Raw genomic sequence first — 144,179 nt, 5'->3', positions numbered from 1 at the left:
GTGCTCATTTCTTGTCCATAAATCTCCTGGATGATGTGTTCAAATATTTTTCTCATTACAGTATTTTTGTTTTATTATTAATGGGTCTAGAGAGTTTTTATATATTGTGAATACAATTTCTTTACAGGATATATGACTTGCAAACATTTTGTACCATTCTGTGGCTGCTTTTTCATTCTTTTAACAATATTTCTCAAAGAGAAGTTTTTAATTTTTATGTTCAATTTACCTTTTTAAAAAACAATCATGCTTTTGATGTTATATCTAAAAATATCTTTGCTTAATTCAAGGTTATGAATAGTTTCCCTTGTTTTCTTCAAGAAGTTTTATAGTTTATATTTTATAATTAGGTCTGTAAACCATTGTGAGCTAACTTTTACATGGTATGAGGTATAGATACAAGTTTTTTTTTTTTATTTTTTTACCTACGGATGTAGAATTCTTCTATATCATTTATTATAAGACTATCCCTTCTCCACTGAATTGCCTTTGCAGCTTGGTGAAAAATTGATTGACCACATCTGTGTGTTTCTGTTTCTGGGCTGTCTATTCATTGCACTGACCTATTTATTCATTTGGATGCAAGTCTTGACTACTGTAATTTTATAACATGTCTTAAGATCCAGTGACATTAGTCCTTAAACTTAGTTTTTCTTTTTGAAAGTTGTTCCAAATTTTTGAGGTCCTTTCCATTTCCATATGAATCTTAGAATCAGTTTGTCAATTACTACAGAAAAATTCTGCAATTTTGAGATTATGTCAGCACCATACACAAATTTTGGGAGAAATAACATCTTGACAATATTGAGTCTTTTGACTCACTATCATGGTACATCTCTCAGTTCATCTCGGCTTTCTTTAATTTCTCTCAACAATGTTTTGTAGTTTCCAATGTGTAAATCTTACCCATCTTTTGTCAGATTTATCATTAAATATTTAATATTTTAAATGGTACTTAAAAATTTTTGTGAACTTGTGGAGAACGTATGTTCTATATCTGTCGGGTGTAGTGTTTTATAAATGTCAGTTAGCTCAAGATTGTGGATAATGATGTCATGTCTTCTACTTTTAACTGATATTTTTGTCTGATTGTCTTTACTGATGTGTTGTTCATATTGTGATATGGTTTACTTCTCCTTCTAATTCTTTTTTCTTTTTACCTGTACTTTTGGTGATTTGAAGCTCTGTTATTAGGTACACACATATTTAATTATGTCTTTCTGATGAGTTGAGCCTTTTAACATTATGAAATATCTCTATTTCTGGTAATACACTTTGTTTTGAACTTGATTTTTTCCTGATATTAATAAACACACTCCAGTCTTAGTTTTGCCTGGTACCTTTATTATCAACCCATTTGTGATTTGTGTCTTTATATTTAATATGGATCTTTTGTGGACAGTATATAGTTTTTTTCTTGATTTTTCATTCTTTCTTTTTTTTTTTTTTTTTTTTTTTTGAGACGGAGTCTCACGCTGTTGCCCAGGCTGGAGTGCAGTGGCGCGATCTCGGCTCACTGCAAGCTCCGCCTCCCGGGTTCCCGCCATTCTCCTGCCTCAGCCTCCTGAGTAGCTGGGACTACAGGCGCCCGCCACCGCGCCCGGCTAATTTTTTGTATTTTTAGTAGAGACGGGGTTTCACTGTGGTCTCGATCTCCTGACCTTGTGATCCGCCCGCCTCGGCCTCCCAAAGTGCTGGGATTACAGGCTTGAGCCACCGCGCCCGGCCGATTTTTCATTCTTTCTCTATCAGCCCTTTTACCCCCATTCTTCACAGAACACTTTTAATGTGCCTTATGTCTACATTGATTACCTACCCTATAACAGAATATAATAATTTTTGCTTTTAACAGCCCTATGTATTTTAAAGAAATTAATAGTAAATTAATAATCACTTGATTTACTATTTCTGAAGTTCTTTTTTTTTTTTTTTTTTTTTTTTTTTTGAGACTGAGTCTGGCTCTGTTGCCCAGGCTGGAGTGCAGTGGCCCGATCTCAGCTCACTGCAAGCTCTGCCTCCCGGGTTTACGCCATTCTCCTGCCTCAGCCTCCCGAGTAGCTGGGACCACAGGCACCCGCCACTTCGCCCGGCTAGTTTTTTTGTATTTTTTAGTAGAGATGGGGTTTCACCGTGTTAGCCAGGATGGTCTCGATCTCCTGACCTCGTGATCCGCCCGTCTCGGCCTCCCAAAGTGCTGGGATTACAGGCTTGAGCCACCGCGCCCGGCCTATTTCTGAAGTTCTTTATTCCTTTCTGAAGTTCCCTGTTTCCATAAGATATAATATATGTTCATCCGGAAGAATCTCCTTTAACGTTCCTTACAGTACCTGTCTGCTGCACACGAATAGTTCTTTAAATCTTAATTTTTAAATCTTTGTTTTGCTTTCACTATTTTAATGATTTTAGAAATCTAGGCTGACAGTTTATTTTCATTCTGCCCTTTAAAAATCCTGTTGCCCTGTCTTCTGACATCTGAAAATGCTGGTGATAAATCGGCAGTGATTTAAATCTTCGTCTTGTGTGTGTCATGCGTCATTTTTACCCGGCTGCCCTCTCCTTTTATCTTGATCTTTGGTCTTCGGCAGCTTGATGTTAATCTTCCTAATTGTGGTTTTCTTAGAGTGTATCCTGCTTGTAGGTTTTCTGAGATCCTTGAATCTGAAAGTGTATACACTACATTTGGGGAATTATCTGCTACTAATTCTCTTTAGATTTTTTTTTTCTGCTACTTTTTTTTTTCTCATTTCTTCTTCTGGAGCTCCCATTACAGATATATAAGCCTTTTGATACCGTCCCATAGGTTCCTGAGGTTCTGTTCATTTTTTTAAAAATTTCTCTCTTTCTTCTTTATATTGGGCAATTTTGAATGATCTGTCATCCATTTTAATTCATTTGTCATTGCCATTCTGCTGTTAAGCCAACCCGGTAAATTTGTATTTTCAGATATTGTGTTTTTCAATGTTAGTTTTTCACTGGGTTCTTTTTCATAGTTTCTTTTTCTCTGCTAATATTCCCCATCTTTTTATTTATTGTGAGTATGTTTTCTTTGCTCTAAGCATAGCTGGAATGGCTGACTTAGAGCCCGCATCTGCTGTCTCCACACTGGCTCGTCAGGGCTTAGCTTGGTTGGTCATCCTTTTCTTTGAGACTGGGTCACATTTCCCTGTTCTTCACGTGGGACGTAGGAGGCTCGGGGGTGCTCGTTCTCTCAGTGAATGCTGGTGGTTTCCCTTTAGTGCTGTTTAGTTGGGTCTGACTCGCATGTGAACTCTGTCTCCTGGGTGGCAGCCTCTGTTTTGGTTCAGTTCAGTCCTTGGCTGAGCTGCTTTGGGTCACTCCACACCTGGTGACCCTGCTGTTAACCAGTGATGTGACACGGATAGAGCTTATGCACAGAATTTGGGGTTCTTCTTCACGTCTTTTCTCTTTTTAAGGCTCCCCTTACCCTTTAGTGGATCTTCTGTCATAGTATTAGCCACTCTATGTGGTTTTAACCTCTGGCTCAAAGCTACAAAATAGGACGGTTCCCTGTGTATATCTCTTCTTACAAGGTTTACCTCCCATCCACAATTTACCAGCTTTTGTTCATTCTCCAAGACAGGTTATCGAAACGTAAAAAAGAAAAAAAAAAAAATCTCAGGAGTCTTGTCTCATAGCAGCTTACATGGACATACCCAAAGCGGAAAACTCCAAACTTATATTTTTAAAAATACTGAACTGTTCTCTCTCCAGATATCTTAATGTACTTCAGAAATTTTTTAAAAACGGAATCAACTGTCACTCTCACTTTCACTTTTATTTCTCATCTATGATAAATTTCCATTTAAATGTAGTTGAAATCCACCCCGCTAAACTATTCCATAGGAAATAATATGGGTACAATTATTGTAATTGCCTACAATTTAGGCTTTTTCTGAGTTCCAGAAAGGCTACAAATAAAATGTTTGCTCAGACGTTTACTTCGTACCTAAAATAAGAAGGATGTGGTCCATCTGGTCCCTGTGGCCCTGTTTGTGGTAGGGCTGGTGTCAGTATTCCAGCGTCAGCAGTGACCTGGGTACTTTCACGTGAATTATCTTCTTGTTCATTAACTCCATCAGGTGGTGTTAACCCCAGTTTTCAGAGGAGGACGTTGAATCTCTGCAGGTTGCACAACACAGCCTAAGGTATCAGAGGAGGCCAGGAACAGCACTGAGGTTGGAAGCCAGATTTATGCCTTGAAATCCTGCGCCCGTCCCACCACAGGGACTACCTCGCAAACTTCCGGGTTCGAAATCCCTTGGTTTCATTCACTGTATGACAGTTGTAGATAGAAATTTAAAAAATGGAAAAGGTTGCCACAGAACCCTCCTAATTTAATAACATCTGTAACTCGAGTCTTCTCTTCTGAGCTGGGGTCGGAAGATGGCTCTTCCCCCGGGATGGAACTTGTGGAAGGGCCGGAAGATGGCTCTTTCCCCCCGGATGGAGCTTGTGGAAGGGCCGGAAGATGGCTCTTTCCCCCCGGATGGAGCTTGTGGAAGGGCCGGAAGATGGCTCTTCCCCCGGGATGGAGCTTGTGGAAGGGACACAACTGCAGTTCTGGGGTCTGCCTCTGAGTGAACCACAGGGTTGGGGGATTCTGTAGTTTGTAGTTTGCTAATGTTTGGGTTGAACTAATGACAGAATTTTACCTTGGCCAGTGTACTCGCTTCTTAGGGCTGTAGGAACAAATTACCACAAAGTGGGTGTCTTAAAACAACAGAAATGTGTCGTCTCACAGTTCCGGAGGTCAGAAGTCTGAGATCAAGGTGTGGGCAGGGCTGGTTTCTTTTTTTTTTTTTTTTTTTTTTTTTTTGAGACGGAGTCTCGCTCTGCCGCCCAGGCTGGAGTGCAGTGGCCGGATCTCAGCTCACTGCAAGCTCCGCCTCCCGGGTTCACGCCATTCTCCGGCCTCAGCCTCCCGAGTAGCTGGGACTACAGGCGCCCGCCACCTCGCCCGGCTAGTTTTTTGTATTTCTTAGTAGAGACGGGGTTTCACCGTGTTAGCCAGTATGGTCTGGATCTCCTGACCTCGTGATCCGCCCGTCTCGGCCTCCCAAAGTGCTGGGATTACAGGCTTGAGCCACTGCGCCCGGCCTGGTTTCTTGAGAGCTCTAAGGGACGGTCTGACCCAGGCCTCTCCCATCTCCTGCCCCTGCCTCACTGCCCTGCTGCCTGAGTTCACTTGGTTGTTCTCCTGTGTCTGTGTCTACAGTTGTCCTCTTCCTTTTCAGACGAGGACCCCAGTCATGGGATTTAAGGCCCACCTTAAATCCAGGATGATCTCATCTCGAGATGCCCCTCCTAGTTACATCTACAAAGACCCTGTTTCCAAATAAGGTCACATGCACAGGTACCAGAAGTTAGGACTTGGACACATCTTTTTGGGGCCACTCCCCAACTCTACAGCCATTCAATCTCGTACAATTTGGGCAAAATCCGTGACAGATGTTAGAGATGAAGTGTGGTCCCTGCTGGCTGCCCGTGTCCCCTTTGCCGTCCGCTCCTCCTCGCTGTGAAGGTCAGTGATAAGGCTCCCTTCTCGTGGCACTGGGGAGTTCTGATGGTGCTCCAGGGCCTTTGCTACCATCACCTGGGCACTCACGTTGCCCACACAGCAGGCCTCGCTGTGAAACCGTTTCTCCTCGGACTTCAGGTGGAGAGGCTGCTGTGGTCTCTCCAGGCCACACAGGGCCACACAGGGTCACACAGGGCCACATAGGGTCACACAGGGATACACAGGTTACACAGGGCCACATGGGGCCACACAGGGCCACACAGGGTCACACAGAGCTACACAGCGTCATACAGAGCTACACAGGGTCACACAGGGTCACACAGAGCTACACGGGGCCACACAGAGCCACCCAGCGTCACACAGAGCTACACGGGCCTCACAAGCCCATGTGGGAAGAACCCGCCAGGAGGCATTTCAGCCGGGCAGGGCAAGCAGGCTTAGGGTTGACTCACTGGATTAGTCTGTGGTTCCACGGGGTCCAGGGCACATGTAGAAGCTGCCCCCTGCTGTCCAACACCGGGCCCTGGGGTGGGCAGGGCAGGTGGGGAGCGGGAGGCAAGGGCACCCTGGCCTGTTTGGGTTCCACATGGAAAGTGATGTGGGTTGTCTGTGTCCCCACCCAAATCTCACCTTGAATTGTCATAATCCCCACACGTCAAGGGTGGGGCCAGGTGGAGATACCGAGTCATGGGGATGGCCTCCCCCATACTGTTCTCATGGTAGTGAATAAGTCTCACGAGATCTGATGGTTTTATGAATGGGAGTTCCCCTGTACAAGCTCTCTTGTCTGCCACCATGTGAGATGTGATTTTGCTCCTCATTCACCTTCCGCCATGGTTGTGAGGCCTCCTCAGCCATGTGGACCTGTGAGTCAATTAAACCTCTTTCCTGTGTAAATTACCCAGGCTTGGGCCTGTCTTTATTAGCACGTGAGAACAGACTAATATGGAAAGTGTGCTTACAGGTAAGCGGCTTCCTGACTCCAGGTGCTGGCCAGGCCTGGGAGAGGTGATGGCTCCAGGGTCAGCAAAGCTCCAGAGTCAAACCTCGGAACATAAAGACGACTGGGACCCATTCCCTTCTCGCCGCACCAGCACCTCCTGCCTGGGGAATCTCTGGCTTCCTGGCTGGCCCTGGCTGTGCCCCGATTTTTCATCTTTGTGGCCAGGGGATCCTTCCAGACATCAGTGGGTGGATGGGCTTCCTTGCCTGGGGCCACCAGTGGCACCCACCTCTCCAGCAGGGAGATGCCTCTGGGCCTGGCTGCCACTGTGGCCCCTCATTCCTGACCCCTCTGCCTCATCCCTACCCTTCCTGAGGGTCCTCCCTGCCCCCCCAGGCAGCCGTGCTCTGACCAGTGGGCTCTTGCCCCTGCTGTTCCTGCAGCCACTTCTTTTGGGTCTTGACCCAAAAGTCCGGCAGACAAGCCCTGGGCCCTGCTGTGTGCACAGCTCTTGTGAGCCCACGCACTCTGCCTGCATCTTAGAGGAGGTTTCATTGCTTGGTATACAGTGGTTTCCAAGGCACCTCAGTGAGTGAGTTAGACCCTTTTATAGTCAGGGAAACTGAGGCACAAGAGACTGACCCGGATCATAGCCAGGACCAGTGAAGGAAGGTGGTGACCTCCTTTCCAGTCTTTGGGGTCTTTCTTCTGGGCACTCGTCCAGCGTCCCTGGTGGAGTCTGCCCTGCGACCGTCCATTTCTGCAGGTGATTTCTCGAAGGAGGCTCTGGTTCGTAACACTTGGTTCCCAGAAGAAACCGTTTTTCTCAACGGCGGGACATTTGGCATCAAATAAGGACTTAGATACTTGACGTTGTTTTTATATCCTATTGGGAAATTTTGACCTCATTTACTATATTGTGATAAGCATTTAAAGCATGTGGTAGTAATTGTGGCCGCAGGGCCAGGATGCTGAAGCTGATTCTGTGGAGATGCAGCTCTTGGGGTCCCAAGTCATATTAAAAAACACTTGTGTAATGAACACAGTATCTCCCTCAGTGGCTGCGTCTGTCCCATTTTCTTTGACGTAAAATATGTGATGCTCTGTGGGAACATGAGCTGGAATGATTATCTCGTCAGTGGGTCTTTGTGAAAACTAAAAAGATTTTGAAATCTAGAGGCGCGCAGCTTTTTTCAGCATTTGAATGCATCTTTCTTCACACTTTGGGTTTGCAGAACAAATGTTTGCATGTAATTTTGCTTCCCAAAATGTCAAAAATAGCACAAATATGAAAACAAGGATTCTCAAAGAGTGATCTTTTATGGAAAGACTGCTTACAGTAACTCGTCCCAGTTGGCTTTGAAAAACGCTGGTTGGAATTATCTTCACACACTTGGGGACAGGGAGTGTAAGGGAAACCCCTGCCTCACTGTCTCAGGAACACTGTGATGAGGGCCTCTTCCTTTCCTGGCCCCCCACAAGCCCCAGCATCTGTTGATCGAATGAGGAAGGTGTATCTCCTTTTTTAAAATCATGTGTAATTTTATATTGTCAAAAACATAAGCATGGCTAATTGTATGATCTCTTGTGTCATTTGTAAGGAATTCAGCATAAAAAAATATTTTCTCAGCTGGGTGCAGTGGCTCATGCCTGTCATCCCAGCACTTTGGGAGGCCAAGGCGGGCAGAACTCAGGAGTTCGAGACCAGCCTGACCAACATGGTGAAACCCCTGTCACTACTAAAAATACGAAAATCAGCCAGGCGCAGTGGCACGCACCTGTAATCCCAGCTACTCAGGAGGCTGAGGCAGGAGAATCACTTGAACCCGGGAGGCGGAAGTTGCAGTGAGCCCAGATCTCACCATTGCACTCCAGCCTGGGAGACAGAGCAAGACTGTCTCAAATATATATACACACACACACGTATGTATATATGTATATACACACATATATATAATATACACACATATGTGTGTATATATACATATATATAATTTTTTTTTCTCAGAGTTGCAAAGACAGAGACCTCCTCTGGTTGGGAGGAGGGCAGGTTCCGAAAGGAGGAACTTTGCTGTGGGGAGGAGTCAGTGGCCAGGCCCCACAGAGTCTGACGGCCTCTCCTGGCATCTGGCCTTACCTCCTTCCTAATGATACAACCTGCATGTTTTAGCTGGACATGTGGCTACCCAGGGTGAAGAAAGACTGCATTCCCAACCTAGGTGTGGTTGTTCATTGGATATGATCCCAAGATTGTGGAGCTTCTGGGAAGTGCCCTTGAGTAACTTCCTGTTGGCTGGAAGGTGGCCGTGTTGGCTGGAGCTACAGCATCCATCTTGGGCTATAAAACAACTTCAGGAAGGGAAATCAGGCCAGCAGCAACTGGGGAGAAGGAGTGTGCGTCCTGGAACCTAGGAAGGGCCCTCTCAGTTCTGGACTGGCTACCTCTGGCCTTACTGAATGGGAGAGAGGAATGAATGGGAGGGGGGAATGAATGGGAGGGGGAATGAATGGGAGGGAGGAAGGAAGTTCTAACTCATTTAGGTGATTATTGTTTTGGACATTTCTGCTACTTGCAAGTACAGCTGATTCTAATGGACTTGCTGGCTCCTGGAGACGCTTGGACTGAAAAAGCAAAACCAAGGCCAATGACATCTATCTTTGCATATTGAAACAGATTTAGAAAACCCTTTCGAATCCTTCTGAGTACTTTTATTTGCTGCTCCCTCTCAACCTCAATTTTGTTTCTCATCCCACTTTCTATTGGACTTTTTGACCTGGCCCTTTGCCCTCCCTTCCCTTTGCCCTCCCTTCCTGCACGCTGCTGAGCTGTGGCTCTCTCGGTGGTGCCCGAGGACTCCTGCCCTCCCAGCCCCACCTCCCCTGCGCTCGCCTTAGCCCTTCCTCCCCACTGAACCCCCATGCCTTGCTGTCTGCTGACTGTGGGGTGCTGCCTCACACTCCAGAGCCCACCTCCTCCTCAGGTCACCACTTGGCATCTGACACCCCCGGAACCGTATTCACCTTCTCTGCAGCTCCAGAGCCCAGCAGAGCTCTGTGCCATGGCAGGAGAGCAGGAGGCATTTCCTCAGAATGCTGCCTTTGGCTCTGATTCCCAAGACATTTTGGTTGTATAATATTCATTGTCTGAGAAAAGAAAGAAAAGAGACTCATTTGGAGAATTTAAAAAAATTATTCTAGAAAGATTTCATTTAATAAATCCTCATTCTCATTAGTATCTAAGTAGCCATTTTACTGTCCTAAATAGATGCCAGGGCAGGAACCAGGGTGCAGAGGGCTCTGGCCCTGGCAGCACACTGGGCCTCACATCACTGCAGGTGAGCCTAGAGGCTTCAGGGAGAAGCCTGGCCCCTTCTATCTGCCCCCTTCTCTTGAGAAGAAGTAGCTCCTTCCTGCCTGGGAGTCCCAGGAGATCTTCGAGGAGGGGACATTTGAGAAGGATGGGGGAAGAGGCCCAGGAGAAAAGCAGGGAGCAAGGAGGGAAACCCATCATCAGCTCTGGCCAGGGCCAGGCTGGATGTGTACCACGTCTGAGCACGTGGAGGGGGGTTGAATGTATAAGAGGATGCCCTCTCCCTGCTTCCCTCCTTCCCTGTCCCCTTCTATCTCCCCTCTTCTCCGTGAGCAGGCACCAGCTCCTCAGAAGGGCCTCTCAGTTGGATGATGATGCATTCCCCACTCATGCCCGGAAGTAAGCGGGCACAGCCGCTGCGGATGAGTTGGCAGTGGAACCATGAGTGTTCCTGCATGTAGCCTGCACCTGCACGCACACTGGCACACACGGGCATCTATACACACACTTGCCCCTGTGTGCACAGACCTGCACCTGCAAACACACCTGCACACACGGGCACCTACACACACTTGCCCCTGTGTGCACATACCTGCATCTGCACCCACACCTCCAAACACACCTGCACACACATGTGCACCTCTACACACACTTGGCCTGTGAACACACACCTGCATCTGCACACACACCTGCACAGGCACCTACACACACCTGCACCTATACACACATTTGCCTCGGTGAACACACAACTGCACTTGCACACACACCTGCACACACACGTGCACCTGTACATACACGTCCCTGTGCACACACACCCAGACCTGTATACATACTTGCCCCTGGGCACTCACACCTGCACACACACCTGTACCTGTGCACACACCTGCACACATACCTACACACACACCTGCATCTATACACACACTTTCCCCTGTGTACACACACCTGCACCTGCACTCACACCTGCACACACACCTGTTCCTCTATCCCCAGCTGTCTACATCACCCCACATGTTCACTCTCACCGAAGCGGGAGCAGCCCACAGGGTTTGCTCATTAAGTGCTTCTTGCTTGAGCAAACCGGGAAGTCATCTTGAGCGGAAGCACCTGGTCTCTGGTAACAGATGCCGAGAATCACCTGATTTGACCCTTCAACAGTGAGATGACTGTCATAACAGAACCCTTGTGCGTATTTTCAATATGAGTTGATAAGGCCAAGAGCTCTTACTGGATCGGAGGTTTATTTCATAAGCCACTTGATTTTAAAGACTCAGCAAAGAGGACATATTTCTTAGTACACTGAGTAAGACATTAACATCTGTGTTTGAGGGAGGACATGTGGGCCAGGAGTTTGCAAACATAATTGGTTTGCGGTCCTCGACTCCTTCGAGTGTTTGTGTCAGTAGGATTGAAACAGCGTATATTTACCTTTATTAGTGTGTTTTTAGAATGATCTTCTTTTAGAAAATGCATCGATAACCCAGAATGAACATATTTTTGCGGTGATATTCTTTGAGCTGAAAATGAAATATTTGCTTCTACACCATTTAGTTGTGCCAGTTGCCTTTGATTTAGCGGACCGTTTCGCTCTGGCTAAGTTGCTCTTTCAGACAGACGTTTGTATGGGCAACGTTTTCCAGCAATGTTTTTAGCAATTCTCCGTTTCTCCATGTTCACGTTTCAAGGACTGTCTTAGACACCCATTTGCAGCCAACAGTGATCCCTCCGCTGGGACAAACGCAGCAAGTCAGGCGCTTCTGTTGAGGAAGTTACTCGTCGTGACACGGGAAGGCAGCGACACAGGGAGTGACACAGGGAGTGACAGGGCTCTGAGCTCTGTCCTGTGATCTTGGGAAGTGACTCGGCTTTTCTGCTTCACTTTCCATCCTCTGCAAAGCAGGGGCGAGGTGGAACTTACCTGTAGGACCGAGGAGTCCGGAGGGAGCGCAGCTGTCCAGAGACAGGGCCTGGCTTACAGTGAGTGCTTACTTGGTGCTGCTGATGTCTCAGCACGTGCTTCATGTTCCGTTCTGGAGTTAATCGTCTTCCATGAACACGGGGGACATTTTGGGGTGGTCAAGGGTGTACAGCACCAGATCCAGGTGGAGTTTTCCAGGTGGAGTTTGAGCTGATGTGACCGGGTAGCTGGAAAATGTTGATTATTTTATGAGGATGAAGAACCAGCCACACTTTTTGCGGTGTTGGATCTCAGATTGCAAACTGCGTTTTGCGAAAAGCCGGGCGTTTCAGCTTCAGCTACTGATTAAATTACCACAAAAAAGCACTGCCAATTTAGGGTATTTCAGTAGAACGAGTACTTCTGATTTCTAGAGGAAGAGACAGCAAATTCTGTCTTGGACAAGTCAGCACCTTCTCTTGCAGCAAATTATTTCTTCTACTTTCACAGCTGATTCAGAATTCGATGGGCCCAACGATGTGTCCTCAGTTCTTCATTTTGACAGTCTGGGCTTGTTACTACTCAAAGCACACGGGTATTTCCCTGGACATACATCCCTCGTCCATCTGCCCAGCGACAGGGCTTCAATGTATCGACGTGCACACATCGGGCACTAGAACCGGAGGCTGTCCACTCTGCTCTGTGGCTCCCCCTGCCCTTCAGGATCTCCCGGGAGACAGTGACACCGTAGGGTGTGGGACAGGCACCAGGACCCTGCAGCCAGAAAGGCCCGGGTTCAAACCCCCGTGCTGTTTTTACCACTGGGATAACTTTGGAAAGGGATTTCCACTTCTAAGCCTTGGTGTCCCCTCTGTAGAAAGGGGTTAATAGGAAGACCTGTCTTCAGGGCTATTGGAATAGCATCGTGTAGAACGTGCTTACTCACCAGCCACTGTTTTTTTTTTGTTTGTTTTTGTTTTTTTTGAGACGGAGTCTCGCTGTGTCGCCCAGGCTGGAGTGCAGTGGCCGGATCTCAGCTCACTGCAAGCTCTGCCTCCCGGGTTTTTACGCCATTCTCCTGCCTCAGCCTCCCGAGTAGCTGGGACTACAGGCGCCCGCCACCTCGCCCGGCTAGTTTTTTGTATTTTTTAGTAGAGACGGGGTTTCACCGTGTTAGCCAGGATGGTCTCGAACTCCTGACCTCGTGATCCGCCCGTCTCGGCCTCCCAAAGTGCTGGGATTACAGGCTTGAGCCACCGCGCCCGGCCGTTCACCAGCCACTGTTATCGTTAGCACCGTACGTGTGAGTCTCCTCTGACCTAAACATAAAACTCTGGTCTTTTTCCCTCATTGTGCCAGCCAAAGGGAATGTACTCTTCACCACCCATCAGGTTTGGAGCCGCGGCTTCTTTTTGTCCAGGAGTCTGCTTGGTGCTTGTGGCTGAGTTCCTCCAACGTCCTTGTCAACACGGCCTCCTGACAGTGGTTCTCTCCAGAAACCAAGTGCATTGGCGTTCTGCTGTCTTTTTCTTATTAACCATGAAATCAGAGAATGTTTCAGCAGTTGATATCATGTTGGTATTATGTCTTTAAAAGCGATGCTTACTTTTTTTTTTTTTTTGAGGTGGACTTTTGCTCTTGTTGCCCAGGCTGGAATGCAATGGGGTGATCTCCGCTCACCGCAACCTCCGCCTCCTGGGTTCAAGTGGTTCTCCTGCCTCAGCCTCCCTAGTAGCTGGGATTACAGGTGCATGCCACAATGCCCGTCTAATTTTGTATTTTTAGTAGAGATCGGGTTTCTCCATGTTGGCCAGGCTGGTCTCGAACTCCCGACCTCAGGTGACCCGCCTGCCTCGGCCTCCCAAAGTGCTGGGATTACAGGCGTGAGCCCCTGCGCCCAACCAGAGATGCTTACTTTTATTAGAACACGTTAGCTGGCGTCTGAGTGTCACAGGGATGCAGTGTGACAGCCAGCCCGGGTAGCTGGCGTCTGAGTGTTGCAGGGATGCTGCGTGACGGCCACAGCCCGGGTAGCTGGCATCTGAGTGTTGCAGGGATGCGGCGTGACGGCCACAGCCCGGGTAGCTGGCATCTGAGTGTTGCAGGGATGCGGTGTAGCTGGCGTCTGAGTGTCGCAGGGATGCGGTGTGATGGCCACAGCCTGGGTAGCTGGCGTCTGAGTGTCGCAGGGATGCGGTGTAGCTGGTGTCTGAGTGTCGCAGGGATGCGGTGTAGCTGGCGTCTGAGTGTCACAGGGATGCGGTGTGACGGCCACAGCCCGGGTAGCTGGCGTCTGAGTGTCGCAGGGATGCGGTGTGACGGCCAGCCTGGGGCTTGAGTCACAGCTCAGCTCTGCTTCTCGATTCTCATTCCGTCCGTGTTCTCTGGCGTCCTGCGGGAGAGGCTGTTGCTGGATGTTGTCTCTTCTTTAGTAGCTGTCACAAGAGATTCATGAAAAAAGCGAGTAGGTAAATGGCCCAACTATCTCACTGACCAGTAGCCCTAGGAGATAAGCTGGGGTGGCTGGGGGCACAGGATCCTCTAAAGGAGACCCCAGGGACCCAGACGCATGTGTATAAAATCAGCCAACCACAAATCAATCTGTAATAGGCAAGAAGGTCTAAGGAAATGTTCTCTTTTCCTTTTTTAAGAAGAACGCTGGGAAAGCCATGCACATGGCAAAACAGTGATGGAAGGGCTGATAAGCGGCAGGATCAGGGGGACTGATAAGTGGTGTGATCGGAGGGGTTGATAAACGGTACCATCGGAGGGGCTGATAAACACTGCACAATGTTGCTTGTTGTTCTGCGTTGTCGCTGTTTCTCAGAAAGTGCCCTCAGACAGTGACACTCAGAGCCCTCTTCACTGCAGGCCACAGGCGTCTCCCTGGAGAACTGCGGAGGGGCCTCCACAGCACAGACCCTGCCTGTGTCATGGGCATAGAGAAGAATCCACGCAGGTTTCCCAACGGGCAGGATCCTGATGAGGGGCCGGTTCTTCTGAAGCAGGAGCAGCTGACTGTGTAGGGAGACTGCTGACCGTCCTGCCCCGTTGTCTTCCGCAGCCACGGTTGCCTTGAGCAGGCATAAAGAAGAAATACCTGTGAAAATGGGACTCCTTGCGCAAGAACCCACATTTGCAAATGGAGCAGGTCCACCCCAGAAGGGTGCTGAGCAAGTTTAGATGTCTGGGACTGGCCGGTCCTGCTGTCCGAGGGGTCCTTTCTCAGGGCCAGGCTCAGTGGGGAGAGGACGCCGGGCGAGCTGCCTGCACAGTGGGCCGGTGCAGCCCCCAAGCGGACAGCCTGCCGTTGGAACCAAGAGTCATTTAATTTGTTTAAAGCCCAAGTGTAAAGAGACACGGCGACTTTAATGCTGAGGGGCCCAGAGTTCTTCAGAAGATGCATCCAGAAACAATTTCCTTCCTTAAAACTGAATTCTGCCTTACGATAGGAAACTCGGTAAAATCCGTGAGCAGAAGACTTGCAAACTTTTCCTCTCGACATCTTTGCAATGGCCGTTTCTCCTCTTGGTCCACCTCTCAAGCTGCACTGCACACGATAACGTTTCTAACGCTCCAACTTAATCTTTTTCTCGGAATCTTTTCATTTGCTGATATTTTGGTTTCCTGTTTTTTCTCAGTAATAAAGTTTCTAATGAGAAGGTTCAGCAGAGAATGGGCCGTGCGGCCGTGCTCCTATCTCCCTGGCGTTGCCGGCTCTGTCAGTTGGCTGTGGAGCCCCCGGCATCTTCCGCGACCCACTCCTTTCTTGTATACTTGGGTCACGGTTGGTTCTGGGTCATCAGACTGTTCTGTCACTGCTGTGAGCATCATGATGGGCCCTGGTAGACTTCCCTCCAGATCCCCCCGGCTGCCTCCATCTGTCCAGCAAACATGGGAGGGCTGCTAGGGGAAGCAGGCAGGAGTGAGGCCACGGATCAGGAGGAGACGCAGCCCCGAGAAGGAAGAAGAGGAGGGTGTCACTTGAGAGGGCCCAAAGAGTCTGCCCTGCCAGGGCCCTGAGTTCAAGGGGCATCTTGCGTGCAGGAAAGGAAGTGCCTGCTGCTCCCTAGGGCACTTGGTGGCATCCACAGAGGCTGCGGTGACAGCAAACAGCCAGGCGGCCAGGGAGGCCCCTGCGGTGACAGCCCCAGGTCACAGGGTCAGAAGCGGCCCACCAACACCTGGGGCCTGGCAGCCCGGCTCCTGGTCCTCCCTGGTGTAGATGATCGACCCACATGGCAAGACCAGGAGCGTTCCAGGGTCCCGTGGACATGCGTGATGTGCCACAGGCCTGTACAGTGTCCCGCCCACTGGCCAAGCACCTGGCATTGCCACTTGGAGTTGAAGAAGGGCAGCCTCACCTGGGAGAGGCGTTCCTTGAATCCCGCATCTGACACGAGGATTCCAGAAGCATCTTCCCAAGCAGAGCATCTTTCCTAGCTACGTCAGAGGAAACACCATCCCCTCCCTCCTCACCCAAGAGTCCTAAGAGGGGTCGTCTTCAGGCATCAGGGCTTCCCCTTCGCCGGCCTTCCAAAATGTTCTCCAGGACTCCCCTTCTCCAAAGTTTCCAGAATGTTCTCCGGGGCTCCCCATTCTCTACGTCATCTAGAATGTTCTCCAGGGCTCCCCCTTCTCTGGGTCATTCAGAACGTTCTCCAGGGCACAGCGGGGACGAAGGAGCTCCCACCTTGGCCCAGGAGCCCAAGTGTTGCCCCAGCCTGGGGGGCAACCCCCTCCCCTGGGTGGGCTTTTGGGCTGCCTCAGGACATGTGGGTTGCCTCATTTCCTCCCCTGCCCCCAGGCCCCCTGGCCCACTTGCCGATGTGGACTCTCCACGCTCTTTGACCCCAAGGAAAAAGGTCAAATGCCATGTTCTCTGCTGCCTTCTTGAGGGACACTTCAGATCTGGCTGAGGGAACCATGCCAGGTGAGGTCAAAGGGCATGACTTCTTCTAAGGCAGAAAATCCACCTGTGGAGGGTGCAGGTGTGGTGTCAGCCCTGAGTGAGCTGCCTGCAAAGCAGAGACCTTCCCCAGCTTCCAGTGCCAACAAAACCACACTGCACAGCCACTGGGAGGTGAGGCCAGGCTGGGCTCCACGACCTCTGTCCGTCCGTGGACAGCAGCACACCCCAGCCCAGGATGAGATGCAGGGAGGACGCAGCCCCAGCGCAGGTCGCCGTGGGATCTGCCAGGTCTCGGCAGGTCAGTGACAGCCCCGGGCAGAGTCTTCCTCCCGGGTGATGCAGCTTTGAAACACCTGCCTTCAGCCGCCGTCTCTTTCCTCATTCTGCATAAATATTCAATTCGTATCAATTTAGCATTGGTGATTATGCACCATTTCTCTTAAAGAAAACCCCTGGCGTTTTCTAAGGCCCAGGCGCTGTGAAATGTGGACCAGAGTGGGAGTGGATCACGGGGAGCTGCCACCTTCGCCCAGAGTCCCTGCGGCTTTCAAGGATGACGGCCCAGGGCGTGTTCTGCAGAGGCGGGAGGAGACAGTTTCTGAGGGCGGCAGGGCAGGGCAGGGCGCTGATGGAGCCTGCTAGTCTCAGCCATGGACCCGTGGGGTCGCCTTCCTGAGGCTAGCACCTCCGCTCTCCAGCCACATGGCCACAGGCCGGCTGCTGAATCCTTGGGTCCTTGGTGTTCTCATTTGGAAAATGGGGCATAAGAGCTGCTTTGTGGGATCATGGGAATGTCAGAAGCCCCCGCCCAGTGTGTGGCACTAAGTATGTGGGGGGCTTTCTCCCTCTGCTCCTGGGCCTGAGTGCCGTCAGGAGTGTGACCCGCACCCCGTCCGTTCTGTCCCACATCCTCCACCCCTAGCTACGGTGGTGGTCATCCTGTCCCCGTGGGCTCAAGATGGCCTTGGGTTTGCATTTAACCTGAGTGTGCCTCTTCCCAGGTAAGAACACAGCTACACAGAAAACGCCGGCTCCTGGAGAGGACCTTCGGCCTCTGACCTCTGCTCTGTTCCTGCCCCAGGGCCTTTGCCCCTACAGCCCCTCCCACAGAAGGTTCTCAAGGCTCGTGGACTCCCACTGTCCTTGCTAAGACCAGCTCTGGCTCCACCCACCCTGTAGGCTCCCTGCCTTTTCCTTGGGGTCGAGCTGTTTCTGTCCCCACTAGAAATGGGCCCTGTGTAGGCAGGGATGGGGGCTCAGTGGGTACATGGCGTGGTCATCCCTCCGCAAATGTCAATGGAGGCAATGAGCTCAGTGTTAATAACATGAGTTCTTTCTTTAGAAGTCTGCACGACAGCCCCATCTTGTGCCTCTTCCTTACCAGCTGGAACGGGAGTCTCATCGCTGCACCCAGGAGAACAAACATCATGAGAACTGGGGCTGAGGAGCACAGCTGGGGGTGGACACGCAGCACAGTCACCGCCCAGGTCATGGTGGGCTGTGGCCCTGGGAGCAAAGATTCCCTCTGCAAAGCCATCCAGGCTGTCCTTGCCCAGCCCCAGGCCCTCTCGTTCACTTGTTTGCGGCGCCCACTGTGCCTGTCTGTCTGCCTCCCCTGCTAGAGAGCAATCCCCCTGAGGGCAGGGCCCGGCCGTTAGGAGATACTCATCCAGTGCCACTGAATGTCGGGTTAGAAAGTGAACGAATCTGTCTGGGTGATACGGAGCTTTGGCAATAGAAACGGCCATGGTCGCACAACATTGTGAATGCCACTGACGGGTAACTCAAAGACGGCTCAAATGGCAAATTTTATGTTATACATATTTGATATTCCATAGTTCATAAAAACCCAAAGGAAGGTGTGACTCAATGTGAAAAGTGTAAATCTTAAAGTTAAAAACTAGAAGGTTTTCTTAATGCCTGAGATATAAAAGGATTTCTTAATAACTAAAAGCATAGAGCAAAACGTTGGCAAATTTAAACAACGCAACATTGTTAAAGTCACCGTAAACCAATGGAAAATAAAAACTGTGAACTGGACAAACAATAGTTACAGTGAATATAACTGGAAAAGGATTGGCATCCATAGACTAAAGAAGTTCCGGCTCAAGCCTGTAATCCCAGCACTTTGGGAGGCCGAGACGGACGGATCACGAAGTCAGGAGATCGAGACCATCCTGGCTAACCCGGTGAAACCCCGTCTCTACTAAAAAAATACAAAAAACTAGCCGGGCGAGGTGGCGGGCGCCTGTAGTCCCAGCTACTCGGGAGGCTGAGGCAGGAGAATGGCGTAAACCCGGGAGGCGGAGCTTGCAGTGAGCTGAGATCCAGCCACTGCACTCCAGCCTGGGCGACAGAGCGAGACTCCGTCTCAAAAAAAAAAAAAAAAAAAAGAAGTTCCTCATAGCTATAGGAAAGCAAAGCACCAAAAAACAGGCACAGCTCATGAACAGGAGACTTGCTGAGAGGAGACCCACTGGGCCACGGAGACAGGGCACCCGCCGTGCTGGAGATGGCTGGGGTACCAAAGCTGCAGTGGGCGCCTGGCCTGGAGCTGCCTGGGGTACCGGAGCTGCAGCGGGTGCCCCGCTGGGGATGGATGCACCTCTCTCCCCTCCACTGAGGAAGGAAGCAGGTCTGACCAGGCCTAGAGCCGCTGACTGCCGGGCAGTCACGCTGAATACAGAGACTGGAAGCTCTTCTCAGGAAGGCAATTTGCAAATCTCCAGCAAAGGAAGCTGCGAGGCTGAGATTCGGGAACAACACTTGCAGGGATATGCCCTGGAGAAACTGACACTGAGAAGAATTTTTATTTTGGAATTGTGAGAAACTGAAAATGCCCATCTGCAAGGAGAGTGATAAACGAAGTGGAAGAAGCGATAAGAGTTTTGGACAGTAGTACACGGAACACTCAGTCGAGCTGATGCATAACCACGACTGCCCGCACCTGCTCCTGTTAGCAGCATCACCGTGCAGCCCAAGCCAGACAACGGGATGGGGATCGTTTAGAGGCCCTGCAGTAACCGTGCTGTGCGACCAGAGAGGAGAGACACGGTTCTGGGGGACTTTGAAGGCAGCGCTTTTCATGGAGGGCTCTGGATCTTCGTAAGAGACGGAGTAGAGATGGCAGAGAAAACACCACTTGGAAAGAAGGAGCAATAGCAGATAGACCCTGTGTGGCTGAGCCTGGGGACACGGTGCACAGAACGGGAACGGGGTGACCTGGGGGGGCCCTCAAGGTCTCACATGCCAGGTTGTGTGGGACTCGGGAGCGGGACTGAGAGGGGTGAGGTGCTAAGATACTTCACAAGCGTTCATTTATGACTTTAAGGCCGGGCGCGGTGGCTCAAGCCTGTAATCCCAGCACTTTGGGAGGCCGAGGCGGGTGGACCACAAGGTCAGGAGATCGAGACCATCCTGGCTAACATGATGAAACCCCGTCTCTACTAAAAATACAAAAAACTAGCCGGGCGTGGTGGCGGGCGCCTGTAGTCCCAGCTACTTGGAGGCTGAGGCGGGAGAATGGCGTGAACCCGGGAGGTGGAGCTTGCAGTGAGCCGATATCGCGCCACTGCACTCCAGCCTGGGCGACAGAGCGAGACTCCGTCTCAAAAAAAAAAAAAAAAAAAAAAAAAAAAAAAGATTATACATTTATGACTTTAAGTTTTACCCATTTAGCTTTATTTGACAATTAAATGATGGTTTTGTATTTTTATTTTAATTTTGCTTTGTTCAATTCTATTTTAAATTTCAAAGTAAAACAGTTTTCCTAATAATAAGTCATTTTACTGCTAACAGCATTGATAGGCATCTGGTTTTAGCTTCAGTTCGCAGCCAGCCCTTTCACTTTCAGAGTGAGGCTTCAGTTCACTGGTGTGGCTGTGTCTGGCAGCGTCAGCACCTCTGTGACAGGCAGCCTTTCTCCGGGCTTAGAGTGTCAGCGAAGGGATTATTTCAGGCCCACACTTGGCACGGAGAGTTCTCGGGCAAATGCACTTTTGAAGAGTTAGATTTGATCTCAATTATTCCATTTGGCTTTGTGAAAGGAGAGGGAGGGAAAACAGTTTACCCAGCTTCTGGCTCTGTCATATTTTCATTTTAAATCTAAAGGCAATGATGCTGGCAGGCAGCCAGTTCTCGGCGTGGACTGACACTTCAGCTACTCTGGGAAAAGCAACCTCATTCAAACAAGCCAGAGCCTTGGGAGCGGCCGCCCCACTTTCCCGCCGGGCTGCGCTGTGATGCTGACCCTGCCCGACACACAGATCCCTTGTGCCCTGCTGGACGCTGGCCCGGTGGCCGTGGCCTATAGAGCGGTCTCCTCGGTGCATGAAGCCAGCACAGCCCTGGAAATCGCATGCAACAAAAAGCCTCTCTTCCACCAGACGAGCTCTGAGCAGAGCGGGCCCCGCGGAGGCCTGCCCGCGAGGGACTCACAGATGGGCGCCCGGAGAAAGCAAGCTTTCATTAAGTCAGCCCAGGGGTGGGGGGCGCAGACGGCACCGCTGGGCTTGGCTGGGGAAAGAGGCGCCCTGAACCTGGAGGAACTTCAAGAGTTTACAGGACGCTCAGGAGCCTCCTTGTCTCTGCCTTTTCTTCACGTCCTAAAGTGCACGGAGCTGGTCTTTAGTTTTCAGGCAGTGAGCGTTGGCCCAGGCGGGCTCTCCTCTGCCAAAGAAGGTCCTGAGAGGACCCTGACGACTTAAGAGTCCCCACCGCTTAGAGCACCCACCACTTAGAGCTCCCACCACTACAGCCCCCACCACTTAGAGCCCCCCGTTCCTTTGGATTTGGGGGAATTGCCCCCTCCAGTTCCCAGTCTTTGTGGCTCTGTAATCTGAGACGTCCGGATGGTCCTTTGGTAGAAAAGCCCAGCCCTGTGCTTTCCCCTGCAGCCCATTGATGGGGGAAGAGGGGTCCCACAAGGCTCTGGTGGGCCTGGAAGCTGGGCCTGCTGAGCCACAGGGGCTATTCTGATCACCTCCTTCCTCTCTACCCTATCGGTGAGGGGGACCCGCTGTCCTCAATAGCACCAGATGCCTGAGTGCCTGGCACCCAACCCTGCACAGCCGAGAGCGACAGCAGGCCATGGTCACAGGTGCTGATGCGCTGGTGGAAGGCAGCCCACTCCACTCGGGGACAGGGTGAGCCCTCAGGGGCTGCATGGCCTTGCAGTGACCGCCCGCAGGGTGAGGGGACCCTGGCTCTGTGGGGCATGGGGCAGGGTGTGGGGAGAATCCTGTGGGCTGGTGGGATCTGAAGCCCAGTGGGCTGAGGACCGGGTGGATGCTGCTGGTCCCATTGGTGGAGGAACTGGCAGGGTGGGAAGCCTTTCCCCCTGGGGGGCACATCCTATGAGGACAGCAGCTCCCAGGAGGCCTCCAGAGGCAGGGAGGCCTTTCAGCGTGAGAATCTCACTGGCCACAGGTGCTGCTCAAATGAACGCTCTGAAAGTCCCAGCAGGTACAGCACAGGTCTCAGTGCTGGAAACTGCTGTGCTGGGGGGGGAGAAGGGGTGGCCCCAAGGGCAGCCAAGGGCTTTGTGGGGGCACCTGGGGCCCAGGGGCACAGGAAGGGCCATGCCCACATCCAGTGCCCCCAGGTGTAACCCCGCTCCTCATGGCCTGAAAGGTTTTATGCATGGGTGGGTTTTAATTGGATGTCTGGAAGCAGGTCCGGATGGGTTTTAATTGGATGTCTGGAAGCAGGTCCGGATGGGTTTTAATTGGATGTCTGGAAGCAGGTCCAGTTGTGTCTGAGCTTGGTAAGGAGAGGCAGGGTGACAGGGAGGCACATCTTGGAGGTGACGTTCCTGATGCAAGGTCTTTGCCAAACAGAAACTCCACAGGCCTGACCACATCTGACCAGGGCACAGGGCAGCCGAGGCCAAGGGATGGGTCCTAGTTTGGGGTCACTGCGTGTCCTTGATCAAGGCGTTGGGTGCTCAGCACCTCATCTTCCTTCTCTGCAAGGTGAGGGGCTTGGTCCCCCCCACACCCCAGTGCATTTACGAATTTTAACTGTTCTACAAGGCTACGGCCAACATGTGTGCATCGAGGCTCAGCCTGAAGGCAACACGCGGGGAGCCTGGCGGGCTGAGGCCATGCCGTGCCGGGAGGCGTCCCTGTGCCGCGCTCATTAAGTTGTGATGGTGACTTGTTAGCAGCTTGTTCTACTTCAAGATACTTCACTACACAAAGATTTTCAGCTATAAGACAGATTGAGGTGAAAACAGATTTTTCTAAGAACAGGGATTCTTCTGTTTTGCAGAAATGACCCTCAGCTTCAAAGCTTCGTTTTTTAATGAGTGCATCCTTTAGGCATTTGGCACGTCCGGGCTCCAAATCCTTGTGTTCATCCTGTGGACTTTGCAAAACGCACGGTGCCTCATGCCTCCTTCTGAACCTGGTCTGGTGTTAGCAGTGAGGAGGGCAGTGTCTCAGGCCCCCACGGGCTGAAGATGTTCTCCGAGATGTCCCTCAGCCCACAGAGACAGAGACGCACCTGGAACCTCCAAGCCACGGGTCTTGTCTGCAGCTGGGCCGGGTGGGCTGCGCCTGCCAAGAGAGCCTCCAGGGTGGGTGCTGGCTGGCCGGGCGCCCTCCTCACACTCGAGGGCAGGCCAACTTGAGAGGACCCGTGTCTGCATGCAGCGCCGTCTCTGCCCCCAGCAGCTGAGTGCCACCTGCTGAGCTAATATTTGCTGAGCCATCGAGTCATGGATTCCTTCCTGACAGCCTCGCTCAAGTGTTTATCGGCTCAAGGTTGCCCTCGTCTCCCCACCTCCCTCTGCAAACACCATTCAACTGCCAGCAGTGCCCTTGATGCCCCGTGTCCAGCTCCTCCGAGTGTGGCTTCCTGGCTCAGAGTTCCCCAACGTACGGCATTCCTTGTGGTGAACCACAGGGCTGGCCCAGGCTTTCTAGATGTCGGAGGAGGCGAAGATGCCACGTCCAGCAGGAAGTGCTGCACAGTGGCAGCCGCGTGTCAGAACGGCAGCTGTGGGGGGCTGTGGAGCAGGGGGCCGCCAGTGGGTTATTTACGATGAGCTCTGCAACTGTGCCCGTGCCTGTTTTTTTTTTTTCTTTAATGGAATGAAGCAAACACAAGAGTGCCATGTCCCTACAAGGACACAGTAGGGGTCTGGGTGATTTAGGGCCCTGGTGAATTAACACCCTCCAGGACACGAAGCCCTGTTTTCTGCACCATTTCACTGATGAGAAGCTTGAGGCTGAGAGAGGCCACCGGGGCAATCCGAGGGGAGGCCGGATCAGTGCTGAGCCCTGCGGGCCTCACTTCCCAGGCCACAGCCTCCCTCACTGTCTCTCCACACCCAGCCGAGGCCCTGGGTCCACCCCACATCCGAGTCATGCTCCAGGAAGGGGTCAGTGCCGATCTAGAGCCTGGCGACAGAGGTCCTGGCCCGAGGCCTCCGGGAAGGAGGGTATCTCCAGCTTGCTGCCCACTGGCTGACAGCGGGCCAGGGCATGACTCCCATGCGCACTCAAGTGCCGTTCTGCCTCTGTGCTCCATGAACACAGGTGCCCTGAGCGCCTCCCGAGTGCCATGTGCAGAGCAGGCGGTGCCATGGGGCCCACTGCCGTCCACAGGGCTTGAGGAGGATGGGTGCCTCCCAGATGCCCTGTCCGGGCCTGCACCCCTGTGCCAGGCTGAGGAGGCTGTGTGCCTCTTTGGGAGATGCCTGGGAGGTCACGAGCCCAGCCTGTGGGTGACCCAGAGCCAGTGACTGACAGTGGTGGGTGCGACGGCCACCCTGGCCTCCCCGGGACCAGCACTGGGGTGCGGGTCACCGCCCAGAGGCCCCGGGCACCAGCTGACAGGGACCCCTCCTGACGCCTGGTACTGCTCGCCTCGCCCCTCGCCCTCAGGTTTCTCCTGCAGGAATCCCCACGGGAGTGCTGGCTGCTGACGGACAGAGCTTCCCTCATGGGGGGCTACAGGGTGAGGAGGGCTTTGCATGGTGGAGGCGGCAGAGGGAACGGTGCTGTGAAGGTGCTGGCAGAGTGAGAACAGGTCCACCGGGCGGGGGGCATCGGAATAAGTGGATGAAAAACCGATACGATACAATACAGTCCTTTAAATTATGCATCTGCAGCACTTTTATGACATGGAATCGTCTTAAGAAAATACCAGGTGACAATGAAGGACGCAGAACTGTGCGACCTCAACCCCGAGTAGACGCAAACACGGAGGAAAGCCCCAGAAGGCCGGTGGCCATGGTTTTCAGCTTCTTCCTTTCTCTCGCTGCCTCTTCCAGTTTTGTAGGGTTAGCACGCATTGCTTTCATAAAAAAAAAAAAGTGTGACGTAGAAGGTTCGACTTCTTGAAATGTTGAACTCTGGGTAACTGTTTGACTCTAAACTTGTTTCTGGAAATGATTTTCCTGTTTCTCATGAACTGCTCAGGTGGGCAGAGGCCACTTACAGTTGGCAAATGGCAGAGAGCCCAGGCGTGGAGCTGTGGCCAGGCTGGTAACGGGGAAGTTCCTCCGACTCCTGGCGAGGTTGTTCCCAGTGCATTTCCGGGCACGCCCACCTCCCTGAGTTGTTGAAACCTCTGTGCCTCCCCCTCAGGTGAAGCCCACACTGCACTCCCCTGTCAGCTCAGGTCCTGTGGTTTTTACCTGGGGTGAGCAGGGCCCAGCCCACCGCGTGGGTGAGAATTCGGTGAATTCCCTGTGTGCGGGTTTCTGCGTGCCCCACGTGCGTGCACCAGGGCCAGGTGCTGTTTCACTCACAGCCAGGAGCTCTGTGGCCCTGGATGGTAAAAGTGTGTTTCTCCCCAGGGCCTGACTCTGCCTTGAGATGCTGCCTTCCTCTAGGGGCCCCTTGGAGTCCCTGGCTGGGTCCCTGTGTCCAGCTGTGGATGACAGAGCTGGGGGCTCAGCAGACAAGTGGGGGCGTGGTGGGGTGGCAGAGAGTGCCAGGGAGCGTGGCATCCTTGCCCTATCCTCCCAGGCAGGAGCGGTCATGTGGTCATGTCTGAGTGCCGGGGCACAGAAGCCATTGGCCCTGTGACGTGGGAGGGAGTTGGCGTGGCCAGCACGCTGCCTTGTTGCTGCACTGGCGCCCAAAGCATGGCTCCTGATCGGTGTAATAAATGCCAGCTGCCATGGGGAAATGTCTCTCCAAGTGTGTGCTTTGCTACACCCAAGAACAAGCCACTTTCTCAGACAAAAGGAGCATATCCCAAGCGTTTCAGCAGTAATTGGTCTCACGTCTACTCCTATCACATCTGCAGTGACTTCCTTCACGGAAGGCTGGAATCCCTCAAAGTCATCCATGAGGATGGGACTGAACCTCTTCCAAACGCCTGTTCATGTTGACACTTTGAACTCCTCCCATGAATCATGAATGTTCTTAGTGGCATCTAGAATAGTGAATCCTTTCCAGAAGGTTTACAATTTACTTTCCCCAAATCCATCAGAGGAATCACTAACTATGGCAGATACAGCCTTAGAAAATGTATTTCTTAAATTATAGGGCTTGAAAGTTGAAACGAGTTCTTGGGCTGTGCAATGGGTGTTGTGTTAGCAGGCATGGAAACAACATTTATCTCCTTGTTCATTTCTATCAGAGCTCTTGGGTGACCAGGTGCATTGTCGGTGAGCAGTAATATTTTGAAAGGAATCTTTTTTTCTGAGCAGTAGTTCTCAAGAGTGGGCTTAACATAGTCAGTAAATCATGCTGTAAATAGACTTGCTGACATCCAGGTTTTCTCATTGCATCTGTAGAGCAAGGCAGAGTAGACTGAGCATGATTTTAGGGGCCCTGGGATGTTTAGAATGGTCCATAAGCATCGGCTTCTAGTCAAAGTCACCACTGCACCAGCTCCTAACAAGAGCATCAGCCTGTCCTTTGAAACTCTGAAGCCGGGCACTGACTTCTCCTCTCTAGCTAGGAAAGTCCTAGATGGCGTCTTCTTCCAACAGAAGGCTGTTCCATCTACATTGAAAATCTGTTGTTAAGCGCAGCCACCTTCATCAATGATCTTAGCCAGATCTTCTGGCTGCGGAAGGTAACTTGCTGCAGCTTCTCCATCGGCACCTGCCGCGTCACCTTGCGTTTTTATGTTATGGAGACCGCTTCTTTTTTTTTTTTTTTTTTTTTTTTTTGAGACGGAGTCTCGCTCTCTCTCCCAGGCTGGAGTGCAGTGGTGCGATCTCCACTTACTGCAAGCTCCGCCTCCCAGGTTCACGCCATTCTCCTGCCTCAGCCTCCCGTGTGGCTGGGACTACAGGCGCCCGCCACCTCGCCCGGCTAATTTTTGTATTTTTAGTAGAGACGGGGTTTCACCGTGTTAGTCAGGATGGTCTCGATCTCCTGACCTCGTGATCCGCCCATCTCGGCCTCCCAAAGTGCTGGGATTACAGGCGTCAGCCACCGCGCCCGGCCGGAGACCGCTTCTTTCCTTAAACGTCACACACCCACTGCTGCCAGCTTCCACTCTTCCTCTGCAGCTTCCTCACCTCTCTCAGCCTTCACAGAACTGAAGAAAGTTAGGGCCCTGCTCCGGACCAGGGTTTGGCTTAAGGGAATGGTGTTGCTGTTTTGATTGTCTATCCAGAACACAAAAGCTTTCTTGTATTAGCAACAAGGCTGGTTCACTTCCCATCATCCATGCACTCTCTAGAACAGCACTTGTGACCTCCCTTAAGAACTTTGCCTTTGTCTTTGCTACTTGTCTCACTGGTGCAAGCCTCACTTAGCTTTCAGCCTGTCGCAGCTTTCAACATGCCTTATGCTAAGTTTAATCTTTTCTGGGTTTTGATTGAAAGTGAGATGTGGTGGCTCTTCCTTTTACCTGAGCACTCTGCAGTCACGGTAGGGTTACTAACTGGGTTAATCTCAGTATTGTTGTGTGTCAGGGAACAGGAAAGCTTGGGAAGAGGGAGAGAGGTGGGGGAACGGCTGATGGCGGGCAGTCAGGACACACCAAACATTTATTAAGTTTGTGTCTTGTATGGGTGCAGTTCATAGCACCCCAAACAATTACATTGGTACACTGAAGACCCCCGATCACAGATTGCCCCTACATAGATAATAATAATGAAAACGTTTGAAATGTGGCAAGAATCACCAAAATGTGACCCAGAGCCATGAAGGCAGCACATGCTGCTGGGAAAACGGCGCCCATGGAATTGGTCCACGCGGGTTGCCACAAACCTGCGATTTGTAGAAAAAGCAACATCCAGGCCGGGCGCAGTGGCTCAAGCCTGTAATCCCAGCACTTTGGGAGGCCGAGACGGGTGGATCACGAGGTCAGGAGATCGAGACCATCCTGGCGAACATGGTGAAACCCCGTCTCTGCTAAAAAATAAAAAAAAAAAACTAGCCGGGTGAGGTGGCGGCGCCTGTAGTCCCAGCTACTCGGGAGGCTGAGGCAGGAGAATGGCGGGAACCCGGGAGGCAGAGCTTGCAGTGAGCTGAGATCTGGCCACTGCACTCCAGGCCAGGAGACAGAGCAAGACTCCGTCTCAAAAAAAAAAAAAAAAAAAAAAAAGCAACATCCATGGAGCAAAATCAAGCAAAACACCACAAAACAAAGCACGCCTGTAGCGCACTCTACAGATCTACATTTTAAATACATAGATCTATATAATTTATATAATATTTATATCTATGTAGTATATATTAGATACGCAATATTGATTACACAGAGCTACATGTAGATCTCTAAATTATATACATAGCCAAAATTTTAAAACATATAAGAATTACTCTTTATAATGGCTGAAGACATAAACGTCTCCTCCTTTTCTATCTATGAATCTGGAATCTGACAGATAAACCCACCCTAACAAGCTTTCGTCATGTGATGGGCCTGGCTTCACCAAATCCACGTCTTACGTAACACTTACTGCCCACAGGACTTTCCTAGTGACAGTTAGCTGCCCTTCGAGTGGGCTGGCACCAGATGGAAACTGGACACAAGCTTTCGTGAGGGATCGTGCGCAGTTCCTGAGCTTTGTGTTACCAGACACTCGCTCATCTCAGACACTCGCTCATCTCAGACACTCGCTCATCTCAGACACTCGCTCATCTCAGACACTCGCTCATCTCAGATGAGGGTCGAACTGAAATTTCATTACAGAAACCACCAGTCACCACTGCTGAGGTTCAGAAGGAGTCCACCTGGTAAGGAAGGAGACCACTACTACTCCTACTGCCCTCCTCCCCCCACCTTGCCTAGTTCACAAGACAGGAGGAAAGAGAGAAAGCAAAAAGTCAGAAAGAAACAAAAGTAAGATAAGTAACCAGACAACCTTGGCACCACCACCTGGCCCTAGGAGTTTAAAAATAATAATAACATCAACCCCTGACTAAAACTACTTGTGTTATCTGTAAATTCCAGACATCGTATGAAAAAGCACATGTAGCCGCTAGTCACATTCCCCACGCCTGCTCATTTATCGCAACCTTTTCACATGGACCCCTCAGAGTTGTAAGGCTTTAAAAAGGCCAAGAATTTCTTTTTCAGGGAGCTCGGCTCTTAAGACGCAAGTCTGCTGACGTTCCCGGCCGAATAAACCTCTTCCTTCTTTAAGCCGGTGTCTGAGGAGTTTTGTCTGTGGCTCGTCCTGCCACACTGGCATGGCGTTTTCTGGATCCATGAAATGCGAATTCAGTGAGTCAACTTTCAGGGTAACAGGATTTTAAGACATCTTCATTTATGTAAGAGAAATCTTATTCACTAACGTTCCATTCTCAGTTACTGTGTTCATTGTAAATGAGTCTTGTACAGTCAGTCACTACAGCATCGCAAAAACATTGGCGTCTGGTTTTCTCACTGATAAATATGCACGAAAGTCGTCTGTTTCAAAGATGCAGACAAAGATACAATGTTCCCTAATCCAGATTACATGTTAGCCTGATTGATGGATTATCACTAATTAGATTTTATTCTTAGTTTTGTTACACGCCAATTTATCTCAATGAAAAACAAACTCAACTAAATACTGTGCTTTACTTGCTCTCTTGGATAATAAGAATGTGGAGGGAAGGGTGAGGTTGCAGCAATGTGGGGATAAGGGAAAGGTGGTGGACAGACCTGGAGCTGGCAGAGGAGGAAGAGGAGGAGGAGGAAGTGAGAGAGGCCCCTCATCTTCCCTGGTGTCCTGCACGCGGCCTCAACTGTCAGCTCCTGTGGTCTGGGTGGATCCTGGGTGCACAGAGAGCCTGGGACAGAGGTCCTGGGGACAGAAGGTCCTTGTTTCAGAGGATCCAGGGTGAGTCTGCGGCAAGTTTGCAGCAGCTCACTCAGCACGATGGGGAACGGCAGGGCTGGCTCCCTTTCTCGGGTTGCAGCTTTTCCAGGTCATGACACTGGCCCACTGAGCACAGTTCACACAGAGGAGCGGCCAAGGCTCCAGGAACATGGCTGGGCACTGAGTCATTCTGTGTTTGGGAAAATATCTTTCTTTTCACAAGGAATGTGGTATACATGCACACACACACCCCCACCCCCAGCAATACATGTGTGTTAATCTGCTTGTGCTGCTGTAATGAAATGCTTCTTGCTGGGTAATTGATGAAGAACAGGTTTTTTTCTTGCACAGTTCTGGGGGCTGGGAAGTCCCATATCAAGGCACCAGCCTTAATCCACCCTCCACCCGCATGACCTAAGCTCCTCCCAAAGGCCCCACCCGCAACACTGTTGTACTGGGTATTAAGGTTCCAACACATGGATTTCGGGGGACCACTCAGACCACAGCAACATTCATACACACAAACTCCTACCCTTGAAAATTAAAAACCTTGGCCGGGCGCGGTGGCTCAAGCCTGCAATCCCAGCACTTTGGGAGGCCGAGATGGGTGGATCACGAGGTCAGGAGATCGAGACCATCCTGGCTAACACGGTGAAACCCCGTCTCTACTAAAAAATACAAAAAAAAAACTAGCCGGGCGAGGTGGCGGGCGCCTGTAGTCCCAGCTACTCGGGAGGCTGAGGCAGGAGAATGGCGTGAACCCGGGAGGCGGAGCTTGCAGTGAGCCGAGATCTGGCCATTGCACTCCAGCCTGGGTGACACAGCAAGACTCCGTCTCAAAAAAAAAAAAAAAAGAAAATTAAAAACCTCACATTGAACTTACGCCCCGAATCCTCTCTGCTCCAGACTCCACTCAGCTCAGCCTCAGCCCCAGGACTTCTCGCTCCCGGGGAGTTCAGTTCCCCTCCTCGCCCAGAATGGGCTGGGTTGCTTCAGGGCCTCCACGTGCTCGGCCATCACCACGCTTTAAGGAGTCTCCAGAGGTAGCAGGATGCATCGTGCCACTGGTCATGCAGGTTTCACCCTCCCCAGCCCCTAGAGCAGCGGCCCTAAACCACACTCTGTGCCGACCGCAGGCCCGGTGAGCACAGAACACAGGCAGCTCTCGGGACGAGAAGGAGGCTTTCTGGAAATGTCTCCCTGGCTGAGCCTGGTCAAGCGGCTGCCAGCCCATGCCAGGCAGCTTCCAGGGCCCAGGAACTGAGGCTGCATCTGGGACTCCTCCCGTCAGGAGGCTGATGCGGCCCCGCCTGCTGGCTGGCCACGTGCAGGAGGTCTCTGGGGGCTGCTGCCTCGTGTCTCTGCCCCTGCTTTTCTGGAGGACAGGCCCTAGACGGGCTCCTGAGATGTGGCCGCCGCTGCCCCCCTCACCCACCAGAGAGGACAGGCCCTAGACAGGCTCCTGAGATGTGGCCGCCGCTGCTGCCCCCCTCACCCACCGGAAGCTCACGGTCTGGAGCTCACCCAGAATCCTTGGGTGGTCTTCACCCACAGCCTGTAGAAAAGCCACATGGATTCAAGGCCAGGCCTCTGCACTGTGTCCTCTGTCCCCGAAGGCGGAGGGGACTTGGAGCCGGCTCCAGCATGGCCATCCCAGCTGTGCCCCGGGGCCGCCTTCTCACATCCAGTTGAGGGCCTGGCACCCCCAGCAAGAGCTACACAAAGAGCCCCTCTGGCCAGCCCTGCCCCCCACCTTTCCTTGTGGAGGGTCCTCAAGTCCAAGGTCCTCAGGGGTTTGCTAAGGCCTGTCGGGGGCCCTGCTCTGCAGAAGCAGCCTCCTCCTGTGGACAAGGCTAAAGGCACCCACAAATGCCAGAAAGCAGCAGACCCTGCAGGCCACAGAAGCCACGAGCCAGGGCAGCTGCAGGCACTCACCTGGTGACAGGAACCCTGATCCACCGGCATCTGAGATTCTCCTCCACACCTCCCCCCGTCCTCCTCATCTCCACCCATCCTCACCTCCCCCCGTCCTCCTCGCCTCCCCTATGTCCTCACCTCACCCCTCCTCCTTACCTTCCCTATGTCCTCCTCACCTCCCCTCCATCGTCCTCACCTCCCCTATGTCCTCCTCACCTCTCTCTGTCTTCTTCACCTTCCCTGTCCTCCTCACCTCCCCTCATCCTCCTCACCTCCCCCCATCCTCCTCACCTCCCCTATGTCCTCCTCGCCTCCCCTATGTCCTCCTCACCTCCCCCCATCCTCACCTCCCCCATGTCACCTTCCCCTTCACCGTGCCCCCGTCCTCCTCCCCTCCCCCATGTCCTCACCTCCCCCCATTCTCCTCACCTTCCCCCTAACTGCGCCCCCTGTCCTACTCACCTCCTCCCATCCTCCTCACCTCCCCATGTCCTCCTCACCTCCCCCCGTCCTCACCTCACCTCCCCTATGTCCTCCTCACCTTCCCCCCAACTGCAACCCCCATCCTCCTCCCCTCCCCTCCATTGTCCTTACTTCTCCCCCATCCTCTGGGCTGTGACTTTCCACCCTCCGGGTCCTGGCCCAGTGTCTGGCCTCCCAGCGAGGGGCGAGGTTGAGAGAGGCTGACTGGCATCTCAGACATGAGTCAGCCCATTCAGTCCCTTTTCCAGGGGCCACACTGAGTCGGCCCATTTGGTTCCTTTCCCAGGGGCCACACTCGAAGTCCCAAGAGCCTTGATGTGTTGCAGTGACCGCCTGCTGCTAGGGCTGACTGGCTTGTGACCCCGGCACCTGGACGCCTGTCTCAGATCCAGCCCATCCTGCCCACCACATTTTCTCGACAAACCCTTGTCTCCAAGGAGACAGTGGCCACTGGTCCCTGAGTTTCTCAGGGAGTTAGGCCTGCCCTTGGGATCTGGAGGCCCCTGCAGCATGGGAGGAGGGGTCACCCCCAGTGTCACAAGGGAGGGAGCTTAGCAGGCAGGGGAGAACCTCGCAGAGGCTCGGAGCTGGGATGGGACGGGCGACGTGTGGCTCTTCACAGGCGACTGTGGCTGTTTGTTCATTTCAGAATATCCCTTAAGCAACTCTCCCCAGCAGGTGAATTATAAAATCAACACAGTGCTTTGAAGAAATCCCTAAAAGGACGACATGAAAGTGCTGTTTATTTATTTATTTATTTTATTTTATTTTTTGAGACGGAGTCTGGCTCTGTCGCCCAGGCTGGAGTGCAGTGGCTGGATCTCAGCTCACTGCAAGCTCCGCCTCCCGGGTTCAGGCCATTCTCCTGCCTCAGCCTCCCGAGTAGCTGGGACTACAGGCGCCCGCCACCTTGCCTGGCTAGTTTTTTGTATTTTTTAGTAGGGAAGGGGTTTCACTGTGTTAGCCAGGATGGTCTCGATCTCCTGACCTAGTGATCCTCCCGTCTCGGCCTCCCAAAGTGCTGGGATTACAGGCTTGAGCCACCGCACCCGGCCAAGTGTTGTTTATTTTAATCAATTCCGCTAAATCTGTGGATGGATAGAGGCCATGCTTTAAGACAATCTCCAGCAAATTAAGGCGAACAGTTCTGCAGAAGAATGAAGATCATGCCTAGAGTATACCTCCGAGGTCCTGGGAGTCCTGGGCACAGGCGGGACCCAGAGGACAAGGGTAAGTCCATCCACAGGCGGGTCTGGGCGCTGGTGAACCTCAGAGAGTGCAGGCGGTTCCCAGTGTCGTCTGGATTTCCAGGCTTTACTTTGCATCTTGCCTCCCTCTGGCCCTCTTGCTCCCAGTCTGGCTCTGGCTGCCCCTCCATGCAGCGCCGCCCTCTGTCCAAGGCTCTGAGTGGGGCTACCTGGAAGAGGAGCCCAAGGCCTCCTCACCCCTCCCAGAGCTGGCAGCTGGGGGTTCCATCCAACATCGCCCCATGGGCATCCTGCCTTCCTCCACCTGGTGAAAGTTCTGTGGGAGGCGCCCTCCATCCTGCCAGGCATTTATCATACCATGCTCTGGGCAATGCTTTTGTTAAATAAGATAACGTGAGCCCTCCCCAAGTTACCTGTCCTGCAGGGTGCAGGGTGGCAACTCACGCCCAGAGGAGTGACCTTCACCGGCTTGTGCTGGATCAGCAGGTGACTGTGCAGGACATCCGATTGTGCAGCTTAGAGCCAGAGCCGCTGTGCAGGGTGCTACCCCCAAGCCATCCCAGCGCATCCCGGCGTGGGGCAGGGTCACAGCTGGATTAAGGGGAAGGTGAAGTGGGGTCAGCGTCCTGCTCCCTGGACACACAGTGGGGGGCTGCTCCTGGGCATGGCTTTGGGGTGGGAGGGGCAGCTGGTTACACACACTGGCCAGGGGAGGACCCCTCTTCGCTTCCACACCTCACGCCCCCTCCCTGGTTTCTCTGCTTTTGCTTCCTGACCTGTGTCCCCCCAGCACACACCTATCAGCTGGAGGGCAGAGGAGCCCTCTCCCCAGTAAGGACTCACCCAGGCCGAGCAGCCCAGGTGGACAAGGTTGCCATGAGCCGGGGCTTTCCTGAGTCCAGTCCAGTCCCCCTTCGGGGTATGTCAGCCTGGTGGGCAGAGCTCTATGCCCTTGAGGCTCACCAGGTTGGGAGGCTGGACAGGTGAGGACACCCCGGTGCCATGTGGCTGAGCAGACGTGGCAGGCAGAGCGAGGACAGAGGGAGGGACACATGCTAGTGCCAGAAGGAGGCTGCCCACGGCCAAGTGGCCAACACTGGTCTTCCCAGCCAGCACGGAGAGTGCCAGAGGCATCGGATGGCCCCTGGGGAACATAACTGGCCAGACGATGGGCTGGAGCCAGGGAAGGCCTGGGCGCCTGCCAGACCACCCTGGAGATTCCCATCATTGTGGCCTCCATTGCTGCATACTGGGCCCTGAGAGTGCCACACCCATGGCCATGGGCAGCCCCGGTGGATGGTGAGGGGCAGCCCACACTGTGGGCCCACGTCCCCTGTCCTGGAGGCAGCAAAAATGTGCCGGGACCCACCTCAGGGTAGGCTGTGGGGGGCATGGGGTCAGGATTTTAGATGCACCTGGCCTCCAGACACACAATTTGGGGAATTCCTCTCGCTCACTGGTTTGTGTGGCTGGGCAGTTTGTCTGTGTCTTGCTGTGTGGGATGGGACCAAGAACCATGAGCACCAACTCAGTCAGCGGGCCACCTCCCTGGAGCTGGCGGTGCAGACCCTGCGCATCCTGCCCAGAAGGCACCAACTGTTGTGATGCCCAGAGCCCCGTTCAGGAGGCCTCTCCACCTTTCTCTCGGGCTCCCTGGGCAGTGCAGCCTGACTCTGAAGGGGACTGCAGGCACGGCTTTCCCAGCACCCACAGCCCAGCTCATTTTCCCCACCTGGGTGATGCAAGGTGTGTGTGGCTCTGTCTTTTTTGGAAGCTTTGGTGCTGGCCGATTCAGCTCGTCATAAAAGGCTTGAAACACTGGCTTGGGACAGCATCTGTGGACCTCCCCTCGGACTAAAATAGCAACTTGGGGGTTTAGCCCTGTCCCATCGATCCCCAGGGCTGCATGTTCTCCATTCTTCCAATGGGGGTCTAGGGGGTTAGAGATTATTCGTTTGGTGGGTTACAGGGACTGGGATCTAGGGGATTAAAGATTATTCGTTTGGTGGGTCAGAGGGATCGGGATCTAGGGGGTTAGAGATTATTCGTTTGGTGGATCAGAGGGACCGGGATCTAGGGGGCTAGAGATTACTCGTTTGGTGGGTTACGGGGACCGGGATCTAGGGGGTTAGAGATTACTCGTTTGGTGGGTTACGGGGACCGGGATCTAGGGGGTTAGAGATTACTCGTTTGGTGGGTTACGGGGACCGGGATCTAGGGGGTTAGAGATTACTCGTTTGGTGGGTTACGGGGACCGGGATCTAGGGGGTTAGAGATTACTCGTTTGGTGGGTTACGGGGACCGGGATCTAGGGGGTTAGAGATTACTCGTTTGGTGGGTTACGGGGACCGGGATCTAGGGGGTTAGAGATTACTCGTTTGGTGGGTTACGGGGACCGGGATCTAGGGGGTTAGAGATTATTCGTTTACGGGGACTGGGATCTAGGGCGTTAGAGATTATTCGTTTGGTGGGTTACGGGGACCGGGATCTAGGGCGTTAGAGATTATTCGTTTGGTGGGTTACGGGGACCGGGATCTAGGAGAGATTGGTTGCCCTTTTTTGAAGGTGAACTGGGTCCTTTTTGTCCTGTTTTTAAGTAGCCTAAATAACACATGGCCAATAGGCACAATTTTCACAGACCCTTAACTTATGACAAACATATTTATTTTTTACTGTGTAGCTCTTTTCCTAGTTAAGGGAACTACATTTTAATTCTAGCTTGTTACCATTAATGGCTGCACAAACATCAAATTTTAAAGTTACTTGTTTGGGAATTTCTTTTTCTTCTGTTCTAGTTATTATTTTACTTGTATCACCAAGGAAAGGACCAGTTTTTAATTTTATTTTAAAAATGGTGGTTGCAGGGGGCTTGGATGGAATTTAACACACATCAGATTGGTCATTTCCTGGGCTACTGAGTGGTGTTATACAAGCATGTTCCTTTTAACGTTCCTGTACATTTATAATAACTATAGAATGAAGGGAGACAGCCCCTCCACGCCTGTAGGTATTTCTCATCAGGCGGGATGAGAGACTGAGAAAAGAAATAAGACACAGAGACAAAGTATAGAGAAAGAACAGTGAGCCCAGGGGACCGGCACTCAGTGTACGGAGGACCCGCACCGGCCCCGGTCTCTGAGTTCCCTCAGTATTTATTGATTACTATTTTCACTATCTCAGCAAGAGGAACGCAGCAGGAGAGCAGGGTGACAGTGGGGAGAAGGTCAGCAAGAAAACATGTGAGCAAAGGAATCTGTGTCACAAATAAGTTCAAGGGAAGGTACTATGCCTGGATGTGCACATAGGCCAGATTTATGCTTCTCTCCACCCAAGTATCTCAGTGGAGTAAAGAGTAACAGAGCAGCCTTGCTGCCAACATGTCTCACCTCCCGCCACAGGGTGGTTTTTTAATCTCAGAACTGAACAGATGTACAATCAGGTTTTATACCAAGACATTCCGTTCCCAGAGGCAGGCAGGAGAGAGGCCTTCCTCTTTTACTAATCCTCCTCAGCATAGACCCTCCACGGGTGTCAGGTTGGGGGACGGTCAGGCCTTTCCCATCCCACGAGGCCATATCTCAGGCTATCTCAGTGGGGAGAAGCCGTGGACGATACCCAGCTTTCCAGGGCAGAGGTCCCTGCAGCTTTCCACAGTGCATTGTGTCCCTGGTTTATCGAGAATGGAGAATGGCGATGACTTTTCCCAAGCACACTGCCTGTAAACATATTGTTCACAAGGCACATCCTGCACAGCCCTAGATCCTTAAACCTTGACTCCATACAACACATGTTCCTGTGAGCTCAAGGTTGGGGCAAAGTTACAGAATAACAGCATCTCAGGGCAAAACAATTGTTCAGGGTACAGATCAGAATGGAGTTCTTATGTCTTCCTTTTCTACGTAGACACAGTGACAGTTTGATCTCTCTTTTTTTTCCCTACGTTTACAAACGCCACAGTGAAGAAGTTTGTTGTAAACACATTCAGACTGTGAAAAGAACTCTGTGCGTAAAGTCCTTTCATTTCTTTGCCAGAGTTTTTTTGAGGCAGATTCTAGAATTGCTGAGTCAAACGGCAAATGCCACATACTTTCGTTAGACGCTGCCAAATCCTCTTCCACGAGGCTGCAACGTTCTGCATTCCACAGTGAGGTATGAGAGTCCTTGTACCCCACAGCTTCATAAACAAAGCATGATGGCAAACCTGCACGGTTACCAATCACACAGGTAAGAAATTTCATCCTAGTGTCACCTTTTTTTTTGGTTCGCATTTTTATTACCAGCTTTTTTTTGGTGTAATGCACAGAAGGTAATGAACACATTCTACCTGCAAGCTTCTTCCTGTGCCTTTGGAATCTGCTCCTGCCAGTCTGCAGGAGCCACGGATCTGCTTTCCGTCACACGGGAGGCATTCTCGACACCCTCTGTACACAGCACGCACTTTTTTATTTGGCTTCTCTTACGCAGCATAGTGACTTTCAGATTTATTCAAGCTGCTGCATGTGCCAACAGTCCACTCCTTCCTAGTGCTGAGGCCCCATCACATAAGCACAACTGTTTCCTCTGCGTGATGTGTTATTCTCTGGCTGTGCACTGCCAAAAAAGATATCATTAAAAAAAAATCTAAATATAATGTAAAACCTGCCTTGCCTTAGGAAAGTTTTTCTGGCAGCGGCTCACACCTATAATCCCAATACTCTGGGAGGCTGAGGCAGGAGGACTGCTTGAGCCCAGGAGTTTGAGCTCAGCCTGGGCGAGATGGTGAAACCCCATCTCTGTAAAAAAAATATAAAAATTAGCCAGGCATAGTGGCTCACACCTGTAGTCTCAGCTCCTTGGGAGGCGGAGGCTGGAGGATTGCTGGAGCCCGGGAAGTGGAGGTTGTAGTGAGCTGAGATCACACCACTGCACTCCAGCCTGGGCAGCATGGCAAGACTCTGTCTCTACCAAGAAAAAAACAAAAAATTAATAGAAGGACAAACAAAAGGTTTTTCTTACCAAAAATACACTTTAAGGAACAAATTTATCATATTAAGTGGGTGCAAAATTGTGGCTTTTACCACTGAAAGTAATGGCCAAAACTGCAATTAATACTATTTTCTAATGACAAACTTGGAAATAATTGTCATTGTTCTCTAAAAAGAACAGCCTAAAAATAAAGCAGCAGCCCATTTACTTCTATGCCAGTTCTTTTAGTATTTGGTTATTTAAACTGGCGGTCCCTAACCAGTAGATTTACGGCCTGGGAACTTAAAGGTATTTGCCGCAGTCTTTTCCGATAACAAATTCAACAATGTTCCACATGCGCAACAGGGGACTGTAAATGGCGGCAGATCCCTAGAGGGGAACAGAGCGACGAAATGACCCTGTGCCAGATTCTCAGTGCTTTACAAAAATGCTCCCGTCATGAAAAGTGGGAGAACCCTTGTCTATACCGAGACACTGTATGTTTAAACTACCTACTTCCAGTTCAAAGTAAATATTTACATAGGTTGAACATCCCTAATGCAAAAATCTGAAATTCTCCAAAATCTGAAGCTTTCTAAGCACCAACATGACATTCAAAAGAAATGTGCTATGGAGTCAGATCTTCTGATTGGGATGCTCAGACAGTAAGTATCATGCAGATATTCCAAAGTCTGAACAAGCCTGAAATCCGAAACACTTCTGGTCCCAAGGATTTCAGAGGAGGAATTGTATATTAAAAATGCACACACAGGAAAAGGTAGGCACATACACAAAGAAATTTAAACCATAATGGGTCGTCTCTGGTTGTGAGCTCTTATTTCAATCTCTTTGTACTTTCTGAAATGAGTATGTATTTCTTGAAAAATCACTAAAACTGGCTGAGTGTGTTGGTTCATGCCTGTTGGGGAGGTCAAGACAGGTGGATCACTAGAGTTCAAGACTAGCCTAGGCAATGTGGCAAAACCCCGTCTCTACAAAACATACAAAAATTAGCCAGGCATGGTGGCGTGTGCCTGGGAGGCTGAGGTGGGAGGATCACCTGAGCCAGGGGGAGGTTGAGGCTGCAGTGAGACAAGATCGACCCACCACATTTCAGCCTGGGCAACAGAGATGAGACTGTCTCAGAAAAACAAAAAACCCGAACCCGGAAACATTAAAAATAGACTTGTGCTAAGCGAGTGAGGTGTGATTTCTATATACGATCAGGAAATGGCCTTCATGATAAATTCTGAAAATGACCTACTGCCTGAATTACAGACACACTAGATGATAGTGAGAGTCCACAGGTAACTTCCACAGACACAGATAAGTGATTATACGACTATCTCTTACAAGCTACGAAAAGCTTAAGGGTAAAAGCTTTCTATCTTCATTATTTCTGAATCTTAATGCCCAGCGGAAATGCCACATAGGTGAACTGTGCTTGTGTGGAACAAGGCTGCAACCCCCCTACCACACCCTTGGCTGGCTGTTCCCAGGACACTGCTCACCACAACCCCTCTGCTTACCCCAACCCCTCCTCAATTTCTGCCCTTCCCTTCTCTGCTTGCTCAGTGCCCAGGGGATGCTAAGCGCTGCACCACATCCCCTCGGCTCCCCTGCAGATGCTTCCAGCTGGGCCAGCCCAAGGGAGGAGAGGGGAGGGGTCTCTTCTGGGCTCCCTTGGCTTGGGACTGGTTTCTGGTAGTGGCTGTGTGTCCCCACCCCACAGACGCTGACTTTCTCCCTAAGTCCACAATCCTCATCTCCTCCCCGCTCACCAGGCCTTGGACACTTGCTCCTGCCCAGTGACTTCCATCTGGCCCACACCACGGAGCAGCCCTACCTTAAGGCTCCTCTGAACCACTTGCAGGCGCTGGATTCTGTTTCCAGCCAGAAGGCTGACTGCTGTCAGAGTGCCTTTTTCAGTGGTGCCTCAAATCTGTCAGGAGTTGATTTAAATCTGGCCTGCTCCTCCGCGTTCACCATCAGCAAGGTCGGCCCGCGAACCTGGGCAGGGCCGTGCGCATTTTGGGCTGTGGTGAGAACGAGCTCCACACTGACCTTCCCAGTGCTGACGTCCACATAGGACAGGGTGTGCTTCCTCCAGTGCTCCTCAAAAGGCTTCTTCTGTTGCCCCTGGATGGGCTTGGAGTAATCGTACTCATCAATCCACACCTGAGGCCAGAAACACCATCACATATCTTATTACTCTAACAGAGCAATACAGAAAAAACACAGCAAACATTAAAATGATCTAAGAGACAGATGCCCTAGAACTCATTCCATTTCCACTTCAGCCCCGGCACCATCAACATGTTCAGAACCCACGGAGGCCACATGGCTGGTCGGGGGGTGTGCAGCCAGCAGTGAGTCCAGAGTAATCCGTGTCCGCACGTTCCCTTAGACACCCTTTATGTACCTAAGAGTTTACCAAATACTTTGTCTTTCTGCTGCATGCGCTGGGAGACTACCTACTACCTCAATCTTTTCTTTCAGCCTGTTTTTATTTAAAAACATTTTTTCTTTTGAGACAGGCTCTCGCAATGTCACCCAGGCTGGAGTGCAGTGGTGTGATCACAGCTTGCTGGAGCCTTGACTTCCCAGGCTCAATCATCCTGCCTCAGCCTCCTGCATGTACCACCACGCCTGGCTAATTTTTTGTGTCGAGACAGGTTTCGCCATGTTGCCCAGGCTGGTCTAGAACTCCAGGCTCAAGTGATCTGCCTGCCTCAGCCTCCCAAATGCTGGGATTACAGGCGTGAGCCACTGCACCTGGCTTCTATTCTAATTAAAACTCATTGTGACCAACTGAATTTATACTACTGGCCAGGCGCAGTGGCTCACGCCTGTAATCCTAGCACTTTGGGAGGTTGAGGTAGGTGGTTCACTTGAGGTCACGAGTTCAAGACCAGCCCGGCCAACATGGTGAAACCCCAACTCTACTGAAAATACAAAATTAGCCAGGCACGGTGGCGTGCGTCTGTAATCCCAGCTGCTTGGGAGGCTGAGGCAGGAGAATCACTTGAACCCTGGAGGCAGAGCTTGCAGTGAGCTGAGATCGCGCCATTGCATTCCAGCCTGGGGGACAGAGACTCCATCTCAAAAAAATAAAAATAAAAGTGATGAATTTATTATTATTCTGTATTCCGGCAAACACGGATTCATATACTTCGCAGGAAAGACTCTTAATATGTACAAGGAGGCAAGAGCAAGTTCCGAGCAGTGATCACAGCCATCAGCATATTCCAGTGGAGGGTAAATCGGTGAAATTTCATGGTGAATAAAAATGATTTCCCACTCACCGCGCTCAGCGGGCTGGAAAGGTCACCAGCCGCCGCCCACACACGGTCCTGAACCAGCCTGTGTGCCTGCCTTGTGCAGCCTTTGTCCTTTCGCTGATGTGCTTTATCCTGAACTTGCATTTGTGCCCCGAGCTTCCCTTTCCGTGTTTTTTTGCTATCGTATGTGAGAAACTCTTACCAGGCAGAATCCAACACGTGTGCTCTGCACAAAAATCAGTTCACCTGAAGAACAAGTGACCACAGGGCAGGCTCTGTAATACCTTTTCCAAACCACAGGGCAGGTCTGAAACGGTGGCTTACTCGTTATTTAATAAACTGGCATTTCCTCCACAGGGCAGGTCTGAAACGGTGGCTTACTCGTTATTTAATAAACTGGCATTTCCTTCACAGGGCAGGTCTGAAACGGTGGCTTACTCGTTATTTAATAAACTGGCATTTCCTCCACAGGGCAGGTTTGAAACGGTGGCTTAATCGTTATTTAATAAACTGGCATTTATTTCCTGGTCATGCCACTCTGGCTGCACTTCTAAACTTGGCCTTCTAACAGCAAAGCACATTGGCTTGGAGATGCCACTGCTGCCATCAGTGGACGCTGACCCAAAGCAAGGAAAAGGTCACAGTGATCCAGAGGATGGCAGGAACCCAGGGATCAAAGTTACCAGGGGGAAAAAGGCGTTTTTTGGATTTACTTTTGGGGAAATGAAATAAAATGCAGAGAAAATGCAGGGGTGGGGCTGAGTCCCACCAGGTGGGAGGAAAAGGCAGGTGCAGGTGGGTGTGGCGAGAAGGCGCACCTTGTAGTCTTCCCTGGCGTGTGCGCCCCGTGACTCCTTCCGCGCCTCTGCTCCGTAGATGGTCTGCAGCGCACACAGCATCAGGTTCTGCAGCTCCAGGGTCTCCACCAGGTCCGTGTTCCAGACCATTCCTGGGGACACAAAAAATTCCATCAGGGGCAGGCGGGACCCGTCACAGGGGCCTTCTGAGCTGTCAGCCTGGGCCTGCTAGTCCGTGGAGCCACTGGTTGTGGCTTTATGGCTGTGGATCCGCACAGCAAGCATGGAACTAAGTCAGCACTGACGGCACAGACACCAGCCCACCCTACAGAAGGCAGGGCCCAACACTGCACAGAGCCCGCTGTGCTGTCTGCTCACCCCGGTCAAACGTCTTCAGGTGCTTCAGGTCTCCGTAGAGCTTGCTGATTTTCCCACAACCTTCTTGCAACACGCTTCCCACACGGAACACGGCAGCATGATTTTGCATTGACTGTGACACAAAATATTATTGGTAAACTTTTAATTCATAGAAGCAGCCACACCAAGAACTGCTTAACTTTTAGACTTAACTGTTGTTTTGCATTTCATTTAAAAGTTACGTAAATTAAACAGAAAAATTAGGAAATTCAGATGAGTTTATTACTCTGAACTTAAAAATGAAGTTTTGACTAAAGCTTCTGAATACTGTTTCTATTACATACACATCTTAGACCCAGACACATCCTTTCCAGTGGGATACAGCCAGGCTCCAGGACTCCAAGCAGACTGCCTGTGAGGTACCATGTTCCACATGGCTCTGCGGCCAAGCAGGAAACGCTGCCTCCCCACGCCCCTGGCGGGACACCTGACGTGGGGTCTGGTGGTGAACGTGACACAAGCCAGCAGCCCTGTGGTGACACACACTAGGAGGAGCTGAGCAGAGCCCTGGTGATGGTGGGGTTGGAGCCGAAGGTCTTCAGTGAGAGGGAGGGGCGTGGGTGGCTGGGGCCCTTGGCCCATCTGGCTACTGTCTTCTGCCTATTTTGTAGAAGCTTCTTGTACACTGACTTCCTTCATAGTTTTACTGTGACGAGAAACGTGCCATGCAGTGGACCTGAAGTTTACTGTAGGTGTGCTGGCAACTGGGCGTCAGCTTTTGCTTCCTGTGGGACAGACAGATACCACCTCCGTGATCCCTCCTCCTCCTTGCTTCTCCCTCTAACTCTGCTTTGCTCCACTGACCCTAATTGTTTCCTCCTCTACCAATGCACCTTCATGGTTTAATTTGGACATTTCATCTGATTTTCCTTAGACTCATACATAATCATGACACTGCAATGCACATCAACCTAATGGTTTTTCAGGAAGAACAAATGAAAAAAGTTGCATCTCAGAATCTAGTATTACATTCTTTCATGTCCTTTAGCAGCCACGTTTTCATATCCTTTCTTGTATTTCTGGTTACATTATTTCAAGGCATTTTTAATTTTTTGTTTAAAATGTGAATGAGATATTTACTGATGTCTGAGCAGACTACTGCTGGCACATCGCAAAGCTACTGATTTTTAGATACAAATCTCTTATCCAGACACCTTACTGCATTCTTGTTTTGTTTCTGTTAATTTTTCAGTTTATTCTCTGGGAATTTTTTGGAAATTACATCTGTAAATAATAGCAATTGTATTGATTCCTTTTCAATATTTACTGCCGAGATCAACTCGGTTGGGGAGACCCTAACCCAGCAGCACTAGAGGAATTAAAGACACACACACAGAAAATAGCATGTGGAGTGGGAAATCAGGGGTCTCACAGCCTTCAGAGCTGAGAGCCTCAAACAGAGATTTACTCACATATTTATTGACAACAAGCTTATGACTATAAGATTTACTAAAAGTATTCCTTATGGAAAACAAAGGGATGGGTCTGGCTAGTTATCTGCAGCAGGAACATGTCCTTAAGCACAGATTGCTCATGCTACTGTTTGTGGTTTAAGAAACACTTAAGCGGTTTTCTGCCCTGGGTAGGCCAGGCGTTCCTTGCCCTCATTCTGGTAAACCCACAACCTTCCAGCGTGGGCGTCATGGCCATCACGAGCACATCACAGCGCTGCAGAGATTTTGTTTATGGCCAGTTTGGGGGCCAGTTTATGGCCACACTGGGGGACCTGTTCCCAACATGTCCCCCTTCTTTGTTTTGCAAAGCGATAAAAGCAAAGGCTGCTCTGTCACGGTGAGCTACTTCTCGCAGGCGTCAGGATCTGCAACTGCAGACTATACAGACAAACAACACAGATTAAAAGCACAATCAACACTGAAATCACAGAGCTTCCAAGTGGTTTTATCCATTTTAATGGATTACTAGCTGCTAATCTGTCTGCAGCTCCTTCAAGCACTCCAGTTCCTGGCAGTAAGGTCAGGTGTGCCTGGGATGCTTCAACTATTTGTTCTTTTAGTTTTGCAACATCCAAAGACAAGACTGTAGAGTGTCCTTCTAGATGCTTTTTTATTCTTTCCCAAATTCTGATCTTATTAAAAGCTATTAATAGTTTCCACAAATCCTTATGTTTAGCTCCTACAGTGGACCATATCATTTGAGGTTGAGGTGCCACTACATCGCCACAGTTCCAGATAATAGGAACTCTTGCCGTATTTCTTACCATTTCTACCATCTAACCGTTGTGTTCAGACCAGCTGAACACAGTGTGGCCGGGGCACGCAGACTGAGATGTGCAATTCAAGCTACACATCCCCTTAGGGGACCAATAATGATTCCATAGGAATCATTGTGCAGCACCTCTGCCTATTTTGCAAAGCAATCTTCCCAAATAAGCATGTTTTCTCTGAGCGGGTCCAATCCTGTTTACAAATAGGTTTTTGAGGGTGGTATGCCCCAATTATAGGAGATTTATTAAGCATGTGTAACTGTGTCATAGAGTGATTACATCCAGGCACTACTGCCAGCCAAGATTGATAAATATGCCCAATAAGTACAGTTGTTCTCTGTGTCAGCCCTGGCTGAAGGAATACTCACAGCAATGGTGATCACCCCTGTCACAGCTACCATTAAATTACTCATTGTGACTGGCTGTCCCGCTTTCCTCAGGGTTTCTTCCGCCATCTGTAACGGCTTCTTGATCTGTCCTGAGGTGGGTGGCTGTGTTTGACAGGCGTTGCTCGTGACAGTTGGGGTCCTCCTCAGTGTCAGTCTCGACATGGCTGCAACGAGGGGGTCCTCAGGATCCTCCCAGAATCTCTTCCTCAGCATCAGCTCATGATAAGGTTTCAAGTGTCTTGATGGTTCAGTCCTGGAGAAACAGAAGAATAACCTCTACCCCAAGTTACTATTTTACCTATTTCCCAACTTTTGGTTATCAGGTCTCTCCACCAAGCCAGTCGTTCTGCTTCCGTCTTTGCGGCTGGTTTCTGTAGATGCTGTTCAGCTGCTGATAACATCTGGCCTTTAGGCAGGCTCAAAACATTTAAAGTTAATACTGTGATTCAGTTGCATATGGGGTGTCCCGTAGTCCCTGTTTTCCACCCTCTGCTTTTGCAACTGCTGTTTCAGGGAGAGATTCATTCTTTCCACTATGGCTTGTCCTTGAGAATTACATGGGATACCAGTAACGTGTTTAATATTCCATGTAGAGAAAAATGTAGCTAGAGCTTGAGAATTGGGTTCCAATCCTTGAGAATTAACTCCTCCTGTAAAAGATGAGGAATGTACCATTTAGCAAGTTGGGCATCATTGGTAATAGCGTTAGCTTCTTTCTGGGTAATGCTGTATCTGCGTTTGAGACCAGAGGCATTAACGTGGGTTACATTGTGAAAGTGTCTGGCATTAGATATTGCAGTAGCAACTAGGCGATCGGCCATTTGATTCCCTGCAGTCAAAGGTCCTGGAGAGGTGTATGAGCCCTAATGTGAGTGATGTAAAAAGGATGCGTTCTACTCCTAACTGCTGTTTGCAATTGGGTAAATAAAGTCATCAGTTGTTCATCTGTATGAAATCGTAACTGAGAATTTTCAATTAACTGTGTGGAGTGAACCACGTATGAAAAATCAGAAATCACATTAATAGGCATATTAAAAGCAGTCACTACCTCAATTACAGATACAAGCTCCTCTTTTTGAGCTGAAGTATAGGGCATCTGGAAAACCTTACCTTTCGAGCCAGAATAAGAAGCTTTACCATTACTAGACTCATCTGTAAAAACATTCTCAGCACCTTCAATTGGTTTAAATTTAGTTATTTTAGGGAGAATCCAATTAGTTAATTTCAAAAATTGAAAGTTTCATCTTAGGAAAATGATTATCGAGAATACCCACAAAGTCAGCTAAATGGGTTTGCCAAGTAAGACTATTTGCAAAATCTTGCTGTATTTGTGCCTTCATGAGAGGGACAATAATTTTTCCAGGATCATATCCATGTAATTTAACAATCCGAGTTCTCCCATTTCCTATCACAGTAGCGATTTGATCCAAATGAGGGGTCAGAGTCCGTGAATTAGGATGTGGAGGGAAAGCCGCTGTACTCCGCACATCGGGACGCGGGGGGCGGTGGGGGAAGCCGCTCTACGCCGCGGGGGAAAGCCCCTCTACACTGTGGATCAGGGTGCGGGGGGAAAGCCGCTCCACGCCGTGAATTGAGGATGCGGGGGAAAGCCGCTCTACACCGTGGATCAGGACGCGGAGGGAAAAGCCGCTCTACACCGTGGATCAGGATGTGGAGGGAAAGCCGCTCTACAAGATCTTGCTGTTGGACACTAACACCAGCAGGTGAACGCGAGTTGGAAAAATGAGCAAATCGAGAGTCTTCTCTGGATCTATTCTATTTATTTGAGCTTTATGGCCTTGCTTTTCGATTAGCTGCAGCTCTGCCTCAGCTTCTTTTGTTAATTGCCGAGGGCTAGTGTGACTAGGATCTCCTCTAAGGATAGAACATAGATTACTCATGGCATAGGTAGGAATGCCTAGAGCAGATCGTATCCTGTGAATGTCCCCTAGTAATTTTTGAAAGTCATTTAATGTTTTCAATTGATCCCTACATATGGCTACTTTCTGTGGCACAATGGTAGTGTTATTTACTAAGGTCCCCAAGTAGGAGTAAGGAGTAGTAATCTGAATTTTGTCAGGACCTGTAATTAAACCAGCACCAGAAACTGAATTTTGCAAGTGATCATAACATTGGAGTAATATTTCTCAAGTGGGGGAAGCACAAAGTATATCGTCCATATAATGAATAATGTAACACTGTGAAAATTTTTTAAGAGTAGGTTCAATTGCTTGCCCTACATATGTCTGGCAAATTGTTGGACTGTTTAACCTGACTTGTGGCAACACTTTCCAATGAAAACGCTTAGCAGGCTGCAGGTTGTTTATTGCAGGAATTGTAAATGGAAACCATTCACAGTCTTGCTCAGCTAAGGGGATAGTAAAGAAACAGTCTTTTAATAAATCTATGACTATTAAAGGCCAATTTTTTGGAATCATAGCAGGAGAAGGCAATCCTGGCTGTCATGTCCCCATAGGTTGTATAACTGAATTAATGGATCTTAAGTCAGTTAACATTCTCCATTTACCCAATTTTTTTCTTAATTACAAAAACTGGAGAATTACAAGGGGAAAATGTTGGAGCTATGTGTCCCTTTTCTAATTGTTCATTAACTAAGTCCTCTAAAGCCTCCAGTTTCTCTTTACTTAGCGGCCATTGTTCTATTCAAACTGGCTTCTCTGTTAACCATTTTAAAGGTATAGGTTCTGGTGGCTTAACAATGGCTGCCATCAAAAATGATACCCTAAACCTTGGCGGGAACTTTGTCTTCCCGCTTCAAGCAGTTCTTTCAAAGCTTGGAAATGTTTTCCTAGTCCCATACCAGGGACATACCCCATTTCATGTATCATATGCTGACTTTGAGGGCTATGTAATTGTTCTGGAATTAGAACTTGTGCTCCCCACTGTTGTAATAAATCTCTCCCCCATAAATTTATAGGTACAGAAGTTATAATTGGTTGAGTAGTCCCAGGTTGTCCACTGGGCCCTTCACAATGTAAAATATAGCTACTTTGATATACTTCAGGGGCTTTACCAACTCCAACTATGTTAAAGTGAGCAGGTTGAATTGGCCACGCGGACGGCCAGGGCTGTAGAGAAAGGATTGAAATGTCCGCTCCTGTACCTACCAAACCTTTAAATTTCTTTCCCTGAATAGTTATTTCACAGGTAGGACGTTTAACAGTAATTTGATTCACCCCATAAGCTGCTCTGCCTTGTTTATTTGTGCTTCCAAATCCTCCTGTTCATTTAGTTTCACTTTTCCCCGTTCCCACATACGGCACAATCAGGAGCTGTGCTATGCGCTCTCCTGGTGCAGCTTTCCAGGGAACAGAAGTAGATATAATAATTTGAATTTCCCCATTGTAATCTGAATCAATGACTCCTGCATGTATTTGTACCCCTTTTAAATTTAAACTAAATCTTTCTAAAAGTAATCCTATCGTCCCCACTGGCAAGCGTCCACAGACTCCTGTTGGGACCTTTTGCAGGGGCTCCCCAGGCAGAAGGCTCACAGCTATTGCGCAGCATAAATCTACTGCGGCACTACCGGCTGTGGTGGGGGACAGACATTGTACAGGGCTGAAGGAGTGGCCTGAGCTGGAAATGCCCTGGTTTGGAACGGAGCCCAGGACGGGCTCCTCATGGCATTTCCCGAAATTGGGTTCCCATCTTTATCAAACTTAGAGTGAGTGATTAGCCCAATGTTTTCCTTTTTACATTTTGGACATATTTCAGGCTCTGCAGTTTTCTTTTTTCCCCTATCTGGCAGCCTGATTCGCTGATTTTTTCTACTTTCTTGTTTAGTATGACCACGCTTCCCACAGTTAAAACAAGCTCCAGAGAACAGAGGATTTCCTTTATCCACTCTCAGTCCCGTCACTGCCTGTGCCAACAATGTAGCTTTAGCTTTATTACCTCCTATACCAACACAGGCCTTGATATAATCAACTAAGTGTGCTTTCTCTCTAATAGGTCGCAGAGCAGCCTGGCAGCCGGGATTAGCATCGTCGAAAGCAAATAACCGCAAAACTATACCATGAGCAGCCAAAACTGCAATCACCTTTTTAAGAGAGTCCTATAACTGAGCTATAAAATCTGCATACGGTTCTTTTGGTCCCTGTTTTAACTGCACTAAAGGAAGGGTACTGTTCTCCACCTGAAGTGATTTTTTCCCAAGCTCTAATGCACACTCCTCTAAGCGGCTCTATGGCATCATCCTGCATGACCACTTGTACATCTAAACCAGCCCAGCTGCGACCCCTAAAAGTTGGTCTGCAGTCATATTAATTTGAGGTTGGGCCTGGGCGTTGCAAGCAGTCTGAATGGAAACTTCATCTGCCCACCAAGCTTTAAATTGTAAGAACTGAGCAGGAGTTAGACAGGGTCGAGTAAGAGCATCCCAGTCAGTAGGAATCAACCGACTGGAGACAGCAGCATTCTTTACCAGTCCCGTTACAACAGGAGAACCGGGTCCGTGCTGATTGACAGCCTGTTCAGACTCTTTAAGTAATTTAAAGGGAAAGGCTCAAATGTAGCTAAAATATTTCCCTGTTGACCTGTGGGGTGTGTTCTGACAGGGAACTGACAAGCTTCTGTATCACCCTCTCTTCTAACTTGCCGAATTCCTGCCTGAATAGAACTGAGAGCGGTCGCTCGAGGCGCTGCTCAAACAGTCACTGGAGCAACTACTTTTCGCCCAGTGTCCTCCGGAAAATAAAGATCTGGAGGGTCAGGTCACTCTTTTTCTTCAAAATAAGAAGGGGGTACAGAAGGGTAGGGATGAACCTCTCCCTCCTTTGCCACTTTAGCTTTAGCTGGCAAACAAGCCTGCTCTGTTACTTCTTCTGTTACTTCGTTATACTCTCCTTCCCCCTTATTATTAGCGTGAAAAGGTTCCAAGGTAACGAACCAGAGCCCACACTTGTCCCATTGTTACCATGATGCTTCCGAGCTCCCCTTCTTATTCACCATGGGGATGGCTTAAGAGTACTCGGGTGTCCTCTAGCTTAGTTGCATGTTCTCCGTCGCTCCGGTGACCCTTTGACCTGGGTCTGAACCCCACATATGGGTGCTGCTTGCTGAGACTAGCTTGGTCGTGGAGACCCTAACCCAGCAGCGCTAGAGGAATTAAAGACACACACACAGAAATATAGCGCGTGGGGTGGGAAATCAGGGGTCTCACAGCCTTCAGAGCTGAGAGCCTCAAACAGAGGTTTACTCACATATTTACTGACAACAAGCCAGTCATAAGATTTACTAAAAGTATTCCTTACGGGAAACAAAGGGATGGGTCTGGCTAGTTATCTGCAGCAGGAACACGTCCTTAAGCACAGATCGCTCATGCTACTGTTTGTGGTTTAAGAAACACTTAAGCGGTTTTCCGCCCTGGGTGGGCCAGGTGTTCCTTGCCCTCATTCCAGTAAACTGACAGCCTTCCAGCGTGGGCGTCATGGCCATCACGAGCACGTCACAGTGCTGCAGAGATTTTGTTTATGGCCAGTTTTGGGGCCAGTTTATGGCCAGTTTGGGGGCCTGTTCCCAACAATTTACCTCATTTCTTTTTTTGATTCTTACTATTAATAGCCAGAGTCAGCAGAAAAATCCCTTCCCCCAACGAAACGCACTTCCACAAGCACAGGAAGCTCTGTTTGTTCAGTGCTGACTCCAGCATCTCACGGAGCCTGCGATACAGCAGGCACCAAGACACACCTTGTTTGGTGAGAATGCTTCTAGTATTCTCACTTCAAACTGTCTCACGGATTTGCCATTTCTGTATCCTAAGGCATGTTCCCATTCTCTAATGCAATGGTTCCTTCTCTCACAGCTGGCCTCCAACCCTACAAAAGTACTGCAGGGCATCCCTTAGCCTTCTGTGCCTTAGTCACACCGTTCTCACCGTTCCACAAAGCCTCCTTCAAGCCCAGCCTCACTTGAAGACCGAAGGGCACAGGCCTCTGAAAATGTCAGCAGGGAACCTGTTCTCTTGTGTCTTAACACCAAACGCCTTTCAGAATAGGACTAAAGCAATGGACTTCTTTTTAGAAAATATGCAGAAATTCTTCCAAATAGTAGACAAGAGATCTCATTCATGGACAAGAATCCTTGTTATTAGAGGAATTCAGTTTCTTAGACTGACTATATATCAAGTTCTCCACAGCCCTCTGTGGCTAATGGCTGCCATACTGGACGGCAAACACTCGGAACATTTCCATCGTCACAGACGGTCCCACTGGACCGACTCCCAGCAGCACAGGCCGCACACATCAGTTTCCACCTGCTGCCCACTCTCCCTCTCTTCTGAGTATATTCAGGGGCAGCCACAGGCCCAGCTTAAAGACATTTCCAAGCTGCTGGAAGTCAGGCATGATGACACGATCAATATGTGGGCCTGAGATATAAGCACCAGTATTATGTTGAACTCCAGGAAACCTGCAAAGAGAAAGCTGCCCTGCTGGGGACTGAGCTTCTCCCGTGGTCCTGCTGCTCCCTCTCCTCCATGCTGTGACTCATCCATGACAGCCTGCAACGGTCAGGGCACGGAGGTCACGCCCAAGCACACACGAGTGAACTGGAGAAGGCTGTCCTGGATGCTAAGCAGTCACTAATTCTGCCCTAGCCTGCTGACCTTCTATGTGGAAAAGTGCACTTCTGTATAGTTCAGGCCTCCTGGTCTCTTTCATATTCTTGATACAGTGAGGAGTACGTCCTACTGCTGTTTACCTCGATACTGGTGCAGCCTCGTATGTTTATCGCAGCACTAGTCACAATAGCAAAGTCATGGAATCAACCTAAGTGCCCATCAATGGATGACCGGACAAAGAAAATGTGGTACATAAACACCATGAAATACTCAGCCATAAAAAAATAACGCAATCATGTCTTCTGCAGCCATGTGGATGGAACAGGAGGTCACTCAGAAGGTCAAGTGTCACATTCTCACTTGAAGTGGGAGCTGAATGGTGAGTACACGTGGCCACACGGAGTGGACTAACAGAGACTGGGGGCTCCAAAAAGCGGGAGGGGTGGGGATGAGCAATTACCTGCTGGGTACAACATACACGACTTGGGCGACGTGAAAAGCCCAGACTCCACCACCTCATGGTACATTCACACAAACTGCACCTGCATCCCCCTAAATCTATTTTTTAAAAAACAAAACCAGTGCAGGGCCAGGTATGCAGCCAGCCTGCTCACTCCAGAGCGAGTCCAGGCTCTTACCTTCTGCATGCAGAGTCGAAGTTCCGACGTTCTTACGCTTCCGTCAGCAAATCTCAATTTGTCAAGATTCATGAAGATTCTTCCCCAGCATTTGGTTTAATTGGAGGGAATTTATCTCCTAAAACAAAACAAAAAAGCTAGAATTTAACTTTTCAAAACCGTTCTAAAAAACCAAATGGATTTAGAATGACACAAAAATACGTAGCACGGCCGCTCAAGGAGCTTGGAAACTGTGAAAGTCCCCTCAGCTAACACACTGCCAGTCCACCCTACATCTGAGGCCATCTGTTGAGTTGGGGCCAATTTTAAAGAACATACATAAAGGCAAAATTGTTGGCACACAGTAGATATCCATTAACTTATCTTAGAGTGAATAAACTAGAAATCATCTCTAAAATTAAAAAATTAAATGAAGGCCAGGTGCGGTAGTTCTCGCCTGTAATCCCAGCACTTTAGGAGGCCGAGATAGGTGGATCACTTGAGGTCAGGAGTTCAAGAGCAGCCTGGCCAACATGGCAAAACCTCATTTCTACTAAAAACACAAAAATGACCTGGGTATGGTGGCACGCGCCTATAATCCCAGCTACTCAGGAGGCTGAGGCACGAGAACTGCTTGAACCTGAAAGGTGAAGGTTGCAGTGAGCTGAGATCGCGCCATTGCACTCCAGCCTGCACAACAGAGTGAGACGCTGTCTTTAAAAAAAAAAAAAAGTATACAAATTTATACATATTAAGTGGATATAAATGTGTGTATATAACGGGAATAAGTGTATATAAGGGGAAAAAAAAAAACCACCTTCCAGATGGTGGTCCCAAGGGGCCGGCCACCCCACCGTCCTTCGCATAAGGGGGAGGAAGGTGGTTGCTGTGTGCTTGAAAGTCACCTGCTGATTTGGACTCTTGTGTGCTCTCACCTACACTTCAAGATTTGCAATTTTTTTTTTGAGATGGAATTTTGCTCTGTAGCCCAGGTTGGAGTGCACTGGCACCATCTCGGCTCACTGCAACCTCCACCTCCTGGTTCAAGCAATCCTTCTGCCTCAGTCTCCGGAGTAGCTGGGACTACAGGAGTATGCCACCATACCTGGCTAATTTTTGTATTTTCAGTAGAGATGGGGTTTCACCATGTTGACCAGGCTGGTCTCAAACTCCTGACCTCAGGTGATCCACCTGCCTCGGCCTTCCAAAGTGCTGGGATCACAAGTGTGAGCAATGTGCACAGCCGAGATTTGCAACTCTTGTGTTTCTAAGATGTCTTGAAAAAAGTTTTAAAGTTCTTTTTATAATATTATATATATTTTCTTCAACAGATAATACATGCAGAAGGTAGGAGGTATGAAATGCAGGAGTCAAACAAGCCCCGCCCCGCCCACCGCCTCTCCAGGGGACCAGGGTGTGGGTCTCTTGAGGGCCTGCTCAAATGCTTCTAGGATTGCTGGTGTTTCTTTTCCTTTTGATTATAATGCTTTAAAAATTGATCATTCAGTAAAATTGACTTTTTTCTTTCAGTGGACCGTTCTACAATTTCTTTTTTCTTTTATTTTGAGACAGCGTCTCCTCCCTCTGTTGCTCAGGCTGGAGTGCAGTGGTATGATCTCGGCTCACTGCAACCTCCGCCTTCAAGGCTCCAGCAATCCTCCCACCTCAGCCTCCCAAGTAGCTGGGACTACACTGGTGTGAGCCACCATGCCCAGCTAATTTTTGTATTTTTTGCAGAGACAGGGTTTTACCACCTTGCCCAAGCTGGTCTTGAACTCCTGAGCTCAAGCAATCTGCCTGCCTCGGCCTCCCAAAGTGGTGGGATTATAGGCATGAGCCACTGCGCCCAGCCTCAGTTCTACCAACTTTAACACATGTATAAATGCATATAACCACTTTGGGAGGCTGAGACAGGAGGATCACTTGACGCCAGGAGTTCAAGACCATCCTAGGCAACACAGGGAGACCCTGTCCCTATGAAACATTTTTAAAAATTAGCCATGTGTGGTGGCGTGCACCTGACCGTACCACTGCACTCCAGCCTGGGCGACAGAGGGAGACTATCTCTAAAAATATGTATTTTTTGGTGGGGGTGTGGGGGAGAAGTAGTGATGCTACAAGCATTTTTTCTTTCCTTTCCATTTTTAAAAATTAAAGCATAAAGATAGAGTAAAATAAACTCATCATTTTTAGTATAGGGTTTTTCAAATTTTGACACACACAGAGCTGTGTCTGTATTAGCACAATCAGGAAACAGCCTCTGGCAACCACCAATCCCTTTTCTTCCCTAGATGTGCCTTTTCCAGAATGTTGTATCAAGAGAGCCACAGGTGTGCAGCCTTTTGAGTCTGACTCCACAGCATTCTGCGTGAGATGCTGCATGCGTGAGCGGTTTCTCAGATGTAAAGTATAGGGTATTCTTACAAAATGTTCTTTTTTGCATTTTCAAAGAAAGAGAAGCTCAAAATTTCTACATTGCTCTGAAAGAAGTGGTATCAGTCCCCACTGCTACAAAGTGCAGGGCTATGGAGTGAGACAAGCACAACCTGTGGCATCAGGAACGATGGACCTGAACTCCGCCTTCGTCCATGATCAGCAGCGTCTTGGGGTAAGACTCCAGCTCTGCATGTGCTGGCCTCCCGAGCTGTGGTCAGATCCAGAGACAGAGTGGCTGAAGTAAGCTACCCTTTTAGTACTCTCTGTATTTTCTAACTACAGATATAAAAGGGGGCATGTTTATAAGTTACGGCAGTCCTAGCTTTTATTTCACTTGAATCCATACAAAAACCACCTGTTCTATAAACACAGCAGAAATGATGCCAAACAGTTAACATGAGAGAAAGGTAACGGGAAGAATGTGGGCCTGGGGTCCCACCATCCTTGCCACACAAACATCCACCGGTGCCCCATCCACCTCACACTGTTCTGAGCACACGAGGCTGGATAACTACCGTGAAGATCTCTGGAGGTGAGAGTGATGCTAATTGTCCTGTTCTTAGTGCACATAAGACTCACACTCCCACACATGGTATTTCTTCTCCTACACATTATTTGATGCTATCATGAAAAGAAAACCAGCAAGTGAAATCCAATCTGTCCGTAGAGAGTGAGAATCCTGTTCACTGTAAGTCATCCTTTCTCCTCTAATAGAGGCTAGCTGTACTTTGTTTTTAGAATGGCCTAAATTATTTTTCTAAGTACCAAGTTACATATTTGTTCACGACAACTATTTAAAAAATTTCATTGCAAATAAGTGATTTTTATCAGGCAAGTAATATGTAATGAACTTCCCCTAAAAATAACAACTTCCTAATGGTGCGTTTTCTAAGCAGAACATAATGACTACAAAATAATTAAAAAAAAAAAAAGTAACCCCAAAAATGTCACCTTAACTGTTAAGATCCCCAACCAGCCTCTATCTAGTCTCAACATTACCACCATATAACCTCCGGATTTCTCAGTTTAATCACTTCTAGGGGAAAAAACCCAGACTACCTCTATATGACCACTAAGCAAATTTCCAGTAACAAATCGAGGCTTTGTAACCTGGCTGGGTGCCGTGGCTCATGTCTGTAATCCCAGTACTTTGGGAAGCTGAGGCAGAAGGACTACTTGGGTCTAGGAGTTCAAGACCAGCCTGGGCAATATTGTGAGACCCTGCCTCTACAAAAAAAAAAAAATTTTTTTAAATTAGCCAGGTGTGGAGGTGCACATCTGTAGTCCCAGCTACTTGGGACTCTGCAGGTGGAGGTGTTGAGGACTGCTCGAGCCCGGGAGGTTGAGGCGGCTATGACTGTGCCATGGCACTCCAGCCTGGGCTGACGTGTCTCAAAAAAAGGAAAAACGACTGTAACCTCCTGCGCCTTCTCAGACAGTCTGGCTCCTGAAGAAAACACTTACCAGGCCTGCACGACTCTTCGATGCTCAGGGCACATGCCCGACCAAAGACGACCAGGTCCAAGAGGGAGTTTGCCCCGAGCCGGTTGGCACCATGTACCGAGGCACAGGCGGCCTCCCCACAGGCGTACAGCCCGGGCACAATCTGATCCTGGCCATTCACGTGCCTCAGGACCTGTGGAAAGGAAGATTTCAGGTGAAATGTCAAGGTGCCCATACCTCCACCAGCCCACCTCCCCCAACAGGGTGTCTGTGCTGCAGACCAGAGAAAGAAAGGGAAGTAGGCCAGGCGCGGTGGCTCACGCCTGTAATCCCAGCACTTTGGGAGGTTGAGGCGAGTGGATCACCTGAGGTCAGGGGTTCGAGACCTGTCTGGCTAACATGGTGAAACCCCATCTCAACTAAAAATACAAAAATTAGCCAGGCATGATGGCGAGTGCCTATAATCCCAGCTACTCGGGAGGCTGAGGCAGAAGAATCGCTTGAACCTGGAAGGCGGAGGTTGCAGTGAGCCGAGATTGCGCCACTGCACTTCAGCCTAAGCAACAGAGCAAGACTGAATCTCCAAGAAAAAAAGAGGGAAGGAAAGACCATATCTAAGAGGGAGGTAAGGACCATAGCTCCTCTTCTTCAGAGGGAAGCTTCCGAATGTCCCCCCGTTTCCCTCTGCCCCGAGCACCTGCTGTGACCAGTAGATCAGAGGACCCCCAATGTCGGCATCTGTAACTGTCCCCAGGTCCCGCATTCCTGAGGCCCTCACCACCTGTGCTCTGATGCTGTTACAAGTAGGTCAGAGGACCCCCAATGTCAGCATCTGACACTGTCCCCATATCCCACGTTCCCGAGGCCCTCACCACCTGCAGAGGACCCCCAATGTTGGTACCTGCGACTGTTCCTGTGTCCCACGTTCCCGAGGCCCTCACCACCCACAGAGGACCCCAAATGTTGGCATCTGCGACTGTCCCCGTGTCCCACGTTCCCAAGCCCCTCACCACCTGCAGAGGACCCCCAATGCCGGCATCTGCGACTGTCCCCGTGTCCCACGTTCCCGAGGCCCTCACCACCTGCAGAGGACCCCCAATGTCGGCATCTGCGACTGTCCCCGTGTCCCACGTTCCCGAGGCCCTCACCACCTGCAGAGGACCCCCAATGTTGGTACCTGTGACTGTCCCCGTGTCCCACGTTCCCGAGGCCCTCACCACCTGCAGAGGACCCCCAATGTCGGCATCTGTGACTGTCCCCGTGTCCCATGTTCCCGAGGCCCTCACCACCTGTGCTCCAGCTCAGACCCGGGAGCACGGCAGGTGGAGGAACATCAGTAGGTGACACTGATGTTCCAGACTCTTCTACCCCCTGTTCACCTCTTCATCTACGTAGGGAAAGTAACAGCTGCTGCCCACCTCGCCCAACAAGTAGCCTAAGTGACTGACAAGCTCTGTGTGAACCGCAAACCACTCAAAGGTAGGAATTAGAAAGATCCCTCGATGTACAAGATCATTAGAAATAACACAAGATCATATAGGAAAGTAATTATAAAATGGAAAAAGCTGCAAATGATGCATCTATGACAATTTACTAAGGAGGAATAAATTATTAAGCCCCCTCCATCCTCCAGTAATAGAAATTTAAAGTATAATCTAGACAACAAGACAGAACTTTCTTGAAGAAAACATCTGTCTTTTCCTCTACGATCTAAAGAGACAACTGCAAGGTGGGCCCCGTTGTCCCAGCCTTCTCTCCAGCTGCGGGAGGGCAGCCAGCACCATCACCTGCCCCTTGTAGTTGGTGGGAATGCCGCCCATGTTATAATGCACGGTGGGGAGGACAGGGATCGGCTCCTTCGTGACGTCCACACCAGCGAAGATCATGGCTGTCTCTGAAATGCCGGGCAGGCGTGTGGCCAGCTGCTCCGGAGGCAGGTGGTGCAGCTGCAGGTAGACGTGATCTTTCTCAGGGCCACAGCCTCTGGGAAGACAGAACAAACACCATCACATAAGGCAGAGAACGGCCTCTGGGAAGACGAACAAACACCATCACATAAGGCAGAGAACGGCCTCTGGGAAGACAGAACAAACACCATCACATAAGGCAGAGAATGGCAACAGCAGGAGACCTGAGAATACGTCATCTTGGAAGCATGTGAGTTTCAATATGTTTTGATACTGAGGAAAATTTCCCCTCATTTATGCTCACCCTCTCATCAAATCTTTCTAAGCATCTACTGTGTGCCAGGGACAATCCTAGGTGCTGGGACACAGCTGAGACCCAGAACAAAAACTCTGCCCTCCCTGAACTCACACTCGTCTCAGGGATCACAGCCTGCTGCGGCTGTCCTTGGTAAGTGCATTAGAAAGGGCTCTATGCCAAACACAATCGTCCCTGCGTATCTGTGGCAGGTTGGGTCCAGGACCCCCATGGATACTAAAATCTGTGGATGCTCAAGTCCCTAATATAAAATGGAAGAGTATTTATATATAACCTATGCACATCCTCCTCTATACTTTACACCATCCTCATTTAAAGTTTTACATTTAAGCTTTACAACAACTCCAGGATTACTCACAGTACCTAATACAATGTAAATGCTACGTAAATAGTTGTTAAACTGTTGTTTAGGGAACAATGACAAGGAAAAAAAGTCTGCATATTTGTAAGGATGCAATTTTACTTTCAATACATAGCTGGTTGAAACCACACATGTGGAACCGATGTGTATGGAGGGCCACCATATTTCTTTTCTTTTTTTTTTTTTTTTTGAGACGGAGTCTCCCTCTGTCGCCCAGGCTGGAGTGCAGTGGCGCAATCTCCACTCACTGGCAAGCTCCGCCTCCCAGGTTCACGCCATTCTCCTGCCTCAGCCTCCCGAGTAGCTGGGACTACAGGCGCCCGCACTGCGCCCGGCTAATTTTTGTATTTTTAGTAGAGACGGGGTTTCACCATGTTAGCCAGGGTGGTCTCGATCTCCTGACCTCGTGATCCGCCCGTCTCGGCCTCCCAAAGTGCTGGGATTATAGGCGTGAGCCACTGCGCCCTTCCAGGCCACCATATTTCAAAAAAAAAAATTGACTTTTCTTTTTTTTTTTTAATATAAAAATGTAAAACCTCTAAAGGCCATACCAGCAGATATTACATTAAAGAACAGGGTCAGGAATGAAAGAGCTGCAAACTGTTTTACTGAAAGCCAAGTAACCCACACCCTTTGAAAAGCTGCCGAAAAACACCTGTGGGCATCAGACTCGACATCCAAGGCTCACGTGCTGACTTCAGATTGCGTGTGCGTCTCTCTCTCCCGTACTCTGTCACATACTCACCCACACTAAGAGAAACTCTGTTCCACAGATCTGAGAAAGAAACTGGCTAAAATTTTTAAAATGTAGGTCTTTAAGAAAATACCACAGACTAATAGATGCCTGTCAGCAGCTGAGAGAGGTGGCTGTGCACGTGTGCCTGCACACGAAGGTGAGGGCGAGCGGTGCTGGAATTCACAGAAGCAACCCCGGCCCGTGTGCCCACTCAGACAATGCTGGTGGTAAATCACACGGACCTTCCTTCGCGGATCTCCAGAGTCATCGACCGAGACACCACATCTCTAGACGCCAGGTCCTTCGCCACCGGGGCGTATCGCTCCATAAACCTTTCGCCTTGACTGTTAATGAGAATGCCTCCCTCTCCACGACATCCTTCCGTAATGAGACAACCGGCACCATATATGCCTGCAAAAAACCACAAACATTTATAACCTAACAATTGCTAGGACTCTATTTCAAATGCATTATTTTTTTCAAGATTTTTTTGGGGGAGAGAGGAAAAAGATATGCAGAAGGCATTATATGCAAAACTGAATAGAAAGAACAGTTAAGACACAGTAGAAAGTCTGGATAACAAAAAGCACTGACGAGGCTGACAGCTGCAGCAGAGGTTGGGGCAGAGCAGTGTCCCCAGCGAGGAGAAAGGCCAGCCCACAGACCTCTGGCTGATACTCTGATTACCGCTGAGTGTACGTTGGATGCCTCAAATTTCGTTTTAATTTTTGAACATTCTTTGGTACTATGATACTGTGGTGACTAGTTAAGAATACGAGCTTGGATAATTCATATCTAAATTACCCAAACAGTGGCAAGGACAGTAATAATGATTTAGTTAATATTCACACTGCACTTGCTGGGGCAGTTCTAGCTGCTTTCCACATGTTAACTCATTTAAGTCTTACAACAACTCCGGGTAGTACTACCCGCTTTCTCAGTGACAGCAAATTACCGCTTGGTAACGTCCAGTCATGCAGTTGAGGACACAGCTCAAACCCAAACCTGGGCAGTCCGGCGGTCTGTGCTCCAAACAGCGGCTCTGTGACTCCTCAAGGTGATGAGAAACAGGGCATGCCTAGCTCTCTAATTTTAACAAAGGAGATCAAAAACCCGAAAGTAAATGTATTTCAAAAGCTACAATTTTTATTAGTATACAAAAAGGGCAATCTTGCTTTTAAAACGAGAATGTGATTCTTGCATCTCACCTGTCTTTTGATTTTCTAAGTTTCAATGCTCTTTTTTCTGCAGATTACTTCTCACATATTGAAGACAAAGCATGAGAAGTGGAGCTCTAAGCAAATTACAGAGAGAATTCAGGGACTCAGTGGCATTCTATTGATTAAAAAAAGTAATAAAAAAATACAACAGACCAGGTGCAGTGGCTCATGGCTATAATCCCAGCACTCTGAGGGGCCGAGGCAGGAGGATCGCCTAAGCCCTGGAGTTTGAGACCAGCCTGGGCAAAACAGTGACACCCCGTCTCTACCAAAAACAAAACAACCCTCAAAAATTAGCCGGGCATGGTAACGCATGCCTGTAGTCCCAGCCGTTTGGGATGCTGAGGTGGAAGGATCCTTTGAGCCTGGGAGACAAAGGCTGCAGTGAGCCAAGACTGCTCCACTGCACTCCAGCCTGGGCAACAGAGCAAGACCCCGTCTCTAAACAAATTAAAAAAAAAAAAAAAACCTACAACAAATTCGTTTCTTATTTTCATCCCTTCCAGGGATCAGAAATCTGACACTGACAGAGAAAGAGAAGGCACGGGTCTGGTTCTTTAGCACCACTTCAGGGGTCTCCATCGTCCACAGGTCAGAAAAGCAACCCAGAGAAGTCCAGGACGAGTCAAACAAGAGGCAGATGTGTGTCTCTCTCTGACTCATTCTGAAGAACCTCCCCCAAACTCAAGACTTCAACTGTCATTTCTGTGTTAATGTCTCCAAACTGCACATTCGTAAGCTCAACCGTCAGACATCCCCGAGATGAGCACATCTTCCCCACAACAAGCTCCTTCAGTGGTCGTGTGGGCGGAGCCCCAACGTCCGAACGTCACACGGGGTTCTGTCACGGCTGTGCCCTAACTTTACACCCCATTATCGCGGAAGCTCCGTGTTCTCCTACAAAGCCGGAATCTGCCCGTGCTGCTTCTGTCCGAACGTCACACGAGGTTCTGTCACGGCCGTGCCCTAACTTTACACCCCATTATCGCGGAAGCTCCGTGTTCTCCTACAAAGCCGAAATCTGCCCGTGCTGCTTCTGGGTTCCACGGCATTCTCCCAGCTCTCAGAACGCTCACTCAGCAAACCCTGATGGAGACCCTGCCACGTGCTGGGCATGGGCCACCCCAGCTAATGAGAAGACCTGCCTGCCCGAGGAGCTGACGACCTCGTTGCGAAGAGGGACACTGAACAATCCCTGCTTTACTTTTTTTTTTTTTTTTGAGACGGAGTCTTACTCTGTTACCCTGCACTCTGAGTGCAGGGGTGCGACCTCGGCTCACTGCAACCACTGCCTCCCAGATTCAAGTATTCCTCTTGCCTTGGCCTCCAAGTAGCTGGGATTACAGGTACATGCCACCACGTCATGCTGATTTTTGTATTTTTAGTAGAGATGAGGTTTCACCTTGTTGGTTGGGTTGGTCTCAAACTGCTGACCTCAGGCGATCCGGCCGCCCTGGCCTCCCAAAGTACTGGGATTACAGGTGTGAGCCACCGCGCCTGGCCTCAATCCCTGCTTTACTGCTGGCAGAAGTATCACCAACGTAGGGTTTAGGGCTCTTCAGAAATGCATAAGATGCTGGCCCAAACTGCCTTAGGGGAAAGAAAGTGTGAGAAAAATCTCCTTAAGGAAATGACATTGAAGTGAGGACCTGAGAGCTGAGAAAGCTGATCTTCAAAACCACGTTACCACATAAAACTATGGAGGAGCAATGAGTAGTTGCTTACAACTTACAAGTACAGCTTATAAGACACATGTGAGCTGAACGCCTGCCAGGCAAGGTGTCCTGCCCTACCTGTGGGGTGGAACTGAACAAACTCTAGGTCCTGGCAAGGAAGGTCTGCCCTGGTGATCATGGCCATGCTGTCACCAGTGCTGGTGTGGGCAGAAGTAGGTGCACCCGTAACCTATGGAAACAACAGACAGCAGTGACTGCACACAGCGGCCCACGTCCGGACCTCTTGTCTGGTGAGATCACAGAATGGACACAGCAGTCCCCGGGCACCATCTTCTCAGTGCTGTCTGTGTGCACACAACCCTCTACTCACGCACACCCCACAGACATCACTGGGGGCCATACCAGTGGTGCTGCTACCCTATGCATGTAGGATAGAAGCCTGGGATCAGAGAAGGGACTTCCATTTGTATTTTATTTATTTATTTTGAGATAGAGTCTAACTCTGTCGCCCAGGCTGGAGTACAGTGGCTCAATCTCGGCTCCCAGCAACTTCCGGCTCCCAGGTTCAAGTGACTTTTCCGCCTCAGCCTCCCGGGTAGCTGGGATTACAGGTGTGCACCACCATGCCCAGTTAATTTTTGTATTTTTAGTAGAGATTCGGTTTTGCCATGTTGGCCCGGCTGGTCTTGAACTCCTGACCTCAGGTGATCCTCCCACTTCGGCCTCCCAAAGTGCTGGGATTACAGGCATTGAGCCACTGCACGTCTGGCCCTGTTTGTATTTTAGCTTTGTGCTGTTCAAAAGATTTCCCCAATAAGCATATACTACTTTTATAATGAAAATTTTAAAATTTTTATGGATTTTGCTTTTTTTTCCCCCAGATTTACTGAGGTACGATTGATGAATTAAAATAAAAAACAAAAGTGTATATATTTAAGGTGTACAATGTGATGATTTGATATATTTTGTGAACTGATGACACAATCAAGTTAATACACATCCATCACCTCATACACTTATCATTTTTTTGGAGATACAGACGCTTAAGGTCTACTCTGTTTGCAAATTTCAAGTTATAATATTAACTCTAGCTACCGTGTCGTATAATATTAACTATAGCCGCCATGCTGTATAATGTTAACTCTAGCCACCATGCTGTATACTATTCACTATAGCCACCGTGCTGTATAATATTCACTATAGCCACCATGCTGTATAATGTTAACTGTAGCCACCGTGCTGTATAACGGGCGCGGTGGCTCACGCCTGTAATCCCTGCACTTTGGGAGGCCGAGGCGGGCGGATCACGAGGTCAGTAGATCGAGACCATCCTGGCTAACACGGTGAAACCCCGTCTCTACTAAAATACAAAAAATTAGCCGGGCGCGGTGGCAGGCGCCTGTAGTCCCAGCTACTCCGGAGGCTGAGGCAGGAGAATGGCGCGAACCCGGGAGGCGGAGCTTGCAGTGAGCCGAGATGGTGCCACTGCACTCCAGCCTGGGCGACAGAGTGAAGACTCCGCCTCAAAAAAAAAAAAAAAAAAAAAAAAAAAAAAAAAATTTTCACTCTAGCCACCGTGCTGTATAATACTCACTATAGCCACCATGCTGTATAATGTTAACTGTAGCCACCGTGCTGTATAATATTCACTCTAGCCACTGTGCTGTATAATACTCACTATAGCCACCATGCTGTATAATGTTAACTGTAGCCACCGTGCTGTATAATATTCACTATAGCCACCGTGCTGTATAATACTCACTATAGCCACCATGCTGTATAATGTTAACTGTAGCCACCGTGCTGTATAATATTCACTATAGCCACCGTGCTGTATAATATTCACTATAGCCACCGTGCTGTATAATATTCACTATAGCCACCGTGCTGTATAATGTTAACTCTAGCCACCGTACTGTATAATATTCACTATAGCCACCGTGCTGTATAATATTCACTATAGCCACCGTGCTGTATAATGTTAACTCTAGTCACTGTGCTGTATATTCACTATAGCCACCGTACTGTATAATATTCACTAGCCACCATGCTGTATAATATTCACTATAGCCACCATGCTGTATAATGTTAACTCTAGCCACCGTGCTGTATAATATTCACTATAGCCACCGTACTGTATAATATTCACTATAGCCACCGTGCTGTATAATATTCACTATAGCCACCGTGCTGTATAATGTTAACTGTAGCCACCATGCTGTATAATATTCACTATAGCCACCATGTTGTATATTAGACCTTCTGAACCTCACCTGGTAACGAGAAGTCACACCTTTCATCAGCATCGCTGCAGTCTGCATTCCTCCAGCCCCTGGCAACCACCGTCCTACTCTGTTTCCATGAGTTTTGACTTTTTTAGATTCCACATATAAGTGACATGCAGTATCTGTCATTCTGTGCCTGGCTTGTTTCACTTAACATAATGACTTTGGGTTCATCCCTGTTGTCACAAATGACAGGATTCCCTTCATTTTCATAGCTGAGTAATATTCAGTTGCGTATACACACCACATTTTCCTTAAACACCAACACATATTTAGGTTTTTTCCATATCTCGGGAACTGTGAACAACGCTGCAATGAACATGGGGGTCCAGGTGTCTCTTTTGAGCTTCTGATTTCATGCCCTTTGGATATACACCCAGAAATGGGGTTGCTGGAGCACATGGTAGTCCTGTGAATTTTGAGGAACCTCCAGAGTTTTCCACAATAGTTGTACTAATTTACATTCCCCCCAACAGCACACAGGGTCCCTTTTCTCCACATCCTCACCAACACTTGCTCTCTTTTGTCCTCTTGGTAACAGCCATTCTACCTGGAGTGAGATGAGATGATGTCTCATTGGGGTTTTAATTTGCATTTCTCTGGTGCTTAGTGATGTTGAGCATTTTTTCATACATCAATTGGCCATTTGTTTGTCTTCTCTGGAAAAATATCTATTCAAGTCCTTTGCCCACTTTTAGTAGGGTTGTTTTTTAGTAGGGTTTAGTAGGTTGTTTTTAGTAGGGTTTTTTTTTTCTATTTTAGATACTAAAATATTATTAGATATAAGGTTTGGAAAATATTTTTTCCCAACCTGTAGTTTTGCTGATTTTTTCCTTCGCTGTACTGACAGTTTTTACTTTGAAAATGGTTAAAGTAACTGACAGTGTATAACATTAAAGTTACTTATTTTCGTTATGTGGAGAAGAAGGACTTACCCATCCCAGGAATCAGTATTAACACAGTACCCACTAAAACAAGAGGGATTTTGCCAGAAACCCCATGGGACTCTTCGGGCCGCAGTTTCCTCATCTAAAATCGGGAGAGGTAAGCTGTGAACCTGACGGCAGCCACCCCCGTCTACTGAGGGCCATGCTTTCTCGCCGCCTGAGGCAGGTGCTCCCGTCCTTACCCTTTACAGGTGAGCAACCACGGCTGGGAGAGGCCATCACCCTCACAAGGTTATATCAAGGCCTGTGTCTGAACCATTATTCTACAATGCCTCTATTTTCATTAAAATAAAGAAACTCTAAATGAAAGTCATTCATTTTTATAAATGAAATGAAGTAGAAATTAGAGTCCTACCCTGTGGCAACAACAGTGTTCTTTGCTCTTATGCGATGGATGGACCCGTCCTCTATGCACAGTGCGATGACACCACGGCACTCCCCGTTCTCCATCAGGAGATCCAAGGCAAAATACTCCACAAAATAGCTGGTATCGTATCGCAGAGACTAAAAGAAAGAAAAAAAAAAGGACAGGAAGTGTTAAGCCAACCTGTAAGGTTTTAAGGTGGTATTTGCTCGTGTGAATAGGTGAAAGAACCTGATCCAAATGGACCAGGTAAATCCAAGGAGATCAGCAACAGAGTCAAGGACGCTGTCAGCGCCCAAGAGGCGTTCCACACCGAGCAGCACAGACAAGGCAGTGCACTAGAGAACGCAGCAGCAACAGCTCCTACTTTGGTGACACGTTTCCTATTTCTACACAACCCGAAGAGGCACTCCACACCGTCTGGTGGCCACAGGCAGCTCCGCTTAGAGTTTGGTGCCAGAGTGAGGTCCACAGACCATGGGGTCACAGCCCAGGTGGGAGCTGCTGGCAACACACAACCACTAAATTAATTAAAATAAATCAAACGTTCAGCTCTTCAGCTACACCTGCCACATTAGCAACAGCCACATGTAGCTGGCAGCTCCCAACGGACGGTTGCAGACAAGCAGATTCCAGCACTGCAGAAAGGTAGGCACTGGACAGTGCTGCCCGCCTGGACCTGCTGTTCCCTCAGCCAGTGCGAGTTGCCCTCGTTAGCCTGGGCCAGCTCCCCCCATTACAGCTCCTGCTCCGGACGGAGCTGCTTTCTCCTCCCACCACACACTTGTCCATGCACTCAGCCACAGAGAAGGCACTGGTGTTCTAACAACTTGCAAATTAATGGTCTGTCCCCATTCATCAGAAAACAACAAAGTTCAGAATACTGAATACTCTGAATCAATACTGTTCAGAATATTATTTGGCCATGCCAAAGTTGACCTTGATTACCCAATAACTATTGTCACCTCAAGTCTTTGTCCAGTGATAACAATTAATATTAAAACAATCCATGGCTGGGTGTGGTGGCTCATGCCTCTAATCCCCGCACTTTGGGAGGCTGAGGCGGGTGGACTGCCTGAGCTCAGGAGTTCGGGACCAGCCTGGGCAACATGGGAAACCCTGTCTCTACTAAAATACAAAAAATTAGCCAGGCATGGTGGCGTGCACCTGTAGTCCCAGCTATTCAGGAGGCTGAGGCAGGAGAATCGCTTGAACCTAGGTGGCTGAGGTTGCAGTGAGCAGAGATTGCGCCATTGTACTCCAGCCTGCGTGACAAGAGTGAGACTCCGTCTCAAAAACAAAGCAAAACAAAACAAAACAAAAAACAAAACCAACCCATTCAGGAACTCAGAGGTGGTAAAACAGGCTTAAAATACTTCTTTTTCTTTTTTTGAGACAGGTCTCCTGTTGCCCAGGCTGGAGTGCAGTGGTATGAACATGGGTCACTGTTTCAAGTGATCCTGGTCTCAAGTGATCCTCCTGCCTCAGCCTCCTGAATAACTGGGATTACAAGCATGTACCACCATGCCCAGCTAATTTTTAAACTTTTTGTAGAGACAGGGTCTCGCTATGTTGTCCAGGCTGGTCTCAAACCTCTGGTGTCAAGTGATCCTCCTGCCGTGGCCTCCTAAAGTGCTGGGATTACAGATGTGAGCCACTGTGCCTGGCCTGCTTGCTCTAATATTTTGAGTATCACATATCCCAAGTTAAAAACCTAGTATATAAAATTATCAATTCAACTTTCCAAAATAGATAAAGAAATAACATATTGCCTTAGGGACAGCTTCTCACAGCACATGCCTGGTCCTTTCACATCAACAGTCGCTGCATGTCCTACACCGTTGTTCTCTGTTGCTTTTTACATAATCTCTGGCGGACTCACTGGGCACGCTAACCCATTCCCCCCTGTCACCATAAGCCCCAGCACTACATGTCCTGTCTCAGCTGGACCGGGGGCGGCCTTACCCTTCCATATAAGGTGTGCAATAGTGAGGGGCTGGTCCGATCAGCCACACAGCAGCACCGATGGGCCTGCCCGCCCTTTCCAAACTTGAGGCTCTGTCCACCAAATGCACGCTGATAAATCTTCCCATCTTCAGTTCTGCTAAACGGCATGCCGTAATTTTCCAGCTGTGAAAGATAAAAACAAACAAAAACCTTATTACCTTAAAGGAGTCAAGATATTCATAGCTCATCTACACTGAACAACTTTAACACAAATCTGCAAACCCAAAGTAACCTATTTTATGAAAATGTCAACACTTCATCAAAGAGAAGTCTTCTTGTTACGTGTAATGCACAGTTCGTGATGGAAAAAGACTCCTCTTGTGAGCTTTGCTCATCACCATTCTTTCGGCCGGCCACATCTGCCTCAATTGCTTACATGCTTTCCAGGACTCTTTTTGACTAGAAACAGACCACGAGGGCGCCCAGAGCCTCCCGCCCATCACCTCGACCACGGCGGCGGGAGCCTGCTCTGTCATGTAGTGGATGGCATCCTGGTCCCCCAGCCAGTCGGAGCCCTTCACGGTGTCGTAGAAATGCCACCTCCAGTTGTCCTCCTCCATGTTCCCCAGAGCAGCATTGATTCCTCCCTGGAAACACCAACCACTCCTTACAAGCCACAAACAGGAGCCCCAGCTTTGTCTTCCAGGCCCAAATCCACCCACTGGGGGATTCAGAGAAAGCCAACTCCCCACACGGTGACTCCCAGTGAGGGCTGACCTCAGCAGAGGAGCAGTGAGGCCCGACAGATTCCGGGTCACGACCCTCCCCCGACTCGCCCGGTGATTCAATCCCTTAGCCTCAGTCTCCTCATCTGTGTGGTGGAGACAGAGGGAACTCCAGGAAGGGCTGACTGGAGCCGTGAGTGACAGGCTACCTGTAATATGCTTATTACCTAACATATCTGGCACAGAAAAGGTACTCAACAAATCTTTCCAGATAATGTTATTAACAAATCTTCCCAATGGCATTTGCGGGCATGTGTTAAAGACCAGAAGTACTTCCTGCCAAGTAATAAGCTCCACACTCAGAGTCGCACTCCCCTGTACCCCTGCTTCCTTTGGCTGTGTGTGCCCACCACCGTCTTACTCCTCAGAGAGTTCCAGAGGACAGCAGCACAGGGACAAATAAAATCCTTGCCCTTTCCTTCCCCACCCTAAATTCTGATTCCTCCTCTTTAGATGATCTCCTTTTCTTAAGATGTTGGGGCGGTGGGGGTGGGTGGGGAGGGAAGTAGGCGAGAAGGTCAAAGAAAACCCAAGTGTGACTGGAGTCCCAACTAGGAGTGACAACAAGGCTCCAGCCCTTCCAAGTCTCCAGGGAAGAGGCTCCAGGGAAAGACCGCTGAGAGGGTGAGCTGAGTGAGCAAGGCACAGCAAGAGGCCATGTGGCTGGAGCATGGGGAGGAGGCAGGAGGCTGCCCAGGTAGAAAGCGCAAGGCTGTGCGGGACCTGCACAGAGTGGGAGCACGGTGGGGCACCTTTCTCTTACCTGTGCCGCAACAGTGTGTGACCTGGTAGGAAACAGCTTTGTAACACATGCTGTATTAAACCCTGCCTCAGAAAGGCCAAATGCAGCTCGCAAGCCTGCCCCTCCAGCGCCTACCACCACTGCATCAAATTCATGATCCACTACTGGATACTGAGCAGAAATCTGGAAAAGAAAAACGCACCTGTCAATCACGTGCTCCACTATGCCAACCACGAAGACTCTTGTTACAGTGAAGGAGCTTGACAAAGACAAAAGGACCAACTGCTAGGCACACAGGGCCTCCATCCTGTCCTGGGGCTGAGCCCTGAACAGTGCAGGGAGAGGTGGGCACATTCGCCCGTGGAGAAGGGACTGACAATCAGATTCTATGAATGGTAGAGGGTCTGTCCCATGGATCAGACTGAGGACCACAACTCTACTTCAGGGCCACGCCTCTGCTTATGCCTGAGAAGGTGCCAAGGAGTATTCAGTCGCTATCGTGAGCTTACGAGAAAAGAACTTCTCAGCAAGTTTCAGTTTTCCAACAGAGAGAACAGGCACGCCAAATACCAAGGAACCTACACCTGAGTGGCCCACAGTCCTCATTTCAGTAGGAATTTTATCATCTATCACAGCAGATACTGTTCATTTTATTTTATTGCTTTACTTGATCTAAATTTAGATCTAGTTTATAGATACATAAGAGATACAAGTAAAAATGTTAACATCTATGTTTGTGTTTGTACTTGCAATTAAGTATTACTACACTGAAAATAATTTCAGCATGCATTGGACACCTATGAGAAATTTTTCTCTTATGTCTATGACTCATATGAAAAGAAACTGGTACAGATCCTTACCCCCAAGCCAAAAAAAATCATTTAATATGGAACAAAAAGCATGAACTTACGGAATCTGAAACTTTAGCAGATGCCCTCTTGTTCCCATCAACAGTGAAGTGAAAACCTCGGGTTCCTGTTTGCAACACTGCTGGCCACTGGTGACACAGAAGACGCAGATGCAGAGGGTTAGTGTCCTGAAGGAACAGATGCTATGGGGGACAGTAATTTAAACTTCCCCTTGCAAACTGTTCCCCTTCTTAGGTACCCAGGTGCTCCTATGCACCCAGGGAGCTCAGCTGGGACTCTCCACTTAACCCTGAAGGGCAGCCCAAGGGGCGAGGAAGGATGGAGCCCCCGGTCCTCCTTTCCGCCCCGACTCAGCACTCTAGAAAACCAGGATGACGCCTGTTTCCAAACAGGACACTCACTGACTCAGATACCACATGAAAAAGGCACACTTCCTCTGTAAAGTCTTAATTTATCTACTTAGTGGAGAAGGGAAGACATCTATATCGTATTACTGTATGTGGTATTTAGCAAATAATGAAGCATTTTAACTGGCTCCAGCATAGCCCTTTCCACATTACAGTTCCAGTCGTCCATGAGGGCTTGCGGTCAGTTCAAAAGGCACTGGACACTGAATCAGGAGATCTGTATTCTGGAGCAGTAAAAGCTGACAGCCCAGAGGGAGGAGGTGTCATTCCTTCATCACACAGGAGGATGCTGGATGCACACTCTCCCCTGCCTGGCTGCTCCTGGCTTTTTCCTGGCCAATGTCTACAACTTGATACATCTTGCTGCCTAAATTTTCCATCTTAGAAACCTGGTTTTAGCGTTCAGTTTTTAGCGGCTGTGTGTGAGAGGTGACACTGTCCATACGCTAAGGTTGGCCAGTCATTTAGAGGATACATTTTCCATTCTGCTGGGTGCATTTTAGAAGACCACTGAATAGTCTCAGAAATATCATAGAGAATAGTTTTAGGGGCTGGGCGCGGTGGCTCTTGCCTGTAATCCCAGCATTTTGGGAGGCCAAGGTGGGTGGATCACCTGAAGTCAGGAGTTCAAGACCAGTCTGGCCAACATGGCGAAACCCTGTCTCTACTAAAAATTAGCCGGGCATGGTGGTGGGCACCTGTAATCCCAGCTACTTGGGAGGCTGAGGCAGGAGAATCGCTTGAACCCAGGAGGCAGAGGTTGCAGTGAGCCTAGACTCTGCCATTGCACTCCAGCCTGGGCAGCAGAGCGAGACGTCTCCAAAAAAAAAAAAAAAAAAAAAAAAAGAAAAGAAAAGAAAAGAAAAAAAAGCTTTAGGAAATAATACACTCAGCAATCAGAAGAGGGGATGTGAGGGATGTCTTCGAGTATTTAGAAATACTTGCAATTCAGAAATTACTTGTTATGTGGAATAAAAAATTATTCTCCATTTCTCCAATTTCTAGTCTCTGTTTTTATTGACATAAGCTAATTCAGTTTTTTCTTTTTTCAGAAAATAAACGAGAAAGAACAAATATTCTTCTACTTTAACATAATTTTTGTCATGGTAAAATCATATTTTAAGAAATAAGTCTTTGAAATAATCTTAATACAAATGTTCTTGAAACTTTTGTAAACTGCCCTATTAACACAGGTAACAGCACCAATAACAACAGTGTATTACACCAACTGTAAGTAGAAACAGTGAGATCACTAAATGTTGATTTGTTCTTTCTAGGATGCTGACGTGGAATGCCCACTGCCCGCCCCCGGCCACACACACACAGAGCCAGCTTAAAAGGGGCAGCTCCCATAACACAACTGTGAACAAATTATCACGCCATCCCCTTGGGGACAAGGACACTCACCCTCTGCGTCTAAATCTAATCTGGGGCAGAGTTTTGAATGTGAAAGCCCAACTTTAAGCCAATTTCAGTCTTTAGATAAAACTGAAAACTAGTTTTGACACAAGACTAGTCTTGTGTGCCAATTATTAATTTTTTTAGGAGAAACTATCAAACATTTCCTCTAAGAAAAAAATGGGGAACATATAAAAGGAATATTAGACTTTGCTTAACAATATAGAATTTCAGACGACTGAATTAGGAGGTGGAGGGGGAAAAGAAGTGCAGAGACATTAATCCCGAAATCTAGCAAAGTGAGGGGTCCTCATCTAATCAAATGCAACTATAAATCATGAGAAAGAAACTAATCTGCATGTACAACCCATACAATCACAAAAGCAGCCAGCGAAGAACCTAAACACGCATGACTGTATCAGGAAGAAGTGGAAGTAGGGTAGTTTAAGTGAACTAAATCCCCTCTCCAGGCAAGAAGTCTAAAACTGATAAAAATGCACCTGCACAACCTGCATATCCGCTAAAGAAACAGAGGTCTTACAAACACCAGGAGTCAATATCAGAAACAGGAATTGCTTTCATGGAAAATGAACTGGGGGCGGTGGTATACTCACTGATTCTTTTACAACTACATGTAAGTATTCTCACTAGAACGTCAGTGTTTATTATTTTAAAAACAGGGATACTTAAAATACAATTCACACATGGCTACTGTGCACAGGCTGTGAGCCCTGGTTCACAAGAGCACCACCAAAGGTTTCAAACATTACCCACAGAATCCCCACTAACCCCACAGAAAGACGGAACCTCAGAGAGGATTCAAGTAGGCCGGCTGCCTCTGGATCCTGGACTTGGTCCCTATCTAAAGACCCTTGGGAAAAATCTCTGAGACTCCCAACTAATATTAATATCCAGGTTTCATATCAAAACCAAGTCACGATTTTTCAAATAAATCAGGAAAAACATCATGAAGAATGCAGAATGGAATGCCATTGTTGTTACAATTATCCCAAGAAGCAAAGCAAATGTTTACTACTATAATGGCCTAAATAATGTATTTCTAGAACACCATTAAACATATGCAGAACAAACCATTCAAAGAAATGAAATCAATTTGTCTTAGAACAATATATTTGATGTTCATGCTCACGGATTTGAAAAACTTCACCTGAAGTAAGCAGTTAACCCAGTAACTATTTAAGTTTCTTGGTTTTACTTTTCCTCTGATTAAACTGCTTTGGAACAGTTTGCAAGCTGTGTCAGTGCACCGGGACATAAAAAGAAACCAAAAACTAAGTCTGATAAGCTCGTCACTTGAAAGCAGCTGTAAATACAGAATGAGCAATACACCACAGAACTGGCCAAAATAAGATTAAAAAATTCTCTCTGGACTTCACTAAAATTATCCTCAGCATCTATTTTCCAAACACATTTCTCAGTTGGCTATCATTAATTTCTTTTTTTCTGCTAATCTGATTATGTTGTTACTTTGTAAACTCCAATTCTTCAGGAAAAAAAAAACCTCTCTGAAATGCCGATAAATATACTGCTTGCAGGCAGAATTTCTGTAGGAAACGCTAACTTCAAGATAAAAAGACTTTTACAAAACCCAAGACTAAATTTTGGTTCCATTTTGCTATCTTGCCATCTTGTCTGAGGTGCCTCCGCCGCTGGCGGGGTCTTAGGCTGCAGAAGGAACACTGGGCACTATCTGGGTTGAGGGCAAAGGCACCAGCCCTAGCTTTTCTCCAATCACAAGCCAACGTTTCCCCTAAAAAGTCCCACTGACCATGGGCTTTACTTCCTGCCTGTGGACGCCCTCCAAGCAGCTCTTAAAAGCCCAAGATGCGGCAGGGATCTCTGCTCAGTCAGCACCAATCACAGCAACACACTAGAACGTTTACATGCTTTCTGATGTGACAGGATGGCTGTATGACTAATCTTCACATTTAATTCAACGAGGTTTTTAATAACTATTTCAAAAAGGAGAAAATTGCACAATTACAGGCATAATTCAAATCAATATTGCTGAATGCCTTGGTTCCTATTGACATTTTTACTCTGCAATTTAAAATTACTTCGTAATTAAGGAGGTGGGTGGATAAGTTCATTCAAAAGAACCAAGCAACGAAACCTATCCAATTCAGCTTGATGAACTAAAACCCTAGAAGGCCGATTCTGAAGATGCAATCGTGGAGGGCACATTCAGACAAACTCAGAGAGCGAGGGCTCAGGGAAGTATAACCCTGACCGTCATCCTGGACTAAGCCGAGCCCGGTCCTCGAGGCACTCAGCGCACAGGCAAGCACCGGTCCCGCGTCCTCGCCCGGTCAGTGCGCTGAGCTCTCCGTCTGATTTTTAAAAACTGGCACAGCTGCTTGTAAACACCGACACATTTTCAGTGGCACAAGGGCCACCAAACACGACCCAAAGTTGACACCCTTAACTTACAAGGTCGCGAAGTGGACACGCACAGATTTGCGCTTTTCTGGAAAGCGGAACTGCAAGCCCAAGCTCGGGCGCGCAGCAATTCCCACCGGCCGCCCACTGGCCGAGCCCGGCCACTCCTCGCACCCACCCGGGCGGTTTCACCCGCCCCGCCCGCCACACCCACGGGCTGCGGGCGGCCTCGGGACAACCCGCACAGAGGGCGGCCACCGGCCGCTATCCGCCCGAGTGACCTTGGGCAGACACGACTCCTCCCCGAGTCCACCCGCCAGGCACTGAGGCGAGGGGCCACCTCAGCCCGCGGGGTTCCCGGACCCAGGCCCGGACCAAGGCGGCAGAGCGGACGACCAGCAAGCCCGCGGGGTTGTGACCTACACCGGGACGCGGACTACCTGCTAAGGACCCAGCTCCCCGGTTCCCCGAGTGCGCCCCGCGGCTCCCCCTCGCACCGGCCCAGGGCTCTCCCAGACCCTTCCCGATCCCGGGACAGGGGGCGCGGGGACCCGGCGACCGCTCCGCTCGCACCCGCTGGGGACCATCCCGCTCCTACCGCCGCCTCGGCCCCCGCCTGTCCCGCCCCGGTCCGCGGTACGGGCTGACCGCCTTGGCCAGCGCCAGGCGCCGAGTGCTCAGCAGCCGCGACAGTCTCCGGACCCCCGACACGATTGTTGACGCCGCCACGCAGCCCCGCCAGTCCCTGCGCAGACTGCGCCTGCGCACCACGCCGGGGTCGCGCTAGGGGGATATCGCGCCTGCGCACCACGCCGGGGTCGAGCGGGGCGGTAGTGGGGGACATCGCGCCTGCGCACTACGTCACGCCCGGGCGGGGGGGGGGGGGCTGAGTGGGGGCGCCGCGCCTGCGCAAAGGGGACTCGCGGACGGAGGCGTTGCGAGGGACGCGGAGGTCCTGGGCTCCCCGACCGAGGTAGAGCGGGCCCTATTTTGGGGAGGTGTTGGGCACTAACATTTTTAAAACGCCATGGGTGGTTCTGCGGGATCGCCCAGACAGAGGGCACCTGAACGTCCAGACCGCAGGGAATGGGGTCGGAGGGGCTGCGCTCGTCCGCGGAGGTGGGCGGGAGCGACCCGGGGCCTCCGGCCTCTACTGAGCGGGAGTGACCCTCGGTCTCCGGCCTCCGAGGGGCGGGAGCGATCCTCAGCCATGTCCCTAGCTTCTGGCTTCCGGCTAATTTTTAAATTTTTTGCAGTGGCGGGATCTTGCTGTGTTGCCCGGGCTGGTCTCAAACTCTTGGCCTCAAGCGATCCTCCCTCCTCGGCCTCCCCAAGTGCGGGGATTAGGGGCGGAGCCACCGCGCAGGGCCGTGGTCAGCTTTTAAAGATGCGTAGATCCCTTTGGCTTATACGCCTTTCTGCTAGCTTACCCTGATTTTGCTTAAGGTTCAGAGAGTATTTTAATATTTCTAGTGTGTCTTTTTGTAAGATATCTGAAATCTTTTTGTGGAATGAAGTGGCATGAAAAATAAACCAATAATCATTAGTAATTTTGTTTCCTGTTTTTTCACTTTAAATTATTAAAATCTTTCTCTTATGCGAGATGTTTAACAATGTTGAGTTATTTTAGTAAATTTGCAATGGTTCAGTCCCATTTTATTGATATTTGGGTTGTTTCCCATTTTTACTCTTAATAAATAACACCGTACAGAACATATTTGTGACCGTAACTTCATCTTTAGGATTATTTTCTTGGATGTATGCCCCAGACGTGGCCTTTATTGGCTTGCAGGGAATGGACATAGTACCTCCTAGACATTTTTTTTAGTTATGCAGTTTTGGTGCTGGGTTAGTTATCTATCTAATTTTGTTTTGTTTTGTCTGAAATGGAGTTTCGCTCTTGTTGCCCAGGCTGGAGTGCAATGTTGCGATCTCAGCTCACTGCAACCTCCGCCTCCAGGGTTCAAGAGATTTTCCCGCGGACAGCCAAGATCACACCACTGCCCTCCAGCCTGGGCAACAGAGCAAGACTCCGTCTAAAAAAAAAGAGAGATTCTCCCGCCTCAGCCTCCCAAGTAGCTAGGACTACAGGCCACCCCCACCACGCCCAGCTAATTTTTGTATTTTTAGTAGAGATGGGGTTTCACCATATTAGCCAGGCTGGTTTCAAACTCCTGACCTCAGGTGATCCACCTGCCTCAGCCTCCCAAAGTGCTGCGATTACAGGGGTGAGCCACCGCGCCTGGCCTTAATTTTTTAATTCTATAATTACCACAAACCCCTTAGTATTAAGCTCCGAGACATATTTTTGTCATACCTTTATTGCTTATCATAATTTTCTATCTTTAGATGTTAAGTATTTGTTGAAAACCCCATGAAAAGTTTTCAGAAATTGGATTGGATTTCTTGTTTATTATACATCCCTTGACTATTTTGTAATCGTGTGTATTTGCGGAGGTCACATGTAAACAAATTTAAAGTGACTCTACTTTGTGAAAACGTGCAACCTCGTGTAGGTACTCAGTAAATTAGTAAATTCTGATTAACGTTAGCCCCCCAGCCTTGCTATAGAGGGTGCATGCTGAGCCTGAGGCAGAGAGCTCTGTCATCTCTACATTCACCACCACCACACCAGGAGGCCTGAGAAGCTTCTAGCACTGTTTGCACCTTCCCCACCACATCACCCCTCCCTGCCTTCCTCACAGTCTTCCTCCCGATGAGAAGACCCTTTCCTTCTTTCTCTGCCTGTCAGAATGCTGCTCACTCTTCAAACCCTAGCTCATAGGAAGTGTCTGGTGTGAGCCCACTTCTTTCAAATTGATTCTGTATCTTTGATACAACTGTATGAGGTTCTCCAGAGAAACAACCAATAGAGGGGAGAGATGTAAGAAATTGGTTTAAAGGTTCAAATGCTAATCTCATCCAAAAACTCCCTTAGAGACACACCCAGAAATAATGCCTAACCATGTATCTGCGCACCTCGTGGTACGTCAAGTTGACATACAAAATTAACCATCGCAGCAGCCATACATTTAAACGTATTTGTACTAGAGAACTTACCTGATTCTACCTGCACTTCAGATGCTTAAGACATGTCTGTTTTCTCCACTTTCCCCAACCGGATTGTGAGTCACTTTCCTCTAAGTTCTTGGTTTTTTTGTTTGTTTGTTTGTTTGTGAGACGGAGTCTCGTTCTGTCGCCAGGCTGGAGTGCAGTGGTGTGACCTTGGCTCACTGCAACCTCCACCTCCCGGGTTCAAGCGATTCTCCTGCCTCAGCCTCCCGAGCAGCTGGGACTACAGGTGTGTGCCACCATGCCCGACCCTGGTCTTGTTTTTTCCTTCTTTGAATCCCGTAGGGCCTCAGTGCTGTGCACACATAGTTAAAACTGAAAAACATTTCTTGAATAAAACTAGTTAACGTTTTTATTCTTTACTTCAAGGTATATCTCCATGAATAACCTAAATGATCCCCCAAACTGGAATATCCGGCCTAATTCCAGGGCAGATGGTGGTGATGGAAGCAGATGGAATTATGCCCTGTTGGGTCCAAAGCTGGGACTGGCTGCTTTTTGTAAGTCATGGTTTTCTTAAAATTCATGTTTTCCAGGCTGCGAGTGTGGAGCCCTGGTGAGGGAGGCAGCATGATGTGGGAGCCTGAAGGCCGTGACTTTGGGACCTGTCAGGGACAGCGGAGTTTTATCCCATGCAGTGAACTGTGGGCAAATCACTTAACCTCTGAACCTCAGTTTTCCTGTTCACAGGAGATGGAGAATCATACTTAACCTCAGCACATTGCGAGGATTAAGTCAGCCAAGGCGTTTCGAAGCATTTTGTGTGGGGTGGGTTTTAATAACTAAGTTCCCTCTCAAGGCTTTGCAGCTCTCAAGTCGGGGGGGTGGTTCCTTGTTTCAGGTGCTTTCATAAGGACTGATGGGAGAAAAGAATGGGTGTAAAGGAAACCAGTGGGCTGGGTGTGGTGGCTCACACCTGTAATCCCAGCACTCTGCGAGGCCCAGGTGGGCAGATCGCATGACCAGCATGAGTAACACAGCAAAACCCTGTCTCTACAAAAAGTAGAAAAATTAGCCAGTCGTGGCCATGCACACCTGTAGTCCCAGCTCCTCAGGAGGCTGAGGTGGGGAGATCAGTGGAGCTGGGAGGTTGAGGCTGCAGTGAATGGAGATGGCACTACTTGCCCTCCAGCCTGGGCAACAGGGTTAAAAAAAAAAAAAAAAAAGAAAACCAGTTTTGGAAAACCAGTGATGTTTAATGTTTAGGAAATCAATCTTTGGGAGACTTCATCCAGGAAATCTCTGCTTGGCCTGGCCAGAAATTCTCTCTAGTTTAGATTGACTTGGCACCACGTTGGGGACCTGTCAGTCACATGCAGACTTATATCTCCACCACACAATCAATTCACTGATGCAGAGGAGTGCGTTTTGTGTTTCTTCAGGTTCCATGGTTCTGGGCTGGCATTTAGGAACATGAGAGACTGAGTAATTGAATGGAAGAAAGGCAAAACTGCCCTCTAGCTGTAGTGATACATTTTACGTAGAGGCTTTTTATCTGCTTCTGTTGGCGTGTTTCCTAAACAAAGGAATGAACACACAAGACAACACAAGACAAGACAAACATGGGGCTGCCTCGAATGGCGGGCTCTGCTTTATTTTATACAGTTTGTGGAATGTTGCCAAGTTACAAGACACATTGTTGTTTTTCTGACCTTTCCCTGACTTTCTGGATTTTCAAGATATTTACACATAAACAAGCCCCCAGGGTCTGCTGTTTGCAGCTGGCTCCTTTGTCCTCCCTGTTTACAGGGAAGGAACACCCTGCTTCATTTGCAAGAGCAGGACTTATCGGGAACGCCTGGTTTGCCAGCACGTAGTCCTCTACATGCTTCCATGTCTCAGGTTAGAAGTTTTGCTGTAGAGGAAGAGGAGGCTGGTAAGAGCAGTTGGTTTTTATGACTCAGTGATCTGCACAGTGCTTGCTTCTTGGTGAAAGACAGGGCAGGTCCACATCCAATGCTAAGGGGCTGCCATGTGAAAAGCTCACTTGCCTGCAAAAAAAACCCACAACACTTGGAGAGGCTACTGTTGTTGCCTGTGGCTAGGGTGAGTGGATTGGAAGGTTAAAAATTACTCTTACTAATGTAATAATTAATTGGCTTTGAGGCTGGGAGAGGCCATGAAGTGACTCATTTTCCATTTGTTTTTCAGACTCATCTCTAGCTTTTATAGCCTTTCATGATAACTTTCACTTTTGAAATTCTTACCTCCCCTTCTTGGACTTTTGAAATGATGCTTTCTGTCCCTGAAAAGGGTTGAAGAATATTTTATTTTTTCTTCTTGGTTTTTTGCTGAGGTAGTGTGGTGAGAGATAATTGTTAACTTGGCATTCTTGTAAGGATTCTCCAAAGGTGTGTTATGATGTGTTTGAGGTTCTGTTGCACACAGGAGTGTAGTCTAGAAGAAGAGGCAGACGTATGAATACTTCATAAGCGCCATTGATTGATTTATTGATGAGAAGCCAGTTTTGTCCTGATCACTTATTTCATTTACTAGATTTTTTTTGTTTTTTTTTTTTGTTTTTTTGAGACGCAGCCTTGTTCTGTCGCCAGGTTGGAGTGCAGTGGCGCAATCTCGGCTCACTGCAACCTCCGACTCCCTGGTTCAAGTGATTCTCCTGCGTCAGCCTCCTGAGGACCTGGGATTACAGGCACCCACCACCATGCCCGGCTAATTTTTGTATTTTTAGTCGAGATGGGTTTTCACCATGTTGGCCAGGATTGTCTTCATCTCCTGACCTCGTGATCTGCCCACTTTGGCCTCCCAAAGTGCTGGGATTACAGGTGTGAGCCACTGTGCCCAGGCCATTTACTAGATTTTTACTTAACATAACATAGAAATGTGTATAATTGTGCTTGCCTGAAAGAGCAGTCCCTGGAGAAATTCTTACCCTGAGTAGCTCCCCTGGGAGACTATTCAGTATTTCAGCACTCCAGTGGGCTTCTCTCTCTTCACACCTCCTCTGTCATTCTGCTTTCCCCCCTTTTCTCTCAGTCTTCCTGATTCCCCTTTCCCCATCTCTCTCTCCGTGCTTTTCCCATCTTTCCATGCTTTCTCCCCTCTAGCGTTCCTGTACCTCCCGTTTCCTCTCCTGACCTAGAAAACACATAGTCTTAGAGCTGAAAGGGACTGGTTTAGTTCACTGCTCACTGAGAGAAATGAATCTGAGACAGGTCTCAGATTTTTTAGAAAGTTCATTTTGCCAGTTTAAGGATGCGCCCGTGATGCCTCCACAGGAGGTCCTGACAACACGGGCCCAAGGTGGTCGGGGCCCACTTGCTTTTACACACTTTAGGGAGGCATGAGACATCGATCAATATGTGTAAGATGTACATTGGTTCAGTCAGCCCAGAAAGGTGAGACAACTTGAAGAGAACATCACACAGGGGACTTCCAGGTCATAGGCAGGTAAGAGACAAACGGTTTCATTCTTTTGAGTTGCCGGTTACCCTCTCCTGATGAGGCACTCAGATACGCATTTCTCTCGGTGAACAGACGGGTGACTTTGGACAGAATGGGAGGCGGGTTTGCCCTCAGCAGCCCCAGCTTGACTTTTCCCTTTAGCTTAGTGATTTTGGGTTCCCAAGGTTGAGTTTCCTTTCACAACATCTAACATGTTTTCCTATGAGCATTAGTTATTCATTGTGTATTTTATTGCACAAATACGGCACAGATTTTTTTTAAATCATCAATTCAGACACTTTACCACACACGGGCTCCTCAGGGAACTCAGGGAATCCTCACAAGACTAAAACACCCGCATGGACGGAAGGTGAGGGAAGAAGCCCCAGGCCGCCCTGGGAAACCTCGAGACACATTGCCGTGGTCCCTGTGAGGCAGAACTGAACCTGGGATTCCATAGTAAAGAGGAGTGAAGGGGGCCGCACCTCCCAGCAAAGGAAACCTTCCAGAAATCAAGTGGGGCGGGGATGGAAACACGACTCCCCTGAACACCTGCCTGCCCCTGGAGCTGCAGCTCCCACCCGGCTACAGGGGATGGAAACACAGAATGACTCTCCTGAACACCTGCCTGCCCCTGGAGCTGCACCTCCCACCCGGCTACAGGGGATGGAGACACAGAATGACTCTCCTGAACACCTGCCTGCCCCTGGAGCTGCACCTCCCACCCGGCTACCGTCTGGGCATGGGGGTGCACACCTGTAATCCCCACTCTTTGGGAGACTGAGGCAGGAGGATTGCTTGAGCCCAGGAATTCCAGACCAGGCCTGGGCAACACAGGGAGACCCTGTCTCTTAAAAGAAACAAGCAAAAACCCGGCTACCTGTACAGCTGGGGAGACCCTGGACCCAAAGAAATGATGCAGACCCTCACATTAAGGCTACACATGGACCCACAAAACAAACAAAAATTACAGAAACATCAAGGAAGTTGGTTACTCTGTGTGGGCTTGAGCAGGAAAAACAATCAGCTATAGACCACCCTCCCAAGGACTTCAAACACACTGTCAAGTAGCTCCACGTCACAAATACCTAGCACTTTTCAATAAAAACATGTTCTTAAAACTGAAGACTATCATATGAAATATTTGAATACGGCTGGGCGTGGTGGCTCAAGCCTGTAATCCCAGCACTTTGGGAGGCTGAGGCAGGCGGATCACAAGGTCAGGATTTCGAGACCAGCCTGGCCAATATGGTGAAACCCCATCTCTACTAAAAATACAAAAATTAGCTGGGAGTGGTGGCAGATGCCTGTAGTCCCAGCTACTCAGGAGGCTGAGGCGGGAGAATTGCTTGAACCCGGGAGGCGGAGGTTGTAGTGAGCTGAGATCAGGCCACTGCACTCCAGCCTGGGAGACAGAGCGAGACTCTGTCTCAAAAAAAAAAAAAAAAGAAATATTTGAATAAATAAGGGATGGAATCACAAAAATAAATAAGCAGTGTCTATCAGAAACACCCAGATGTGAAAGTAACTAATAATTTAGGAATTTTAAATATATGTCATCTTTAGAATTAGAAACTGAAAGGACAGGTTAAACAAACAGTACATTAACAATAATCAGAATAAAGAATAAAGCAAACAGACACGGAGAGACATGAAAAGGTACAGAGACGGGGGGAGAGGGATGAAAGGGCCTACGCTCATCTAAGTGGTATTCCAGAAGGGAGGAAAGTGATACGGACCCACAGACAAAGGAAACACAAGTGGGTACCCAAGCGGGTCGGATACAAAGAAGCCCAGGCGTGTCCGTCTGCCGATACTTACATATGATCGACCTGACAGTCACTGGATTAAAGGGAGTCCACGTGCCTGAAAACAAACAACAGGAGTTAAAGTAAAAGGAAAATCTTTGTGGGACAGTGAGTTCCTTGTCTATAGCTGGAGGCCCCGGGAAAGGCAGTAGGGGCTCTAGGGTAGTGGTTTTCTAGACACTCCAGGTGACGTGTCAGCTGCCGTGACTCCTGGGAGGAGCCAAAGCACTGTCTGGTGGGGTCACACCCTGCTGAGTATGGGAGTCCTCCGTGGCCTGCCAGACCTCCATGGCCGTCCACAGTCATCGTGGCTGGACGCGCACTCTTATTTAACAGATAACTGAGACATGGTTCTGTATCATTTTACACACGGAATTTTTCAAGGATGCAGCCACCAGCCAAGTTAAAAAGTTTGCACTTTTGTTAGAGAACTTCACAAATTCCCATTTCAGAAAAACCATCGTCAAGGCCACCACTGCCGGCAGACACCTGAGCACAGCTCGGTCGCTGTGGCATTCACACTAATTCTACCGAAAGGTGCAAGTACCAGACCCCTCCTTCCGTTCTCCCTCAGCAATCATCCCAAAGCACGGTGAAGACATCCATCACCACACTGCAAACATTCCTGACAAATTCCGGTCTGGGCTTTATATGATTTTCCCTGAAACTGAATAGGAAGACTGTGCTATCCTCGGATTCGCTGTAGAATCTGATACCCTTGAGCGCTCACAACCATTTACCAACTATGAGGGTGAAGATTCACTGATGACCTTCACACACAAGAGCCTATTTTCAGAGTGATCTGTACCTTCAATAACTTCCATACTCACTGAAAATGAACTAAACATATTGTTAATGTCAGGAAAGACCAGTGGCTCTCCTCATACCCCATCTGTATTAGACACACAGTTGTTTTTTCTATACACAAAATTGCCACAGTCCTGGGCAGCACACAGGGACAGCCCCCGATCTCAGAGAACAATGTCAGGCTCCCGGTGGAGCACGGGCGGTGGGGTCTGCTGGCACGGTCCCTTAGGCCTCTACGAGTCATCACTCTGGGCTCATGGGGCTCCTCCTAGTGCCATGCCTGCTCTCACCTGAAGTGTGTCCCCTCCTAAGACGCACATACCATCCCTCCAGCTCCTTCCTTTCCTTCCTCAGGGAGCCTTCCACGGGGGTACCATGTTCTCCCAGCCCAGAAGTTAAATCCGTTTACTCTGCCTGAGCACCTCCCAACTTCCCCTTGGGAAGATCCCACCCTCCAGCAGTTATGCAGGGAAGCTGTGCTCTTCCCACAAAGGCAGGTGCACCTGAACCCTGAACCCGTGGCACACACACAGCAACACTCCACGAGCATCTGTTAGGCTGAATAGAGTGATAATCTGCAGGAATACGTTTCTGCAGGCTTTACAGGTAGCTGGAGGGAGAGTAGGCAGGCATATGTATATAAAGGTATTCGGAAAGGTCAGAATTACTGGAAACTAGTATTACAAAAAACAAAGATAAGCTACAGAGAACCCACAAGGCAAAGAAAGAGGAAAACTCTAAACACCAAGGAGCATCCCTGCCTCACCCAAATCCATCTGGTCTTCCCCCATTCTTCACTGCTGTGTACAGGAACCTAGTGTCTGCACACAAGGGTGACCTGCTCTGACCCAGTGCTGACAAGAAGCCCCAGGAGCCAAAGCCCCTGGAAGCCTCCTGGGCAATCAATCCTCTGTCTTCGTGCCATGAGGTTCTTCTCCTCTGTCTTCTGCGTCCGTGGCCCTGGACTGTGTGGACCTGGATGAGACCTAAGTCCTCAAGTGAAGGCTGCACTGTGAGGTGTCCTGATCATAAGTAGAAGCTTCTCTGGGCCATCTCAGCAAATAACATGACCAAACAAGTTTTAAACCAAAGCAACACAGGTTAAAACACAAGCAAGATGTTAACCCTGCAGCGCAGGCATGGGGAAGCTCAGGTGCCGTCTGGATGGGCGCGCATGGAGAGTGCAGAGATGGTGCATTCCTGAGAGCTGGGGTCCAGGAGGAACCGGACAGCTGTACTGGGGTCTTCTGGAGTATTCTAAGAACTGCCCAGGAGAGCAGAGGTTGCCCTGGGATGAATCAAGGATCAGAAAGAGGCAGCCGCTCCACTAGAAAGGGCTCCTGAGGGATGGACACTCCTGCTATCTCCACTCACCTTCCTTGCCAACCACAGCAGGGTCTGGCTTCTCCACAGAAACCAAGAGAGAAACCAAGAGAGAACCACCACAAGGCCTAACTGCCCGTAACAAGCTGAAGCATCGTGGCGCACAGACATTTCATGCCTCAGTTACATTAGGTGCTAGACATACCTGGGCATCCGCCTGAAAACCTAAGTAGATGCTGTGCTTGGCCCCAGGCCATGGAGTCACTTGTCACCAAATCCCAACCCTTCCCCTGAAGCCCTGCCAAGGTGAGTTTCTGGTGAAAGCAAGCATGAAAGACTGCATGGGGGTCCCTGAGACCACCCTCCAACTTGAAAGGGTACAGACTAAACCAGCCAAGGGAAAGGGCTGCTGGGGAAGCCAGGTGCTTCCAGAGCCCCTCCCAGCGGAGTCACACAGGGTGCACTGGATTCCTCCAGCAAGGAGCTGGGACAGCTAGTGCCGTGGTGCGGACCAGGGAGGCTCTCCTGAACCTGGGGGTCAGTCAGGGAAGTTCCAGCCACCCACAGGATAAGCAGGTGTTTGCCATCCATCACCTTGTTGGTCAACTACCCAGGCAAAGTAGTGCAACATGGCTCAAGTCTCTCTCATCAGTCAGAACACTGCAAGAGCTCAGTTCCCAGGAGCCAGCCAAGGGCCCTTCCTGGGAACGTGCAGGGTCTGAGCAATCCAGGCCTGTTGAGTTAACCCCTTCCCACACAGGCAGATCAAATCTGCTCTATCACCGGGGCAACAAATACCATCACCCACATCCCTGGGCCCACGTGAGGGAAGGACAGTGATGGGACTGGACATGTGCTTCACAGGGCACTGTCCTGCCTCTGAGATCTGATTTGTCTCAGTTCTTTTTAATGTGGGATCTCCAAGAGAGCCTCAACTGTATTTGATTTAAAAAAACAAAACAAAACAAAAAAACCGGCCAGGCGTGGTGGCTCACACATGTAATCCCAGCACTTTGGGAGGCCAAGGCAGATGAATCATGAGGTCAGGAGTTCGAGACTAGCCTGACCAACATGGTGAAACCCCGTCTCTACTAAAAATACAAAAATTAGCTGGGCATGGTGGCGCACCTGTAATTCCCAGCTACTCAGGAGGCTGAGGCAGGAGAATCACTTGAACCTGGGAGGTGGAGGTTGCAGGGAGCCAAGATCACGCCATTGCACTCCAGCCTGGGAGACAGAGTGAGACTCCATCTTAAAGAAAAAAAAAAAACTTCAAAAGAATGTAAGAAATATGGCCGGGCGCGGTGGCTCAAGCCTGTAATCCCAGCACTTTGGGAGGCCAAGACGGGCGGATCACGAGGTCAGGAGATCGAGACCATCCTGGCTAACACAGTGAAACCCCGCCTCTACTAAAAAATACAAAAAAAAAACTAGCCGGGCAAGGTGGCGGGCACCTGTAGTCCCAGCTACTCGGGAGGCTGAGGCAGGAGAATGGCATAAACCCGGGGGGCGGAGCTTGCAGTGAGCTGAGATCCGGCCACTGCACTCCAGCCTGGGCGACAGAGCGAGACTCCGTCTCAAAAAAAAAAAAAAAAAAAAGAATGTAAGAAATATTTCTTAAAGTACAGCTTTAAAAATGCCCCTTAAAAATACATCAATGTTATATTAAGGCAAACCTACTTCAGAAGCACAGAGACTTGAAAAAAGTTAATTTCTTGTAATTTCAGGATGTTTTGGGAACGAGAAACAAGCACAGAAAATGGGCTAGGAAGACAGTGGATGACACCGATGGGCTGATCACGGTTCCAGGATGGTCTCGCCATGGAGGTGACAGGGTGAATGCTGCAGTGCAGGACTGGGGGCGCCACAGGAACGGGCGCTCCAGGTAGGGTGTCGTCCTGGAAGGATGAGTCCTGAGAACAGATGGGTGGGAGCAGGGTCCGCCGGCTGCACGGGGGTGGGGAGGGTGCCATGAGGGCCTGAGAGCAGCGAGGCAGGGGAGGAACCCTAATCCCTCATCTGCACGAGATGTCAGGCCTGCCAGAGCCCCATGGAGCTCGGAACGGAGCTGGGGAGGAGCATTTGCCAGGTCTCCCATCCCCTCCTTCTGCCCACTGGGATTGCTCCTGAAGGAAGAAGAACCCATCAAGTCCTTGTAAATGTGCTGGGAGAGAACCCCTGACAGTGCCTGGTGCTCACTCCTGGGGAGCCACTGTCGCAGGTGAAGTTTCTGGGCTCAGGCCCATGGCACCTGGAAAATGTCGTGTTTCAGTGAAATGATCTTCAAAGCCCAAGAGGAAATGTTCCAGGCACCCCTCAGAGACCCTGTGAGGCAGGAAGGACAGTGGGGCCACGAGGGTCCCCAACTTCTCCAGCTCGACCTGTGCCTGGAAATTACTCCCTGAAATCATGAGCAGAGCTGGATGCTGGGTCAGTTCTGTGATCTGTGGGACTCTACCCTTAATGGTTTCATTTATTTACAGGGATCTAACCTTATATTTATCTATGTAAAGAATGAAATTGGTCATTTCTTAGATTCACCTGTGCTTGAGATACCTTTTTAAGAATATTTTCCTAGCCATTAAATAACATAAGTCAATTTTCTTTTTTCATTTTCCTGTTGCTATGTGACAAAGGTAATATTCTACACTTTTTGTATTAAAGGACTTCAAATTATTGATACTTTAGATGACTTCTAAAGTTCTTGCCATATTCTGAATGAAGAATGTGAACCCCAGGTTAAAAACATCAACATGATGTGGACTATTCTGAGCTCAACAGAACTGACTGAACTAGCAGGGTGTGTTTTTGCTGCTTCGTCCACTCACACACTGTCTGAGACCCATTCATGTCTCTGGAGGTCCCTCACCTTGCGCTGGCTGACTCCCCTGAGGGACTTGCTGGGACGTCCTCATCCATCTGCTGTGAACGACCATTTGGATCTCTTCCCACTCGGGTTTGTGCGAACAGTGACACCAGGTGCATCTGAAATATGCCACATGCCCAGGTGCACGTGGGGTGTGTGCAGCTCCCTGACCTCTCTGCGGCGGGACAGCAATGAGGCCCAGGGCGTAGCGGGGAGGTTTGGGTGTGGGAGCAGGCTGGGGTTGGAGAGAGGACACTGGATTCTGGACTTTATCTAAGGGCTGAGCAGCAGGCGTCATGGCAGATCGGGTCTGGTGTTGAACTGACCTGATTGTCCCAGAGAACTGATGTTCATGGTTTCTCTGAATAACATAGAAATGGATCCTTGTGGTCTTGAAACTTGAGAACGTGAAGTGTCTTATTTGAGTTCCTTTCTCAGGAAACTGACCATCAGGCCTCCCGGGTAGTGTGAAGGAACAGAGACTCAGCAGATCACGGCATCTGGTCAGTGAGACACCAAACCCTTCACCCATCATGATTGTCTGATCAGCCACCTGCCTCCTCCTGACCAACTCCTCTTCCTCTCTCCCCCAATTCCTGTTTTCCTTACACATAGTCACATTTCTTCCCTGCTATACAGTCAGTCAGGAAAATGCATTTGAGGCTGACCTCCCATCTCCTAGCCTGCAGCTCCTGATGCACGCCTTCTTCACTGGCAGTAACCATCGTCTCAGTGACTGGCTTTCTGTGTGCTGAGCAGTAGGATCTGGAACAAACCCTTGCATTTTGGAAACATGGAGAGCAGCCTCAGCAGGCCCCCGGCCCCGAGTGCAGTCATGACTATCAAGGACCCACACCAACCCCCAAAGGTGAGTGTGGACAAGAAGAAAAGGCTCCTGAGGATCCAACCAGGAGAATTCCTGCAATGTCACGGAGAATCACTGCCACCCGGCCCATTCCCCCATTGAAGGGCAGCTGCAAGATTCAGCTCATTTGTCTTCTTTCCTGGACATGTTCAAATCTCTTTCAACACAACCTTGTGATCCTGAGATTCCATCAAGATGTGCATTGTTTTACAATATTGCTTTAATTTACTCTGCCAGCTATCTGGGGAAATGCAACCTCATCAGCAGAAATTATTTCCTCCCTGCCGCTTTTGAAATCTGTTATTTCCTATAGCCAGGTACTGAGCCCTTCAATTGAAGTCTAAACCCTCCACCCTCTCCCTCCGGGGTCGCCAAGCCGGTGGTTTGTTCCATGCTCCCAGGCAGATTGTGTCAACTCAAAGTCCAACGTGCTTAAGAAATACTTAATTTTAGGAGGTTTTTTTTTTTAATGTTTTTGTTTCATGGAGGTGACACCCTCTGTCTTTGACTTGTGGGCGCCTTCCTCCTTCAGTCTGCATGTACTGAAGCCAGTGTCTGCTGTACAGCCTCTCAGCCGCAGCCCACAGTGAGGTGCAGGTGCTCAGCCTTCGCCCCAGAGAGCGCCTCCATTCGCCCCTCCACCCGTAGCCCCTTGAAACCACTGCCCTGCTTCCCAACACGGTAGCACTGTCTTCTCCAAGGTGTCATGTGGCGGCATCCTTCGGCCTGTGCCCACCAAAACTAGCTTTCTTCACCAGGCATGTGGCCTGGGAGACCTGGGGCATTTTGGGTGCATGTTTCCACTGCTGGTTGGTGCCCCCTGTGTGGAAGCATCCGCGTTGGTTCACGCCTTCTCCTGCCGATGGACAATTTGTTTTCTTCCAGTTATTGGCAATGAGCAATGAGGCCTAAACACTTGAGTGCAGGTTTGTGTGTGCACGTTTAAGTTTTCTCTTGGGGGAAATTTCAGGAGTGGGGTTGCTGGATGACGTGGTAAGGATGTGCTTAACTCAATAAGAAACTCCCGGACCACGTTCCAGCATGGCGGGATCCCTCCCATTCCCACTGCCACTTATGAGGGTCCCAGTTCCTCTGCATCGTCACTAGAAGCTGGGTTGGCCCGTGGTTTTTGTCTGTTTTTAGCCATTTTAATAGATTTGCAGAGGTACTGTTGACTGGCATTTCTCCAGCATCTCTATGATGTTGAGCCTCTTTCTCGGGCAATATGCCCTCCTTATACCTTCCTTGATGAGGGCTCCATTAAAATATTTGCCTTCTCTTTAATACTGGGGTTTTTACTTTCTTATGGTTAAGTTTTGACGGTTCTTCGTATATTCTGCGTGCCAGTACATTGTGAGATGTGTGATTAACCAGTATTTTTTTTCTAGCCCATAGTTTGCATTTCATTCTTTTAAGATTTTTATATTGCTTTATAGAATTATAATTTTAAATTATGACTAAATTTAATTTGTCAATCTTCTATGAATCATGCCTTTGGTGTCATGTCTAAGAACTTTTCACCTAACCCCAGGCCATACAAATTTTCCCCTGTGTTTTTATCTAATGGTTTTATAGTGTTGTGTTCTCCATTTAGGCCTGTGATAAATGTTGAGTAACATTTTGTGTCAGCCACGGCCATACCTTTTTCCGTCTCTGACAGTATCTTGGGTGTTTGCAGCTCTCAGTGCCCTGTGCAGTTCCCGTCTTCTTGGTCCGCTCTTTCTGTGAGTTTCAGGGCGTGTCTTAGTGCTGACACTGTCCTGGCCCATCAGGGGGTCCCATGGGCTTGTCCGTGTGGGAAAGTCAGGACTGTGATGTTGACGGGATGCCGTGAGTTGGGAGGTTCTGACGGGGGTTTCCATGTAGGAGAGAGAGGTGTTTGGTTTTCCGGATGGGGCAGACTTGAGAGGGGACAAACTTGAGAAATGCCACCAAGGGGAAGCCCAGGCAGAGCAGGTCTCGGGGCCGCCCAGTCGTGTGGGCGCCAAACGTGGATGTGTCAGTGGCCATGCCAGGAGGTAAACCCTCACCCAAGGGCCTCTGGGTGTCCACGGCCAAGTCTTGTTCAAGAGGTGTGTTCAGCTGAGCCAACCATGGCAGAAATGCACAGGGGAAATCCCATGGTTCCTCTGTTTAAATCCCCTGCTAATCCCACCCGACTCAGAGAAGCAGCCAAGTCCTCACAGCAGCCTGTAACCCCCACCTGACTCAGCCTCCTCTTGGCTCTGATTCTCCCTCCCCTCCTATCCCTTTCTGTCTCTTCTGCCACCAGAGAGGAGATCCTCCATGTTCATCCTGGTGGATTCAAACCCATGCTTGCCACACAGATAGTCACCGGAATCAATAGGTATAATCTATAAAGAGTCCTTTTGAAAAAGAAAAAGGCAGGCTGGACATGGTGGCTCACGCTTGTAATCCCAGCACTTTGGGAGGCTGAGGCAGGAGAATCACCTGAGGTCAGGAGTTTCAGACCAGCCTGGACAACATGGTGGAACCACATCTCTAGGAAAAATACAAAAATTAGCTGGGTGTTGTGGCGTGCGCCTGTAATCCCAGCTACTCAGGAGGCTGAGGCAGGAGAATCACTTGAACCCAGAAAATGGAGGTTGCAGTGAGCTGAGATCACGCCACTGCACTCCAGTCTGGGTGACAGAGTGAGACTCTATCTCAAAAACATAATAATTGGAATAATAAAAGAAAAGTGCAAAAATTCAAACAACTTAACAGAAACTGGGCAAAAGAGCTGAACTGGCCCTCCACAGAAGAGGAGATGTGGAGGAACGGCTAATGAAAACACGAAGAGGGGCTCAGCCCAACGGGGAGATATCATGTGACACCCACCAGACTGGCAGAAGTCCCACAACCCAATCAATGCCAGTGTTGGGGAGAATGGAGAGTAGCAGGAACACCAGGCACTGCTAAGAATGGTTATGAAATATATTTTTGTTACGCTTGTATATGAAAGGGGGTGTGTTGTGGGTTATGAGGAAAATTATATTTCTTACCTGGGATGAAATTTTAAAACTTGAAAGCTACTGACCCGAAGAAACTTGCACGTGTGTAAAAAGAAATGCCCAAGAACGTTCCTAGCAAAACACAGTCCTAAGGGCCCCAACCTGGCCAAACACTCACCCACAGGGAAATGAAGACATTTCCCATGCTCCCCTCAGACTACGGGAGATCACGCAGCAATGACAATGAATCATGTCAGTGTGGGTGGGTCTCAGGGAGAGAATGGAGATGGGAGATCACGCAGCAATGAAAATGAACCACGTCAGTGTGGGTGGGTCTCAGGGAGAGAATGGAGATGGGAGATCACACAATGAAAATGAACTACGTCAGTGTGGGTGGGCCTCAGGGAGAACGGAGATGGGAGATCACACAATGAAAATGAACCACATCAGTGTGGGTGGGTCTCAGGGGGAGAATGGAAGACAAAAACAGACATTGAGCAGATGCTCAGAGCCATGCAGCATAGGAGCAGCCACGCAGGAGAATTTCCTCACATCAAAGTTCAAAACTACAGCCAAGGCAACAGAGCAAGACCCTGCCTCAAAAAGAAAACAGAAAGTTCAAAAACTAAATGGCATATTTTTTGGGATGTACACATACGCGGTGAAAGAAACGTACTGTGAAGAAAAGTACGGGAACAATAAAGACTAAAGCAGGAAGTGATTCCCTCTGTAGGAGAAGGGAAGGGACTGGGACTCAGGCAGGGCCTCCAGGGAACATCTGAAGTTATGTCTCTTCAGATTCATTCCCTAAACTTGGTGGAGGTCCTCTGTGTCCAATGTGTCGATATTCTTTATATTTTACCCATATTGTACCAATGCTTTATTTCTATTCAATATTTAGAAGACAGTTATAAACAAGATGCATTAAATAGCAAGATGGCCGATGAACATCAGGAAGGAACATCCATGAGGTTCCATCCACAGAACCTCACCATGGATACGATTGTGATCAAAGGCCTGGTCTCCCCTCACGACACAGAGCAGAGGCTGCACCATCATAGTGGAGCAGGAGCAGCTGGGACAGGGCCCTTTTGTGAACCTGCTGCATCGCCAGGCTGTGCAAACGGACTCAGCGGCCAGAACTCACAGAGTATCAGTATCAGCACCGAAACCTCACAGGAAAAACGGTAAGTTCTAAGTTTCTCCATTAATAGTAACTCTCAAATTAATCTCTGTCATCCATCGCTTCTCCAAGAAATAACTTTTTATACCTTTGCATGGGTCTATTTTTCAATTTATATTTTATTTTACTAACTGATTGAAAAGATATATATTGTGTGTGGTGTCTGATTTTGTCTGTCAGGATAATCATAGTTTAATTTCTATTATTATGATTATAGCAAAATCACTTAGTTTTTTTTAAGCTTTTCAATTCCTGAGGGTATTAATCAGGGTCTTCTTGTCTCATGAGACAGAAAACAAATCCAAACTGTGTAAAAGAAAAAGGAATGTAATGATCACGAGGACTGAGAAGCTCCCAGGCTTAACTTGCTTGGGATTCAGCTACATGTACAGTTTCAAGTGGGGTACTGTAACTCTCTCTCTCTCTCTCTCTCTCTCTCTCTCTACTTCCCCAACATCAGCTGCATGTTTAGCTCCACAAACTTTAGACTTAAACAGCATCACTGGCTCCTGACCAGGATTCCAGCTCCACGAACCTCAAACTACAACACCAGCCTTCCTTCTCCTTAGGGCTCCAGCTCCAAAACCTAAGACATCAGTGGCAGTACCTACTCTCCTGGAGGCTCCAGCTCTGACAGCCTCAGACTTGAACCGCAGCACCAGCTCTTCCCCGGATCTCCAGCTCCACCACCCTCAGATTTAAACAGCAGCAGCACCAGCTCATCTGTGGGTCTCTAGCTCCACGACACTCAAACTAGGACAACATCAGCTCATCCCCGGGTCGCCAACTGCATGACAATCCAACTAGAAACACACCAGCTCCTCCCTGGGTCTCCAGCTCCACAAACCTCACACGACAAAGGCAACACCAGCTCCTCCTCAGGTCTCCAGCTTTACAACCTAAGACAGTGGCAGCTCCAGCTCCTCCCAGGGGCTCAAGCTCCGAGCCTCTCAGACTTGAACCTCAGCACTAGCTCTTCCCTGGATCTCCAGCTCGACGACCTTCAGATTTACACAACAGAAGAACCAGCTCCTCCCTGGGTCTCCAGATACACGACCCTCAACTAGAACATCAGCTCTTCCCCAGGTCTCCAGCTCCAGGGCCGACAAACTAGAACAACAACGCTCCCCCCTATATCTCCAGATCAACAAACCTCAAATAGGAATGCCAACACCGCTCCTCCACAGGTCTCCAGCTTCACAACCCAAAACTAGAAACACCAACACAAGCTCCTCCGCGGGTCTCCAACTCCACGACCCACAAACTAGAACAACGCTCCCCCCGTATCTCCAGCTCCACAACCCTCAACTAGAAACACTAACTCCGGCTCCTCCGTGGGTCTCCAGCTCCACGACCCTCAACTAGAAACACCAACTCCGGCTCCTCCGTGGGTCTCCAGCTCCACGACCCTCAACTAGAAACACCAACTCCGGCTCCTCCGTGGGACTCCAGCTGCATGACCCTCAATGAGAAACACCAACACCGTCTCCTCCGTGGGTCTCAAGCTCCAGACCCTGAACCAGAAACACCAACAACAGCTCCTCCACAGGTCTCCAGCTCCGCGACCCATGAACTAGAAAACAACGCTCCACCCTGTATCTCTTGCTCCACAACCCTCAACGAGAAACACCACCACTGGCTCCTTCACGGGTCTCCAGCTCCACGACCCACAAACCAGAAAACAATGCTCCACCCTATATCTCCAGCTCCACAACCCTCAACGAGAAACACGAACTCCAGCTCCTCCACGGGTCTCCAGCTCCACAAACCACAAACTAGAAAACAACGCTGCACCCTGTATCTCCAGCTCCACAACCCTCAACAGGAAACACCAACAATGGCTCCTCCGTGGGTCTCCAGCTCCACAACCCTCAACTAGAAACACCAACACCAGCTGCTCCGCAAGTCTTCAGCTGCACGACCCTGAACTAGAAACACCAACAGCGGGTCCTTTGCAGGTCTCCAGGACCACGACCCTCAACTAGAAACACCAACAGTGGCTCCTCCACGGGTCTGCAGCTCCATGACCATCAACTAGAAGCACCAACAGCGGCTCCTCCGAAGGTCTCCAGCACCACAACATAAACAAGAAACACCAACACCGGCTCTGCTGCAGGTCTCTTCCTCTACGACCTTCAGCTACAAACACCAACACTGGCTCCTCCGCGAGTCTCCAGCTCCACAACCTACAAACTAGAAAACAACACTCCACCCTGTATCTCCAGCTCCACAACACTCAACGAGAAACACCAACAATGGCTCCTCCGCGGGTCCCAGTTCTACAACCCACAACTAGAAACACCAACACTGGCTCCTCGGCAGGTCTCCAGCTCCACGACCCTCAACTAGAAACATCAACTCTGGCTCCACCATGGGTCTCCAACTCCATGACCCTCAACTAGGAACACCAACTCCAGCTCCTCAACGGGTCTCCAGCTCCACAACCCACAAACAAGAAAACAACGCTCCGCCCTGTATCTCTAGCTCCACAACCCTCAACAAGAAACACCAGCACCGGCTCCTCCACGGGTCTCCAGCTCCACGACCCACAAACTAGAAAACAATGCTCCACCCTGTATCTCCAGCTCCACAACCCTCAACAAGAAACACCACCATGGGCTACTCTGCGGATCTCCAGCTCCGCGACCCACAAACTAGAAAACAATGCTCTACCCTGTATCTCCAGGTCTACAACCCTCAATGAGAAACACCAACAACGGCTCCTCCGAGGGTCTCCAGCTCCACGATCCTCAACTAGAAACACGAACACCATCTCCTCTGTGGGTCTCTAGCTCCACAATCATCAACTAGAAACACCAACAATGGCTCCTCCACGTGTCTCCAACTCCACGACCCTCAACCAGAAACACCAACGACAGCTCCTCCACGGGTCTCCAGCTCCATGACCCACAAACTAGAAAACAACGCTCCACCCTGTATCTCCAGCTCCACAAACATCAACTAGAAACATCAACTGCAGTTTCTCCGCGAGTCTCCAGCTCCAAAACCCTCAACTACAAACACCAAGACAGGCTCCTCCGCAGGTCTCCAGCTCCACAATCCTCAATTAGAAACAACAAAACCGGCTCCTCTGCGGGTCTCCAGCTCCACAAACCACAAACTAGAAAACAACGCATCACCCTATATCTCGAGCTCCACAACAGTCAATGAGAAACACCAACAATGGCTCCTCCACGGGTCTCCAACTCCCCAAACCTTAACTAGAAACATCAACACTGGCTCCTCCGTGGGACTCCAGCAACACGACCTTCAACTACAAACACCAACACCGGCTCCTGACGGGTCTCCAGCTCCACGACATTTAACTAGAAACACCAACAGCTTCTCGTCAACAGGTCTCCAGCACCATGACGCTCAGCAAGAAAAAACAACACTGGATCCTCTGCGGGACTCCAGCTCCATGATCCTCAACTAGAAACATCAACAATGGCTCCTCCGCGTGTCTCCAACTCCAAACTTTCAACCAGAAACACCAACGACAGCTTCTCCACGGGTCTCCAGCTCCACCACCCACAACCTAGAAAACAACGCTCCACCCTGCATCTACAGCTCCACGACCCTAAAACAAAGACACCAACAGCGGCTACTCCGCCAACGCCACCTCGATGACCCTCAACTAAAACACCAACTCCGGCTCCTCCATGGGTCTCCAGTTCCCCAACCCTCAACTAGAAACACCAACTCCAGCTCCACCACAGGTCTCCAACTCCACAACCCACAAACCAGAAAACAATGCTCCACCTTGTATCTGTAGCTCCACAAGCCTCAACGAGAAACACCACCACCGGCTCCTCCACGGGTCTACAGCTCGACGAAACACAAACTAGAAAACAACGCTCTACCCTGTATCTTCAGCTCCACGACCCTCAAATAAAAACACCAACAGCAACTACTCTGCCATCTCCACCTCGATGACCCTCAACTAGAAACACCAACTCCGGCTCCTCCATGGGTCTCCAGCTCCACGACCCTAAACTAGAATCACAAACTCCAGCTCCTCCACGGGTCTCCAGCTCCAGTACCCACAAACTAGAAAACAACTCTCCACCCTGTATCTCCAGCTCCACAAACATCAACTAGAAACACCAACTCCAGCTCCTCCACAGGTCTCCAGCTCCATGACCCACAAACTAGAAAACAACGCTCCACCCTGTATCTCCAGCTCCATGATCGTCAAACAAAAACACCAACAGCGGCTACTCCGCCATCTCCACCTCGATGACCCTCAACTAGAAACACCAACTCCAGCTCCTCCATGGGTCTCCAGCTCCACTACCCTCAATTAGAAACACCAATGACAGCTCCTCCACGGGTCTCCAGCTCCATGACCCACAAATTAGAAAACAATGCTCCACCCTGTATCTCCAGCTCCACAAACCTTAAACAAAGACCCCCACAGCGGCTATTCCGCCATCGACACCTGGATGACCCTCAACTACAAACACCAACTCCGGCTCCTCCATGGGTCTCCAGCTCCACGACCCTCAACTAAAAACACCAACTCCAGCTCCTCCACAGATCTCCAGCTCCACGACCCACAAATCAGAAAACAACGCTCCACCCTGTATCTCCAGCTCCACAATCCTCAACGAGAACCACCACCACCGGCTCCTACACGGGTCTCCATCTCCACGACCCACAAACTAGAAAACAACGCTCCACCCTGTATCTCCAGCTCCACAATCCTCAACGAGAAACACCACCACCGGCTCCTCTGCGGGTCTCCAGCTCAAACACCCACAAACTAGAAAACAACACTCCACCCTGTATCTTCAGCTCCACAACCCTCAACGAGAAACACGAACAACGGCTCCTCTGCGGATATCCAGCTCCACTATCATCAACTAGAAACACCAACAATGGCTCCTCCGCATGTCTCCAACTCCACGACCCTCAACCAGAAACACCATCGACACCTCCTCCATGGGTCTCCAGGTCCGTGACGCACAAACTAGAAAACAACGCTCCACCCTGTATCTCCAGCTCCACGACTCTCAAAGAAAAACACCAAGAGCAGCTGCTCCGCCATCTCCAACTCGATGACCCTCAACTAGAAACACCAACTTCACCTTCTCCATGGGTCTCCAGCTCCATGACCCTCAACTAGAAACACCAACTCCAGAACCTCCACGGGTCTCCAGCTCCGTGACCCACAAACTAGAAAACAGCGCTCCACCCTGTATCTCCAGCTCCACACACATCAACTAGAAACACCAACTGCAGTTCCTCCACGAGTCTCCAGCTACAAAACCCTCAACTACAAACACCAACATGGGCTCCTCCACAGGTCTCCAGCTCCACGATCCTCAATTAGAAACAACAAAACCGGCTCCTCCGCAGGTCTCCAGCTCCGCAAACCACAAACTAGAAAACAACACATCACCCTATATCTCCAGCTCCACAACAGTCACCGAGAAACACCAACAATGGCTCCTCCACGGGTCTCCAACTCCCCAAAGCTCAACTACAAACACCAACACCGGCTCCTCCACGGGTCTCCAGCAACACGACCCTAAACTACAAACACCAACACTGGCTTCTGGTGGGTCTCCAGCTCCACGACATTCAACTAGAAACACCAACAGCTTCTCCTCCGCAGGTCTCCAGCACCATGACCCTCAGCAAGAAACACTAACACCGGATCCTCCATGGGACTCCAGCTCCACGATCCTCAACTAGAAACACCAACACCGGCTCCTCCGCGGGTCTCCAGCTCCACAATACTCAACTAGAAACACCAACAATGGCTCCTCCACGTGTCTACAACTCCAAACCCGCAACCAGAAACACCAACGACAGCTCCTCCATGGGTCTCCAGCTCCACGACCCACAAACTAGAAAACAACGCTCCACCCTCTATCTCCAGCACCACAACCCTCAACGAGAAACACCCACAACGGCTCCTCCGCAGGTCTCCAGCTCCACGATCCTCAACTAGAAACACTAACAATGTCTCCTCCGCGTGTCTCCTCCGCGTGTCTCCAACTCCGAACCCTTAACCAGAAACACCAACGACAGCTCCTCCATGGGTCTCCAGCTTCAAGACCCACAAACCAGAAAACAACGCTCCACCCTGTATCTCCAGCTCCACGACCCTCAAACAGAGACCCCCACAGCGGCTATTCCGCCATCGACACCTTGATGACCCTCAACTAGAAACACCAACTCCGGCTCCTGCATCGGTCTCCAGCTCCACAACCCTCAACTAGAAGCACCAACTCCAGCTCCTCCACAGGTCTCCAGCTCCAAGACCCACAAATCAGAAAACAACGCTCCACCCTGTATCTCTAGCTCCACAATCCTGAATGAGAAACACCACCACCGGCTCCTACACGGGTCTCCATCTCCACGACCCACAAACTAGAAAACAACGCTCCACCCTGTATCTCCAGCTCCACAATCCTCAACAAGAAACACCACCACTGGCTCCTCTGCGGGTCTCCAGCTCAAACACCCACAAACTAGAAAACAACACTCCACCCTGTATCTTCAGATCCACAACCCTCAACAGAAACACCAACAAAGGCTCCTCCATTGGTATCCAGCTCCACGATCATCAACTAGATACACCAAAAATGGCTCCTCCGTATGTCTCCAACTCCATGACCCTCAACCAGAAACGCGATCGACAGCTCCTCCATGGGTCTCCAGGTCCGTGACCCACAAACTAGAAAACAACGCTCCACCCTGTATCTCCAGCTCCATGACTGTAAAACAAAAACACCAACAGCGGCTACTCCGCCATTTCCATCTCGATGACCCTCAACTAGAAACACCAACTCCAGCTCCTCCATGGGTCTCCAGCTCCACGACCCTCAACTAGAAACACCATCTCCAGCTCCTCCACAGGTCTCCAGCTCCATGACCCACAAAACAGAAAACAATGCTCCACCCTGTATCTCCAGCTCTACAAACATCAACTAGAAACACCAACTGCAGTTCCTCCACGAATCTCCAGCTCCAAAACCCTCAACTACAAACACCAACATGGGCTCCTCCACAGGTCTCCAGCTCCACGATCCTCAATTAGAAACAACAAAACCGGCTCCTCCGCGGTTCTCCAGCTCCGCAAATCACAAACTAGAAAACAAAGCATCACCCTATATCTCCAGCTCCACGACCCTCAACTAAAAACACCAACTCCAGCTCCTCCACAGGTCTCCAGTTCCATGACCCAAAAACCAGAAAACAGCGCTCCACCTTGTATCTCTAGCTCCACAACCCTTAATGAGAAACACCACCACCGGCTCCTACACGGCTCTCCAGCTACATAACCCACAAACTAGAAAACAATGCTCCACCCTGTATCTCCAGCTCCACAACCCTCTACGAGAAACACCAACAAAGGCTCCTCCGCGGGTCTCCAGCTCCACGATCCTCAACTAGAAACACCAACAATGGCTCCACCACGTGTCTCCAACTCCAAACCCTCAACCGGAAACACCAACGACAGCTCCTCCACAGGTCTCCAGCTCCACGACCCACAAACTAGAAAATAACGCTCCACCCTGTATCTCCAGCTCCACACACATCAACTAGAAACACAAACTGCAGTTCCTCCTCGAGTCTCCAGCTCCAAAACCCTCAACTACAAACACCAACATGGGCTCCTACACCAACATGGGCTCCTCCACCAACATGGGCTCCTCCGCAGGTCTCCAGCTCCACGATCCTCAATTAGAAACAACAAAACCGGCTCCTCCGCAGGTCTCCAGCTCTGCAAACCACAAACTAGAAAACAACGCATCACCTTATATCTCCAGCTCCACAACAGTCACCGAGAAACACGGACAATGGCACCTCCATGGGTCTCCAACTCCCCAAACCTCAACTACAAACACGAACACCGGCTCCTCCGTGGGTCTCCAACAACACGACCCTCAACTACAAACACCAACACTGACTCCTGGCGGGTCTCCAGCTCAACGACATTCAACTAGAAACACCAACAGCTTCTCCTCCGCAGGCCTCCAGCACCATGACCCTCAGCAAGAAACACTAACACCGGATCCTCCACGGGACTCCAGCTCCACGATCCTCAACTAGAAACACCAACACCGGCTCCTCTGCGGGTCTCCAGCTCCACGATCCTCAACTAGAAACACCAACAATGGCTCCTCCGCGTGTCTCCAACTCCAAACCCGCAACCACAACACCAACGACAGCTCCTCCACGGGTCTCCAGCTCCACGACCCACAAACTAGAAAACAAGGCTCCATCCTGTATCTCCAGCTCCACGACCCTCAAACAAAGACCTCCACAGCGGCTATTCCGCCATCGACACCTCGAGGACCCTCAACTAGAAACACCAACTCCAGCTCCTCCATGGGTCTCCAGCTCCACGACCCTCAACTAGAAACACCAACTCCAGGTCCTCCACAGGTCTCCAGCTCCATGACCCACAAACCAGAAAACAACGCTCCACCCTGTATCTCTAGCTCCACAATCCTCAACGAGAAACACAACCACCGGCTCCTACACGGGTCTCCAGCTCCACGACCCACACACTAGAAAACAATGCTCCACCCTGTATCTCCAGCTCCACAACCCTCAACGAGAAACACCACCACTGGCTCCTCTGCAGGTCTCCAGCTCCACGCCCCACAAACTAGAAAAAACGCTCCACCCTGTATCTCCAGCTCCACAACCGTCTACGAGAAACACCAACAACGGCTCCTCCGCGGGTCTCCAGCTCCATGATCCTCAACTAGAAACACCAACAATGGCTCCACCACGTGTCTCCAACTCGAAACCCTCAACCGGAAACACCAACGACAGCTCCTCCACAGGTCTCCAGCTCCACGACCCGCAAACTAGAAAACAACGCTCCACCCTGTATCTCCAGCTCCACACACATCAACTAGAAACACCAACTGCAGTTCCTCCTCGAGTCTCCAGCTCCAAAACCCTCAACTACAAACACCAACATGGGCTCCTCCACAGGTCTCCAGCTCCACGATCCTCAATTAGAAACAACAAAACCGGCTCCTCCGCGGGTCTCCAGCTCCACAAACCACAAACTAGAAAACAACGCATCACCTTATATCTCCAGCTCCACAACAGTCACCAAGAAACACCGACAATGGCACCTCCATGGGTCTCCAACTCCCCAAACCTCAACTAGAAACACGAACACCGGCTCCTCCGTGGGTCTCCTGCAACACGACCCTCAACTACAAACACCAACACTGACTCCTGGCGGGTCTCCAGCTCAACGACATTCAACTAGAAACACCAACAGCTTCTCCTCCGCAGGCCTCCAGCACCATGACCCTCAGCAAGAAACACTAACACCGGATCCTCCACGGGACTCCAGCTCCACGATCCTCAACTAGAAACACCAACACCGGCTCCTCCGCGGGTCTCCAGCTCCACGATCCTCAACTAGAAACACCAACAATGGCTCCTCCACGTGTCTCCAACTCCAAACCCGCAACCACAAACACCAACTCCAGCTCCTCCATGGGTCTCCAGCTCCACGACCCACAAACTAGAAAACAAGGCTCCATCCTGTATCTCCAGCTCCACGACCCTCAAACAAAGACCCCCACAGCGGCTATTCTGCCATCGACACCTCGAGGACCCTCAACTAGAAACACCAACTCCAGCTCCTCCATGGGTCTCCAGCTCCACGACCCTCAACTAGAAACACCAACTCCAGGTCCTCCACAGGTCTCCAGCTCCATGACCCACAAACCAGAAAACAACGCTCCACCCTGTATCTTCAGCTCCACAACCTTCAATGAGAAACACCAACAACGGCTCCTGTGTGGGTATCCAGCTCCATGATAATCAACTAGAAACCCCAACAATGGCTCCTCCGCATGTCTCCAACTCCACGACCCTCAACCAGAAACACCATCGACAGCTCCTCCACGGGTCTCCAGGTCCGTGACCCACAAACTAGAAAACAACGCTCCACCCTGTATCTCCAGCTCCACGACCCTCAAAGAAAAACACCAAGAGCGGCTGTTCCACCATCTCCACCTCGATGACCCTCAATTAGAAACACCAATTCCATGTCCTCCACGGGTCTCCAGCTCCATGACCCACAAACTAGAAAACAACGCTCCACCCTGTATCTCCAGCTCCATGACCGTAAAACAAAAACACCAACAGCGGCTACTCCGCCATTTCCATCTCGATGACCCTCAACTAGAAACACCAACTCCAGCTCCTCCATGGGTCTCCAGCTCCACGACCCTCAACTAGAAACACCAATTCCAGCTCCTCCACTGGTCTCCAGCTCCATGACCCACAAACTAGAAAACAACGCTCCACCCTGTATCTCCAGCTCCACAAACATCAACTAGAAACACCAACTGCAGATCCTCCGCGAATCTCCAGCTCCAAAACCCTCAACTACAAACACCAACATGGGCTCCTCCGCAGGTCTCCAGCTCCACGATCCTCAATTAGAAACAACAAAGCCGGCTCCTCCGCGGGTCTCCTGCTTCGGAAACCACAAACTAGAAAAGAACGCATGACCCTATATCTCCAGCTCCACGACCCTCAAGTAAAAACAACTCCAGCTCCTCCACAGGTCTCCAGCTCCATGACCCACAAACTAGAATACAATGCTCCACCCTGTATCTCCAGCTCCACAACCCTCAAACAAAGACACCAACAGCGGCCATTCCGCCATCGCCACCTCGATGACCCTCAACTAGAAACACCAACTCCGGCTCCTTCATGGGTCTCCAGCTCCACGACCCTCAACTAGAAACACCAACTCCAGCTCCTCCACAGGTCTCCAGCTTCACGACCCACAAACCAGAAAACAATGCTCCACCCTGTATCTGTAGCTGCACAACCCTCAATGAGAAACACCACCACCAGCTCCTACACGGGTCTCCATCTCCACGACCCACAAACTAGAAAACAATGCTCCACCCTGTATCTCCAGCTCCACAACCCTCAACGAGAAACACCACCACCGGCTCCTCTGCAGGTCTCCAGCTCCACGACCCACAAACTAGAAAACAAAGCTCCACCCTGTATATCCAGCTCCAAAACCCTCAACAAAAAACAGCAACAATGGCTCCTCCACGGGTCTCCAGCTCCACGATCCTCAACTAGAAACACTAACAATGGCTCCTCCGCGTGTATCCAACTCCAAACCCGCAACCAGAAACACCAACGACAGCTCTTCCACGGGTCTTCAGCTCCACGACCCACAAACTAGAAAACAACGCTCCACCCTGTATCTTCAGTTCCATGACCCTCGAACAAAGACACCCACAGCGGCCATTCCGCCATCGACACCTCGATGACCCTCAACTAGAAACACCAACTCCGGCTCTTCCTTGGGTCTCCAGCTCCACGACGCTCAACTAGAAACACCAACTCCAGCTCCTCCACAGGTCTCCAGCTCCATGACCCACAAACCAGAAAACAACGCTCCACCCTGTATCTCTAGCTCCACAACCCTCAACGAGAAACACCACCACCGGCTCCTCTGCGGGTCTCCAGCTCCACAATCATCAACTAGAAACACCAAAAATAGCTCCTCCGCGTGTCTCCAACTCCACGACCCTCAACCAGAAACACCATCGACACCTCCTCCACGGGTCTCCAGGTCCGTGACCCACAAACTAGAAAACAACGCTCCACCCTGTATCTCCAGCTCCACGACACTCAAAGAAAAACACCAAGAGTGGCTACTCCGCTGTCTCCACCTTGATGACCCTCAATTAGAAACACCAACTCCAGCTCCTCCATGGGTCTCCAGCTCTACGACCCTCAACTAGAAACACCAACTCCAGCTCCTCCACAGGTCTCCAGCTCCATGACCCACAAACTAAAAAACAACGATCCACCCTGTATCTTCAGTTCCATGATGGTCAAACAAAAACACCAACAGCGGCTACTCCGCCGTCTCCACCTCAATGACCCTCAACTAGAAACACCAACTCTGGCTCCTCCATCGGTCTCCAGCTCCACTACCCTCAATTAGAAACACCAACTGCAGCTCCTCCACAGGTCTCCAACTCCACAACCCACAAACCAGAAAACAACGCTCCACCTTTTATCTGTAGCTCCACAAGCCTCAACAAGAAACACCACCACCGGCTCCTCCATGGGTCTCCAGCTCCACGACCCACAAACTAGAAAACAATGCTCTACCCTGTATCTTCAGCTCCACGACCCTCAAACAAAAACACCAACAGTGACTACTCTGCCGTCTCCACGTCAATGACCCTCAACTAGAAACACCAACTCCGGCTCCTCCATGGGTCTCCAGCTCCACGACCCTCAAATAGAATCACCAACTCCAGCTCCTCCACGGGTCTCCAGCTCCAATACCCACAAACTAGAAAACAACTCTCCACCCTGTATCTCCAGCTCCACAAACATTAACTAGAAACACCAACTGCAGTTTCTCCGCGAGTCTCCAGCTCCAAAACCCTCAACTACAAACACCAAGACAGGCTCCTCTGTAGGTCTCCAGCTCCACAATCGCCAATTAGAAACAACAAAACCGGCTCCTCCGCAGGTCTCCAGCTCTACAAAGCACAAACTAGAAAACAACGCATCACCCTGTATCTCCAGCTCCACAACAGTCAACGAGTAAGACCAACAATGGCTCCTCCACGGGTCTCCAACTCCCCAAACCTCAACTACAAACACCAACACTGGCTTCTCCTCGGGTCTCCTGTGACATGACTCTGAACTACAAACACCAACACCAGCTCCTGGTGGGTCTCCAGCTCCATGACATTCAACGAGAAACACCAACAGCTTCTCCTCCGCAGGTCTCCAGCACCATGACCCTCAGCAAGAAACACCAACACCGGATCCTCCGTGGGACACCAGCTCCACGATCCTCAACTAGAAACACCAACACCGGCTCCTCCACAGGTCTCCAGCTCCATGACCCACAAACTAGAAAACAACGCTCCACCCTGTATCTCCAGCTCCATGATCGTCAAACAAAAACACCAACAGCGGCTACTCCGCCATCTCCACCTCGATGACCCTCAACTAGAAACACCAACTCCAGCTCCTCCATGGGTCTCCAGCTCCACTACCCTCAATTAGAAACACCAATGACAGCTCCTCCACGGGTCTCCAGCTCCATGACCCACAAATTAGAAAACAATGCTCCACCCTGTATCTCCAGCTCCACAAACCTTAAACAAAGACCCCCACAGCGGCTATTCCGCCATCGACACCTGGATGACCCTCAACTACAAACACCAACTCCGGCTCCTCCATGGGTCTCCAGCTCCACGACCCTCAACTAAAAACACCAACTCCAGCTCCTCCACAGATCTCCAGCTCCACGACCCACAAATCAGAAAACAACGCTCCACCCTGTATCTCCAGCTCCACAATCCTCAACGAGAACCACCACCACCGGCTCCTACACGGGTCTCCATCTCCACGACCCACAAACTAGAAAACAACGCTCCACCCTGTATCTCCAGCTCCACAATCCTCAACGAGAAACACCACCACCGGCTCCTCTGCGGGTCTCCAGCTCAAACACCCACAAACTAGAAAACAACACTCCACCCTGTATCTTCAGCTCCACAACCCTCAACGAGAAACACGAACAACGGCTCCTCTGCGGATATCCAGCTCCACTATCATCAACTAGAAACACCAACAATGGCTCCTCCGCATGTCTCCAACTCCACGACCCTCAACCAGAAACACCATCGACACCTCCTCCATGGGTCTCCAGGTCCGTGACGCACAAACTAGAAAACAACGCTCCACCCTGTATCTCCAGCTCCACGACTCTCAAAGAAAAACACCAAGAGCAGCTGCTCCGCCATCTCCAACTCGATGACCCTCAACTAGAAACACCAACTTCACCTTCTCCATGGGTCTCCAGCTCCATGACCCTCAACTAGAAACACCAACTCCAGAACCTCCACGGGTCTCCAGCTCCGTGACCCACAAACTAGAAAACAGCGCTCCACCCTGTATCTCCAGCTCCACACACATCAACTAGAAACACCAACTGCAGTTCCTCCACGAGTCTCCAGCTACAAAACCCTCAACTACAAACACCAACATGGGCTCCTCCACAGGTCTCCAGCTCCACGATCCTCAATTAGAAACAACAAAACCGGCTCCTCCGCAGGTCTCCAGCTCCGCAAACCACAAACTAGAAAACAACACATCACCCTATATCTCCAGCTCCACAACAGTCACCGAGAAACACCAACAATGGCTCCTCCACGGGTCTCCAACTCCCCAAAGCTCAACTACAAACACCAACACCGGCTCCTCCACGGGTCTCCAGCAACACGACCCTAAACTACAAACACCAACACTGGCTTCTGGTGGGTCTCCAGCTCCACGACATTCAACTAGAAACACCAACAGCTTCTCCTCCGCAGGTCTCCAGCACCATGACCCTCAGCAAGAAACACTAACACCGGATCCTCCATGGGACTCCAGCTCCACGATCCTCAACTAGAAACACCAACACCGGCTCCTCCGCGGGTCTCCAGCTCCACAATACTCAACTAGAAACACCAACAATGGCTCCTCCACGTGTCTACAACTCCAAACCCGCAACCAGAAACACCAACGACAGCTCCTCCATGGGTCTCCAGCTCCACGACCCACAAACTAGAAAACAACGCTCCACCCTCTATCTCCAGCACCACAACCCTCAACGAGAAACACCCACAACGGCTCCTCCGCAGGTCTCCAGCTCCACGATCCTCAACTAGAAACACTAACAATGTCTCCTCCGCGTGTCTCCTCCGCGTGTCTCCAACTCCGAACCCTTAACCAGAAACACCAACGACAGCTCCTCCATGGGTCTCCAGCTTCAAGACCCACAAACCAGAAAACAACGCTCCACCCTGTATCTCCAGCTCCACGACCCTCAAACAGAGACCCCCACAGCGGCTATTCCGCCATCGACACCTTGATGACCCTCAACTAGAAACACCAACTCCGGCTCCTGCATCGGTCTCCAGCTCCACAACCCTCAACTAGAAGCACCAACTCCAGCTCCTCCACAGGTCTCCAGCTCCAAGACCCACAAATCAGAAAACAACGCTCCACCCTGTATCTCTAGCTCCACAATCCTGAATGAGAAACACCACCACCGGCTCCTACACGGGTCTCCATCTCCACGACCCACAAACTAGAAAACAACGCTCCACCCTGTATCTCCAGCTCCACAATCCTCAACAAGAAACACCACCACTGGCTCCTCTGCGGGTCTCCAGCTCAAACACCCACAAACTAGAAAACAACACTCCACCCTGTATCTTCAGATCCACAACCCTCAACAGAAACACCAACAAAGGCTCCTCCATTGGTATCCAGCTCCACGATCATCAACTAGATACACCAAAAATGGCTCCTCCGTATGTCTCCAACTCCATGACCCTCAACCAGAAACGCGATCGACAGCTCCTCCATGGGTCTCCAGGTCCGTGACCCACAAACTAGAAAACAACGCTCCACCCTGTATCTCCAGCTCCATGACTGTAAAACAAAAACACCAACAGCGGCTACTCCGCCATTTCCATCTCGATGACCCTCAACTAGAAACACCAACTCCAGCTCCTCCATGGGTCTCCAGCTCCACGACCCTCAACTAGAAACACCATCTCCAGCTCCTCCACAGGTCTCCAGCTCCATGACCCACAAAACAGAAAACAATGCTCCACCCTGTATCTCCAGCTCTACAAACATCAACTAGAAACACCAACTGCAGTTCCTCCACGAATCTCCAGCTCCAAAACCCTCAACTACAAACACCAACATGGGCTCCTCCACAGGTCTCCAGCTCCACGATCCTCAATTAGAAACAACAAAACCGGCTCCTCCGCGGTTCTCCAGCTCCGCAAATCACAAACTAGAAAACAAAGCATCACCCTATATCTCCAGCTCCACGACCCTCAACTAAAAACACCAACTCCAGCTCCTCCACAGGTCTCCAGTTCCATGACCCAAAAACCAGAAAACAGCGCTCCACCTTGTATCTCTAGCTCCACAACCCTTAATGAGAAACACCACCACCGGCTCCTACACGGCTCTCCAGCTACATAACCCACAAACTAGAAAACAATGCTCCACCCTGTATCTCCAGCTCCACAACCCTCTACGAGAAACACCAACAAAGGCTCCTCCGCGGGTCTCCAGCTCCACGATCCTCAACTAGAAACACCAACAATGGCTCCACCACGTGTCTCCAACTCCAAACCCTCAACCGGAAACACCAACGACAGCTCCTCCACAGGTCTCCAGCTCCACGACCCACAAACTAGAAAATAACGCTCCACCCTGTATCTCCAGCTCCACACACATCAACTAGAAACACAAACTGCAGTTCCTCCTCGAGTCTCCAGCTCCAAAACCCTCAACTACAAACACCAACATGGGCTCCTACACCAACATGGGCTCCTCCACCAACATGGGCTCCTCCGCAGGTCTCCAGCTCCACGATCCTCAATTAGAAACAACAAAACCGGCTCCTCCGCAGGTCTCCAGCTCTGCAAACCACAAACTAGAAAACAACGCATCACCTTATATCTCCAGCTCCACAACAGTCACCGAGAAACACGGACAATGGCACCTCCATGGGTCTCCAACTCCCCAAACCTCAACTACAAACACGAACACCGGCTCCTCCGTGGGTCTCCAACAACACGACCCTCAACTACAAACACCAACACTGACTCCTGGCGGGTCTCCAGCTCAACGACATTCAACTAGAAACACCAACAGCTTCTCCTCCGCAGGCCTCCAGCACCATGACCCTCAGCAAGAAACACTAACACCGGATCCTCCACGGGACTCCAGCTCCACGATCCTCAACTAGAAACACCAACACCGGCTCCTCTGCGGGTCTCCAGCTCCACGATCCTCAACTAGAAACACCAACAATGGCTCCTCCGCGTGTCTCCAACTCCAAACCCGCAACCACAACACCAACGACAGCTCCTCCACGGGTCTCCAGCTCCACGACCCACAAACTAGAAAACAAGGCTCCATCCTGTATCTCCAGCTCCACGACCCTCAAACAAAGACCTCCACAGCGGCTATTCCGCCATCGACACCTCGAGGACCCTCAACTAGAAACACCAACTCCAGCTCCTCCATGGGTCTCCAGCTCCACGACCCTCAACTAGAAACACCAACTCCAGGTCCTCCACAGGTCTCCAGCTCCATGACCCACAAACCAGAAAACAACGCTCCACCCTGTATCTCTAGCTCCACAATCCTCAACGAGAAACACAACCACCGGCTCCTACACGGGTCTCCAGCTCCACGACCCACACACTAGAAAACAATGCTCCACCCTGTATCTCCAGCTCCACAACCCTCAACGAGAAACACCACCACTGGCTCCTCTGCAGGTCTCCAGCTCCACGCCCCACAAACTAGAAAAAACGCTCCACCCTGTATCTCCAGCTCCACAACCGTCTACGAGAAACACCAACAACGGCTCCTCCGCGGGTCTCCAGCTCCATGATCCTCAACTAGAAACACCAACAATGGCTCCACCACGTGTCTCCAACTCGAAACCCTCAACCGGAAACACCAACGACAGCTCCTCCACAGGTCTCCAGCTCCACGACCCGCAAACTAGAAAACAACGCTCCACCCTGTATCTCCAGCTCCACACACATCAACTAGAAACACCAACTGCAGTTCCTCCTCGAGTCTCCAGCTCCAAAACCCTCAACTACAAACACCAACATGGGCTCCTCCACAGGTCTCCAGCTCCACGATCCTCAATTAGAAACAACAAAACCGGCTCCTCCGCGGGTCTCCAGCTCCACAAACCACAAACTAGAAAACAACGCATCACCTTATATCTCCAGCTCCACAACAGTCACCAAGAAACACCGACAATGGCACCTCCATGGGTCTCCAACTCCCCAAACCTCAACTAGAAACACGAACACCGGCTCCTCCGTGGGTCTCCTGCAACACGACCCTCAACTACAAACACCAACACTGACTCCTGGCGGGTCTCCAGCTCAACGACATTCAACTAGAAACACCAACAGCTTCTCCTCCGCAGGCCTCCAGCACCATGACCCTCAGCAAGAAACACTAACACCGGATCCTCCACGGGACTCCAGCTCCACGATCCTCAACTAGAAACACCAACACCGGCTCCTCCGCGGGTCTCCAGCTCCACGATCCTCAACTAGAAACACCAACAATGGCTCCTCCACGTGTCTCCAACTCCAAACCCGCAACCACAAACACCAACTCCAGCTCCTCCATGGGTCTCCAGCTCCACGACCCACAAACTAGAAAACAAGGCTCCATCCTGTATCTCCAGCTCCACGACCCTCAAACAAAGACCCCCACAGCGGCTATTCTGCCATCGACACCTCGAGGACCCTCAACTAGAAACACCAACTCCAGCTCCTCCATGGGTCTCCAGCTCCACGACCCTCAACTAGAAACACCAACTCCAGGTCCTCCACAGGTCTCCAGCTCCATGACCCACAAACCAGAAAACAACGCTCCACCCTGTATCTTCAGCTCCACAACCTTCAATGAGAAACACCAACAACGGCTCCTGTGTGGGTATCCAGCTCCATGATAATCAACTAGAAACCCCAACAATGGCTCCTCCGCATGTCTCCAACTCCACGACCCTCAACCAGAAACACCATCGACAGCTCCTCCACGGGTCTCCAGGTCCGTGACCCACAAACTAGAAAACAACGCTCCACCCTGTATCTCCAGCTCCACGACCCTCAAAGAAAAACACCAAGAGCGGCTGTTCCACCATCTCCACCTCGATGACCCTCAATTAGAAACACCAATTCCATGTCCTCCACGGGTCTCCAGCTCCATGACCCACAAACTAGAAAACAACGCTCCACCCTGTATCTCCAGCTCCATGACCGTAAAACAAAAACACCAACAGCGGCTACTCCGCCATTTCCATCTCGATGACCCTCAACTAGAAACACCAACTCCAGCTCCTCCATGGGTCTCCAGCTCCACGACCCTCAACTAGAAACACCAATTCCAGCTCCTCCACTGGTCTCCAGCTCCATGACCCACAAACTAGAAAACAACGCTCCACCCTGTATCTCCAGCTCCACAAACATCAACTAGAAACACCAACTGCAGATCCTCCGCGAATCTCCAGCTCCAAAACCCTCAACTACAAACACCAACATGGGCTCCTCCGCAGGTCTCCAGCTCCACGATCCTCAATTAGAAACAACAAAGCCGGCTCCTCCGCGGGTCTCCTGCTTCGGAAACCACAAACTAGAAAAGAACGCATGACCCTATATCTCCAGCTCCACGACCCTCAAGTAAAAACAACTCCAGCTCCTCCACAGGTCTCCAGCTCCATGACCCACAAACTAGAATACAATGCTCCACCCTGTATCTCCAGCTCCACAACCCTCAAACAAAGACACCAACAGCGGCCATTCCGCCATCGCCACCTCGATGACCCTCAACTAGAAACACCAACTCCGGCTCCTTCATGGGTCTCCAGCTCCACGACCCTCAACTAGAAACACCAACTCCAGCTCCTCCACAGGTCTCCAGCTTCACGACCCACAAACCAGAAAACAATGCTCCACCCTGTATCTGTAGCTGCACAACCCTCAATGAGAAACACCACCACCAGCTCCTACACGGGTCTCCATCTCCACGACCCACAAACTAGAAAACAATGCTCCACCCTGTATCTCCAGCTCCACAACCCTCAACGAGAAACACCACCACCGGCTCCTCTGCAGGTCTCCAGCTCCACGACCCACAAACTAGAAAACAAAGCTCCACCCTGTATATCCAGCTCCAAAACCCTCAACAAAAAACAGCAACAATGGCTCCTCCACGGGTCTCCAGCTCCACGATCCTCAACTAGAAACACTAACAATGGCTCCTCCGCGTGTATCCAACTCCAAACCCGCAACCAGAAACACCAACGACAGCTCTTCCACGGGTCTTCAGCTCCACGACCCACAAACTAGAAAACAACGCTCCACCCTGTATCTTCAGTTCCATGACCCTCGAACAAAGACACCCACAGCGGCCATTCCGCCATCGACACCTCGATGACCCTCAACTAGAAACACCAACTCCGGCTCTTCCTTGGGTCTCCAGCTCCACGACGCTCAACTAGAAACACCAACTCCAGCTCCTCCACAGGTCTCCAGCTCCATGACCCACAAACCAGAAAACAACGCTCCACCCTGTATCTCTAGCTCCACAACCCTCAACGAGAAACACCACCACCGGCTCCTCTGCGGGTCTCCAGCTCCACAATCATCAACTAGAAACACCAAAAATAGCTCCTCCGCGTGTCTCCAACTCCACGACCCTCAACCAGAAACACCATCGACACCTCCTCCACGGGTCTCCAGGTCCGTGACCCACAAACTAGAAAACAACGCTCCACCCTGTATCTCCAGCTCCACGACACTCAAAGAAAAACACCAAGAGTGGCTACTCCGCTGTCTCCACCTTGATGACCCTCAATTAGAAACACCAACTCCAGCTCCTCCATGGGTCTCCAGCTCCACGACCCTCAACTAGAAACACCAACTCCAGCTCCTCCACAGGTCTCCAGCTCCATGACCCACAAACTAAAAAACAACGATCCACCCTGTATCTTCAGTTCCATGATGGTCAAACAAAAACACCAACAGCGGCTACTCCGCCGTCTCCACCTCAATGACCCTCAACTAGAAACACCAACTCTGGCTCCTCCATCGGTCTCCAGCTCCACTACCCTCAATTAGAAACACCAACTGCAGCTCCTCCACAGGTCTCCAACTCCACAACCCACAAACCAGAAAACAACGCTCCACCTTTTATCTGTAGCTCCACAAGCCTCAACAAGAAACACCACCACCGGCTCCTCCATGGGTCTCCAGCTCCACGACCCACAAACTAGAAAACAATGCTCTACCCTGTATCTTCAGCTCCACGACCCTCAAACAAAAACACCAACAGTGACTACTCTGCCGTCTCCACGTCAATGACCCTCAACTAGAAACACCAACTCCGGCTCCTCCATGGGTCTCCAGCTCCACGACCCTCAAATAGAATCACCAACTCCAGCTCCTCCACGGGTCTCCAGCTCCAATACCCACAAACTAGAAAACAACTCTCCACCCTGTATCTCCAGCTCCACAAACATTAACTAGAAACACCAACTGCAGTTTCTCCGCGAGTCTCCAGCTCCAAAACCCTCAACTACAAACACCAAGACAGGCTCCTCTGTAGGTCTCCAGCTCCACAATCGCCAATTAGAAACAACAAAACCGGCTCCTCCGCAGGTCTCCAGCTCTACAAAGCACAAACTAGAAAACAACGCATCACCCTGTATCTCCAGCTCCACAACAGTCAACGAGTAAGACCAACAATGGCTCCTCCACGGGTCTCCAACTCCCCAAACCTCAACTACAAACACCAACACTGGCTTCTCCTCGGGTCTCCTGTGACATGACTCTGAACTACAAACACCAACACCAGCTCCTGGTGGGTCTCCAGCTCCATGACATTCAACGAGAAACACCAACAGCTTCTCCTCCGCAGGTCTCCAGCACCATGACCCTCAGCAAGAAACACCAACACCGGATCCTCCGTGGGACACCAGCTCCACGATCCTCAACTAGAAACACCAACACCGGCTCCTCCACGGGTCTCCAGCTCCACGATCCTCAACTAGAAACACCAACAATGGATCCTCCGCGTGTTTCCCACTCCAAACCCTCAACCAGAAACACCAACGACAGCTCCTCCACGGGTCTCCAGCTCCACAACCCACAAAGTAGAAAACAACGCTCCACCCTGTATCTCCAGCTCCACAACACTCAACAAGAAACACCACCACCGGCTCCTCTGCGGGTCTCCAGCTCCACGACCCACAAACTAGAAAACAAAGCTCCACCCTGTATCTCCAGCTCCACGAACCTCAAACAAAGACCCCCACAGCGGCCATTCCGCCATCGCCACCTCAATGACCCTTAACTAGAAACACCAACTCCGGCTCCTCCATGGGTCTCCAGCTCCACGACCCTCAACTAGAAACACCAACTCCAGCTCCTCCACGGGTCTCCAGCGCCATGACCCACAAACTAGAAAACAACACTCCACCCTGTATCTCCAGCTCCATGACCATCAAACGAAACCACAAACAGCGGCTACTCCGCCATTTCCATCTCGATGACCCTCAACTAGAAACACCAACTCCGGCTCCTCCATGGGTCTCTAGCTCCACGACCCTCAAATAGAAACACCAACTCCAGCTCCTCCACGGGTCTCCAGCTCCATGACCCACAAACTAGAAAACAATGCTCCACCCTGTATCTCCAGCTCCACAGTCATCAACTAGAACCACTAAAGGCAGTTCCTCTGCGAGTCTCCAGCTCGAAAACCCTCAACTACAAACACCAACATGGGCTACTCCACAAGTCTCCAGCTCCACGATTCTCAATTAAAAACAACAAAACCGGCTCCTCTGCGGGTCTCCGGCTCCACAAACCACAAACTAGAACACGACGCATCACCCTGTATCTCCAGCTCCACAACAGTCAATGAGAAACACCAACAATGGCTCCTCCACGGGTCTCCAACTCCCCAAACCTCAACTAGAAACACCAACACCGGCTCCTCCGCGGGTCTCCAGCAACACGACCCTCCACTACAAACACCACCACTGGCTCCTAGCGGGTCTCCAGCTCCACGACATTCAACTAGAAACACCAACAGCTTCTCCTCCGCATGTCTGCAGCACCATGACTCTCAGCAAGAAACACCAACACCGGATCCTCCATGGGACTCCAGCTCCACGATCCTCAACTAGAAACACCAACAACGGCTCCTCCGCAGGTCTCCAGCTCCACGATTCTCAGCTAGAAACACCAAAAATGGCTCCTCCGCATGTCTCCAACTCCAAACCCTCAACGAGAAACACCAACGACAGCTCCTCCACGGGTCTCCAGCTCCACGACCCACAAACTAGAAAACAACGCTCCACCCTGTATCTCCAGCTCGATGACCCTCAAACAAAGACACCAACAGCGGCCATTCCACCATCGCCACCTTGATGACCCTCAACTAGAAACATCAACTCTGGCTCCTTCATGGGTCTCCAGCTCCACGACCTTCAACTAGAAACACCAACTCCAGCTCCTCCACAGGTCTCCAGCTCCACGACCCACCAACCAGAAAACAACACTCCACCCTGTATCTCTAGCTCCACAACCCTCAATGAGAAACACCACCAGCGGCTCCTACACGGGTCTCCAGCTCCACGACCCACAAACTAGAAAACAGTGCTCCACCCTGTATCTCCAGCTCCACAACCCTCAACGAGAAACACCAACAACGGCTCCTCCGCGGGTCTCCAGCTCCACGATCCTCAACTAGAAACACTTACAATGGCTCCTCCGCGTGTATCCAACTCCAAACCCGCAACCAGAAACACCAACGACAGCTCCTCCACGGGTCTCCAGCTCCACAACCCACAAACTAGAAAACAATGCTCCACCCTGTATCTCCAGCTCCACGACCCTCAAACAAAGACCCCCACAGCGGCCATTCCGCCATCGACACCTCGATGACACTCAACTAGAAACACCAGCTCCAGCTCCTCCATGGGTCTCCAGCTCCACGACCCTCAACTAGAAATACCAACTCCACCTCCTCCACAGGTCTCCAGCTCCACGACCCACAAACCAGAAAACAACGCTCCACCCTGTATCTCCAGCTCCATAACCCTCATCGAGAAACACCACAAACGGCTCCTCCACAGGTCTCCAGCTCCACGACCCACAAACCAGAAAACAACGCTCCACCCTGTATCTCCAGCTCCACAACCCTCAACGAGAAACACCACAACTGGCTCCTCTGCAGATCTCCAGCTCCACGACCCACAAACTAGAAAACAACACTCCACCCTGTATCTCCAGCTCCACAACCCTCAACGAGAAACACCAACAACGGTTCCTCAGTGGGTATCTAGCTCCACAGTCATCAACTAGAAACAACAAAAGTGGCTCCTCCACGTGTCTCCAACTCCACAACCCTCAACCAGAAACACCATCGACAGCTCCTCCACGGGTCTCCAGGTCCGTGACCCACAAACTAGAAAACAACGCTCCACCCTGTATCTCCAGCTCCACGACCCTCAAGAAAAAACACCAAGAGTGGCTACTCCGCCGTCTCCACCTCGATGACCCTCAATTAGAAACACCAACTCCAGCTCCTCCATGGGTCTCCAGCTCCACGACTCTCAACTAGAAACACCAAGTCCAGCTCCTCCACAGGTCTCCAGCTCCACGACTCTCAACTAGAAACACCAAGTCCAGCTCCTCCACGGGTCTCCAGCTCCACAACCCACAAACCAGAAAACAACACTCCACCCTATATCTCTAGCTCCACAACCCTCAACGAGAAACACCACCACCGGCTCCTCTGTGGGTCTCCAGCTCCACGACCCACAAACTAGAAAACAACGCTCCACCCTGTATCTCCAGCTCCACAACCCTCAATGAGAAACACCAACAACGGCTCCTCCTCGGGTCTCCAGCTCCACAGCCTAAGTCATGAGAGGCAGCACTGGCTCTTCTCGTAGATTCCAGATCCGAGACCCTCAGATTCGAATTGCAGGACCTCTTCCCCACTAGATCTCCAGCTGCACAATACTCAAACTGCAACAACATCAGCTCCTCCTAGAGTGTCCAGCTGCACGACCCTCAAACTAGAACAGCTCCTCCCAGGGTCTTCAGCTCCACGGCCCTCAAACTATAAAGACAACAGCTCCTCCCTGCATCCCCAGCTCTACAACCGTCAAACTAGAACACCAGTTCCTCTCCAGGTGTCCAGCTCCACGGCTCTCAAAGGAAAACAACATCAGCTCCTCCCTAGTTCTCCAGCTGTACGACCCTCAAATTGGAACATGAGCTCCCCGCCGCGTCTCCAGCTGCATGGCCCTTAAACTGGAACATCAGCTTCTGGGCCCTGAAACTGGAACATCAGCTCCCACCGGGTCTCCAGCTGCATCGCCCTCAAAGTGGAACATCGGCGCCACCCTGAATCTCCAGTTGCACGGCCCTCAAACTGGAACATCAACTCCCCCACGGTTCTCCAGCTGCACGGCCCTCAAACTGGAACATCAGCTCCCCTCCTGGTCTCCAGCTGCACGGTTCTCAAACTAGAACATCAGCTCTCTTGCCATGTGTCCAGCTGCATGGACCTCAAACTGCAACATCAGCTCCCCGCTGAGTCTCCAGCTGCATGGCGCTCAAACTGGAACATCAGCTCTCTGCCCTGTGTCTACCTGCACGGCCCTCAAACTGGAACATCAGCTCCCCACTGGGTCTACAGCAGCACGGACCTCAAACTGGAGCATTAGCTTACCCCTGTGTGTCCAGCTCCCCGGCCCTCCAATTGGAACATCAGCTTCCTGATGAGTCTCCAGATGCACGGCCCTCAAACTGGAACACCAGCTCCCCCCCGGGTCTCCAGCTGCACGGCCCTCAAACTGGAACATCAGCTCCCCCCAGATCTACAGCTGCACGGCCCTCAAACTGGAACATCAGCTCCCTGCTGGGTCTCCAGCTACACAGCCCTCAAACTGGAACTTCGGCTCAGTCCTGGGCTCCAGCTGCACGGCCCTCAAACTGTAATAGGAGCTGCCCCACCGAGTTCAAACTGTTCCAGTTTGAGGTCCGTGCAGCTGGAGACCCGGCAGGCAGCTGACGTTCCAGTTTGAGTGCCATGCAGCTGGAGACCCGGGGGTAGCTGATGTTGCAGTTTGAGGGCCGTGCAGCTGGACACATGGCAAGAGAGCTGATGTTCTAGTTTGAGAACCGTGCAGCTGGAGACCAGGCAGGGAGCCAATGTTCCAGCTGGAGACCCTACAGGGAGCTGATGTTCCAGTTTGAGGGCCGTGCAGCTGGAGACCAGGAGGGGAGCTGATGTTCCAGTTTGATGTTCCCCCCCAGGTCTCCAGGTGCAGGGCCCTCATACTGGAACATCAGTTCCCCGCCCAGGCTCCAGCTACACGGCCCTGAAACTAAAACATCATTTCTCCCCCGGGTCTCCAGCTGCACCGCCCTCAAACTGGAACATCTGCTCCCCGTCAGGTCTCGAGATGCACGGCCCTCCAACTGGAATATCAGCTCCCCGCCGGGTCTCCAGCTGCATGGCCCTCAAATTGGAACATCAGCTCAGCCCAGGGCTCCAGCTGCACGGCCCTCAAACTCGAACATTGGCTCCCCACGGATCTACAGCAGCACGGCCTCAAAATGGAACATGAGCTCCCCGCTGGGTCTCCAGCTGCACGGCCCTCAAACTGGAACATCAGCTCCCTGCCAGGTATCCTGCTTCACGGCCCTAAAAATGGAACATCAGCTCCCCGTAGGGTCTCCAGCTGCACGGCCCTCAAACTGGAACATCAGCTGCCCCTCGGGTCTCTAGCTGCACGGCCCTCAAACTGGAACATGAGCTCCTCTCCAGTTGCAGGACACTAATACTAGAAAAATGCCAGCTCCTCCTGGGTTCTACAGCTATGCAACCCTCAAACTAAAGAAACGCCAGCTCCTCTCTGGGTCTGCAGCTGCATGAACCTCAAACTAGATCACCTCTCCCCGTGGATCTCCAGCTCCACGACCCTCACAGAGGAATAGCCACACCGGCTCCTTCACTGTCTTCAGCTCCACAACCTAAGACATCAGTGGCAGCACCAGCTCCTCCGTGGACCTCCAGCTCAACGACTCTCAGGCAGACTTAAAGGCAGCGTCGGCTCCTCCCCAAGGCTCCAGCTCCACCACCTTCAGATTTGAACAGCGGTAGCACCAGCTCCTGTCCGGGTCTTCAGCCCCACAACCCTCCCTGAACAATCCCTTCTCATGAAATTCAGCAGTCAAGAAAACTGCAGCAGAAGTAAATGAATAAATGTTTTGTTTTCAAATCTATATCTCTTTTATGTTCATGAGTTAACTTTTCCACTTTCCATTAAACTTGTAATCTACTTATGTCCAATGTGATAGAAACACAGCATTTGAAATGACGTTTAAAAACTTAGAAATATTTTTAATATAATCAACACACAGCCGTAGACGCGATCTTATTTCTCTCTGCCTGTACAGAAGTCTTGTGAAAATTCAAACTATGAATTTACTTTGTTGAGATTCCCAGAATACACATTAATCCCAAATGTTACTCCCCTCCTTAAAATCTTTTAACATGTTCCCATCACTCAAGCATAAATGCCAGCTCCCATTCACAGCCCAAGGTGTCCAGGATGGCCCTGCCCTCTGCCCTGGTCTGTGGATTCCCCTCTTACGTGCCAGCACCCATCCACAGCCCACAGTGCCCGGCACAGCCCTGCCCTCTACCCTGGCCTATGGTCTTCACTCTGGTGCCCAGCCCGGCCCTTCACCCCCCTGTCCTGGCTTATGGTCTCCCCTCTTAAATGCCAGCTCCCATCCACAGCCCACAGTGCCCAGCACGGCCCTGCCCTCTGCTCTGGCCTAAGGTCTCTCCCCTCTGCCATTCCCTTCCTGCCAGACAGGCCTCTGTCAGTTCCCCAAACCACAGACTCAGGCCTGACTCCGAACCTTTCCCCTGCTGTGCCCTCTGCCTGGGGTGCCTTTCCCCGGCTCCACATCCTCCTCTTAACTCACTCAGCTCCAGCCTGCTGGTCGCCCCTCAGGTGGATGAACACATGGTGTCCTCCCGCCCCACCGGCCTTGGCATAGGCTCTTCTCTGTGCCAGACACACTCCCCCTCTCACTATCGGGGTTTACTCTCTAAATAGCATTCATCCTTGGAGTCTCCACTGAAATATCGCTCCCTGCCCACCCCCTCACTGGGACTTAACCTTGGTTAGGTTGCCAACCCATCTCCAGACTCCAGGAAGCCAGATGCCATCCTAGCACTTGGAACTTCCCCATTGCCACATTTTGCACACCCGTGATTACTGTGTTAGGTTGGTGCAGAAGTCATTGAGATTTTTGCCATTACTATTAACGAACTGCAGCACCAGCTCCTTCCCACTTTTTTTTTTTCCCATTACTTTTAATGACTGCTGCCCCAACTATTAGCATCATTTATATTTATCTATCTATCCATCATCTGCCTTCCCCTCTAGAAAGGAAGCTCCATGAGAATAGAGGCCAAATCTACTCAAATCACTCTAGCTTCCCAGCACACTGCTTGTCATAATCATTTACCGACTGACTGACAGAGAAATGCCGTCACTGTTGCTGGGATGAGGCACACGACACGCCCCTTTGAAAGCCACTGTCATGGACAGGACAGTTAGCATTTGCTCTTCACTCCTGCACCCGTGGCGTGGCTGGGCTTAGGCTGATCTAGTCTGGGCTTGACTCCAGGCTGAGCGTGGGAACCATGTGTGCTCCACACGCCTCTCATCCTGCAGCCAGAGCCGCTGTTCCCCGGGGCACGCGCATCTCGTAGGGAAAATCAAGAGCCTTAGAGGGCAGGCCTGGCAGTGCCCGCACATTCCAGGCTTCTGCTCGTGCCGTGTCCGTGCAAATCTCGTTGGCAGAAGTTAAGTCACCCAGCCACAAGCAACACCTGTGGGATGGATAAGTCTGTCCACCCTCCCTCGGGCCCTGGCTAGGCTGCAGCTGCGAGCTGTGTCATACTCTTACAGGAGAGTGAAAAATTGAGGCCCAACATTAAATCACCCATGGCAAGAAATGTCGGCCTCTGTGTCCCCACGCTGGAATCATTCTTCACCAGCGGGTTCGCCTGAGCTGACTTCCCTTTGCAATGGTGTCTGCAGGTTTAGGCCAATGCTGTTCCCTGTGGAGGAGAGAGAAGCCTCAGTGGGCCTCTGTCTGTTGGGAAAAACAAGATATTAGCTTGGCGCAAAACCACCACAAGCCCCAGGGGGCCCACGCCTTGTGTGACAGGAGAGGGGCAGAGAACTGTGGGAACTCAGGAAAGCTTGCGTCCCCAGCCTCTCCCCCGTGTTCTCAAGCCCTCCCCTGCATCCCCAGCTCCCTCCCCTGTGTCCCCAGCCCTCTCCCCTGCTTGCCCCATCTCTGCTTTCTTTTTTTCATTTTCTTTACTTTTTTTTTGAGACAGGGTCTAGCTTTGTCACCCAGGCTGGAGTGCAATGGCACGATCTCGGCTTACTGCAACCTTCACCTCCAAGGCTGAAGCAATTCTCCCTCCTCAGCCTCCCCAGTGGCTGGGACTACAGATGCCTGCCACCACACCCAGCTAATTTTTTTTTTCTTTTGGTAGAGACAGGATTTGCCATGTTACCCAGGCTGGTCTCAAATTCCTGAGCTCAAGTAATCCTCCCACCTGTCTCCCAAAGTGCCGGGATTACAGGCATGAGCCACTGAGTTCAGCCTGCTTTATTTTTCTTTACAGTACTTGGAACCTTCTAATGTACTAAGGACACGTGTATTTTATTTTTTGTCTTCCCTAGAACAGGAGCTTAACGTGGGCAGGTATTTTTGTTGATCTCATCTATCACCCTATCCCTAAGCGCCTGGAACAGTGTCTGGCACATGAATAGTGTGTTCCAAATAAATATTTTTAATAGATAACTAAATGAAATATCCTACAAGAGAAAGCTAGTATTTGGAACTCACCCATCAACAGAACCTAAAAGCCAAAGACCTTTAGCCTGTCTCCGCCTCTGAACACACCCAACCCGGGAGGAGCCAGCAGAGGAAAAACAGGAACAAAGGTGGGGAAGGGAGCAGGTGGTGCCCACCAAGTAAGGACCCCTGAGGCTTAGGCCAAACCTGAGCTGGAGAAAAGACTAGTCTAGGAACTGGGTGTGAGACTAAGTTTAGATTTGTCTGGCCTGGATTTTGTAACACCTAAACAAGGGTTATTCCATTATCATTTTTTTTTTTTTGAGATGGAGTCTCACTGTCCCCAAGGCTGGAGTGCAGTGGCGTGATCTCAGCTCACTGCAACCTCTGCCTCCCGGGTCCAACTGATTCTCATGCCTCAGCCTCCCGAGTGGCTGGATTACAGGCGCACACCACCATTCCCAGCTAATTTTGTATTTTTAGTAGAGATGGGGTTTCACCATGTTGGCCCCCTGGCTCACGCCTGTAATCCTATCACTTTGGGAGGCTGAGGTGGGCAGGTCACAAGGTCAGGAGATTGAGACCATCCTGGCTAACACGGTGAAACCCCATCTCTACTAAAAATACAAAAAATTAGCTGGGCGTGGTGGCGGACACCTGTAGTCCCAGCTACTCAGGAGGCTGAGGCAGGAGAATTGCTTGAACCCCGGACGTGGAGGTTGCAGTGAGCCAAGATCACACCACTGCATCCAGCCTGGGCGACAAAGCGAGCCTCTGTCTCAAAAACAAACAAAAAAAAACCTTCAAAAGAATGTAAGAATTATTATTTTTTAAAGTACAGCTTTAAAAATGCCCCTTACAAATACATCAGTGTTATATTAAGGCAAACCTACTTCAGAAGCACAAAGTTAATTTTTTATGATTCCAAGAAATATGTGAATGTTTAAAAAAAAAAAAACCCAAACACCTGAAAAGGGATCGAACTCAAGATAGTTTGTAACATTTTATTGCAAAAAGAAGGGCAGAGAACAGTTTTCTTCTTCATACCTGTTTGCCACAGACCTCCCTGAGAGCAGTAATTTTTAGCAACTCTCCTGTGCAAACAAGTCTCATCAAGGAATCAGTGTACGGGCCACAAATACCTTCTCAGTGCAGTTTCACCTACAATACAAACACTCAGAAGCACAAATTTAACTGAGGTGAGAAACCAGGCCATTTTGTAGCTTCAGTTTTTCTACCAGTAATATATTAATTTCTTGAAATAGCCTAATAATTTACTTCTACTATCAAAACAGAAGCCCAATCTGGGAGAAAAATTTTTATAGAAGTCACACTAATTTCAATCACATTAGTAGAGGAATTCATATTAGTATAGGCTGAGGCGGGACGATCACTTGAGCCTAGGAGTTTGAGACCAGCCTGGGAAAGACAGTGAGATTCCATCTCTAATTATTTTTTCATATAAAGAAATTCAGAGAGGAGAAGGAAGTGGATTGATATGTGTCTGTCCAAAGACAAATTTTGTGTGTCTGTACATACAACACAACTATGAACCTTCCTTCACGCAGCTCACAATCCAGTAGTGAGAGGGAACTATGAAAACATGAGACCCCACGATGAGGAAAAAGGTGCGCATCAGAGAAAAGAAAAATGCTGCGATGACCCAATGGCAGGAGCAGCACGCATCCACTTTCTTTGTTTTTTTGAGATAGGGTTTCGCTCTGTCTCCCAGGCTGGAGTGCTGTGGCTTGATCTCAGCTCAATGCAGCCTCAACCTCCCAGGCTCAAGTGATCTTCCCATCTCAGCCTCCCAAGTAGCTGGGACTACAGGCGTGCACCACCACACTGGGTTCATTTTGTTGACTTTTTGTAGAAACAGGGTCTCACGATGTTGCCAAGGCTGGCATCCTGAAGGGTGGGTGGGGCTTCATCCTACAGAGATGAAAGGCAGAAGCAGCTCAGAGCCCAGAGCAAAGGGGTTGGGGACAAGGGCATCCAGAACAGAGTGGCTCGGCTGAGACATCCAGTAGGATGCCACCAGGCAGAGGTGTGGTGGAAAAACACAGGGCCACAGGGTGAATGCTCACACGTGAGGAGCAAACCACCACAGAACACGACAGAAACACGGTGCACTACATCAGGCTTCAAATCGCAGCCCTGCAACTTGAGAGCTACCACAGGCAACCGGAAAGGGAGCACGGACAGCACCGCCCACTGCCTGAGGCTGTGAGACGACCAGAAACCTGCTCTCACTAATGACCCGCCTTATTCCAGAATGAACTCAGGAAACACAAAGACACAGTACAGCAAAATAAAGTAAATGTTAACCACGTTGGCTGAGGAGAAAGTGAAGAGGTCTAAGACTGTCATAAAGTTTACCTCTACTCTAAACTCTCATTACTGGCGAGCCACCAACCAGACTTTAAATTTTCCAGCAGCTAAATTGAAGAGGAAAATGTAATCAAGTAAATGGTTTATAAGATGCAAACAAAACAGAACAGCCACCACAGCTGCTGAGCACACATTGCAGCTCCAGCTCCAGGGAGGAACAGGGCAGCCATCTCCTGGGGCTGCCCCGCAGTAGGCGTGTGAGCCCCAAAGCCAGCGTCCCTCGGGGTGGACAGTGACTACGGGCTTCATGGGGCCACATGCCCCCAGCACAAGCTGAAGAAATCTCCCAGGGCAATTCAAGGAACAGGGCCTCACGATGTTGCCCAGGCTGGTCTCAAACTCCTGTGCTCAAGCGATCCCCCTGCCTCGGCCTCCCAAAGTGTTGGGAGGTCAGGCGTGAGCCACTGCACCTGGCCCGGCAGGCACTTTAGAGAAGAGGGCTTTGCATCCTGAAGGGCAAGTGGGCTTCATCCTACAGAGATGAAAGGCAGAGGAAGCTCAGAGCCCAAGGTAAAGGGGGGTGCCTAAGAAAAGTGACTCCACTGGGAACACAGTGAGAGGTCCCGATGCACAGCTTGGGTTAAGCCAGACACTCATTTCAAAGTATCTCAGGAATGGGGGACTCAGCACCTGTCAGGCAATTCTCTCTCTCAAGCAGGCTCCTGGTAGATATTTAGTAGCAGCTGAAATCAACATTATGTTCTGACAGATACTTGCTGATTATTAAAGAGCTATATATGCTTTGAGGACCAGCTGAAGTGGGGCAGGACTAACAACACCCTCTGGTGAAAATACGGGAACCCAAATACACAAGTCAGAGCAGGAGGTGTCTGCCCCCACCCCCAAACAATAATGCTGACCCTGGATTTGGGTTAAGTGCCTAGCCCAGCATGTGAGTGTTCAGTAAGTGGAAACCATCACCATCATTAGGTGACGGAAAACCATCAAAGCTTTGAGCGGGCTTGTTGGCCAAGAACAGTGGTCGTGTATTAGCCACTACTAATAATCGCAGCTGACAGTCACTGAGCACTTGCTCCGTGCCAGGATCACAGGAAGCACCTCGCATGCATTTCCTCAATATTCCCTCCCAGTAACGGCGAGGACACAAAACTGGTGGAGCCAGGACTGGAATCCAGGCAGGCCCCAAAGCACTCCAGTGGAGCCTGCCAAGGTGGGCAGGCTTTCACGCTAATGAGGTCCAGTATTTGACCACCACTCCTAGGTGAGCAAGTTTAACAGAAAACCTAAAACTAAACCTAAAATCTAAAAACCTGAGCAAACGCATAAAAAGCAGGCTGTTAAAATGGATCATAAATCTTGCATCACTCACTGGAAAACCACTCAAAATAAACGTCTCTGCGACATGGCCTCTGGGGAGGGCACTCCGTGTGGCTCGTACCACCCTGGTGACAAACCACTTGAACCTGGGTGGTCATCTGACCACATTTCACAGATGATGCACAGAGCCATCTGCACCCACTGTGGTCAACATTTAGGACGTTTTAAGCTAAGATTTGCCAAATTGTAGCCTACTGGATTCCAGGTTCTCTTGACATCTTTTTCCAGTAGCCATGTCTTGCACTTCCCAAGTATAAAGGAACCGAGATGCAAATTTTAAAAAGGAGGATTTAAGAATAATGAAAAGAGAAAAATCAAGAAAGCACAATCACTAGAGCAGAGATAACAGAATTTCTGAATTCCCTGAAAACAATCTATATAAATGCATGTGAAATAATACACCAGCATCTGTGGCCCACACGTCACGTATCAGGAACTGATGTCAGAATATAAGGTAAACATGTTACTGTGAAAACACAAATCCTCACAAATCATTAGGCAGTAAGGCTGAATGAAGCATCGCCCCACGCACAGCGCAGTGAGGCAGTGTCCAGCAGCCGTAGTGCTCCCTGTGTCCCAGTCCAGTCTCTGGCAACATCAGGTACTTCCCACTAATAACGAGGAGCCTTTCAACATTTTCACAACATCTCAAAACCGACCCCTTTTCTAGCTTAAATGGCACGGATCTGGAAAGGGAAACTATACACAGAATCGGAAAAGATGACTGCCCCTGAGGGATTACAGAAAAAGCCGCAGTCAGGTGTTCAATGAAGTAAAACGTGATCTTCCCAGGGGAGGGGGGATCAATTGAGCTGAAACTGGCAAGAACTAACTGCAGGGAGCTCACAACACCCAGGGACCCGGATTTCCGCCGCCTGAACGTCCAGTATTCGCACACTGATAAGAACACCTCCCCATAATTCCCCTGCCAGCGCCTCCAACACCCCCAATCCTTTCCCCAGGAATGCAGTCCCCGTGTTTGCGGCTCCTGTAACAGCCACGTTCCCACACAAGTGCTGCCTGAGCTCCCCAAGCCCTCCAACCACCACCCCCCAATGCCCTCGAAGGTCTATTCAGAGAAGTCACCAAGATGCAGTCACCGAGGAAATTCAAGGACCTCCAACTTACCAAAAGGCTTCCGGCTGTACAGAGCTAAGCTTCCTATTCCCCTCCTAAACCTACAACCTAGTTTTCATTTCTCAAGAAGCCTTTCCCTGTGCTCATGCACGCAGCTGTCAGCCGGCTTGGTGAGGCACTCCAAATAACAGCGGCAGCCACAACAGAAACCAGAAGCATCTCCACCATGAAGCAGTAATAATACTTTGTCCTAATGATCCCTTTGTCCTTGGAGAATGAACTTCAGAAAGAAAGTTATCCACTGCGAGCAGAGCAGGCTTCTGGGTCCGGACCCAGGTCCCACGGGCCCACTCAGCGGCTTCTGGGTCCGGACCCAGGTCCCACGGGCCCACTCAGCGGCTTCTGGGTCCCGACCCAGGTCCCACTCACCGTTGGAGAGAGCTTGCTGAAGCTCGGTGTCCGATATCACTCCACTCCTGTCTTTATCAACCCTACAACATCAAGAAGACCAAATAAGCTGGCGATCCAAAGTTCAGGAAAAGCAAAACAAACGTCTCCTGTCAACCCTGCACTGACTCTGGAAGGCTCGGAGCCTCCTGGGACCTCCGCCTCTCCCATCCCGCTGAGGAGGACACGGGAATCAAGGAAGTGCCGCAGGAGCCCACGTCCAAGCGGGGTCTTCCCCCAAGAGGCCAATCATCTTTCTCTCTCAATCCTTCCCTTCCTTCCTCTCCTGGCCTGTCTGAATTCACATTTGCACCAGTTTCCCTTTTTCACACACAAGATTCCCTCAGATAACTAAGGCATTCCCTGGCCATGAGTCACTACAGTTTCGGTCATTCATTCCGTGGAAAAGCGACCGGGACAGAAGGCGCCGCCGGAAAGGTCACCTGCCCCGAGCAGACGCCAGGTCGCTGCTGCTTCCTCGGCTGCTGACACTTAACAGCGCCCAGACATTCTGTCTCTGCTTTCCCCGAACAAGCAACCCCTGGAGACCCTCCGCCCGGCGGCTCCTGAGGCGAGAAAAAGGGCCTAGCCCGGGAGCCGGTGGCCGCGACCTCGGGTCTGCAGCGGCTACTCTGCACCTCTGGAAGGGCCCAACGCACAGGGCAGGGACCGGGCAGGAGGCGGGGGCGGCCACAGGGGACGGGGGAGACCGCAGGGGACCGGGCAGGGGACGGGGGCGGCCGCGTCGGTCGGGGCCGGGGACGGGGGCGGCCGCGGGGGTCGGGGCGGTCGCCGCGGAGGCGGGAGGTGCCCGGGCGGTGCCAGGCCGCACCTCTGGAAGACATTCCACAGAAGCACTGGCCGGGCAGCGCCGCGCCCGCAGCAAGCCCCCGGAGCGGTAGGAGCAGGCGGCCAAGGGCCAAGGGCCAAGGCGCGCGGCCGGGCTGAGGCGCCTGCGGCGACGGGAGATCTCTCAAGGCGATTCCGCTTCCGCCTCTGCCGGGGGCAGGGCCTGGCGTTACCGCCACTTCCGGGGGCGCAGGAAATGCGTGTTCGCGGGATGCTCCGGCGCGGCCGCCTGGGCGCGGTGCGTGAAGGCGCTTGGGGAAAATGCCCCGCGCCGCCATCCGGGACGGGAAGTGATGGAGCAAGGACTTAGCCTTTTAGTTCTTTTATAGAAAGAAGTTTTGACGTGAATGTGATTCAGGCTAACAGTCGGAAACTCTGGGCGGGGCGCGGTAGCTCACGCCTGTGATCCCTGCGCTGTGGGAGGCCGAGGCCGGTGGATCACCTGAAGTCGGGGGTTCGAGACCAGCCTGGCCAATATTGAGAAACCTCGTATCTACTAAAAATACAAAATTAGCCGGGCGTGGTGGCGCACGCCTGTAATCCCAGCTGGTCGGGAGGCTGAGGCAGGAGAATTGCTTGAACCCGGGAGGCCGAAGTTGCAGTGAGCCGAGATCGGGCTATTGCACTCCAGGCCTGGGCAACAAGAGAGAAACTCTGTCTCAAAAAGAAAAAAGAAAAAAAAAAAGGTAAAACACAATTCGGGTGGGAAGGGCAGTGTGCAGTGTTGTCTGTTCCGCCCCCAAAAGCTTCCCTCTTTTAGGTTTAGCCTGCGCCCCCACGCTCTGCATCAGCGCCACCCCCGACGCAGGCGCCCAGTGCAGCTGGAAACACTGGGCGCCTCCCTGCCTGACCCCTTCCCGCCCCTGGTGGTGGTGCAGCCCTGTCTCCCCCGAGACAGCACTGCCTCCGTGCTGGACACAGTTCTGCGGTGGAACCTGGAGTGTCTGCAGCACCAATCGCCGGAATTGGGAAGTGCCCAGCTTTGGGCCACTGTGATCCCTGGGTTTTCCCGCGCGCGTACTCCGTGCTGCCTTCCACCCCAGTCCTGTGACCTGTGCCCCGGTTCAGGATACTACAGGCTACTACAATTATTCTCATTATTTCATGGGGTTATTCCAGCTTTTCAGGTTCTTCAGTGCCTCATTCCAAGAATGCTAACATTTTTCATCCTCGTAGTTCCTAGGATTGTCTCTGAATTTTCACCCAGTTGCCTACCAAGATGTTGTCTGTGTCTACTGCAGGGGACGGTGCAGGTCTGAGTATCTTACACACAGCTCACCTTTTTGGTGCCTTTGATCCATGTTAGGAATTATCCACATGTCTCTGGGCAATATTCTACTTTCTTTTTACATAGACCCAATTATTTTACTTCTTTGGTGTGTCCTTTCTCCTAACACATATGGGTTCACTTTGAAACCTTGAAACCCACATTTACAAAACATTTTCGGTATGAAACATGGTTCCATGACTCATTAGTGGAGTACCATAAACATTTACATTTCCAGACCACCCACTTCCCAGTGGTTTTCTTGGTCTCAGTACTCATGAAAACGGTCTGAAGGTTTGTTTTGGGTTCCTAAGCAGTAGACACACACACAACACTGCCTGTCAGCTATTTCTTGGAAACTAAATCAGCCTTCTGTTGCCATCCTATCATGCTTCAGGGGTGCCTGTACTAGTTTTTAATTCTTTGTCCCGACACTTAAATGTCTGCTCAAACGTCCATATTAATACTTCCTCTTAGTTTACAAAAGGATTTACTTTCTTACTGGTTGGGATGAAGCTGTCTGAGGTTGCCACCTGTTATTATTCCTTCATTTATTGGACAATGTCTGCCATTGGAGGTTTTCAAACTGTGGTCCCTGGACATGTTAGAAATGCAAATTCTCAGGCCGAATCAGGACTGAATCAGAAGATCTGGGGTAGGGTCCCCCCAGGACTGAATCGGAAGGTCTGGGGTGGGGTCCCCCACCAGGACTGAATTGGAAGGTCTGGGGTGGGGTCCCTGCAGGTAATCCTGTTACACAGGTTAGAGAACCAGGGCATTAGGGGTGGCAATTTGACAAATTTTTTTTTTTTTTTTTTTTTTTTTTTTTTGAGACAGAGTCTTGCTCTTGTTGCCCAGGCTGGCTGGAGTGCAGTGGTGCACTCTCAGCTCACTGCAACCTCCACCTCCCGGTTCAAGCGACTCTCCTGCCTTAGCCTCCGGAGTGGCTGGGATTACAGGCACCCACCATCATGCCCAGCTAATTTTTTGTATTTTTAGAGATGGGGTTTCACTATGTTGGCCAGGCTGGGACAATTCTTAAACTGTCATTCTTTACTCACTTATTTGCAGGAATTCTTCTGTAAAGAACTTTTCCTAATCAACAAGGTTTCCCTGAATTGCAATTTGTAGAGAAAAGGCAGGAGAATCGCTGACCTTCCTTCAAGTGTGCATTCCCAGTGTTAGTGTTAGTGCCCTAGTCACCTCCAAGAAGGACCAATTACATGTTTTAGTTTGGTTGGTTTTGGCTTTGAAACCATCACTAGGAATTCATGATTTTCATGTAGTAGGGACCACAGTCTAGGTGCTTGATGTATCTACTGCTCCTGGGCAGAGCTAGGAAATGTGTCTGTGAAAAGAACAAAGGAGCTTGCGCTTATATTTCTATTTCAAATTTAGTATATAGTTTTACACCTTTTTCTCACAAAAATCTTGTTTCATTTTTTGAGATGAAGTTTCATTCCTGTTGCCCAGGTTGGAGTGCAGTGGTGCGATCTCGGCTGACTCCAACCTCCGCCTCCTCGTTCAAGTGATTCTCCTGCCTCAGCCTCCCGAATAGCTGGGATTACGCCATGCCCAGCTAATTTTTGAATTTTAGTAGAGATAGGGTTTCACCATGTTGGCCAGGCTGGTCTCGAACTCCTGGCCTCAGGTGATCTGCCTGCCTCGGCCTCCCAAAGTCCTGGGATTACAGGCGTGAGCGTACCGCATCTGGCCAGAAAAATCTTAGTTTTAGCATTAACATATTAGTTATTAGCTTTAACTCCCACCCCACATAATTTCAAAGGATTAATACCAATAAGACGAGTAACAATGAGATGATTGATTGAAATTTAGGATTTCAGTGGCTCTATTTGTATTTAGACTATGGCTCACTAAATTTGCACACTTGAAGTGCTGTGTTCTAGCGATGTTCTGATGACACATGAAGTAATAGGCTGCGTGACTGTCACCAGCCTGATGTGCACTTGGGTTGCAGAAACCCGTGATGCTGCCTAGCCCAGCCAGCCCCAGGTCACTCCTCAGACTCCAGCTGGATTCTGACACCACAAGCACCCGGGTCTCCAGTACTTTATTATACTTAAAGTATAATAAAAAAATAAAAACATACAAAGAGTCAACAGTTAATACAAACTTGAGGAAGAGCAAAGTCAGAGGACTATCACTATTGGGTATTGAGCCTTAATTTAACGTTACAGTAAATAACACAAGGTGAGACTCTTGAAAGAAACATGGACCAATGGAACAAATAGAGGCTCCAGAAACTTACACAGATAAATTTGATTTATGCCAAAATTAGGAACTTCTGTTCTGCACTAGCATGGCTAAGATGAGAAAGGCAGAAATACAAAATCATGGCCTAACTGTGGAGCAGTGGGTGCTGGGGTGGGTCCTGCAGCTGGACACAGGGGACTCAGTGAGGCAGTGACCCAGTAATGCAGACCCTAGCACATGCCCAACAGAAATGTGTATGTAAATTCACCAAAAGACAATCATCTGAATGTTCGCAGCAGGTGTATTCATCGCCTCAAACTGAAGGCAGTCCAAATGCCCACTGACAGCAGAATGAATGAGTAAACCGTGGTGTGTTCACAGGACAGAATCCAACAAGGCAGCAACAGTAAACGAGCTTCAGGTGCAGCCGCAGCAGGGTAATGCTGGTGTGATGCGGGTGTGATGCCGGCGTGATGCTGGGAGGAAGGAGGGCACCAGTGCCTTCTGCTGGGCCCACGTGCATGGAATTCAGAACTGGGCAGTCCCAACTGGCATCTGGGTCAGGACAGTGGTCCCGGCAGGGGTCGGGGAACAGCTCCACAGAGGGGGTTGCCAGGGTCCGGTTTTTGATCTCAGTCCTGGTTACATAGGCAGAAACCAGAGAGCGTCTGAGACAGATCTCCATCAGTTTTGAAATTTACTTTGCCAAAGTTAAGGACATTTCTGGAAAAGAGGAACACAAAACCACAGGAACAATCTGTGGTCCCTGCCTTTATCCAAAGACGATTTTGAGGGCTCTGAACTGTAAAGGCGAAAAGTGGGCTGGAGCAGAAAGAGGGAGGGTGTGGCCCCGTTATGGAATCCACGTGTTGCAAGAGAAAGAGAGCGGGCAGGGCGTTGCCCATGGTGTGTCCCTTTTGAGCTCATTACCTTGGCACTTTATGGAGAGCAGCTACCGGTGGAGATGCTTTTATCCATAGCCCTCTGCTTAGAACAAAAGGAAAGGCCACTTCTTGCATGATTCAGCTTCCAGTTTAAATTTTTCCTTTTGGCAGAGTGCACTGGGGTCCCACCCAAGATTTTATTATCCTTTCACACAGCTTTGTTCACAAAACTTACTGCATTACATACTATTTGTCACAAGCCAAGAAGGTTTTCTTAAAACACAACGATGTTATAAAAACAGTCCCGGCCGGGCGCGGTGGTTCACGCCTGTAATCCCAGCACTTTGGGAGGCCGAGGCAGGAGGATCACTTGAGGTCAGGAGTTCGAGACCAGCCTGGACCACATGGCAAAACTCTGTCCAAAATACAGAAATTAGCTGAATGTGGTGGTGCATGCCTGTAATCCCAGCTACTCGGGAGGTTGAGGCATGAGAATCGCTTGAACCCAGGAGGCGGAGGTTTTAGTGAGCCAAGATCACACCACTGCACTCCAGCCTGGGTGACAGTGCGAGACTCTGTCCTAGAAAACAAAAAACAAACAAACAAAAAACTCCCACCGAAATGCACTCACGACACCTAATAAGCAGTTTAAAACCAACCATTATTTTAAAATCACTCTGCTTTTAAAGACATCTCAGTGGAAGTCAACCTGTTTCGATTGATGGCATCATTTGCTAAACTCTGGATGAATGTGTTCTCTCTGCTTGACCAAGCTCCTGGGTGTCGAAGGGCAGATGGGTCGATGAGATTGCGTTTGGCACACGTTATCTCACACACTCACAGCCCGATAGTGTTTGCTTACAGGAAGGCCCCCCATTCCCTTGCGGAACGGGGAAGATGGTCAGAGCGGGACCAGCTCCCTGCGAGAACGGCCTGCGGTGCCCATCCATAGCAACCTTTCTGGATTTTTTGGTCAACTTCATCCTCATTCTCTGCAGAACACAAAAGTATCCAGAGTTTTGTGGAAAACAGCTGGGGACAGGCTTCCTGCTCTCTGTCCCCACCACACTCTCTTGCAGGCTCACCATGAGATGGCTTTGCCATGGTGCAGCGGGAAGATGGAGGAGTCCTGTGCCCAGGTCGCCATGATCCTGAACCAGAACTGTGTAAGGGGTGGGAAAAATATACCAGAAGAATGTTCCCCCTGGATTTCTGTTTTTCTGTTATAACTAGACATGCAAGGCAGAGAACCCTTGACACGACCCTGTGTGCACATGGGTCCAGTCCTGACAAACGCGTGGTCCTGTCGCCAGCTGCTGGTGCTGGGTGGAGGGCTGTGAGCCTCCTCTTTTATCCTCCTCTTTTATCCTGCACACACATGTGGGGTCACTGCTTTATCGTGAAGCAGAGTGATCCCTTGTTCCCGTTACTCTGAAGGAGCAAAAATGTGTCTCCGGAAACCCTCAGAAGGTTTTCTCTGGAGTCATCCATGCTCATGGGGTACAACTGATGAAGCCTCATGAGCGATGCCCGAGTGGCCTGAACGGGGGCAGGATGAAAACACCCACCCGTGTTTCTCCTCTGCTCTTACACCTCACAACAGCAGCAACACAGACAGCGGCTCTGCGAGCAAATGTGCGGCTCTTCCCCGACGAAGCAGCAATAGATTCTGCAGTGGACGCCAGCTGGGCTTTTCCCCGTCCCACAAATCCCTGGCCAGCTCTCAGTTCTCGCATAGACATGCCATTTCAGTGTACATTTATTTGAGAGCAAGGCCATTGTTAGTAATTTTCCCAAATAAAGAAATGCAGAGTTAATTTGATATTTGAAATTCCTCAGAAATTGAGATCTGTACCCCAAGAAGAGCAACCTCCTCTCTTTCCCTCCTGCATTTTCATCTGTCTCCCTGTGTTCCTTGGTGCCTCTGCCCCTCTGCTCTCATTGGCAGGCATCTAGCCTGGGCCTGATGTGTGGCTGCGATGACAGTAACTGGCTGTGCGACCAGATCCTGACATTTGATCCGTCACCATCCAGCAAGGGTGGATGAAGGCCGCCTGGGACTTGCTGTGCAGAGGGGACGGGAGTCAGGAGCCGGCTCCCAGGCTGACCGTGGCCTTGCAGGTGATATGGGAAAAGTCGCTGAATCCAGCCATCCAAACACCACACACCCATTAAGCCCGGCAGACACAAATGGTGGATGTTGGTGATGCCAGTAGCCGGCTTCACGCTGGCCTAATACCTGGGAGGGGGACTGGCTGGGACACTGTGGACCTGAATCTTCCTCAGATGTGTTCATTGCAGAATGAAGTTCAGAAGAAAGCCGTTCTGGTGACTTGGCCAGCCTCACCAGCCTGTCCCCCCTTCGAGTGCACACCTGCCCTCACTCTGCACTGTCTCTGGGACGGGGTTACATTTGGAGCTGGCCAGGCCTCTACCTGGTTTCTGATGGTCTGACCTCTGGAGGACACTTCTGTCTGCCTGACACACTTGTGAAGTGGGGACAGTCATGACCCCCCACTTGTCCTGGCTGCAGTAAGTTTCCTGAGACTGGACAGTAGCCCCATCCATGCCCGGGAAGATTCCAGGCTCCCTTTAAGACTCCTGTGACCGCTCCAAGTTCAGGTCCTCAAAGTCATCCTGACTCCAACCTCTGGCTCTGCCCCCTGGCTTGGTTCTGCTGTACGAAGACCCCGACCCCAAACCTGGTCCCACAGTTTTCCCCAAGTTCAGAATTCGGTGACCCCACCGAGGGCGGGGCCAGGGAGCAGGGGCGATCACGTGCAGGAGACCTTCAGGGAAGGGGAAGACATGGCTCCCGACTCAGCTTGCTGCTATTTTAGGGCTGAGCTGCTACCAAATGCAGCTTCCAACCGAAGCGCCTCAGCCCCTGATTCCCTGCAGAAGGTGGTAGAGTCACCGCATCCTGCTCTTAGCACCTCTGCTCCCCCCGCCTGCCCGAGGGGTGTCCTTGGGGGGACCAGTCTTCAGGGAAGCGTGGCCGGGCTGCCTGCTCCCTGTGACGGCCTGCCCACTGGGCAGAGACTCTCCCAAAGGAGGAGGGTCTGAGGGTCCCCAAGCTCTCCTGGCAAATACTGGGGTCAACAGAGTTGGCACGTATCCCTCTCAGCTGATTTCCTCCTATTTTTTAATGGAAACAAAAAAGACATAATTTCTAGACAAAAAGGCTTTTTCCACATAAAATTATGAATGTTGCAAGGTTTCACTTCTTGTCATTCTAGGAGCGGGTACAGAGAACTTGCAATACCTCCCCCCGTAAAGCCAGCCAGGGCTGCCTGTGCTGGTCCTGCCCATCTCCATGACAGGGAAACTCCTGGGATATCACAGGGCTGCAAAGAGGGTTCCCAGGGTGCCAGCTGGTGCCCATCTGCCAAGACGGAACTGCAGAGCCTTGGCCCCTGGGCCACCAGCTTCCCTCTCCCAACCACTGCTCACTCCAGCACAGACGCAGCCCCGCGTCCCTCTGCTCTTGCTGCACGGGTCTTATTTTGGGTGACGTGTCTCCAGGCCCTCAATTTGTATTTATCCCCTGTTCCTAGAGTTTCTGCAGGATACTGAAACCAGCCCCCTGGTTTTGGGGTGGCTGTGAATCAGTGTCTTCTGTTCCTTGGAGCGCCCCCTGTGCTCCCCAGGAAGCAGGAGGTGGAAGCCCCCACTTTAATTCTCCCAGGGCAGCCTCACTTTTACCTACGTTTATTTGTCCATGTGTGTGCTGACATCCTCTGTCAGCATGGCTGGGTGCAGGAAGTCTAGTTCCACTCCCTAAGCATGGGTGGCCCTGGCTGGCAGAGGGGGCGGAGGCAAGGTCCAAGACTCTGCTGTCCCTGAGGTTCTGGCACTCGGGCTGCTGGAGGCGGTGCCAGGTTGGATGGAGGCATCCAGGTGCCTGGGCACACATATTACCCTCAGGGAGGGGACCAGCCTGGGGGGCCACACGGTGGTGTTATGGCCTGCTTGCACCCCATTGGCTGGAGCCTAGTCATATGTCATTTACTGCAAGGAATGCTGGGCTGGTCACATGTCACTCACTGCAAGGAATGCTGGGAGTGCAGCCATCCTGTGGGCTGGTGAGCAGCCGGGCATCTTGGCCACTCTTCTGTGGCGGGTTAGGTATGGACAAAAAGTATTTGGTGAAAAGAGTTTGAAACCAACAATGAGACCCTCCCCAGCTCTGCCCTTTCTACCTCCCACATAAGATGCTTTTCTTTTAGTAAAAGGGAGGGGCCTGGGCTAGCCTGGCCGCCTGCTGCTCCCACAGCTCCAGGACTCCTCCACAGGCAGGGTCGGGGAGCCACCAGCTCTTCCCAGCAAACTGTGGGCACAAGGGCTGGGGGTCAGGCTGGGCTGAAGCAGCTCCTATGCCTGCTCTGTGACCCAGAGACCATAGTCCTGGGGGCTGTGGGAGGCCCCCGACTGGGTTCAGCGGTGACCTGAGTGACACACAGACCCTTTGCTTTGAGCCAGTGGGAGGGTGTTACTGCAGCACAGTCCCCGCCTTGGTGATGCCACCAGCGTGTGTGGCACTCACCTGCACTGCAGGACCACTCCCTCTGTAGAACCACCTGCGTCCTTGCCCCACACACAAGCCCTCGGGGGCACCTCTTGGCCCTTGTGCCTGTGCGGATCCTGATGCCTATTTGAATAAATTATTGGAAAAATTATTAGGTGAGGCCAGGCGCAGTGGCTCATGCCTGTAATCCTAGTACTTTGGGAGGCTGAGATGAGCGGATCATGAGGTCAGGAGATCAAGACTCACCCTGACTAACGCAGTGAAACCCTGTCTCTACTAAAAATACAAAAAAAGTAGCCAGGCGTGGTGGCAGGTGCCTGCAGTCCCAGCTACTCGGGAGGCTGAGGCAGGAGAATGGTGCGAACGTGGGAGGCAGAGCTTGCAGTGAGCTGAGATTGTGCCACTGCACTCCAGTCTGGGCGACAGAGCGAGACTCCATCTCAAAAATAAATATATGTATATATATATACGTGTATATATACACGTATATATATACACACATATATATACATATATGTATATACACATATATATACACACATATATATGGTGAAAGGAGCCAGACACGAAAGCAACCATGTGTCCTGAGATGGCGTTTATATGAAATGCTTGGAATAAGCTGCTCTATGGAGGCAGAAAGCAGATTGGGGGCAGCCAGAGCCTGCGGGGAGAGGGAGCTGGGAGTGAATCCAGGGCTCCTTTTCAGGGTGATAGAAATGTTTTGTAATTAGTTCCTAGTAACGCCAATATACTGACAGCTACACCTCTTTCAGATGCTGCAGGTGGACAGGTGACAGGTGGGGAGAGATCCCTGTCACTCCTGTCGAGAGGGCACAACCCTCTGTGCTTAGGCTGGGGGCATCATGGCTGCAGACAGTCCTGCCCCGGCAGAGGCCGTTTCTTCCCAGACTCCCTGTGGCCCTGAGTCACCGGGGATCAGAATGAGCATGAGAATGTGGATTCAGGGCAAGGCTGAAGCTGGTAGCTCAGAAACTGGAGCTGGCTGTCCCCATGGAAACACTGCCCAGTGACAGGGGCTGTATGGCCTGGGGCAGTCCAAGCAAACCATCCAAGAGTGGAGGAAAACTCTTCTGAAGCCTTCCAGCCTCCAGTGAAATTCCTTGGATGGGAAACCCTGGGGAGGGAAGGTCCCCATTCCCCCATCCCAAAGGGGCCCCTTTGGGCCACTCGCCCCTACTAGGGAGTTTCCCTGGGGACGTCCTCGGACCCGCCCTAGGTACTCAGATATTTAGAGGATGTTCTGACATTCAGTGATTTTCAGAGTAGTGGTGTTAAAGTTACACATACATATGCAAAAATAAGAAAATAAACGAATTCCTATTCCTCCACCTAGAGAACACTACACATTTTACCTTTTTTGGTGTTTCCAAATACAGTTTTCAAAGATGATGATGCTGTTCCTGCTGTTTACTTACTTTTAAGTCTCTCGATGTCTTAGAGCGCCTTCCTGTTTGAAGGAGCGCCTGACGCTGCGTTCACGGGCAGTTTTACAATGGGATGCCGCAAATGCACTTCAAGGCATAAAACCCAGCTCCACAGCACCCCGCAGGCAGGTGGATCTGATCTTCCTCCTGCAGAGTCTGCTGAGACCGAGCTCCACAGCACCCCGCAGGCAGGTGGATCTGATTTTCCTCCTGCAGAGTCTGCTGAGACCGAGCTCGGCCGCACCCTACAGGCAGGTGGATCTGATCTTCCTCCTGCAGAGTCTGCTGAGACCGAGCTCCACGGCACCCCGCAGGCAGGTGGATCTGATTTTCCCCTCCTGCAGAGTTTGCTGAAACCGAGCTCGCCCGCACCCCGCAGGCAGGTGGATCTGATCTTCCTCCGCTGCAGAGTCTGCTGGGGGCTAAGGGTGAGAACCGCGGCAACGAACTAACGCGCTGCAGTGTCGGGAAACCCGGCCCACAGCGCCACCGTGTGGTCTCCGCGTCCCCAGCCGGGACGGTGTCCGGAGCCACGGCCTCCGCGCTGCTGACCCTGAGCCTGTTCCCTTGCTGCAGTCCCCAGGAGCTGACGCTATTCGGGTTTGTTTTTAAACACTCCAGCTGCACAAGCATCTTCTCAGGACGTCCTGCGTGCTGCCCACCCTCTCTTGTGGATGGTCCCCCGGCTCCGGCCGAGTCCCTCCTGGGAGGGCTTCCCCAAGGCCTCCCTCCGTCCAGGGCAGTGGCCGGGCCCGCAGGAGCCTCAGAGCTCTGTCAGGGCAGGACGGACCGCTGTCCTGGCCAGTGCAGGGACAGAAGGGAGGACGCCTTGGAGGGAGGGAGGGACCAGTCGTGAGCATCCATCCCTGAGGAAAGCTGGTGAAGGGGCAGACATCCATCCTGCCAGCAGGAAGCCGCGCCCAGCACAGGAATGCTCAGCCTCAGTGATCCCGGCGGGAGAGACCGAGACAGAGAGATTCTTCTCACACCCACCAGGCCGCCAGATCCAGCCAGCACCGGGGCATGCGGACCCAGGGCCGTCTATACCTGGGCTTTCCTTCCCAGCTTCCCTGCTCTCAAATTCAGTTGAAAGTGGGTTTGTAAGAAATCATGTTTACAAGCAAAAGCCACCCTCCAACCTTCTGTCATAGGAGTTTTAATGGTGTGAGGTTTCTAGCCCCTCTCTCTCTGCAGTAGAAGCAGCCTTGCACTTTCCAAGGTAATGGCACCACCACCCTGCTTGGCGCCCGCCAGCATCTCTCCGTCACTTGAAAGGCAGTGTCCAAACCCCGGGCCCTGTGGGTCTATCCTGGCAGCTCGCCTGCTGTGGTCTCCTCAAACAGCCTCCTATTCCCCCAATTCCCAGACTCAGCCCCTCGGAGGCCTCCAGGTATGAAGGCTCTGGCAGGCTCCAGGAGGAGCAGATAGAACTTGGGTGATCAGCCACTGGGTGCGGTGGCTCATGCCTGTAATCTCAGCACTGTTGGAATCCGAGGTGAATAGATCACTTGAGGTCAGGAGTTTGAGACCAGCCTGGCCGACATAGCGAACCCTGTCTCTACCAAAAATACAAAAAAAAAAAAAAAAAAAAAAGCTGGGCGTGGTGACCTGCACCTGTGGTCATCTCAGCTACTTGGGAGGCTGAGGCATGAGAATCACTTGAACCCAGGAGGCAGAGGTTGCAGTGAACTGAGATTGCACCACTGCACTCCAGCCTGGGTGACAGACTGAGACTGTCTCAAAAATAAAAGGTAATCAGGAAGTTCTTGTTTTTGCTTTTTGTTTTACCCCCTGTGGAACCCTTTGCTCTGCAAAACAGAGAAGCGTTTCTGTGGTGGGATGCTCTGCTGCTCCCCTCTCCACCGCCCAGAACTGCTGATCCCACCCTCATGTCTGCATTCTTGAGGTGGTCCTGAGACATGGCGTTGAAAAACATTGCTTGGGCCAGGCGTGGTGGCTAATGCTGGTAATCTCAGCGCTTTGGGAGGCCGAGGTGGGAGGATTACCTGAGGTCAGGAGTTCAAGACCAGCCTGGTCAGCATGGTGGAACCCCATCTCTACTAAAAATACAAAAATTGGCCGGGCGCGGTGGCTCACGCCTGTAATCCCAGCACTTTGGGAGGCCGAGGCGGGCGGATCACAAGGTCAGGAGATCGAGACCACGGTGAAACCCCGTCTCTACTAAAAATACAAAAAATTAGCCGGGCGCGGTGGCGGGCGCCTGTAGTCCCAGCTACTCAGGAGGCTGAGGCAGGAGAATGGCGTAAACCCAGGAGGCGGAGCTTGCAGTGAGCCGAGATCGCGCCACTGCACTCCAGCCTAGGCGACAGAGCGAGACTCCGTCTCAAAAAAAAAAAAAAAAAAAAAAAAAAATACAAAAATTAGCTGGGCATTGTGGTGCATGCCTGTAATCCCAGCTACTTGGGAGGCTGAGGCAGGAGAATCGCTTGAACCCATGAGGCAAAGGTTGCAGTGAGCCAGGATTGCATCACTGTACTCCAGCCTGGGCAACAGAGACAGAGACTCCATTTAAAAAAAAAAAAAAAAAAAAAAAGAGAGAAAAACAAAGATTAAAAAGTTTAGACTTTTCCATATACCTGTTGGCCACTTGTATGTCTTCTGTTGAGAAATGATCTTTTGTCCACTTTCTATGGGATTATTTATTTATATATTTTTTCCTGTTTGATTGTCTTGTCTATTCTGGATACTGGCCCCAAAAAGCAAGCGAAAAAATGCTCAACATCATGAATCATTGGGGAAATGCAGATCAAAACCACAATGAGATATCATCTACCCCAGTTCAGATGGCTTTAATTTAAAAATACAACCTAAGTAGACAGTTGGGTAACATATTTAAAGTATAGTACTGAAAAAATCCAGCCTGTCCACCTGGAATTCTATACCAATGAAAATTATTTTTAGATAATGATGGTGAAATAAAGATGTTTTCAGATATACAAAAAAATATGGCCGGGCGCGATGGCTCAAGCCTGTAATCCCAGCACTTTGGGAGGCCGAGGTGGGCGGATCACAAGGTCAGGAGATCGAGACCACAGTGAAACCCCGTCTCTACTAAAAATACAAAAAATTAGCCGGGCGCGGTGGCAGGCGCCTGTAGTCCTAGCTACTCAGGAGGCTGAGGCAGGAGAATGGCGTGAACCCGGGAGGCGGAGCTTGCAGTGAGCCGAGATCGCGCCACTGCACTCCAGCCTGGGCAACAGTGTGAGACTCCGTCTCAAAAAAAAAAAAAAAAAAAAAAAAAAATATATATATATATATATATACACACACAACCATAACAAATGCTGGCAAGGATGTGGAGAAACAGTACCCATGCACACTGTAGGTGGGAATGTAAATGAATACAGCTGCTACAGTCAACAGGATTGAGTTTTTAAAAAATTAAAAATAGAGCTACCCTATGATCCAGCAATCCCCACTGATGGGTATTTATCCAAAGGAAAGAGAGTCCTATGTGAAAGGGAATCTGCACCCCCCTGTTTACTGCAGCACTGTTCACAATGGCAAATATATGGAATCAACCTGGGTGCCTATCAATGGATGAATGGATACAGAACACGTGGTATCTGTACGCAATGGAATACTCCGCAGCCGTACACAAGAATGAAATCATGTTTGCAACAACATGGATGGAATTGAAGGCTATCATGTTAAGCGAAGTAAGCCAGGGTAGAAAGTCACATATACCATGTTCTCACTCATTTGTGGGCACTGAAACAGTGGCTCTCACCGAGGCAGAGAGTTGGCTGGTGGTTCCCAGAGGCTGGGCCAGGTGTGTGGGTGAGAGGCAGACATCAAGTGAGGCTGGTTACGGGGCACAAACATGCAGTCGGGGGAAGGAGTAAGTTCCAGTGTTCCATAGCACAGTTCACAGACCAAAGGCAACAATCATTTACTGTATATATATTTTTTCTTTCTTTCTTTCTTTTTTTTTTTAGACAGAGTCTCACTCTTGTCACCCAGGCTGGAGTGCAGTGGTGTGATCTTGGCTCACTGCAACCTCCGCCTCCTGGGTTCAAGCGATTCTCCTGTCAGCCTCCTGAGTAGCTGGGATTACAGGTGTGTGCCACCATGCCCAGCTAATTTTTGTGCTTTCAGTAGAGACGGGATTTTGCCATGTTGGCCAGGCTGGTCTCGAACTCCTGACCTCAGGTGATCCACCTGCCTTGGCCTCCTAAAGCGCTGGGATTACAGGCGTGAGCCACTGCACCTGGTCCATGTATATTTCAAAATAGCTAGAAGAACTGGAATCTTCCCAACACCAAGAAATAGATGTTCGAAGTGATGGATATACTATATATCCTGATTTGATCACTACGAGCTGTGTGCACAATAAAAATATCACAACTGCCCCATAAATATGTACAATTATATCTCAATAAATGCTTTTCAAAAAAATTTAGATTTGGTTACAAAGACATTAAAACCTGTAATACTTCAGAAAACTCCATAACAAAACAAGCAAAATCCAACAAAAACCGGAAGCACGCTGTGACAGTTTTGACATCTGATGTCCTCAGTATCTAGAGGTCTTACGGGAAGAGGGAAGGCACAATGGAACGAAGTTAGATGTGGAAATAGAATCACAACCACCCAGGAAGATGCAATTTGAGTTTTAACGATGAATTTAGCAACCTGCTTAACAATAGTAATAGTCAGTGTTGGCAGATATTCAGAGGAATATGCATTTCCAGATACTATGAGCAAAAGTAGCAATTAGTATAATTTTGTTCTGGAGAGGAGTTTGGTAATATGCACCCAAAGTCTTACAATTTGGCAGACCTAGTAATCCTACCTTTAGGATGATAAACTGGCAAGTGGTCCAAGTCCGCTCTGTGGCCTGTTGCTGCACGGCCAAGAGCTCAGGGTGGTCCGTGGTTCCGTTGAAAGGGCTGTGAAAGCAATTCGCGGATAAGGAAGAGTGTGTGGTGGAGACCACCTTCCCCGCCCCCGCCCCCAGCACAATTCTGACTCCAGCTCTC

The 144,179-nt window shown here is 50.2% G+C and overlaps 2 protein-coding genes, 1 long non-coding RNA gene and 1 pseudogene across 4 annotated transcripts; 2 read left to right on the top strand and 2 right to left on the bottom strand.

Moving 5' to 3' along the window:
- Window positions 1-38,385: 38,385 nt before the first annotated feature.
- Window positions 38,386-75,673, bottom strand: LOC105464580 (succinate dehydrogenase [ubiquinone] flavoprotein subunit, mitochondrial). The gene is given in 15 exon segments (XM_071099118.1): window positions 38,386-40,559; window positions 42,481-42,611; window positions 42,838-42,949; window positions 52,711-52,784; window positions 52,787-52,828; window positions 56,590-56,761; window positions 58,356-58,551; window positions 60,131-60,299; window positions 62,902-63,005; window positions 66,351-66,520; window positions 68,346-68,510; window positions 68,831-68,974; window positions 69,876-70,037; window positions 70,765-70,851; window positions 75,577-75,673. Coding segments are annotated over 12 exon segments (1,719 nt in total). The 5' UTR covers window positions 68,948-68,974; window positions 69,876-70,037; window positions 70,765-70,851; window positions 75,577-75,673; the 3' UTR covers window positions 38,386-40,292.
- Window positions 75,674-75,820: 147 nt separating this feature from the next.
- LOC139363935 (uncharacterized) lies at window positions 75,821-82,667 on the top strand. Of its 2 annotated transcripts, XR_011625181.1 has the most exons (3): window positions 75,821-75,901; window positions 78,370-78,500; window positions 81,698-82,667. It is a non-coding gene; the product is annotated as an uncharacterized lncRNA (long non-coding RNA). The 2 variants fall into 2 exon arrangements; XR_011625180.1 differs by lacking the exon at window positions 81,698-82,667 and having other exon boundaries at window positions 78,370-79,171.
- Window positions 82,668-87,042: 4,375 nt separating this feature from the next.
- Window positions 87,043-134,350, bottom strand: LOC139363981 (uncharacterized). Its single transcript, XM_071099223.1, has 7 exons — window positions 134,289-134,350; window positions 132,661-132,957; window positions 128,433-128,942; window positions 127,972-128,033; window positions 88,875-88,971; window positions 88,210-88,706; window positions 87,043-87,287 (listed from the first exon to the last, which is right to left on the bottom strand). The coding sequence occupies exons 1-7, from the start codon at window positions 134,348-134,350 to the stop codon at window positions 87,064-87,066; spliced, it is 1,749 nt and encodes a 582-aa protein (XP_070955324.1). The 3' UTR covers window positions 87,043-87,063.
- On the top strand, window positions 116,290-118,942 carry LOC139363665 (mucin-2-like; annotated as a pseudogene).
- Window positions 134,351-144,179: the final 9,829 nt, after the last annotated feature.

Source organism: Macaca nemestrina, chromosome 6 (assembly GCF_043159975.1).
Source record: "Macaca nemestrina isolate mMacNem1 chromosome 6, mMacNem.hap1, whole genome shotgun sequence".
NCBI classification, from domain to species: Eukaryota; Metazoa; Chordata; class Mammalia; order Primates; family Cercopithecidae; genus Macaca; species Macaca nemestrina.
The sequence above is the reverse complement of the archived record's forward strand: the minus strand, read 5'-3'. Positions and strand labels throughout refer to the sequence as shown.

Excerpts from the sequence above, each read along its gene's own strand:
- LOC139363981 (XM_071099223.1), bottom strand. The coding sequence starts at position 134,350 with ATGGCGACCTGGGCACAGGACTCCTCCATCTTCCCGCTGCACCATGGC. Across the intron at positions 128,034-128,432 it reads CTGGCGTCTGCTCGGGGCAG|GGTTGATAAAGACAGGAGTG; the intron begins GTGACCTTTCCG and ends TTGATGTTGTAG. Across the intron at positions 87,288-88,209 it reads GGGGAGTCAGCCAGCGCAAG|CCGGCGGACCCTGCTCCCAC; the intron begins GTGAGGGACCTC and ends ACCCCCGTGCAG.